This window comes from Gorilla gorilla, chromosome 4 (assembly GCF_029281585.2).
Source record: "Gorilla gorilla gorilla isolate KB3781 chromosome 4, NHGRI_mGorGor1-v2.1_pri, whole genome shotgun sequence".
Classification (NCBI taxonomy): Eukaryota; Metazoa; Chordata; class Mammalia; order Primates; family Hominidae; genus Gorilla; species Gorilla gorilla.
Window position 1 is genome coordinate 42,830,159 of NC_073228.2, and position 141,714 is coordinate 42,971,872.

General features: G+C 47.3%; 4 protein-coding genes, 1 long non-coding RNA gene, 1 other non-coding gene and 1 pseudogene across 12 annotated transcripts; 3 read left to right on the plus strand and 4 right to left on the minus strand.

The window, feature by feature from the left end:
- Positions 1–6,405: 6,405 nt before the first annotated feature.
- On the minus strand, positions 6,406–9,418 carry LOC129533712 (uncharacterized). The gene is made up of 3 exons (XR_008680050.2): positions 9,239–9,418; positions 7,275–7,367; positions 6,406–6,530 (listed from the first exon to the last, which is right to left on the minus strand). It is a non-coding gene; the product is annotated as an uncharacterized lncRNA (long non-coding RNA).
- Positions 9,419–14,983: 5,565 nt separating this feature from the next.
- On the plus strand, positions 14,984–21,383 carry PHOSPHO1 (phosphoethanolamine/phosphocholine phosphatase 1). Of its 3 annotated transcripts, XM_055387700.2 has the most exons (4): positions 14,984–15,123; positions 18,792–18,903; positions 19,772–19,893; positions 20,414–21,383. In XM_055387700.2, exons 2-4 carry the CDS (start codon positions 18,859–18,861, stop codon positions 21,294–21,296), a joined length of 1,050 nt encoding a protein of 349 aa, XP_055243675.2. In that variant the 5' UTR covers positions 14,984–15,123; positions 18,792–18,858; the 3' UTR covers positions 21,297–21,383. The 3 variants fall into 3 exon arrangements, with proteins under 3 accessions (XP_055243675.2, XP_004041468.1, XP_063562352.1); XM_004041420.4 differs by lacking the exon at positions 19,772–19,893 and having other exon boundaries at positions 20,538–21,383; XM_063706282.1 differs by lacking the exon at positions 19,772–19,893 and having other exon boundaries at positions 15,094–15,123.
- On the plus strand, positions 15,040–39,306 carry GNGT2 (G protein subunit gamma transducin 2). Of its 3 annotated transcripts, none has more exons than XM_063706283.1 (4): positions 15,040–15,123; positions 36,635–36,744; positions 38,096–38,201; positions 38,658–39,306. In XM_063706283.1, the coding sequence occupies exons 3-4, from the start codon at positions 38,118–38,120 to the stop codon at positions 38,781–38,783; spliced, it is 210 nt and encodes a 69-aa protein (XP_063562353.1). In that variant the 5' UTR covers positions 15,040–15,123; positions 36,635–36,744; positions 38,096–38,117; the 3' UTR covers positions 38,784–39,306. The 3 variants fall into 3 exon arrangements, with proteins under 3 accessions (XP_063562353.1, XP_018883996.1, XP_018883997.1); XM_019028451.4 differs by lacking the exon at positions 15,040–15,123 and adding an exon at positions 35,090–35,189; XM_019028452.4 differs by lacking the exon at positions 15,040–15,123 and adding an exon at positions 35,283–35,709.
- ABI3 (ABI family member 3) lies at positions 22,523–34,868 on the minus strand. 2 transcript variants are annotated; one of them, XM_004041415.5, is made up of 8 exons: positions 34,748–34,868; positions 28,838–29,005; positions 27,622–27,798; positions 25,899–25,984; positions 25,570–25,665; positions 25,197–25,354; positions 23,316–23,450; positions 22,523–22,990 (listed from the first exon to the last, which is right to left on the minus strand). In XM_004041415.5, exons 1-8 carry the CDS (start codon positions 34,862–34,864, stop codon positions 22,827–22,829), a joined length of 1,101 nt encoding a protein of 366 aa, XP_004041463.4. In that variant the 5' UTR covers positions 34,865–34,868; the 3' UTR covers positions 22,523–22,826. The 2 variants fall into 2 exon arrangements, with proteins under 2 accessions (XP_004041463.4, XP_018883993.3); XM_019028448.4 differs by having other exon boundaries at positions 23,316–23,471.
- Positions 39,307–52,879: 13,573 nt separating the features above from the next.
- TRNAQ-UUG (transfer RNA glutamine (anticodon UUG)) lies at positions 52,880–52,951 on the minus strand. Its single transcript has one exon. It is a non-coding gene; the product is annotated as a tRNA-Gln (tRNA).
- Positions 52,952–68,685: 15,734 nt separating this feature from the next.
- On the minus strand, positions 68,686–111,948 carry B4GALNT2 (beta-1,4-N-acetyl-galactosaminyltransferase 2 (SID blood group)). 2 transcript variants are annotated; one of them, XM_004041413.5, is made up of 11 exons: positions 111,898–111,948; positions 102,978–103,178; positions 102,253–102,390; positions 92,726–92,832; positions 89,009–89,046; positions 86,384–86,564; positions 84,960–85,046; positions 81,331–81,518; positions 79,286–79,426; positions 76,640–76,859; positions 68,686–76,025 (listed from the first exon to the last, which is right to left on the minus strand). In XM_004041413.5, exons 2-11 carry the CDS (start codon positions 103,112–103,114, stop codon positions 75,820–75,822), a joined length of 1,443 nt encoding a protein of 480 aa, XP_004041461.2. In that variant the 5' UTR covers positions 103,115–103,178; positions 111,898–111,948; the 3' UTR covers positions 68,686–75,819. The 2 variants fall into 2 exon arrangements, with proteins under 2 accessions (XP_004041461.2, XP_004041462.2); XM_004041414.5 differs by lacking the exon at positions 111,898–111,948 and adding an exon at positions 111,599–111,636.
- Positions 95,313–96,093, plus strand: LOC109026805 (small ribosomal subunit protein eS10-like; annotated as a pseudogene).
- Positions 111,949–141,714: the final 29,766 nt, after the last annotated feature.

Here is a 141,714-nt window from a genome sequence, read left to right on the forward strand (position 1 = left end):
AGTTTTGCTCTTGTCGCCCAGGCTGGAGTACAGTGGCGTGAGCTCCACCTCCTGGGTTCAAGTGATTCTCCTGCCTCAGCCTCCTGGGTAGCCTGCCACCACACCCAGCTAAATTTTGTATTTTCAGTAAAGATGAGGTTTCACCATGTTGGCCAGGCTGGTCTCAACCTCCTGACCTCAGGTGATCCACTCGCCTCGGCCTCCCAAAGTGCTGGGGTAACAGGCGTGAGCCACTGTGCCCGGCCTGCCCTCCTAATTTAAAAAAAATTTTTTTACAGAGGTGGAGGGTCTCACTATGTTGCCCAACCTGGTCTCAAGCTCCTGGGCTTAAGTGATCCTCTAGCCTCAGTCTCTCAAAGTGCTGGGATTTGGGAACTCACAGGCATGAGCTACCACACCTGGCTAGTTTTCTATTTCTGTGTAACGAATTACCCTCATAACTTAGCAGCCTACAACACTAAGCATTTTTTGTCTCCCAGTTTCTGCAAGCAGGGTCCTCATGAGGTTGCAGTCATCTCAAGGCCTGACCAGGGCTGGAGGGTTGACCTGCTGTGTGCCAGGCTCACACGTTGACCTGACCAGGCTGTGTCCAGGGTCACCCATATGGTGCTTGGCAGACCCAAGTTCCTCACTGGCTATTGGCAGGGGCTTTGGCTCCTTCCCATGTGGGTCTCTCTATAGGGCTGCTTACACTGTGGCAGCTTGTTTCCCCCAGAGCGGGCAAGCAAAGAAGAGGGAGGGAAAGAGAGTGAGAGAGCATCCAAGGCAGGAGCCGCAGTCTCTCATAACCTAATGTTGGAAGTGATGGTCCTTTGCTTCCTGGTCCTGCTGGCAGGGGACTACCCAAGGGTGCAGACATCAGGAGGTGGGCAACATCAGGCCATCTTGGAAGCTGGTCACCACAGTCCCCAACACATACCTGGCACATAGAAGATTCTCAAGAAATATTGCCAGGTACGGTGGCTCACACCTGTAATCCCAGCACTTTGGGAGGCCAAGGCAGGCGGATCACTTGGGGTCAGAAGTTTGAGACCAGCCTGGCCAACATGGTGAAACCCCATCTCTACTAAAAATACAAAAAATTAGCCAGGCATGGTGGCATGCGCCTGTAATCCTAGCTACTCGGGAGGCTGAAGCAGGAGAATCATTTGAACCCGGGAGGCAGAGGTTGCAGTGAGCCGAGATCGTGCCATTGCACTCCAGCCTGGGCAACAGAGCAAGACTCTGTCTCAAAAACAAAACAAAACAAAAACAAGAAATAGCGGTAGAATGAAAGAATGAAGACAAGAATGATTTTGGTGCACTGAATAGTCGGGTCCATCCCTGAAGGATCTTAAACACATTCAGGTTTCTTCACACCCCCCACTGACCCCCACAATGCTCTCTTATTCACCTCCATCTCTTCCCAGCCATGTGAATGGGGCAAGTTCCAAACCTCACAGGCCTGTTGTGGGGATTAAAAGACATGAGGGGGCTGGGCGTCGTGGCTCAGGGCTGTAATCCCAGCACTTTAGGAGGCCGAGGCGGGCACATCACCTGAGGTCAGGAGTTCAAGACCAGTCTAACCAACATGGTGAAACCCCGTCTCCACCAAAAATACAAAAATAGCCAGGCATGGTGGCGTGTGCCTGTAATCGCCAGCTACTTGAGAGGCTGAGGCGGGAGAATAGCTTGAACCCGGGAGGTGGAGATTGCAGTGAGCTGAGATTGTGCCATTGCACTCCAGCCTGGGCAACAAGAGCAAAACTCCATCTCAAAATATATATATATATAAAAGACACGAGAGCCCAGGCTTGGTGGTTCACGCAGGTAATCCCAGCACTTTGGGAGGCCAAGACAGGTGAATTACTTGAGGCCAGGAGTTAGAGACCAGCCTGGCTAACATGGGGAAACCTGTCTCTACTAAAAAATCAAAAAAATTAGCTGGGCATGGTGGCGCTCACCTGTAGTCCTAGCTACTCAGAGGCTGAAACGGGAGAATTGCTTCAACCCAGGAGGCAGAGGTTGCAGTGAGCCACCAACGCACCACTGCACTCCAACCTGGGCGACAGAGCGAGACTCTGTCTCAAAAGAAAAACAAACAAAAAAACATTTAGAAACTTGAGAGCAAGTTAGTACTAGTATGGACACTTTTAATTAAAAAAAAAAGAAATAGAAAAAATAAGACATGAAGGTGTAAGGATCATGGGATCTGACACACACAAGACTTCAATATGTAGCCATCACGGGCTGGGCACAGTGGCTCATGCCTGTATTCCGAGCACTTTGGGAGGCCAAGGCAGGCAGATCACTTGAGGTCAGGAGTTCAAAACCAGCCTGGCCAAAATGGTGAAACCTCATCTCTAATCTCTACTAAAAATACAAAAACTAGCCAGGCGTGGTGGGATGAACCTGTAGTCCCAGCTACTCAGAAGGCTGAGACAAGAGAATCCCTTGACCCAGAAGGGAGGTTGCAGTGAGCCGAGATCATGCCACTGCACTCCAGCCTGGGTAACATAGCAAGACTCTGACTCAAAAAAAAAAAAAAAAAAAAAAAAATATATATATATATATACATACACACACATACATGTAGCCATCATGGGCAGTGCTATGTGTCACTAACACTGCAGAGAAAGAGAAAGATCAAGGGATTGAAAGAGCATTTGCAAAATTATGACTGAAACAGTAAAAGAGATCTAAATTACTCAACTCTACCTTGCTCCTTTTTTTTTTTTTTTTTTTTTTTTTTTTTTGAGATGGAGTTTCGCTCGTTTTGTCCAGATTGGAGTGCAATGGTGCGATCTCAGCTAATTTTGTATTTTTAATAGAGATGGGGTTTCTCCATGTTGGTCAGGCTGGTCTCGAACTCCCCGCCTCAGGTGATCCACCCGCCTTGGCCTCCCAAAGTGCTGGGATTATAGGCGTGAGCCACCGCGCCCAGCCAACTCCATCTTGCTTCTAACCTCCAAGCTGTCCTTGTTCATTCCTGGGCATAGGCTGAAATAACTTTGGGAGAAACTCAGTTCATAGTTTATAGTTGAAAACAAAGATGATAACAGCCCTTTCCCAAAGCAGATCTCCTTCTTGCTTGGGGACTAGATTGCCTTTATAGGACTAACATTAGCCACGAGATTAGAAATTATGGTTTAGGAGTCATGCCGCTGGAGGCTACAAAGTTCTGACCCTCCCTAAACTGCTCCTAAGATCAGCGCTTGAGATACTTTGCAGACCCTGCACTTGACGGATCAGCTGGCACCACCCAGGTAGATAAATGAGCTCATCTGATCTTGTGGCCCCCATCGGGGAACTGACTAAGAGCAAGAAGACAGCTTCGACTGCCTATGATTTCATCCCTGACCAATCAGCACTCCTGGCTCACTGGCTTCCCCACTCCCAACCCCCCGCCAAAAGTTGTCCTTAAAAACTCTGCTCCCCAAATGCTCAAGGAGACTGATTTGAGTAATAATGAAACTCCGGTCTCCCGCATAACTGTCTCTGTGTGGATTACTCCTTCCTAATTGCAATTTCCCTGTTTTGAGGAATCGGCTCTGTCTAGGCAATGGGCAAGGTAAGCCCATTAGATGGTTACAGGATCTCCCTGGATTCAGGAGCAGTTGTGAATCTGGGGGTGTTGGAGTCAGTGCATGTGCGTGTGTGTGTGTGTGTGTGTGTGTATTTCTATGTGTTTGATCTTCTGAGAGGAGCTGTCACAGGTCAGCAGTGCCGTGGATGGGTCATGAGGTGCAGACACCCAGGTTATCACTTGGGCCAGAGATGGTCACATGCTGGGGCCTCAGTCACCCAAACAGGCAGGAGATACTGATGAGTACATGGGCTGCCATCTGTTTACACTGCATAGCATTCGTTATACCAGCAGTTCTTAACCTTTTTGCAATGAAGGGAGGTCAGGGGACAGAGTGTCATGGAACCCTCTGAAAGTCTGCAAGTTCAATGCTCTGCCAAGCAATTAAAAAAGAAAAAAAGAAAGTTTGCAAGAAAAATGCACATATGTACATAAACACTAAAATATATATATATAATCAGCTGGGCGTGGTGGCTCATGCCTGTAATGCCAGCACTTGGGGAGGCCTAGGCGGGTGGATCAAGAGGTCAGGAGTTCAAGACCAGCCTGGCCAAGGTGGTAAAACCCGTCTCTACTAAAAATACAAAAATTAGCCGGGCTACTTTTTACAGGTAGGCGCCTGTAATCCCAGCTACTCGGGAGGCTGAGGCAGAAGAATTGCTTGAAACCGAGAGGCAGAGGTTGCAGTGAGCCGAGATTGTGCCACTGCACTGCAGCCGGGGAGATAGAGTGGGACTCCGTCTCAAAAATAATCATAATAATAAAATACAGATATAATGATATAAATAATATAAATATATAAAAATAATATAAATATAATACTATAATAAAAATAATAAAATAAAAAATAATAAAACATAAACAAACATATATTTTATAGTTTATATTTATATATAGTTTATAAAATATAGTATATATATTTTATAACTTGAGGTCAGGAGTTCAAGACAAGCCTGGCCAACATGGCGAAACCCCGTCTCCACTAAAATATATATATATATATATACACAATCATTTCAGACCATTACCAGACCTTAGATTCAAAATGCCAAACTGAGACTTTGGCCTCCTTGAAGGCAATGATTGGAGCTTATATCTCCTAAACAAATTAGTGAATGAATGAATGAATGAATGGAAAAAAAGAATCAAACAACTGCCAAAAAGCCCAGAATCTGAGAATCTTTGCTGGTTGGCATATCCCCTTCAGAAAACCAGCTGGTTTCACAAGACTTCAAGTGTTGCCTTAGCCACCTTCCTAACTGTATGACCTTGGACTTGTCACTTCATCTCCCTCAGTCTCATTTTCCTTATCAGAAAAATAGTGTGAATGACAAAGGGTGTTTTGTGGGCTACACAACCCATTAAAAACATAAAGGTCTCCACTGGGAGCCGTGGCTCATGCCTATAATCCCAGCATTTTGGAAGGCTGAGGTGGGCACATCAGTTGAGGTCAGGAGTTCAAGACCAGCCATGGCCAACATGGTGAAACCCTGTCTCTACTACAAATACAAAAAAATATATATATGTATATATATAGCCAGGTGTGGTGTCACGCACCTGTAGTCCCAGCTACTTAGGAGGCTGAGGCAGGAGAATAGCTTGAGCCCAGGAGGCAGAAGTTGCAGTGAGCGGAGATCGTGCCACTATACTCCAGCCTGGGCGACAGAACAAGACTCCATCTTAAAAAAAAAAAAATCCAAAAAAAAAGGTCTCTTGTTTTGGAAGAAGCTTCTGAAGTTAGGCAGAAGGAATTGAGTGATCAGATCAACCAGTCCTCTGGCCTCTAGCCCCATCAACACAGACCTGCCTTAGGGCTGGGAAGATTGCTGGTGGGGGAGCTTGCTCCAGGGAAGGAATGGAAATGCTGGAGGCTAAGCCTGTCATTTGTTAGCATATTCATAGTCAGATGGCCAAATTAGGACACAACCAAGGTTGGGCCAGCTTGCTTTGGTCTGGTTCCAGGTCTAAGACAACAGCCTATACAAGTTGACTAGATTGAGAATCCTACAGACATTCAAGCAACAAATATTTATCTGTGCAGCTACTATGGGCCAAGGCCTGTGCTAGGCACTGGGGATTCTATGAGAACAAAGCTACTGCGATCGCTGTCCTCTCAAAGCTGACAGGAGGAAGACATTAATTAATCACCCAGGAGAAGTGTAAAGGTGCTGTGGAGCTGTGTAATGTGGGAGCTCCTGATCTTGGGGTGGGGAGGGACAAGGAGAGCAGGACAAGCTTCCTTGTAGCTCAGCCCTGAGCTCAGTGAGGAGCCATGGATGGGTTGGGAAATACCCTGGGCAGAGGCTATAGCAAGTGCAAAGGGCCTGTGGTTTTCTTTTGAAACTAGGAAAGAGGCTGGGCATGGTGGCTCACACCTTTAATCCCAGCACTTTGGGAGGCCAAGGCGGGTGGATCACTTGGGGTCAGGAGTTTGAGACCCGCCTGGCCAACATGATAAAACCCTGTCTCTACTAAAAATACAGAAATTAGCCGGGCATAGTCATGGGCACTTGTAATCCCAGCTACGCGAGAGGCTGAGGCAGGAGAATCGCTTGAACTTGGGAGGTGGAGGTTGCAGTGAGCCGAGACCGCGCCGCTGCACTCCAGCCTGGGCAATAGAGTGAGACTCAGTCTCAAAAAAAAATAAAATAAAATTGGAAAGAAGGCGTGTGTGGTTAAAGGGCAGAGTGAGGGGGACTGGGACACAGACATGGTTAGAGAATTAACACGAGGCAGGCAGAGACCGAGTTACCTTGTTCTCTTTAATGTGACATTTGCAAAGACAGAAGAAACCAGAGAAGCAGATTTCAAGTCTCTGAATAGTTGTTACACAGAAGAAGGCTGTCTCAGAAACAAAATGAGGGGAACTCCTCCAGCAAGTGGGACTGGAGTCAGATAGGAAGGACTTTCCAGCAGAGAGGGGTGTCTGTGGAACTGCTTTCACTCATTCACCTGTTGTGGGTATCTGCTGGGTGACAGAAAGTGGGTTCGTTTGTTTGTTCACTCATTTCTCTGTCCTGTTCCCCCTGCCATGATCCCCCCATTAGTGCTGCTAAGTGAGGAGGACAGTAGACAGCTCTGTCAGGGTGAGTCTGTTGTAGGGAGAGGGGCCTGGTACTGGGGAAGGCAGGGAAGGAGGGATGTAGATGGGGTATCATCTCTAAGCTGCCAAGGGCAGGTGGAGGGGTGAGAGGAGGGGACCGCCCACAGCAACCAATAACAAGAAGTGGATGGGACAATCCAGGTGCGGTGGCTCACGCCTGTAATCCCAGCCCTTTGGGAGGCCAAGGCAGGCAGATCACCTAAGGTCAGGAGTTAGAGACCAGCCTGGCCAACATGGTGAAACCCCGTCTCTACTAAAAATACAAAAATTAGCTGGGCATGATGGTGGGCACCTGTAATCCCAGCTACTCGGGAAGGTGAGGCATGAGAATTGCTTGAACCCGGGAGGCGGAGATTGCAGTGAGCCAAGATTGCGTCACTGCTCTCCAGCCTGGGCGACAGAGTGAGATTCTGTCTCAAAAAAAAAAAAAAAAAAAAAAAAAAAGATGAGACAGGACAGAATTCCCCTGGTGGGCACAGCAGATCTGCCAGTTGTTTGGAAAGGGCTTGTTTGGAAGCCCCTCATGCTTGTTTGGAAAGGGCTGTTTGCTTGCCAGGTCTCTTCTCTAGACTATAAACTTCTGAGGCCAGGCAAGGTGGCTCACACCTGTAATCTCAGCACTTTGGGAGGCCAAGGTAGGAGGATCACTTGAGCCTGGGAGTTCAAGATCATCCTGGGCAACATGGCGAAACCCCATCTCTACAAAAAATACAAACAAATTTTTATCAGACATAGTGACGCACATCTGTAGTCCCAGCTAGTCGGGAGGCCGAGGTATGAGAATAGCTTGAGTCTTTCGAGGCTGCAGTGAGCCATGACTGCACGCGCCTCTGAACTCCAGCCTGGGCAACAGAGTGAGATCCTGTCAGAAAAAAAAAAAAAAGAAAAAAGAAAAGGCTCCTAGAGGGCAGGATCTATGTCTTGTTCAATATCATATCTCCCAGGGCCGGATGCAGTTAATTTCATTATATTCATTGAATGAATGAGAGCACAAACAAATGAATGCCATGTTGCAGGGATGCCTGGGAGGGCAGGAGAATATAGACTGTCCACCACTACCTGCAGGATCTGGCTCCAAAGATCTGAGCCTTGGCTGGGTGGATGGCTCACACCTATAATCCCAGCACTTTGGGAGGCCAAGGTGGGCAGATCACTTGAGGTCAGGAGTTCAAGACAAGCCTGGCCAACATGGCAAAACCCCATCTCTACTAAAAATTAAAAAATTAGCCAGGCCTGGTGGCAGGCACCTGTAATCCCAGCTACTCAGGAGGCTGAGGCAGGAGAATCACTTGAACCCAGGAGGCAGAGGTTGCAGTGAGCCAAGATTGCACCACTGCACTCCAGCCTGAGGGACAAGAGCGAGACTCCACCTCAAAAAAAAAAAAAAAAGAAAAAAGATCTAAGCCTTGATCTATATCATTGCCAGAATCTTCCCAGGATGGGGTGGGGTGGGGTAGCGCATTTAGAGCAATTCAAGGTCAATTCAAAACTCAGGTTTAGCAGGCTAGCCAGAGCCACAGGGTGATACGTGAGCCAGTTACTAGACTTTGGAGGACCAAGTCACAGCCCAGGGTTGGAAAATAAAACTAAGCCTTACTCTAGGGGGAAGTGGATGGGAGGCAGATTTGGTGAATGCCCGAGTGCCACAGGGAAAGCAGACAGGTTTCTGCGCATTTGAGTGAACTCAAGGACACAGGCCAGAATATTTCAAAAGTGTTTATTACAGAGCCGTCCTTGTGCTGGGGACCCAGGTGACCAGGCAGGCTGCTGCCTGTGCAGAGAAGGGAGCAGAGATGTTTCTGCCCCTAGCTCCTCCTGTACTTCCTGAGATCCCTCTAGCCCCTGTCCCTGCTCTAGCCTTGCCCTTTGGACCTCTTCTGGGGCTCTGAGGAGAGGAAACACTCGGGCTAGCTCTGGTTTGGAAATGAGGGTTCTTGGAGGCAGTTTCGCTTCTACTATGCTGTGGAGCAGGGGGAGCCAACCAAGACTCCGTCTCTAGTCTCTTTAAATAACAAAGGATCCTCAAAACCAGTCAGATCTTGACAAGCTTCTGCCCAAGTAGGGAGATGAGGTCCAAAGGGGAGCAACTTGTCTATGACTGGGTGCAGTGGCTCACACTTGTAATCCCAGCACTTTGGGAGGCCGAGTCAAGCGGATCACCTGAGTTCAGGGGTTCAAGACCAGCCTGGCCAACACATGAAACCTCATCTCTACTAAAATATATATATATATATGTATATATATATACAAAAATTAGCTGGGTGTGGTGGTGCACCCCTGTAATCCCAGCTACTCAGGAGCCTGAAACATGAGAATGGCTTGAACCTGTGAGGCGGAGGTTGCAGTGAGCCAGGATCACGCCACTGCACTCCAGCCTGGGTGACAGAGTGAGACTCTGTCTAAATAAATAACACAAACAAGAGCATCTTGTTTCAAGTCACTCAAGTTCAAACTCAGCTACCCTGATTGCAAGTCAGACTGTTCTCTAAGCCAAAACTCAAGGAATTCTCAACCTTAGTAGGTCAAAAGGTGCGATCCCTAAAGAAAATACTTAATTTAAGAACACAAACCTTTCTCCTCCTTCCTTTCCCCTAGGGCATCACCTTGCCTAGCAGGAGGCAGGAACACTTTCTCTAGAGCAGGTCTTGTGATGTTTTGCTTAAGAATGCAGTTTCTTAGCTGAATGCCTGGGTTCAAGTCTGGCTTCAGCCACCTCTTGGCTCTGTGACCTTGGGCAAGTTACATACATCCTGTTCCTCCTGTTTCTCATCTGTAAAATGGGAGAATGAGTAGATTACAGGGCTGATGTGAGAATGAAGTAAGTGGAGCCTCTTAGTGCTGAGCATGCAGTATGTGCTTTTCGTTGTCTTGGAAGGGAACTGTGAAGCCAAGAAAGGGGTCTAGTCAGCCCTGGTCACTAACCCCCAGCACAAGGTTTTAGTCGCAGAATGCCCTGCAGCACATCTTGCAGAATTGCCAGCACGAGGACACCCTGGGTGGCCTCTTCCTCCTGAGCCCACCCTCATCAGTCCTCAGATCACTGAGGGCCCTGTCCTTCTGCTTTTGGGGGGCAGATAGAGCAGTGCAGACCTGCACCCACCATCCAGCCTGACCACCACTTGCCACACGGAGCCCTTGGGCAAGACGCTTTCTTTGTTTTTTGTTTGTTTGTTTTTGTCTTTCAGCTTTTATTTTAGATTCCAGGGATACACATGCAGATTATAAAGGTATATAGGGAGCCGAGATCACCCCACTGCACTCCAGCCTGGGAACTGAGCGAGACTCTGTCTCAAAAACAACAACAACAACAACAACAAAAAGCAACAACACAAAGCTATATTGTGTTATGCTGAGGTCTAGAGTATGACTAAACCTGTCACTCAGGAAGTGAGCACACAGTACCCAATACATGGGTTTTCAACCTTGGCCCCTCCTCCCTGCTCCCCACAAGGCGCTTTCTTAATGTCCCAGAGCTTCTGCTTTTTTCATGTGTGAAAATGGGAATGCTGGCCAGGCACGGTGGCTCACGCCTGTAATCTCAGCACTTTGGGAGGCCGAGGCGGGCGAATCACGAGGTCAGGAGACCGAGACCATCCTGGCTAACACGGTGAAACCCCGTCTCTACTAAAAAATACAAAAAATTAGCCGGGCGTGGTGGCGGCCGCCTGTAGTCCCAGCTACTTGGGAGGCTGAGGCAGGAGAATGGCGTGAACCCGGGAGGCGGAGCTTGCAGTGAGCGGAGATCGCGCCACTGCACTTCAGCCTGGACGACAGAGCGAGACTCCGTCTCAAAAAAAAAGAAAAAAGAAAATGGGAATGCTGCGCTTAAACCGTTTCCAGGGTGGTGGGGGGATCATGTGCCTGGTACCTAGTTGATTCCCAAAACTCGTTCATCCTTCCCAGGTGGAGTGTGCGGGTTGAACTCATGCCCATCTGCCCCTCCCTCCCACCTTTGCATCTCCCACCACCAGGAAGGAGGCCAGCTGGAGAGCACGAGGCCACATTCTTGGCCTCTTGGCCTCTTTGGCTCTAACACTGAAACCTTGGGCAAGTGACACACCCTCTTTGTGAAGACCAGGTGGATTGAGCTGTCCCTGGCAGCCTGAGTCAGGGTTCACCAGGAACTCAAGTGAGCCTTATTGAAACCACCTTTGCAAAAATCATAACTGAGAAAATCATGATAGTAAAATATATCAGACCTAACTGACCCCATCTTGTTTCTAACTTCTAAACTGTCCTTGTTCATTCCTAAGCGTAGGCCGAACTAGCTTTGGAAAGAAATTTAGTGTATAGTTTATATAATAGCCCTTCCCAAATGGCTAAACTGTTCTGGTGAAACTAATGAAAGGCCACCAGCCACCAAGTCAAGATGAAAGGGGCTGGAATTCTAAATGTTACCAGCCATTATTCCGGAGGTTATAAGATTTGCAACCTCCCTAAATTACTCTTGAAGGTAACATCACTATTGTGAACCTAAGATCGGCCTTTCAAGATGTCTTTTCAGGTTTTTGCATTTCTAACGACCAGAGAGCCCCACTTGGACCTGCCAACCAGTTCTGTGGCCCCCCACCCAGGAACTGACTCAGCAGAAGAGAACAGCTTCCACTCCCTATGATTTCATCCCTGAGCCAACCAATCAGCACTCCCGATTCACTGGCCGCTACCCACCAAATTATCCTTAAAAACTCGGATCCCCGAGTTTTTGGGGAGACAGATTTGAGTAGTAATAAAAGAGTTTTGAGGGAGACTGATTTGAGTAATAATAAAACTCCAGTCTCCAGCACAGCTGGCTCTTCATGAATTACTCTTTCTCTATTACAATTACCCTGTCTTGATAAATCGGCTATCCTAGGCAGCAGACAAGGCGAACCCCTTGGGCGGTTACACTGTCACCTAAGATGACTCCTGTTCACAAGATCTCTGCCAGGTTGGCTGACTTGAGTCCTAAGGTGAAACTCACATGAGGAGAAGAGGATCTACAGCCCATGTGCTGGGCAGAGGTCTTAACCGAATGGGGGATGGGTTTCCCATTCCCTTTCTATCCCCATGTTTAGGTACATGACTGATCATCCAACTCACTGGTACAAGGAAAAGGGAAAGTAAAGAAAGCTGAAAGAGAGGTAGAATTGTGTCCTGATGCTTTTGGCATTTAGGAGTTTTTTTGGTTTTTTTTCCCCCTGAGACGGAGTCTTGCTCTGTTGCCCAGACTGGAGTGCAGTGGCATGATCTCTGCTCACTGCAACCTCCGCCTCCCAGATTCAAGCAATTCTCCTGCCTCAGCCTCCCAAATAGCTGGGATTATAGGTGCATGACACCATGCCCAGCTAATTTTTGTATTTTTAGTAGAGACGAGGTTTCACCATGTTGGCCAGGCTGGTCTTGAACTCCTGACCTCAAGATCTGCCCACCTTGGCCTCCCAAAGTGCTGGGATTACAGGCGTGAGCCACCACGCCCAGCTGGCTTTTAGGAGTTTCTACAGCTTTTTCACAAAGGCGGTTTCTAGGTAGCACCCACGAGCTTTGGCACTCCCACCACCTGGCTGAAGGCAGAACTCCGCAGTAAAAACTTGAAGCCGCCAGTGGCCAAAGGATGTTATCTGCCTACCCTCCCTAACCCCATCAGTGAATTAGGAAACCAGGTTGAAACTGCTGCTAATTGCCTCAAAAGGTTAGGATTTGAATCAGTTGCCTCCAGGGCACTTGTGTGACCTTGAACAAGTCCTTTTATCTCTGAGTCTCAATTTCTTTATAAAATGGGGATGGATAAACTGGGTGCGGTGGCTCACGCCTGTAATCCCAGCACTTTGGGAGGCCAAGGTGGGTGGATCACCTGAGGCTGGGAGTTTGAAACCACCCTGACCAACATGTACTAAAAATACAAAATTAACTGGGTGTGGTGGCACATGCCTGTAATCCCAGCTATTCCAGAGGCCGAGGCAGGAGAATCATTTGAACCAGGGAGGCGGAGGTTGTGGTGAGCCGGAGATCGCTCCATTGCACTCCAGCCTGGGCAACAAGAGCAAAACTCCATCTCAAAAAAAAAAAAAAAAAAAAAAAAAAGAGGAGGGGGAAGGGATGGATAGGCTGGGCACAGTGGCTCACACCTGTAATCCCAACATCCCAACATTTTGGTAGGCCAAGGAGTGTTGATCACCTGAGGTCAGGAGTTCAAGACCAGCCTGGCCAACATGGTAAAACCCCGTCTCTACTAAAAACACAAAAATTAGCTGGGCATGGGAGCAGGTGCCCGTAATCCCAGCTACTTGGGAGACTGAGGCAGGAGAATCGCTTGAACCCAAGAGGCAGAGGTTGCAGTGAGCCGAGATCACGCCACTGCACTCCAGCCTGGGAGACACAGCGAGACTCTGTCTCAAAAATAAATAAAATAAAATAACATGGGGATAACACTGGAACAATCTGTTACTGTGAAGACAAAGTGAAGGAACACAAATGGAGCACTAACCTAGAGCTAAACACAGCAGGGGACTTGTTTCATTCAACATCTTTTTTTTTTTTTTTTTTTTTGAGATGGAGTGTTTCTCTGTCGCCCAGGCTGGAGTGCAGTAGCATGATCTTGGCTCACTGCAATCTCTGCCTCCCGGGTTCAAGTGATTCTCCTTCCTCAGCCTCCCGAGTAGCTGGGATTACCAGTGCATGCCACCACGCCTGGCTTTTTTTTTTTTTTTTTGTATTTTTAGTAGTGATGGGGTTTCACCATGTTGGCCAGGCTGGTCTCAAACTCCTGACCTCTAATGATCCACCCGCCTCAGCCTCCCAAAGTGCTGAGATTACAGGCATGAGCCACTGCACCTGGCCTCACTCAACAAACATCTATAAGGCCCACTGTGCACCAGCCAGGCTGTCTATACTAGGGGATGGGGGTACATCAATAAGACAAACATGGTCCTCACGTTGCTTACAGGAGAGGAGGGATGACAGACAATGAGAGGGACAGTATGATACCCCAGCCCTACCAGCTGGGTGACCCCAGACAAGCTCACTCTTTTTTGTTGTTGTTGTTGTTTTATTTTGTTTTGTTTTGAGACAGGGTCTCACTCTTTCACCTAGGCTAGAGTGTGGTGGTATGATCACAGTTTACTGCAGCCTTCACCTCCCAGGCTCAAGCTATCCTCCCACCTCAGCCTCCTGAGTAGAGCTGGGACTACAGGTGCATGCCACAATGCCTAGCTAATTTCTTAATTTTTTGTAGAGATGGGGTCTCCCTATGTTGTCCAGGCTGGTCTCGAACTCCGGAGCTCAAGCGATCCTCCCACCTTGGCCTGCCAAAGTGCATTCTCCCCACCTACACACCCCTTTGTGACCCAATGGAGTCAGGTGTGTCCGGGTTTGAACGGCTAGGCAAATAATTTCTCGAGTGTTGTGAACATTCAGCCATAAACGCAGCGACCTAGCTCGAATAGCCCGGTTCATAGTATGTTCTCAGCAAATACTAGTTTCACGTCTTTCCTCTCGAAACACAATCTTCTCTCCTTCTCTTCACTAGCAGGCTTTGAGGGCCAAAAGGAGGAGATTAGGGTGGGGGAGAAACACACTCTTAGGAAGCAGGGGAGAAAGTGCGTTTTTTATTTACAGGGCCATCTGCAAAAGGGGCAAACTGTCTGTCACCACCCGCTCCACCAACTTTACGGGCGGGGGTGGGGGTGGGGAGTCATTCCTCCCGCCAACCCCCGCAATCCTCAGTAACCTATAATCTGGGGAAAAAGGTCCCGAGGGCTGGGTCATCCCGTGCCTCCCACTGGGTTTAGGACGCGAGAGCGGAATGGGCAGGAGGTGGAGGTGCACTTCTGCAAATCTCAAGAACCGGAGCCCTGGAGGCGGCGGATGAGAAAGTCCACAGCCCTAGCAATTTTGGGTGTGTAGGCAGGGATTTAGCGTATGTCCACAGCCGCTCTAGTGAGGGTGCCCCCACCCACGTTCCTCGGAAGGGCAGCGCTCCATCCCCACCCTGCTACCCTTTCCCCGAGAGCCTAATCCCACTTTAGCTGGCGCTCCCGGAGCCTCCGGGGCAGGAGGGAGGCGTGGCCTCGGGCAGCCCGCCCCTTTGATGTGCGCCGGCGCCGCTGTGATTGGACAGTCGCTTGTGACGTGTGGGGACTGCGGTGGGCTCCGCTGCTGCAGCAGCCGCAGCGCCGGCCGCGGCTCCGGCTCCGGCTCCGGCTCCCGGGCATTTAAAGGGGACGCGGCGGCTGCCCGGGGGGGATGAGGGGCAAGTGGAGGGGACGGCTCAGACGCACATCATCCTCAGTCCCTCGGGACTGGAGGGACTCGTGAGCCGGAGCCCAGAAATCCGGGGGTGGATAAGACACCGCGTCCCCTCCAATTCCCGTAAGCACCCCTTGCTCCATCCTGCGCCCCAATACCTCAGCTAGCCCCCTTCCCCACTTCTTACACTCCAAACTCAGCCGGGACAGACCTCTGCTGCCGCCGCCCCCACGTGAGTCCTGGGCTCCGGGAGATAGGGGAGGGCTGGGGTCCCGGCGCGGGGTGGGGGCTGTGGAGTTTGAAGGCGCTCCTTCACGCGCGTGGCACTGGGGGAGTTCTGGAGCTCAGGAGTGAGTCCCCTTCTCTCTCCTACCCAGGAACATAGTGCTGGGGTATCCCTCCGTCCCCGACTCTGGCAAAGCCAAGGAATTGGTGTCCCCTTGCTCCCTGCCACCCACAATACCCCTCCCCGAGCCGCGCACCCCCCGCCCGCATTGGAGCCCAGCGCCCGCCAGCTGGGGGTGCGCCAGAGTGCTGGCTTCCTAGTCACCTCTAAAAATATCTCTCCCCCAACCCTACCGGCAGCTGCCACCTCCCTGCCCCTGCCCCTAGGATCCCCTCCCAGCTTGTCCTCCCACCCAGGGAGTGCCCAGAGGTGACTGCTAGACCCAGACGCCTCCCTGGCACCAGGGCGCAGGGCCACCACCGCCAGCTGGTCAGGACCGCAAGCTCCCTGCCCACTGGAGTCTCCAGAGCCAAGGGGGGAGCTCCAGCTGCAATTTTCCTAAGAGGCGCCAGAGACTCCTGAGTTCTAATCGCGGTTCCGATGCTGTGTGACCCCTAGGATGTTAGCTTGACCTCTCTGGGCCTCTGTTTTTCCTATCTGCTGCTCGGGCGTGGTGAGCAAGGAAGATGGTCATGTTTGGGAGCACTGTCTGGGAAAGGAGGGAATTCTAGCTTAGTTGTTGGATCTGATTTCTAGTGATTGATACAAGGAGACTTGTTTTTGGACAGAGAGGGCTTGTTACTGTGGTCTTTCTGGAGTCCTCGCCTGCCCATCCTCATTCTGCACGTTTCCTTTGGAAAACTATCCCAAAACTTTTCTAGGAACTCCATCTGCCCAGTAAGAGGGGAATTTGAAACTTAGGGCCTATATCAGAGAGGGGCCTGTTTCCCTCCCACCCCCTTCCCACAGATTTAATCTAAGAGCATTTGTGTGAAAGGCGGGAGAAGCAGGCAGGGATCTGTGACCCGGTGCAGAATTAAGGAGGCAGGCACTGCTTTTAGGTGGGACTAGAATATGGACTCCCTGCAACCCCCCAGAAGCCCTTCTCCCTGCTCTGGCCTGTGAGAGAAGCTCAGATCCTGCCCCCTACTCTGAGGGACTCTGTTCGGTGACCACAAAAGGATTTGATGACTCAGAACAAAGGTGTCAGAGGTGAGAGACCTTTTGGAGCATCACAGGAGCCAAATTCCAACTGGGGAATGGGTTCCTCTGACTCCTGTGGGGTGGGGACGAGGTGTCACAGCATGGCCTTCTCAGTTTTCTGGGGAAGAAACCCAAGATGCCTGACTTTCTGCCTTGGAGACTGAAAGAAACAAGGGCAACTCACCAAACAATAAGTGTTCAACTGAATCCCCTAGATATTATTATTAGCAGAAAAATGTAACTGTATTTTATGATGAGAAATGAGGAGTTGTGTGTGTGTGTGTGTGTGTTGGGGATGGGGTTACTCCCTCTGTCACCCAGGCTGGAGTGCAGTGGTACCATTACAGCTCACTGCAACCTCTGTCTCCTGGGTTCAAGTGATCCTCGTGCCTCAGCCTCCCAAGCAGCTGGTACTATGGGCACAAGCTACCATACCCAGCTAATTTTTTTTTTTTTTTGAGACGGAGTCTCACTGTCGCCCAGGCTGGAATGCAATGGCACAATCTTGGCTCACTGCAAGTTCCGCCTCCCGGGTTCATGCCATTCTCCTGCCTCAGCCTCCTGAGTAGCTGGGACTACAGGCGCCCGCCACCACACCCAGCTAATTTTTTGTATTTTTAGTAGAGACAGGGTTTCACCATGTTAGCCAGGATGGTCTCGATCTCCTGACCTCATGATTCGCCTGCCTCGGCCTCCCAAAGTGCTGAGATTACAGGCATGAGCCACCATGCCCGGCCTTAATTTTTGTTTTTAAAGAGACAGGGTTTTGCCATGTCACCCAGTCTGGTCTCAAACTCCTAGACTTAAGTGATCTGCCTGCCTCGCCTCCCAAAGTGTTGGGATTACAGGCTTAAGCCACCCTGCCTGGCTGAAAAAATGAGAAGTTTTGACCATAATTAATGATCGATAGAATAGAAAAAAGGAAGGAAGGAAGGAGGGAGGAAGGAAGGAAGGAGGGAGGAAGGAAGGAAGGAAGGAGAGAGACAGGAAGGAAGGAAGGAAGAGCAAAGTAATGAGACCCTTCTCTATAGGATGAAAGCTGGTCTCTGGGTAGCTGTTGGTGACTCCTTGGAATCTTTGTATCTACCCCTTGCTTCTCCAGATGCTGCATGTTTGCTTTTACAAGGGGAGCGGCATCCCTGACCTTTCTCTTATAAATCGCCTGGCTGAGGTTGGACATGTGATATCAGCTGGGAATCTGGAAGGTTGGAAGTCCCTCCAGATAGGGACTGGGGACAGCTCCAACCCATGCCATTTCCTTGTCCCTCATGCAACCCTCCCCTTCTCTCCCACCTCCTCCTTGACCTGTCTTCTCTCCCATCCCTCACCCTCTCTTTGCCCACTGCTTCATTCAGCTTTGACCACCTCTCCTAATTCCTAGATTAGAAGTTCTTGGAAAAAACTGAGAGCCGCATTCCATCCCTGCAGAAGGATTTAACACATGTGTGGTCTGGTTGTTGTGAGGGAGGGAGTACCGCAAGATGGATATTGCTAGAGCCTGTACTCTGCTCCTGGGATGTCCCCGTCTCTGTCCTGGGGCAATTGCTTCTCCCTCCTGAATAGTCAGGGGAGAGTGTCACCTTGACAGAGGGGTTTACAGTGTCACCATTGTCACCACCAGAGGGCAGCAGCCAGCCAGACCTCTGCTTCTCTCAAGGTCTTGTCTCCTGGCTCTCTTTATCTTTCCAAATCTTGTCCCAGCTGCTTCTGGTCTCATTCAACCCCAGGAGCACAGGTGGGAGAGTAGAGAGGCACTGGAAGCTGTAGGTGGTGTCCTTTGCCACTGTCTTGGTGAAGTCCCCAAGAGGTTAAACCCAGTTCCCAAAGCCACACCAAAGTCTTGCCGAGATTTCAACCTGACTCTTCTGTGTGACTGCCGGACCCCTGAGAGCAACAGGGAGGCCATTCCCAGATCATCTGTGAGACCTGGCTGGGGGTCCCAGACCCCAGCTATGGTATAGTAAGCTTTGGTCAGCTCCTTCCTTTTTGAGGGCATGAGGAAGGCAAAGCTGCAGTCAAGCGTTCATGAAGCAGTCTATGCCCCATGTAAACAGCATGGCTGGTTAGTTAACCTCTCTGAGCCCTTCTCATTGGCTGAATTCATGACTGATGAGTAGTGAGAGGATATGAGTGAAGGTGATTTGTAAACTATGATGTGTCAAACACATTTAAGGGACAATGATGATACTAGAGAAAAAACACTAGACTCAGGCTCAGATGTGGGTTTGAGATCTGTCTGCCATTTAACAGTGGGTGACTTTTGGGAAAGTCAGTTAATTTCTCTGGGTCTCCAGTACCATCTGAAACCTCTCTAGAGTTGTAGGTACTGGGCCTATTTGAGGGGTTGTTTTTGCTAAGACCCTGGGAATGCCTCCTGTAGCTCAGCAGAAGGACCAGGGCCAGGTGGGTATTCCTGGTGGAAGCAAAGGCAGCTGACTGGGCACCCTCAAATGAACTTTTGTGGTTGTCAGGAACGTGTGACGACGGCTGGAGGCCAACAGAGTCCCTACAGGTGGTGCTCACGGTAATGCACCGACAATGAGTGGCTGTTTTCCAGTTTCTGGCCTCCGCTGCCTATCTAGGGTAAGTGGGTCCCTCCAGGGGTCTCCTAGGATGAGGCCTCAGCCCCCAGTTTTCCATCACCTTTCCATAGGGCCTTGGGAGAGGCCCTATCCAGCCCGTTTTAGGTTTACCATCACCTCTACTGGGGCTTCATTAATTCCTAGAAGCTTCCATCCCAGGTGTGGGGTCCTGATGCTTTATATCTGCAATTTGAAGGATCCTGGGCTACTGAAATGCCCACTGGATGTTGACGAGACCAGAGGGTGACTCTAGGGATGAGGTGGAAGGGACAGCTTGGTTAGGGAGGCAGATAGCCAATCTAAATCCCAGCTCTGAAATGAGGAGCTTGGGTTTCTGTTTCACAAGGTGTGCCAGGCCATAAGCATGCCAGGAATATGAGAGAGGGGCTTAGGAAGAAACCAGAAAGAGAAACAATCCCATCTCAATTAACTGGGGTGGGAGCTGGGCAGGAGAAAAGCAGTGTGTGGGTATCTGGAAGCTGCATGTCACCTGCTCACTGCCCCTCTGCGCCTCTCACACACTGGCAGGCAAAGGTGATGGAAACTTGCTGCCGAGGGCTCTTGCTGCCTCCATTGCTTGCCTTTCCTTGTGCCCAGACATGCCCCTCTTGTCCTCTGTCCTCTCCCATGCTGCCTACCACCCTCCCCTCCAACAAGAATCTGGCCCAAGGTCTCCGCTTCCTGGAACTCCCTTATCCCTACCCCTACTCTGTCTTCCTGTCCAGCAGTCTGTCTCCAAGATCCCCTAGAATGACCTCCTCTCAGCCCTCTCCTCCACACCCCCCAAGTCCCCACTACCTGGCCCCTCCCACTCCTCTGCCTTTTCAGCCACTGCTGCTCTCTTCTCTTCTCCCTTACCTGTCTCCCAGGTGTGTTGTGGCCTGGTGCGGGAGGCTCTTACCTCCCCAAGCCCCACTGCTTCTCCTGCTGCCCGCTTGCTTCGGACTCTGGCAGAAACCCCACCTGCTGACACGTTCCTCCTGGGGAATTGGCAAGTGATTAGTGATGAGCTGTCAGCACAGGGCCCTAAAACTCCCTGAAGAAGCTGTGCCCCATCCCTAGACCCCTGTTCAGTGCCATTGGGCTAGAAGCAGCTCCCAGAGAGCCATAGATTCCCCATGGCCCAAAAGGAGAATGAGGAAACTGGTCCAGTTGGGTGGATGGGTGGTTTCCCTTGACTCTACCTCAGGCAATGAGGGAGGGGAGAGTTCCCACCACCCTTTCTTGATCCACACCAACAACAGGGGCCACTGGAAGTCTCCAAAACAGTCCAGTCCAGAAACCTCCCCAAAGTGGTGATCCTTGGAAGCTGCTCTTCCCTTCTTTTGACCCTTGTTAAGCCCCATTGGCCCTCGATGAGAGTAGGGGAAACAGGTGCTGAGAAGCCCTCTGGGCATAAACCCCACTGCAGTTAACTAAGAGGTGCCACTGGAGTAGTCAGGGAAGGCTGGGGATAGAGGTGGTGGCATTGGGTACTCCTCCCAGCTTAACCAGACTTGGGTCCTCCTCAGGTCTTGGATGTGCCAGCGCCTCTGGCCGTGGCCCGCTAACCAGCCTCTCCCGGGCGGGCTCCTGCCGCGCCCCCTCTCGCTTGCCCCCTCCTCCTCCTCCTGCTGCTCTCCCCCCTGCTCCCAGGACGGCAGGATGGCCGCGCAGGGCGCGCCGCGCTTCCTCCTGACCTTCGACTTCGACGAGACTATCGTGGACGAAAACAGCGACGATTCGATCGTGCGCGCCGCGCCGGGCCAGCGGCTCCCGGAGAGCCTGCGAGCCACCTACCGCGAGGGCTTCTACAACGAGTACATGCAGCGCGTCTTCAAGTACCTGGGCGAACAGGGCGTGCGGCCGCGGGACCTGAGCGCCATCTACGAAGCCATCCCTTTGTCGCCAGGCATGAGCGATCTGCTGCAGTTTGTGGCAAAACAGGGCGCCTGCTTCGAGGTGATTCTCATCTCCGATGCCAACACCTTTGGCGTGGAGAGCGCGCTGCGCGCCGCCGGCCACCACAGCCTGTTCCGCCGCATCCTCAGCAACCCGTCGGGGCCGGATGCGCGGGGACTGCTGGCTCTGCGGCCGTTCCACACACACAGCTGCGCGCGCTGCCCCGCCAACATGTGCAAGCACAAGGTGCTCAGCGACTACCTGCGCGAGCGGGCCCACGACGGCGTGCACTTCGAGCGCCTCTTCTACGTGGGCGACGGCGCCAACGACTTCTGCCCCATGGGGCTGCTGGCGGGCGGCGACGTGGCCTTCCCGCGCCGCGGCTACCCCATGCACCGCCTCATTCAGGAGGCCCAGAAGGCCGAGCCCAGCTCGTTCCGCGCCAGCGTGGTGCCCTGGGAAACGGCTGCAGATGTGCGCCTCCACCTGCAACAGGTGCTGAAGTCGTGCTGAGTCTGGCCGCCTGCAGGGGGGTACCCGGGCCAACGGCGGAGGGGGCGAGGAAGGGAGATTCGGCAAAGACAGCTTTACTACTCCCTTTTCCCTTTGGCTTTGTTATGTCCCTCTGGGAATTTCTGGAATCTCGTATTTGGGGGCTTGGGGAAGGGGGCTCAGAGCCGTCCCTATCTATGCAGTTAACCCACCTCGGCTGCCTCCCCCACTCCACTGTGCACGGTTGAGTTCTGGAGTCTGACCCATCGCGGGGTGGCGCGCAAACCTTGGAAGGCAGCAGTATTTCCTGGTCCTCCCAACTGGGAGGAAGGGGCTCCCCGGCAGGTGAGAGAAGGAACATCTCCCGCCGCTGTAACTGTTGCCTCGGGCTGCGTGACCGCCCCTCCTCCAGTCTACTGTGGAGGGAACCCAGGATCCTGAAATTCTCCTGGCCGCGAGAACTCCCCACAGAGGCAGAAGAGGGTCTCCACCTATGGCCCCAGGCCTTTGCGATCTTGCTTCACCCACCGCGACCCCACACTATTTCTGTGCTGTCCACACTCTCTTGCCTCCCGACCCCCGCACTCCCTTCTAGCACCCCCAAAGGAAAAGCCAGAGGGAACAATCGCCTCCTGGTGGTGGTACGAGGTAGCGCACCGTCCGGCTCGGGTCCGGACAGCCAGTAACCTCGCAGAGAGTGACGGTGTCTCCTTGCATCCCAGCCTCGTCTATGCAGCAAGAGACCAGGGACTTCACCAAAGTCACCCTCGCGGGCTGGGCCTTCCACGCATCCCCCCCCACCCCCCATGGAACAGAAAGCCATGTTTTTAAGCAGAACCAGCGAAACCCAAGCCCCTCCTTCCTCTGGTGTTTTACAACTATAAAGGAGGTGAAGGGGGAAGAAATGACTGAGATCTCTCTCGCGACAGTCTCAGAGTTGACAGTGAGGTGCTCTCGGAGAGCCCCGCTTAAGTCACGGAGATCGTTCCCACTCTTGGGCAAGTGCCCAGCCACATATGAACACACCACACACACAGCAAGCAATGGGCAAAAGAACAAGTTGCAGTCAATGGCTGCAGAGGGGTGTCTGGGGTCCAATGTGGGCTGCACTTTGTGGGTACTGAGGAAATGGGAAGATGCTGCTTCTGGGTCAGCTGGTGGGTTGGAGGTTGGGGGCTGTAATTAGCAGCAGCCTTAGAACTGGGATGCCTTTCAATCCCTCCTGGCCCCTTATCTCTGTGGGGCAGTCACAGGACATCATCTGTTTTATTCAGAATTGGGACTTGCAGCAGGAGACCCTGTCCTGCATGGAGTAGGGGTCCTCTGTTGACGAACTTCTTGGTTTCCAGCTCTTCCCCATCTGCAGCAGGCCTCTGGATAAATTCTCTCTCCCCAGGACCCCTTCTCCCTCCGATGGGAGGAGGGACAGAACACAGCTCACAGCCCAAGAGGTGGGCAGACCCAGTCCAGCTGTGACTGGAGCTGGTTTTGGCTTGGGGCTCATGAAACCCACTCAGTGCAGACATCAGCTGCCCAGAGAGCCCTGGGCTGTCAGCAGCTGGGCTCCACATAGTTCCCAGGGAAGAATCCAGTCCCCTCTGAGCTGACGCCCTCGCACCAGCCATCGGAGTAGCGGCGAGTGACACAGATGACAGTGCCCTCAGAGAAGGAGAGCTCATTGTCCTTCTGGCTGGTGTATGGGTACAGTGTCACCACTGCAGGGCAAGAGAAGAGGGTGCCGTGAGATAATGCCTCTTGCCCTCTCCCCCTCACCCCCACCACCATGGGGATGCACGGTCTCAAGTACTAGACTCTAGGGGCCATCTTGGGAGCCTTCTTGCAAGCCTTCAGGACCCCTCCCCAGCTTAGTTAATATTTAATACCAGGCCAGCTGCCCTCTCCCCAGTTCTGTCAGTTCGTCAGAAAAATTGTGTGGGGGGCCCGGGGGATAGATTCACACCTTTGCAGAGGGAGGAGAATGGGGATCAGGGCAACAGAGGAAGTGGGATCCGGTGCCCCTCAGTCCCAGAAGTCAGGTACCTTTCTCCAAGTATGAGGCAGGCACCCAGCTGGGCTCATCAGGCCCAAATCCTGGTGGGGGTGGAGGCAGCCCCAATTCATCTCCATCCAGGGGTGGAGGAGGAGGCAGGTCCAGTGGCAGGGGCAGCTCTTCGTCTTGGGGGAAAAGCAGAAAGCCTGTAAGTGTGGCACAGGAAGCTCCTTCAGTGTGTCAGGGAACTGCTCAAGAGCTGGACCCCAGAATCCACCCATCTCAGCCAGGCATGTTGGGAGGCCAAGGCGGGCAGATCACCTGAGGTCAGGAGTTCGAGACCAGCCTGGCCAACATGGTGAAACCGTGTCTCTACTAAAAATACAAAAATTAGCCAGGCATGGTGGCACATGCCTGTAATTCCAGCTACTTGGGAGACTGAGGCAGGAGAATGGCTTAACCCAGGAGGTGGAGGTTGCAGTGAGCTGAGATCTTGCCAACACACTCCATCCAGCCTGGATGACAGAGTGAGACTCCATCTCAAAAGAAAAAAAGAATGCACCCATTTCATGCAATCTTCCTCCAGCCCTCTCCTGTCCTGGTCTTCCCACAGTGCTGCTAGCACATAGTAAGTGCTCAGTAAACCCTGAAAGATCCAGCAGTAGAGGATGGTCAGACTCTGCCTCTTATTAGCTGGGTGGCTCTTGGGCAAGTCACTGAACCTCAGCGTCAGTGGCTTCATCTGTTAACGGAGAGTGGTAAAGACCCTCTCAGGATTAAGTTTATTTATTTATTTTTTTTTTTTGAGACTGAGTCTCGCTGTGTCGCCCAGGCTGGATTGCAGTGGCACGATCTCGGCTCACTGCAAGCCCCACCTCCCAGGTTCACGCCATTCTCCTGCCCCAGCCTCCCGAGTAGCTGGGACTACAGGCGCCCGCCACCACGCCCGGCTAATTTTTTTGTATTTTTGGTAGAGACGGGGTTTCACTGTGTCAGCCAGGATGGTCTCGATCTCCTGACCTCGTGATCTGCCCACCTCAGCCTCCCAAAGTGCTGGGATTACAGGCATGAGCCACCGCACCCGGCCTTTATTTTATTTTTTTGAGAGGGAATCTCCCTCTGTCACCCAGGCTGGAGTGCAGTGTGGTGATCTCGGCTCACTGCAGCCTCTGCCTCCTGGGTTCAAGTGATCCTCCTGCCTCAGCCTCCTGAGTAGCTGGAATTACAGGCACGCGCCACCACGCCAGGCTAATTTTTGTATTTTTAGTCATGTTGGCCAGGTTGGTCTCGAACTCCTGACCTCAAGTGATTCGCCCTCCACAGCCCCCCAAAGTGCTGGGATTACGGCCGTGAGCCACCCCGCCTGGCCCTTAGGATTAAGTTTATTATTATTATTATTGTTATTATTATTTTGAGATGGAGTTTCGCTCTTGTTGCCCAGGCTGGAGTGCAATGGCGCGATCTCGGCTCACTGCAAACTCCGCCTCCCAGGTTCAAGCGATTCTCCTGCCTCAGCCTCCCGAGTAGCTGGGATTACAGGCTTGCGCCGCCACGCCCGGCCAATTTTGTATTTTTAGTAGAGACCGGATTTCTCCATTTTGGTCAGGCTGGTCTCGAACTCCCGACCTCAGGTGATCCGCGCGCCTCGGCCTCCCAAACTGCTGGGATTACAGGGGTGAGCCACCGCGCCCGGCCAGGATTAAGTTCAAATGAGAAAATGGATGAGAATCTTCGAACACAGGGTCTGGTATACAGCAGGCGCTAAGTTATGTTAGTTCACTTCCTCTGTCTCCTTTCGCCCCTGTGCTGCGCTCCTTGGAGGAGGCATTCACTGAGGCTGGCCGGGGCAGATCCAAGAGAGGTGGGCTGGGGAGTGGCAGGAGGCGGAAAAGCGACCCCACGGTTGGGAAGAAGAGGGTGGACCTCCTTACCCGGTGGGGGTGGGGACAACTCCTCCAGCGTGGGAGGCCGCTGGAACACCTCGACGGCTGCTGGTGGAGGAGGTGGGTCCAAGGAGCTGGGGAGAGGTGGGGCTGGAGGTGCTGCCTGCCCCTTGGGCGTGGGGGCCCCACCGACACCTTCGGCGCTGCTGAACACCAGAGAGCCCGGTTGGCGGACACGCCTTCCCTAATGCAGCATCCCCAACTGGCCCCACCCCTCCAATCCTGACCCCAGCCCTGCACGTGTGACCCAGGAGTAACTGGGTCCTTTCAAGCCCAGGAGTCACTATGACCACTGGCAGGTGGCCCCTCTCAAAAGCCACTTCCCACCCCCCACCCACCCACGTGGGCTTGTAGGTCTCACCCGGCCGAGGCCAGGGAAGAGGCAGAGGAGGCGGCGGAGAGTCTGCCGTCGGGCACCACCGGCAGGTGCACTGGCTCGGGAATCCGGGGTGGTCTCCTGGCGGGGGGGCAGGGAGTGGGTATTAGGAGGAAGGAGGAAGGCTTCTGGCCAGCAGGGGTCGGGTGCGAGCAGGAAGGGCAGGTGGCCGAGGGGGAGGTTTGGCGCCAGGCATCCAGCATGACGGCCTGAGCACCCGGGGGCACCAGGGGTGGGTGGCGAGGCTGGGGGAGGAGAGTTTCAGGGTCGCGCGGGGCAGGGTTAGGCTAGTTGGCGTCGCGGCGAGGCCTCACCCCAAGGTGGCGGAGGCGGGTGTGGCAGGGGCCTTGATGCTCTTTCGAGACAGGGTGCCTGTTCTTGACAGCTGCGTGCTGAGGTCCTGCGAGGGAGCGGGAGGTAGGGCTTACATTTGGGGTGAGGGGCCTCCCCCCACCCTCATCCCCAAGAGGAAATGGAGGAGGGGCGGACGGGAACCGGGAGGGAGAGCCCGGCATAGCCAGTTCCCACTTCCACTTCTCAGGCCCCTCTCCTACACTTCCCCCACCCCACCCCCTTGTCATTGCCTGGGTTCTGGGACTCAGTTCTACCAAAGCCCACAGCCACTTCCTCTGCACAGCCACAGCGGGTTGAGTGGGCCCAGCACCCCTGTCCCTCCCCCAGACCATCTCAGAGCCCAGGAAGCTGGGGCCCTGGCTTGGTGGTCCCTAACTTTGATCGGGCTGAGGAGGGGGCGGAGAAAAGAGAGGACACATCACACTTAGAAGTGTCCCACCTTTCATTTCCGAAGATTTGTGGAACTGGCTTTGGGGAGTTAGGGCAGAGAGGAGTAAGACCCAGGCCACTTAGAGGGGATGCGCAAACGACAGGGTGCACGCCTACATGAAAGAGGGAACTGCTGTTACCAATGGGACTTCCCCAAGGGGTGGGTACAGTGTTACCTCATGGGCTTCACCAGCGGCAAGACAAAAGAGATTTGAGCTGAAGCACAAAGAATATAAGTTGGGCCGGGAGTGGTGGCTCACACCTGTAATCCCAGAACTTTGGGTGGCTCAGGCGAGCGGATCACCTGAGTTCAGGAGTTCGAGACCAGCCTGGCCACCATGGAGAAACCCCATCTCTACTAAAAATACAAAAAAAAAAAAAAAAATTAGCCGGGCATGGTGGCGGGCGCCTGTAATCCCAGCTACTTGGGAGGCTGAGGCAGGAGAATCACTTGAACCTGGGAGGCGGAAGTTGCAGTGAGCCAAGATCGTGCCATTGCACTCCAACCTGGACAACAAGAGCGAAACTCCATCTCAAAAAAAAAAAAAAGAAGAAGAATATAAGTTGGACAACAGAGAACTACTGGTGGGGAGGAGGCCTGGTGGTTGAAGGGGACAGTGTCGTTTCCCCTTTAAGGGGGGCTGATAAGTTAAGGATATCAAGGGGCTCATTTTGATACAGAAATGTTAGGGTGTGGAGACAGGAATTGAAGGTGGGACGGGTGTGAGTGCGTGCCCTTTCTGACCTCGCAGAAGGACATAGGCTGAGAAGACGCCAGCGCCATGCTCCCCTCCCTTCACCAAGTCCCCTTTGTGTGGCTGTATCCCCGCTTCTTCTCACCAACAGCAGCTCTGGGGTGACTGCTTAGTGCAGTGACCTCAAACCCCCAGACAGAGGAAGTTGCTGTTCTCATGTGGCTGGGAGCCATTCTCATGCACACCCTGACATCCTCCCTTCCCCCTCTTCCCCTTCCCACACGCCCGGTGCCCACAGGGGCAGGGCGGGGGGGTGAGGGGTGCTCAGGATCTCACACTCAGCAGATCCTCCGAGGACGGTACAGACCAGTTTTGGAGGGAGGGATTACAAAATCTAGGGAGAGGGAGAAGAGCTCAGAGTGGTGGTTTCAGGGAGTGGGGAAAGAAAGGAGTGGCAAGTGGGGACAAAACTTGCAGGAGAACTGGGGTTCTGGAGGGAAAGGGGCCACAAGGCACGAGAGGGTGGGTTGGAGGGAAAGAGGAGGGCCCCTCTCTCTACCTTGATCCCATGGCCAATGTCGTCCAGGCAGCCAAAGTTGAGGGGTCTCCTGCAGTAGGGCGTGAGAGGGGGTAGGTTCTCTGGGGCGATGACCTTCTGGCCGGGGGGCAGCCGCTGGACAGTGGCTAAGGTGCCGATCTCCCTTCGGGCCACCTTCTCCATATGCATGTTCACCATCTGCATGACAGGGTTCAAGGTGACAGAGAGGGGTGGTCTGTGTCCAGCACACTTCCCCCTAAGGAGGAAGAAGATAAAGACTGGGCTTGGGGGGGAGGCAGCCAGGTCTATAAAAAGAGGGCCCTGCCCCCCGCCCCCCGCCCCCCACCAGGCTACATAGCAATTGGGAAAAGTAGCAGGAAAGGATGGAGCCACTTTGGAGCAACTTCCTGGTGGAAAGAGAGTACGGGTTATTATTAGCTGAGCAGGAACAGGAGGAAAAGAGAAAACACAACATCCCTGGGGATGCTGGGAGGAGACAAGCACCCGGCTGACTTCGGAGCAGAGGGGGAGAATATGGAGGTGGCAGAGAATGGTGGCTGGATCAGCTCTCCCCTTTGGGGGACAAATAAGTAAATTGACTTCCTCTCAGAATGTTCCATGGAGAAAGCCTACAGTTCGAAAGGGTGGGAACTCTGGTCTGCGGCGGGGGAGGAAAAGACACACCCCACCCACTGAACATGTGGGTGATGTACAGGCCAGGCCAAATGTGTGGCTGGGTCTGTGCATGTTCTTTATGGGGCAATTCCTCGGTCAAGGATCCAGGAAGGAAGGAGGAGGGTGTGTGCGCTAGAACACTGTGGCGGGGTGGAGGGTGTATACTGTATGGTGGTGGCTGTGCTTCCAGGGCTGAAGATGACCTTGTCAAGCTAGCACCCTGCGTCTGGGATATTTATGAGGGCACTGCCTGTATTTAGATGCAAACAGGGTTCATTTGCTTCTTTCCTGTATAGGGCGCTGCTGTGATTGGTAGATAACACTTTCTCATGTCCAGGATATAATTCCGAGAAAGAAAAAGCTCTGCCTTCGGGGAATTTGTAGCATAGCCACAGAGATAAGGAGGTCCAAAAAGCTTGGGAAGTGCCAACCTTCTGCTGTAGAGTTGGGCATTTGGACATGGAGGAAAGCAGGAAGGAACTTTTGATGTAGAAAATGTCTGAGTCGGGCTGAAGAGTTGAGGCCCGACACAAGATGCCTTCCGACGCCCCACGCCGCTTACCTGGCCCAGCGTGCTTACACGGGCTTCCACCTGCCGCAGGGCGGCCCCCTGCAGGTCCAACATGCGCAGAGTGTGCCCGGCCAGGTTGCCCACCTGGTAGGCCACGCTGGCCAGTGCCTGGGTAGTGAAGGCCATGGTCTCCTCCAGCGCCTTCCGCTTGTCTGTGGCCTGAAATACACACAGCCCTGGCCTAAGGGCCAGCATCTTCCACTGGGTCCTTGGCTGGCTGGGGTGGGATGGGAGAGGATATAGGGAAAGTAGGGGCTGGATTGGGAGAGAGCAGCAACCCTTAGATGTTTGAGATGGCTCCCAGCAGAATGATGTTGTAGCAAGAGGAACTTGCTACAACATCACTTTAAATTCACTTTAAAAAAGTGAATCTGCAGCCTTGGGGAATGGATGCAAAGGGAGGGAAAGATACCCATTCTCAAATGGTTAAGCTGAGGACTGAGTACAGATGATAGTACAACCCTCCTGAAGACTTCAGTAACAGGCTGTCCTTTTAGGGGTTGGAGTGGGGGTGAATAGTAGAAAGGAAAGAGGAAGGCAACACTGGCTAGAGCAGACATTCTTTTTTTTTTTTTTCCTGAGATGGAGTTTCGCTCTTGTTGCCCAGGCTGGAGTGCAGTGGTGCGATCTCGGCTCACCACAACCTCCGCCTTCTGAGTTCAAGCGATTCTCCTGCCTCCCGAGTTCAAGCGATTCTCCTGCCTCAGCCTCCCAAGTAGTTGGGATTACAGGCATGTGCCACCACGCCCAGCTTATTTTGTAATTTTTTTTTTTTTAGTAGAGACAGGGTTTCTCCATGTTAGTCAGGCTGGTCTCAAACTCCCGACCTCAGGTGATTTGCCCGCCTCAGCCTTCCAAACTGCTGGGATTACAGGCGTGAGCCACTGTGCCCAGCCGACATTTTTAAACACAACAAACCATGTCAGGCACGGTGGCTTACACCTGTAATCCCACTACTTTGGGAGGCCCAGGCGGGCAAATCACTTGAGGTCGGGAGTTCGAGACCAGCCTGGCTACAATGGCAAAACCTCGTCTCTACTAAAAATACAAAAATTAGCCAGGCATGGTGGTGCCTGCCTGTAATCCCAGCTACTCAGGAGGCTGAGGCATGAGAATCACTTGAACCCAGGAGGCGGAGGTTGCAGTGAGCCAAAATCACATCACTGCACTCCAGCCTTCGTGACAGAGTGAGACCCTGTCTCAAAATCAAACCAAAAAAAAAAAAGCTTTCCATGTGACTGTTTAGCTCCAGTCTGCAGATTGGTGTCTGGGAACTCAAATAAGGAAACTGAGGCCCAGAACAGAGGGACTTTATTCATTCATTCCCTCTAATAGCTTTCCAATACCCTGAGGATAAAATTCAAGCTTCTAACCGTGGCCTACGTACAGCCCCTCCAGGTCTGGCTCCTGCCTTTCTCTTCACCTTCATCCCCTTTAATCCAACTTCACCACTCCCCCTCTCATACACTCCCCTCCAGCCACATTGGCCGTTGGGTTTCTGTTCCTGAACAAGCTGAACTGTTTCTGCCTCGGGGCCTTGGCATGTGCTGTACTTATTTTCAGAATCCTTATTAGCAGGCCTCAGCTTCTCAGAGACACCTTCCTTCACCACACTAAGATTTCCCCCAGCCCACGCCTTCACTGCCTCTTTATCATATTTACCTTGTTCTCTTTTCTTCATGGTATTTAGCAGTATCAAACATTCTCTATGTATTTTTTTCGTTATCTACCCCCCCTTGCCTTAAATGGAAGTGTCGTGAAAGCAGGGAGCTTGTCTGTTTTATCCTGTATCCCGTCATGGAATCACACCCAACACGCAAAAGATTCTTCATAAATATGCACTCGTGAGTTAATTAGCAGGTCGAATGGGAACCCAAACATTCTCTGGGCACATTCCCACTGTATTCTAGGCACTGTGCCAGGCACTGGCCAGGGTCACACTGCCAGTCAGTGCAGGAGGAGTAAGCAGGCAGTGGCTGAAGGCAAGAAGTTTTTTTTGTTTGTTTTTCGAGACAGAGTTTCGCTCTTGTTGCCCAGGCTGGAGTGCAATGGCACAATCTCAGCTCACCCCAACCTCCGCCTCCTGGGTTCAAGCGATTCTCCTGCCTCAGCCTTCCGAGTAGCTGGGATTACAGGCATGCACCACCACGCCCAGCTAATTTTTTGTATTTTTAGTAGAGATGCGGTTTCTCCATGCTGGTCAGGCTGATCTTCAGCTCCCGACCTCAGGTGATCTGCCTGCCTTGGCCTCCCAAAGTGCTGGGATTACAGGCGTGAGCCACCGCGCCTGGCCAAGAAATTTTTTTTTTGTTGGTCCCAGATCAGGCAGTGGGGGCTAGGGCAAAACTTCTCCGGTCTTTTGGTTCCCCGGGCAGCTTCCTCATCTCTGGTCGGGTCATGGAGTTGCCATACTCTAGCCTGTACCTTTCTAAGGCAGGTAGGGGGCAAGTCCAGGGTGAATCTGGAGTAGGGCCAGTGGGCCAACAGGCAAGGCTGCACACTGGGGTCCCCTTGCTTGAGCCCTCGGGTGCCCCTCAGGGCCTGTCAGTGGAGAACAGACCTACAAACTCTCAGAGCAAGGTCTGAGAGACACCTGGGAGCCTCTAATGGAGCCTGAGCCAGAACCTTCTGGGCAGCCCATGCGATGGCTCTCTCCTCCTTGTCTTTCTTTTCCAACAGCAGGAAAGAGATGCTCATTTGCATGTCATTTACATCTCATTAGCATATGCAACAAAACTTACATCTCCTCAGCATATGTCACCAAGAATCTTGAATGGGCAAAGAAATCAACCCAGGATATTAACACCAGACAGGATAGCAGATTTTGATTTAGTTCAGGACCTTCCTTTACTAAATGAGGAAACAAGCCCAGAACTGAGCAGTGACTGCTCCTTCATCTCCACCCAGATTTCTTAGCTTGCCTGCCTTCTTCTGTACAGTTTCCTCCCCAAACGAACATGTGGAATTGTTGGCCCAAACAGGAAAAGTGTCTGCTTGGGCCCAGCTCTGGGCATCTGCAGCCTGAACACCTACCGACCCCTGGCTTTGCTCTTAGCCCAAAGTTAGGTCTGCAGGGACAAGTGTCTGAGATCCATCTCTGCGGCTGAGTGCTTGTTCATCATGCAAATTACCGTGTCTGTAAACTCAGTCAACCCTGGCTGAGAACTCTGCAGGTGACCCTGGTCTGCCTTCCCTAATTCCCCATGGGTTTCCTAGCTTCTGGGTGGTGTGGGGAGAGAGGGGCTGCAGGTGGGGAGAGAGGGGCTGCAGGTGGGGATGGAGGGTAGGGGAATCAGGCCTTAGGTAGCAGCAATTCTGAGATCCAGAACCTTCCTAGGCATTTGCCTAGACAAAGATCCTCAGAAAGGCCAAGAAAGGTAACAAGTTGTGTGTTCTAGTAGTTAGTACTCTGCACGAAGGAAGCAGGAGTCCAAGGATTCCAACTTGGGTCAGGGCTTCTCATGCCCTGCATATTTTTGCAAGGACAGCTTCTCCTCCCTAGAACTGATTCTTATTATCCATCCTTCCAATGAATGGTAATGATGGTCATTGTAAGAGCTGCCATTTATCCTGCTCTTCTGAAGGGGCTGGCACTAGGCTGAATGCTTTGATACATTTTTATATTGAATCCATGGAGCCACCACTGAAGGCAGGCACGAGAATCAGAGGAGAAACTTGCCACAGTTCCTGTAGTTGGTAGGTGGCAGAACTGGAAATTGGACTTAGGTCTTTGCGACCCCAAATTGTGTGTGCACACTGTGTGTGCAAATGAGAGCCCTGTGGAAGCTCTTTGAGGTGTGCAGAAGTTATGGAAGGAATGGAAAGGACTGCTTGGATCCTTGTCCATAGAGGGAACATGCCTTTCCATGCGAGGAGAATGAGCTGGTTTGCAAGCCTCATTCTGTCTCATCTGCAGGTGGTCACTCAACATCTACACAGACCGAAATGATACCCAGAGTAGCATTTTCAGTTAGTGGCATAGGGAGTGGGCTCTGGAATCAGATTTCTGCATTTGAATTCAGGCTCTGACACTAGCTAGGAGACTTCTGGGAAAGTGACTTAACCTTTCCAAACCTCAGCTTCCTCATTGTGAAGTGGGAATGGGACTCGCCTCACTGGACTTCAGATGAGGATGAAGGGAGGCCATGCTGGTAACATGCCTGGCCCAAAAGAAGGGTCCAGAGCATTTTAACTGCTGTCATTACTGACTCTCTTTAATCTGCCATTTCCCATGAGCACTTGTTACTCATTTACTTCTTTTTTCAACATTCTTACTATGCTACGAGGTCCCTGTGCCTGTTCTCATAGTTTGGTTAGTACAGGTTAGAAAAATAAAGTTTTGCCCAAGGGGTAACAAGGTTAGTCTGCAGCTCTTCAGGGAGCAGAGGAAACCGGGGACAGAGAGTGCTAATAAACTGTCGTAAAGTCACATAGCGTGTAGGGAGGCAGAAAGATGGAGAGGAAAGAGCTTGGCATCAGGATTCAGGGAAGCCCAAATGTGGTGGCTTATGCCTGTAATCCCAGCACTTTGGGAGGCTAAGGTGGGCAGATCACTTGAGGCCAGGAGTTCAAGACCAGCCTGGGCTACATATGGAGACCCTGTCTTTACAAAAAAATTTTAAAAATTAGCCAGGCATGGTGGCATGCACCTGTAGCCCCAGCTACTCAGAAGGCTGAGGTGGGAGGATTGCTTGAACCTGGGAGTTCAAGGCTGCAGTGAAGCTACATGAGCTATGATCATGCCACAGCACTCCAGCCTGGGCGACAGAGGAGACCCTGTCAAAAAAAAAAAAAAAAGGCTGGCTGGGCACAGTGGCTCACTCCTGTAATCCCAGAACTTTGGGAGGCCAAGGCGGGTGGATCACCTGAGGTGTCAGGAGTTCGAGACCAGCCTTACCAACATGGCGAAACCCTGTCTCTACTAAAAATATAAAATTAGTCGGGCATGGTGGTGCATGCCTGTAATTCCAGCTACTCAGGAGGCTGAGGCAGGAGAATTTCTTGAACCCGGAAGGCGGAGGTTGTAGTGAGCCAAGATCGAGCCATTGCACTCCAGCCTGGACAACAAGAGTGAAAAGGAATGCCTGGCTCTGCTGTTTGGAGCTGTGTGGCCTTAGACAAGTCACCTCACCTCCCTGAGCTACTGTTTCCACATCTGTAAAATAGGAATTATAATACATGTCTCACAAGGTAGTTGTACAGATTAATGAAATAACAGAAGTGATTTCCATCATGGCTAAGTTGCCTTGCCTCTCCTCCCTGAATCCAGGAATCTATGTTCTCAGCCCCAGGACAACCACACAATTTAAAACCTGTTCTACAATGCCACCTCCCTATCTTTTGCTAGAAGCCTGCTCCCAGCAGTCATGTGGGCCATCCCCCTGCCTCTGCATGAGATCCCCTCTCTTTAGCCCAGCCTACTCTGCCTTATCCCCACTCTCCCTTTCCCAAACTCAGGGAAAGAACCCCTTTCCCTTGTCCATCTCGGGTTCACTGTGCTGTTTGGGAAGTTCTTCTGAAGCCTCACCCAGAACCGGCCTGGAAATAGAATGATCGCCAGCATCTGTGTGAGGACGGAGGCTTTGGGTCTCTGGATTGACCCGTGAGAACTCAGAAGGAAGAACCTGCGGTGACACTTGAGAACAGGATGGAATCGCACTGTCTGTCCCAGGCATCTCTGAGGCTCTGAGAGACAGAAGGGGCACAGTGGGGGCTTGGGTAGTATGGGGTCAGGGTTAAGTATTGGGGTCTGGGATGAAGCCGAAGCCTGGAGTGGGAGGATTTCTCAGCCAAGACCCAGGACAAGCACTGTCAGGATGGCTCCCAGGGCCCCACTTGGGGCAGGGCTCAGGGTCCCCCCTCCAGGGGCTGGGGTGTCAGGCTTCCGCCCGCTCTACCTACCTGCACATAGTTGTCCTCGCAGTAGTCAGCGACCCGCAGCAGGGCACTGTGGTTGCCCCTCAGAGCCTCCCGGCCCGTGGGGATCTCAAACTCCTGCAGCTGCTGTAGCTCCGCCATCACCCCCAGCCTCTGTCTGGCTCCCCAGGGAGCCCGCTCGTTTTGAGGCTCACCCTGCCCTTGATTGGTTGCTCTGCCTTCCCTCCCTCTTATTGCTTTTGGTTTCCTCTGCGTGAGACCCAAACCTGCTTGCAAAGGGCAGGCATGCTCATTCCGGGACAAGAGGAAGTCAGTCCTGCTCCCCGAGCCTGTGTCTCTCTGTCCCCTGCCCAGAGGAAGGGGGAAGCCAGGGGCCCATTTGGGGGCCCAGCCCCCAATCCCACCCAGCAGAGGAAGCCAAGGTCGGGGCAGCTGTGATTGCTCCCTGGTCCTGGAGAGGAAACTGGTCGGTTGGGGGATGGGGTCGGAGACTGGGGAGGAAGGGGGCTGGCCTGCTATAGGGGGCGGAGGTGGATTTTCCACTCATGGAAGGCGGGAGGAAAGGGCAGAGGGTGGGGGCTTCCTTGGGAAGCTCAGGGATGAGTCACCAAGGGACAGGGGAGTGGAGGGTGGATAGGATACGGAGATCCGTCATACCAGAGGACTGTGGGGCAGCAGCACAGCAAAAATAGAAAACAGCCGATGCGGCAGCAAGAGGGGTCAGGGTTGGACACTGGGAAGACATGACCAGAGAGGTTCCCAGAGGGGTGTTAGCAAGCCTGCGAAGGGTTGCGTGTGATGAAGATCTGCCCTACACGCTCTGTGCGGATGAAGGCAGGACAAGATGAAATTGACCAAGTGTAATGTGAGGGACTCAGATTAGACAACAGGAAGGACTTGGATTTGAGAAGCACCAGGTTCAAATTTCAGATCAACTTGCGGTTTTAGGAAGCAGCGGAGGACAGAGCACTGAGCCTGCCTAGGAGGTATGGGCTGTGGTTCACGCATTAACAGGACAGTTGTACCAGACGACCTCCAGGATCCTGTTCCGATTTCAAATTCTTAGAGCTCCCAGCTGAGAGTTGGACTGGGTCCTGGAGCAGGGAAGTTAGGATGGATGGCGGGCCTCCTCTCTGCCCCTCCCACCACCAAGCCTGTCATCCTAGAGACAGGAGAATAAGAGGACCTCCCATTGACCATATTGGTCCCTTAACTTTTGCTCCTCCAGCGGGTCCCTTGTCATCGGATGGGTGTCAACCAGAGCAGGAGCTCAATGTCTGTTAAATGGCATAGCCCTTGGGTGGTCCTGGGGGGACAGCAAGAAAAAAACCAGGATGTAGGTCCTGTGCTCAGGAACCCACATTCAGGGCTCAGAGGGAGGCATGGCAGCAGAGAAGCTTGAACAGAGGCATTAGAGGTGGCCACGCCCCAAGTACTAAGTGGCGCAGCTTGGTGAGCAAGGACATTTTTATTGAATGAGTGGATGAAGAGTGAGCTAGGAGAACTTCGTAAGGTGAAACTGTGGGGATCCAATGGGCAACACAAAGCATCTTGGTTAAGGAGGTTAGGGGCCGGTCTAGGACTTGCCTCAGGAGGAAGGACAGCCTCAGAGCATGCTCAGAGGTGGGAAGGGAAGGAGGAGAAAGCAGGCGAAGCGGGATAAGTGGGGCTGCAGGGTGGAGGTGGGGAAATAGAAGCGCTGCGGGCTCTAAGCTAGTGAGGTCACCAAAAGAGTGAGGCTAACGCAAGGCAAGGTGGTGAAAAGGTGGCTTCTGTTTTCGAGTTTGTTTTTGTGGGGAGAATGTCTGTCTCTCCGCTCTGCTGTAGTGAGGGCTTGAAGGCTCAGGCGGGTGATGGGCTTAGAACTTTGAGCCTATGATCAGCTTAGGCATCAGAGATTTTGGTTTCCAGGCCATCTGCTTTATCTGAAGATTTTCAGCTGATGAAGAACTAGGAGGCTCAAACACTATCTTACCTGAGTCCAGGACAAGTGACTTGGAGAGTGTGCTCTTCTGTGGCAGGTGAGAGGGGCTGAGGTTGCACTGGGCTGGGATCTACTCTTAGTATCACTGGGGCTAGGCACCAGGAAGGCCTTCCTGATAACCCTGCAGTGATAATAATAACAATAGCATTATTAGTGATAATAATAAGTGTATTAAGTGTTCATTATGTGCCAGGTAGTATATTATAATATTTTATAGACATTATTTTCTTAGTACCCACAATAATTGCATGTGGTAGGTTTTTTTAATACCCATTTGCAGCTGGGGAAACTAATACTCAAAGAGGTTGAGTGACTTCCCTAAGGCCACACTGAGGAAGCAGTAAGGAAGCAGCAGAGCTGGGATCAGAGTTGGAGTCTGGTAAGTTCCAGACCCCCTTGTCGCTTTTTTTTTTTTTTTTTTTTTTTTTTTTGAGATGGAGTCTCACTCTTGTCACCTAAGCTGGAGTGCAGTGGTGCGATCTCGGCTCACTGCAACCTCCGTCTTCTGGGTTCAAGTGATTCTCCTGCCTCAGCCCGCTGAGTAGCTGGGATTACAGGTGCCCGCCACCACGCCTGCCTAATTTTTGTATTTTTAGTAGAGATGGGGTTTCACCATGTTGGCGAGGCTAGTCTCGAACCCTCAACCTCAGGTGATCTGCCTGTCTCAGCCTCCCAAAGTGCTGGGATTACAGGCATGAGCCACAGTGCCTGGGATCTTTTTTTATTTTTTGAAACAGTTGTGCTCTGTTACCGAGGCTGGAGTGCAGTGGCATGATCTCAGCTCACTGCAACCTTCGCTTATAGGCAGTCACCATCACCCCGGCTAATTTTTCTATCTTTTGTAGAGACGAGGTTTCGCCATGTTGGCCAGGCTGATCTTGAACCCCTGGGCTCAAGCGATCCTCCCACCTTGGCCTCCCAAAGTGCTGGGATTATAGGGGTGAGCCACCGCGCCCAGCCAAGACCCCCTTCTCTTGACCATTATTGTATACTCTCCCTTGCTGGACCTGGAGAGAAAGAGGAAAACTCTGAGTCACTATATGAAACAATAACGTTGCTTCCCAGATCTTCCTCTCTGAAAGAAACTCCTTTTTCTTTCTTCTCTGTTTCCTCTGTAGAGAGACAGACAGATGCCTCTATAGACAGACAATCCAAATTTCCTCCATAGACAGACAATCCAAAGGCAAAAATGGTGCCTCCCCCATCAGACTGGGAGCTTCCTCCCCTCCTGAGCCCAGACTCTTGAAGAAGCAGGGCATGCAAGGATAGAGTGAATATCTGTTGAATGATGAGGGGCCTGAACTGAGGGATATGGCTAGAAGTCGAGGTGTGGAGGGAGCTGGAAGAGCTGATGAGATTTATGATCCTGGCTGCTGAATCCTTTCCAGGATCAGGTCTGTCTAGGGCAGGATGGCCCAGGATCTCAGCGAGAAGGACCTGTTGAAGATGGAGGTGGAGCAGCTGAAGAAAGAAGTGAAAAACACAAGAATTCCGGTGAGCCTCCTCGCCCCGTCCCTGCTCTTCCCTTCCTGTTCCTGATGAGCCCTGGGAAGGAGGAAGTGACCGGAAAGGGTGGTGGGACTGTTCCAGGGCCGCAGAAGCAGCAGGAGGTACCTCTGGGATGGGGTAGGATGCAGAGAAAGGCTGGGGTTGACCCTGTGAAGGTGCCAGCCTCCCTGAGCACAGGAGAGAGCTTCAGGGCCTTGGAGAGTTCAGCGTGTCCAGCCCTGTGTCTGGGCTGGCTCTGGCCAAGCAGCCCATGAAGGTCAGGGTCAGTGTTGTGGGTCAGATCAAGGAACTCACACCCCAGAACACCTGTCTGTCCTCTGTGTCTTTCTCCTCTTTGGCCTCTGTCTCTGCCCTGCCCAGAAGCCTGTTTTTCTGGCACTGACCAAATCATGGATCCAGAGACAGTAACAACGACCTAAAACATTTTTTGTGTTCTCACAGATTTCCAAAGCGGGAAAGGAAATCAAAGAGTACGTGGAGGCCCAAGCAGGAAACGATCCTTTTCTCAAAGGCATCCCTGAGGACAAGAATCCCTTCAAGGAGAAAGGTGGCTGTCTGATAAGCTGATGGCGTGGAGCCCCGCCCTGAGTGTCTGTCCCTCTTCAGCCAAGCCCAAGTCTCCTAGACCCCCAGGGAGCCAGTGAACTGTCACCTTCTCTTCATCACAGAATGAGTAAAGATCCCTGAACAAATGCATTGTGAACCCATTCCCCACTCCCACCTTCAACTCTTTTCTCCCATTATTTCCTCCACCTGCTGGGTCTCTGCTGACCTTGCTGGGAACACTCTGAGGACAGTGTGGCTGGCAGAGCGGTTGGCCCCATGGGTGGTGGGGTGTGAGGAGCCTGCAATACCCCGAGACCCCAGAGGGCAGTCCTTAGGAAGCACTTACACCACCTGGGAACCCCTCCATCTTTTCCCTCCACTCTCATCCTAGGAATAAAGCATTTCCACGCCAGAGTAGTTTGGGCTGGGGGCCAGGGTTGGGTGATCCTGTCCCTCCATATCATGTCCTACCCTATGGTCCTGTTCCTAGTCATTTAGATCACCCCAGATGGCCTGATGACAACAAGAGTTTGTGAAGTTATGATTTCATGATTTCTTTAATATCGTCAAGTAGTCTGTTAGTGTGGGCACTATGGATGGAAGAGTGTGCAAGACGAACATGGCTCCTATTTTCATGGAATTTAGTGGAGAAGACATGAAACAATTTACAATTAAGTCCATAAATGCTACAATGGGGAGAGTCAAGGGCAGTGTAGGAACACACAGCCGAGAGACATTCAGGGCAATGAACAATGTCAATGTAAATGCCGTCGAGGGGTGCAGAATGGGGGCTGGAAAAGCATGAGGCTAGAGAGGGAGATTGGGGTCAAGTCTTGAAGGACCTTTCGGTGAACTCAGTTAGGAACTTTCTTCTTTATCCTGAGGGCAATAGGAAGCCTAGGACGGTATTTAAGCAGATTCTGGTTAGCAGAAGGGAGGCTGGATCCTGCTAAGGACTGGGAATGTAGTGATGGATCAGACCAATTCCTGGGCCTTGCCAGCAAGGAAAGGACTGAAACAGCCGCAAACAAACCAGCACTCACAATACAATACGCTCAGTGCAACAGCGGAGAGGTCTGCGAGGGCTATGATGGAATCCCATAGGAGGGCTACCTAATCTTGCTGAAGGGGCGCGTTGAGTCCTGGGAAGGAAGACAGGAAAGGCCTTTAGAAGGAGGTGATATCCGGAGCTGAGTTCTAAAGGGTTAGGTTGTCAATGGGTGGATGGATGGCACTTCTGGTGGGCCAGTATAAACAGAGGCATGATATGAGAAAGGACCATGGTTTGAATGGGAGCACCAATCAGGTTGGAGTGGGAATGTCAAGAGGTCTAGATCCTTAGGATCTGCTGCTAGAGAGGGCTTGGAGGTGATTAGAGGGGTCTTGTTTGCTGAACTAAACAAACTTATTTGCTGGGAATGACTTGGTAATGTTAGAAGGAAATTTGCTTTTTTGGGGGAGAGGGTGACAAAGTCTTGCTCTGTCGCCCAGGTTGGAGTGCAGGGGTGCAATCATGGCTCACTGCACCCTCTGCCTCCTGGGCTCAAGCAATCCTCCCACCTCAGCCTCCCAAGTAGCTGGAACTACAGGTGTGTGCCACCATGCTTAGCTAATTTTTAAATTTTTTTGTAGAGACAGGGTCTCACTATATTGCACAGGCTGATCTCGAACTCCTGGCCTCAAGCAATCCTCCTGCCTCGGTCTCCCAAATTGCTGGGATTATAGGCGTGAGCTACCAAGCCTGGCTGGAAATTTGCTTTTTACAAGATTGAACAGGGAAAGAGTAAAGGCAGAGTTGCAGTTAAGGAGGTGATTTTTCCATCAGGGGTTAGGTGAGGAAGGCCTGAATTAGGGCAGTGGCCATAAGTCTCGGGGGCGGTAGGTAAGCTGATGAGTTCTTTGGGAAATAAAGTTTTCAGATCTTGACACTTCTTTGAGTTATGAGTGAGGGAGAATGAGTTGTCAAGGATGGCATCCAAGTTTCTGGCTTGTAGGGTTTACTAGATAGAAATGAAAGCAAGTCTCTGAAAACAAACCTAATCTAATAGTCATCCTACATACTACAGCTGCAGCCTTCCTTCCCCAGCTGGTCACAGCCCAAATGCCAAGGGTGAGGTCACAGGGCCTCTGTGGTCAAAATCCAGGATCTCCACTTCCCAATTCCATCCTGACTCCATCTCACCATTCTGCAAGCTGGTGTCAATTCAACCACTCTCCATATACTCTGCTCAAGAGAAGGAAAAGATGAGGAATGAGAAAGGAAAAACATTAAAGACAGTAATTCTTCCTTCAAAAAATGGGGAAAGGTAAATATTCCATAGGGCTCTGGCAGTAAGGAAGGAAAAAAAGATGGGAGGCCAGTCATGTAGCCATCGGCCATGTGGCTACAGCTTCCTTCTTCCACCTGCCCAGTCCTTATTCTCCTGTCTTCAGGCAGGCTCTCACTGGTTGGGGTTCTGGATCCAGAGCGGCAACTCTAACTTCTGTTCCTGAGGCTCTTCAACCCTTGGTGGGACTCTGATTAGAGTAGCAGTTTCTTCAGCCCACCGTTCCACAGGGCATTGTGCCCCAGGTGTTCTCTGGTTCCTCCTGTACCTTTCCTGGCCACACCAGGGTGTGGTAACAATCACAGGACACCCTGAGTCTCAGGGTCGGTCATCAGCCTGACACTCTGACCCCCTTTTCTGTCTCTTCCTAATGCCACAGGGAGCCTCAAATGGCACGGTAGAAATCTCAGCTTCTAAAGGGATTATGACATTGTGCCCTGTGGCTTCCTTCTCTCCCTTCTTTCCTTCCTTCCTTCCTTCCTTCCTTTCTTTCTTCTTTTTTTCTGAGACACAGTTTTGCTCTTGTTGCCCAGGCTGGTGTACAATGGCCTGATCTTGGCTCACTGCAACCTCCGCCTCCCCGGTTCAAGTGATTCTCCTGCCTCAGTCTTCCCAAGTAGCTGGGATAGCAGGCATGCACCACCACGCCCAGCTAATTTTATATTTTTAGTAGAGATGGGGTTTCTCCATGTTGGTCAGGCTAGTCTCGAACTCCCGACTTCAGGTGATCCGACTGCCTTGGCCTCCCAAAGTGCTGGGATTACAGGTGTGAGCCACCGCGCCCAGTGGGCAGCATTCCTTTCTTGCATGCCCAGACCTTCACACTGTTGATTAGGAGGACAAGAATGATAATTCTGAGAGTGGGTCATTGATGCCATCTGAGCCATCCTTTCCCTCCTCTAGCCTACAGATCCTTGAGTTTTTTAGCCATGAAGGGAAAACACTGTAAGTTGTTTCTGGTTCCATTCATAGCACAGCCAGCAACCTTCCTGACATCACTTAGTCTTTGCAAAGTGGTGTCCACCTACCTGGCACCACCCTGGGTCTTTACTAGAACAGCCTATCACTCAGCCACTTGCTTCTAGATAACAGACACATGGTGAGATCAGCAAATCCTGTTGACAGTAGCCCCAACCTTATTTCTTTTTGTTTCTTTGGTAGTTTTATTTTGAAGAATTTTAGATTTACAGAGGCGTTGCAAAGTTAGTACAGAGAGTTCCCATATACCCTTAACCCGGCTTCCCCTAATGTTAACATCTTCATAACCATGGTACTTTTAAAATTAAAAAATTAACATTTGTATAACACTGTTAATGGAACTCCAGACTTTATTTGGATTTTCCTAGCTTTTTCACTAATGCCATTTTTCTGTTCCAGGACCCACATTTAACGCCTTACTTCTTTTGCTGGGAAGAGCTTCTTGGTTGGAGCTAACCCGGTCTAGGACACCATAGCTGCCTAGAAGACATCGCATGAGTCCATAGATGGTGGTGTTGGCAGGGAATACAAACTCAATTCCTGAATAAGTGCCTATTCCAGTGAGGACAATTCTGTGTCCCTTCCATTGACCTGCCACCAGAGAACTGGATGGCTGCCTTGAGGTCTGGTACTGTATGAGGGGCTCAGAGTTTCACCATTGCAAGCTCATTGGGCAGTAGTGGACCTACACTGGCCTTGATGAAGAGAAGTCCATGCTTTCCATCCAGGCATAGCCTCTATTCCTGCTTCTCTGTTTGCTTTGTTTCATGAGCTCTAGACAGCCCCTTGGTCATCCTGTCTATGGCTTGTGAAAAGCCTCTTTTGCAGGGAGCCTTCTGGTAAACCTGTTTGTGACATGTATTTTCAGTTTCCAGGCTCACCCAAAGAGGTCCAGCCACAAAGCTCTCCCCAGATCTCCTTGTTTTCAATTCACTTATGCTTCAAGACCTTGATCACCTGACTCAAACCTTAATTGCTTCCCAAGAATCAGAGAGGAAGAAATTCCTTTCTCTGCTGACTTTCAGGGCCACCCTCAGAAGGTCAGTTTCCAGAGAAAGGAGAATCACTATGATCCAGCCACCCAACATGATTAGGAACTGAATTGGGGAGGAAGGGTAAGAATGGAGAGCAGATGAACTGGAGAGGTAGTGAAGAAGTAGAATTTTCAGGGCCTAGAGATTGATTGAATGTTGGAAGGATGGAGAAGAAATTATCAAGGATGACTTCTGATTTCCTCCATGGATGACTAGGTGAATGGCGGTGTCACCAGTTGGAAAGCCTTCCCCACCAGGTGATCCCACGTGACTCCACAGGCTTTTCCTCCTCCCTTTGCACACCTGTTGAGGATCACTGAGAGGTAGTAGCTGATACAACAAAAGTGGGCGAGATTGACCAAGAGGACTGTGTGGATTGAAAGGAGGGCCAAGAATAGAGTTTGGAGTAACTCCAGAAACTCAGGCTGGGGTGGGGGAAGAGGAGTGTGAAGAAGACCAAGCACAGAGGGTCAGACGTGTGAGACTGCCGGTAGAAACCACATAAGCGAGATTCTAATGGTCCTGAGCAGTAAAAGGATGCCAAGCCAGGAAAAGGGAGTAAGCGGAAGGGAATGCTCTTGAACGCCTTGATTTCCTGGTCAAGTAACATGGAACTGAATCATTCTAAGTTTCCAGTTCTGTATCACCCTCCTTCCACACTGCACCAGAGACTCCCAGGATGGGATTCCTCGGCCTTAGAAGGCGGGGAGGGGGAACAGCTGACTGGCTAATGTGGCCTCAGCTCCTGGAGCTGGTAGCAGCTAGAAATCCTTCCTAGCAGGTTAGACAGCCCAGCCTCGCCCACCCTTGGGCCTTCCGGATCTTACCCATGAAGCCAGCAAGGAGTGAGATGGGGACAGGGATTACCCCACCATGACCTCAGCACCTCTGGAAAAGTAAGTCACAGCCTCTTGCCTCCCAACCCCACCCAATTCCCTACTTAACCTTAAGGCCTGGGGACAGAACCAGCTTTATGGGCCTTCGACCTCTGCTGTCACACAGAGTCCCCTGCTTAGAAGGGTGCATGCTAGGTTTAACACTCTGCTGTCCTCATCTTGAAATTCTTAATAATTTTTGAACAAGACCTACACATTTTCATTTTACACTGCGCTCCACGCATTCCATGGCTGATCCTATGTAGGGAGACAGAGGCCCTGGTCTGATGGAGGAGGCAGGATATTCATGCAGGCGCAGAGTTGCAGGCAGGGTTTGAATTAAGCACCAAAAGGATCTCGCTCCCTGCCCTCGTCTCCTTTCTCCCTCATTTCCGACAGAAGCTGGGGTAGGAGAGGGGCAGAGAGGTGACTTTGGAGTAGTTACTCAACGTCCCCTTGGCCCCTCTGATTTTCTTATTCTCTACCAGACCACGGAAATGGGAGAGGTGGGGGACTCATCGCCTGTAGTATCAGAGCTGAGGAAGCAGGGACCAGGGAAGCCGGGAGAGGACAGAGAAGGAAGAAGAACCATGCACGCACAGCCTTGCTGCTCCCCTGCTCCCCCGAGGTAGCCCATCTAATCACGCTAATTCCTAAGCAAGCTAATTCCTGATGGAGCCACCCTCTAAAGCTCTCACATGTTCATCTGTTTATCGCTTTACTCCCTCTGCCTAGTCCTCAGTTAAAGCTTGGTCACCTTTTACCCTGATGATTCCACAGTCTCCTGCGGAACTCCCCACCTTCGTAGCCCGGCTGCAGCCCACTCTGCTCTCGGCTGCTAGTGGGTTCTCTGTAGCTCCCTTGCTTAATACCCTTCTTCACTCGCCACTTCCTGTGAGACCAAATCTAGACTCCTGGGCACCAAAGCCACCAAGGCCCTTCCGCATGAGGGGCCCTTATTACCTCTGGGGCCTCAGCTCTGCCTCCTATTCACCCCCAAGCCCTACCCTGGCCCCCTAGGCTCCACGCATCAATATGGAGCTTCTTTTATTCTTTGACTAGTTCATGCAGGGCTTCAAACACCCCTAGCCTGCTGCCGCTTCTTCATCTAGCTAATCTGGATAGTAAGTCACAACTAGGTTTAAACATTACTTCAAGCTTTCTCTGGCTTCTTGAGTTCCTAGAGACTTTGTGACTGAATGAAGAAGTAATGAAAAATTAGGGGGTTCAAAATTCAAGAGGTGTAAAAGGGTATACAGTGAACAGTCTCTTCCTCCTTTTCTCTCCCTGGTTTCATTCCTGGAGAAATCAATGTTCCAGTTTCTCATGCAGCCTTGCAGAGATATTTTATGCACACACAAGCCATATAAATGTTCTCCCATTTTTACACAAATGGTAGCACTCCCATGCTATTCCGAGCTTTCGTCTGGATTTATTTTTTTACCTTACCTACACCTATATTTCACTTACATTTCATCCACATATACTCCCGAGCCTTGCTTTTCATTTTACAACGTACTTTAGCCTTTGATTTGTTGGTCAAGATTTCAAGCTACTTGAGGGCAGGGAGCAAGTCTTTTTTTTTATTATTTTTATTTTTTATTTTTTGAGACAGTCTCACTCTGTCGCCCAGGCTGGAGTGCAATGGCAAGATCTTGGCTCACTGCAACCTCCGCCTCCCAGGTTCAAGCGATTCTCCTGCCTCAGCCTCCTGAGTAGCTGGGATTACTGGCATGCGCCACCACACCCGGCTAATTTTTGTATTTTTAATAGTGATGGGGTTTCAACATGTTGGCCAGGCTGGTCTTGAACCCCTGACCTCAAGTGACCTACCAACCTCGGCCTCCCAAAGAGCTGGGATAACAGGTGTAAGCCACCGCGCCCTGCTAAGTCTTTTTTAATTTTGTATTTCTAGCACCAAGAACATGGTAGATATTAAAAGACTATGTGTGGGCCAGGCGCAGTGGCTCATGCCTGTAATCCCGGCACTTTCGGAGGCCAAGGCTGGCAGATCGCTTGAGCCCAGGAGCTCAAGACCAGCCTGGGCAACATAGCGAAATCCCATCTCTACAAAAAATATAAAACTTAGCCGGATGTGGTGGCGCATGCCTGTGGTCCCAGCTACTTGGGAGGCTGAGGTGGTAGGGTCGATTGAACCCAGGAGGTCAAGGCTGCAGTGAGCTGTGATCACATCACTGTACTCCAGCTTGGGCATTGGAGTGAGATCCTGTCTCAAAAAAAAAAAAGACTGTACGTATTTTATAACTTACAGGCTTATACAGGACACAGTGGTCGGTACCTGTAGTCCTAGCTGCTCAGGACGCTGAGGCAGGAGGATCACGTGAACCAGAAATGTGGGGCTACAGTGTGCTATGCCCCGGGCCCCTTCACCCGAATAAAACCATTGGAAGAGGCTTTCAGACTGCTGTGAGGAGAAAAAGATGTTCTTCCTAAGCTACTGGGCATAGAAAGAGATGGACATGTAGAGGAGGTCTTAGAGAAACTGGAGCTAGGAGAAGAAGGCCAGCTGGGATGGTAGTGAGTGTCTAAGTGTTTTATCAATTATAGGTTCTAGAATCAAGTTAGTAGATTGTGACCAGTTTAAAAAAAATTAAAATACATAGAAAATATCAGAGGCTGGGTGTGGTGGCTCACGCCTGCAATCCCAGCACTTTGGGAGGCCGAGACCGGCGGATCACCTGAGGTCAGGAGTTCAAGACCAGACTGGCCAACATGGTGAAACCCTGCCTCTACTAAAAATACAAAAATTAGCCAGGTGTGGTGACCCACACCTGTAGTCCCAGCTCCTGGAGAGGCTGAGGTGAGAGGATCATTTGATCATGACACTGCACTCCAGCCTGGGCAACAGAGTGAGACCTTGTCTCAAAAGAAAAAAAAAAAAAGGAAAGAAAAGAAAAAATATCAGAGTATACTTTTACATGTGAATATTATTTCTTTTTATTTAATTGAGACAGGGTCTTGCTGTGTCACCCAGGTTGGAGTGCAGTGGCCTGATCACAGCTTACTGCAGCTTCAACCTATGGGGCCCAAGTGATCCTCTTCCCTCAGCCTCCTGAGTCACCGTGACTAGAGGAGCACGTGCCACCAAGCTCGGCTAATTTTTAAATTTTTTGTACAGATGAGATCTCACTACATTGCACAGACTGGTCTCAAATTCCTGGGCTCAAGTATCCTCCCACCTCAGCTCCCCCAAAGTGCTGGGATTATAGATATGAGCCATCACACCAAGCCAAATATTATTTTTGTTTAATTTATTTTTTTTTGGTTTGTTTTTAAAAGGTTAGTCAAGTGAAGCAATGGGAGTGGAGTACATGTTATTTCTTAAACGTTTATTTCAGTTTTGTGCATGTGTGTATGTGTACACTGGTTTCTGATGAAAAACAGATATCTTACTGAGGGTCTTAGTACAAATAAAAAATGGTGAAAGCCATAGGAGAAATAATGAAAAAGCTCATGGTGAGTAAAGTCCTAAACTGGGAATGAGGATTCACAGACGAACCAAACCTCAGAGAGGAAGGCAGGGTACATTTTGTGGAGCCCAATCTCCATCTGAGTGCAGAAATCTTCCTACACTCACAACTGACAAAGAGCTTTGAGCCTCCCTGGAAGACTTCAGGCACCAGCAGCTCAGTATTTCTCAAGCCTGTTGACACCACCTTTGCAAAGATTCTCACAGTGAGAGAAATCTGACATGGCCGACTCCATCTTGCTTCTAGCCTCACAGACTGGCTGTCTTTAGCTCACTCCTGCACCTACGTAGGCCAAGCTAAACATGGGAGGAATCTGGTTTATAGTTTAACTTGAAAGCAAGGATGATAATAGTCCCTCCCTAAAACCAACCTCCTCCTTGCTCAGGGACCAAAAATGTAGGCATAATTTCTATAATCCTTTACTGTTCCGAGGTCATGTGGCCAGAGGTCACAAGATTTGTGATTTGTGCCCCCTGTAGATAACATCACTATTGTAAAACCTAGGCTTGGTCTTTTGAGATGCATTCTGGCAACTGACAGACCCCACCTAGATCAGTGATTCATGATTCAACCGGGCCTGTGGCCCCACCCAGAGGCAGATTCAGCACAGAAAGACTGTTTTCCACACCCCTATGATTTAATCCCTAATCAGTCAGCAGTGCCCATTCCTAGCCCCCTGCTCATCAAATTGTTCATAAAAACCCCAACTTCGGAGCCTTCAGGGAGACTGATTTGAGTAATAACTCCATCTCCAGGCTGGGCGCGGTGGCTCACACCTGTAATCCCAGCACATTGGGAGGCTGAGGCAGGCAGATCACCTGAGGTCAGGAGTTCAAGACCAGCCTGGCCAACATGGCAAAACCCCATCTCTACTAAAAATACAAAAATTAGCCGGGTGTGGTGGTGCATGCCTGTAGTCCCAGCTACGTGGGAGGCTAAGCCAGGAGAATTGCTCGAACCCAGGAGGCAGAGATTGCAGTGAGCCAAGATCATACCACTGCACTCCAGCCTGGATGACAAAACGAGACTCTGTCTAAAAAAATAAAATAAAATAACTCCATCTCCCACGTGGCAGACCTAGTGTCAATTGAACTCTTTCTTTAATGCGATGCTGAGGTCTTGGTGAATTGATTTGGTTTGTGCAGCCGGCAGGAAGAACCCCCTGGGTGAATACACTGTTCTGCCAATGGACAGCTCAAGTTGTTAGAAAGTTCATCCTCTTTGCCCCTCTAACTTCCACCCGTGACTTCTAATTCTCTGCCTCTGTTGTAATCCAGACTAGGAACAAATAAGCAAATAAACTAAGAAAGCTATCTTGTGACCTCTAAGTTTCGTTTTCCTCCTGGTGTAAGTATTTGTGTTTCTCAAGTATCTGAGCTTCCATAGACTTCACTATTCTAGTTGTTTCTCTAGCAGTTACCATTCTTGACTATATTATGGATCAGATATAAAGACTTTACGTTTCTATTTTACTAATTCTCACAACACTGCTATGCAAAAGGTACTACTATTATCCTTTTGCATATGAGGCTCAGAACACTTAAATTGCTTACCCAAATTACCCAGCCAGTTAGTGGCAGGATGAAATTTACCAATGTCTTTGTGTGATACCCAGAATTGATCTCAATCCTCCAGATGTGGTTTGACTGGCCCAAAGTAGAAAATCTTTATCCTGACTTCCCCTTGGTGGACAAAGTTTTCTTTTATTTAAAATAGAGATGGGGTCTCACTATGTTGCCCAAACTGGTCTCAAACTCCTGGCCTCAAGTGATCCTCCTGCCTCGGCTTCCCAAAGTGCTAGAATTGCAGGCATGTGCCACCTTGCCCAGCCTAACATTCTTATGTATGTCTCTAGGTGCACATATGCACACATTTCTGTGAATATATGGGCAAGAGTGAAATTGCTATATCATAGGGTCTAGCATTTCCAACTATAGTAATGTCAAACTGTTTTCCACCAATTTACACTTCTACGAAGGTTCACATTATTCCATATTCTTAACATCAGCATTGGCATTCAGGTGAGTGTGTAGTGGTATCTGATTGAGTTTTTAATTTGCGTTTGCATGATGACTAATGATCTCTTGCATCTTTTCATATGTATATCCGTTATTTTCAGTTTCCTTTTTCAGTGAAGTGCCCATTCAAGCCTTTTGTTATTTTTCTATTAGATTGTCTTTTCTTATTGATTTTTAGGGTTTTTTTTTAAAACCCAAACTGACTATGTATTTTCCCTACTTTATTTTATTTTTGACACAGGATCTTGCTCTGTCACCAAGGCTGGAGTGCAGTGGTGCAATCATGGCTCACTAAAGCTTTGACCTCAAGGGCTCAAGCCATCCTCCTGCCTCAGCCTCCTGAGTAGCTGGGACCACAGGTCTGTGCCACCACACTCAGCCAATTTGTGTATTTTTAGTAGAGATGGGTATTTGCCGTATTGCTCAGGCTGGTCTCCAACTCCTGGGCTGAAGTAATGCCTGCCTCAGCCTCCCAAAGTGTTGGGATTACAGGTGTGAGCCACCACTCCTGGCTGGATTTTTCTATTGTAATCTATATTTAAGTTATTTGTCAGTTATGCATTACAAATGACTTTTCCTGGCTGGGCAAGGTGGCTAATACCTGTAATCCCAGCACTTTGGGAGGTGGAGGTGGACAGATCGCTTGAGCTCAGGAGTTCGAGACCAGTCTGGGCAACATGGTGAAACCCTGTCTCTACTAAAGATACAAAAATTAGGCCAGGCGCAGTGACTCATACCTGTAATCCTAACACTTTGGGAGGCTGAGGCGGGTGGATCACTTGAGGTCAGGAGTTCGAGACCAGCCTGGCCAACATGCCAAAGCCCCGTCTCTACTAAAAGTACAAAAATTAGCTGGAGGCCTCTAATCCCAGCTACTCAGGAGGCTTGAGGCAGGATAATCGCTTGAACCTGGGAGGTTGAGGCTGCAGTGAGCTGAGATTACACCACTGCACTCAAGCCTGGGGGATAAAGTGAGATTCTATCTCAAAACACAAAACAAACAAACAAAAAAACCCAAATATCTTTTCCTATTCTGTGGCTGACCTTGTCATTTTATTATTGGGGTCTTTTGACAAGGAGAACATACAGTATCACATTAATATGGTGAAGTATATCAACATTTTAGAACGTTTTTTGTCTTTTTTGGGAAGACTTTCCTTACCTTGAGGTCATGAAGATAGTCTCCTATGTTGTCTTCCAGAAGCTTTATTGTTTTTTCTTCACATTGAAGTCTACAATTCACATGGAATTTATTTCTCTGTTTAATATGTTAGGGAGGAATTCGATTTCGTATTTTTCCATATGGACACTCCATTGTCCCAGAACAATTTATCGAAAAGTAGGCCCTAGCTGGGCATGGTGGCACGTGCCTGCCATCCCAGCTACTTAGGAGGCTGAGGGGGGAGGATCATTTGAGTCCAGGAGTTCGAGGTTGCAGTAAGTTGTGATTGTGCCACTGCACTCCAGCCTGGGCGACAGAGCAACACCCTGTCAAAAAGAAGAAAAAAAGAGAAGGAGGAGGGGGAGAGGAGGAATGGGGAGTAGAAGGGGGAGGAGGAGGAAGAGGAGGAGAAAAAAGAGAGAAAGAATGAAAGGAAAAGAAAGTTCTTTTACCCACTCCTCTGTTGTGCCACCTTTGTCATAAATCAATTGTCCAGATACTCGTGGGGCTGAATCTGGGTTCCCTATTCTGTTGCGTTGGCATGTTTTCCCATCCTTGCACCAGTACTGAACTACCTCAATTTCTATAGCTTGCAGTTGATAATAAGCTTTACGCTCTGGTGGAGCAAATCCTCCCACGTCTCATGGCTAGGTATTTTTGAGGCTGGGATTGCTCATACACACAGATCCATTCAACCATTTAGGGAGAGTGTGGGGTGGGGTGGGGAGAACGGGTGCTCAGGGGAGAGGTGGGAGAGCAGCGCGAGGATCCTCTGTGTTTCCATGGCATCCTCCCAAGGGGCGGGAACATATAACCACAGTGCCAATCACCCTGTGGGGAGATCATAAATGCGTCAGCGGACTCCCTTGTTACTTATCCTAGAGGGACAGGCACCTCTCAAAACCGAGATGCTGATCCAAAGAAGCTGCTTCACGCAGGTCTCTCCCATACAATCCTAAAGGTACGCCCTTTCCTGCAAAGCACGTGCGCCTGCTCGGCACCCTAAACACGGATCCTGGACAGATTCGCCCAGAGAGACGCGCTCAATCCGTCTGAGGACTCGCTTAAGACGCCCTGGCGGGCTGAAGAACCGGTCCCTTAGCCAAGGGACTGTTTTTCTTTTTCTTCTTTCTTTCTCTTCTCTTCCCCTCCCCTCCCCTCACCCTCTCTCTCTCTCTTTCTCCCCTCTTCTCTCTCTCTCTGTCTCTCTCCCTCTCCTTTCCTCTTTCACCAGCTACAGCATCTAAGGGACTGTTTTCTTTCTTTCTCTTTCTTTCTTTCTTTCCTTCTTTCTTCCTTATCTCTTCTCTCTTTCACCAACTACAGCATCTAGGGACTGTTTTTTTGTTTTTTTGTTTGTTTGTTTTTTGAGATGAAGTCTTTCTCTGTCTCCCAGGCTGGAGTACACAGGCACGATCTCGGCTCACTGCAACCTCCACTTCCCGGGTTCAAGCCATTCTCCTGCCTCAGCCTCCCCAGTAGCTGAGATTACAGGGGCGCGTCACCACGCCCGGCTAATTCTTGTATTTTTAGTTGAGACGAGGGTTCACCATGTTGGCCAGGCTGGTCTCGAACTCTTGACCTCAGGTGATCCGCCCGCCTCGGCCTCCCAAAGTGCTGGGATTACAGGCGTGAGCCACCGCATACAGCCTAAGGGCCTGTTTTCTGACTGACAGGCACAGACAACCTCACTGAGCACCGGACAACCAAGACAAACTAGGGTGCGTTCCAGACCCCAAAAACACACCCCTCTGGGGACCGCAGCCTCGTTATTGTTCGTGACCAATTGGAGTCCCGCAGGCGCCGTTTCCCCGCCCCTTGGTTCGGTCGAGCCACTTCATTGGCGGCTCAGGCAGCAGTAGCGTATCGCGCTTGCTCAGTAGCCAATAAGAAGCATGACGGCACCCTCGGCAACCTGGGACCTCCTAGACCGGCCGACCTAGCTATGCCCCGCCCAAAGCAGCATCCTCCGGATCCTTCGGGTTCTTTCGGAAGCTGCCCTGCAGGGTGAAGTCGTGTTCGCTCTCCCATCAACACATTTATTTTTCTGCCCGACTCTCGCGCGTGCGCACTGACACCCCTAGGACGGCCCTGAAATGAAAACATCTTGAGAGAGGGGGAGGGACCCCAAGCTGCTGCAGGCCAGATCAGTGAGGCTACCCACACAGCCCGAGGTGGCTGCTGCCGGAAGCGGTCTCCAAAACAGGAATTGTAGGACCAAAAAGTCTCGTGAGGTCCCACCGAGATTTGAACTCGGATCGCTGGATTCAAAGTCCAGAGTGCTAACCATTACACCATGGGACCTGCTAGCTGCTTAAGGCGGCCGCGAGTCTCCTCAAGCTAGGACGGTTCTGGGCGGCCTTTTCAGAGCGGCGGCGGTGTCCGTGTTTGCCGGACTGGGCCCTGGGCCGGGGCCCCACGGACGGCGTGGCGAGGGCTTCTGCGTCCTTCGCGTTCCAGGCGTTTCTGGTCCCGGGGATATCATGTCTTCCTGCGCTCCTCCGGGGGCTGGGAGGTCGGAAAGGCAGCAGGCTGGCGGGGTTGGCGATGTGGGGCTGGACTGGGTCCGGGGAAAGCCTGCTCCAACCCCAACTCCAGGGCAGGAGGCGCGGCGCACGGAGCCTGGGTTGTTTACTTATTTATTTACGTGGGGAGTGCCTTAGAAAAGGTATTTTGGCCAAGCGGGAAGGGAAGCGGACTGGCATGTGGGGAACAACGGTTCAAACCCCAGGCGCCCCAGGGACGCGCGAACGGAGACCTTGAAATTGCGCCCCCAGCCTGACTGCGTCGGTGCGAGTCCTACTGTTTCACGTGGCTGGAGCTCACGAGAAAACCGTTCCAAAGTTTCGCCTCCACTTGCGTGTGTGTCTAATTAAAAACCACCAGGTGGGACTGCTGAGATAACACTCAGATACCCTTCCTTGCTGGGCGATTATCCTTAACTTTAGGATTAAATCAGATCAGTGGAAAAGACACTCCCCTCTGGGCTCTCTCCCCCATTTTAGTGAGCGTGTATGTAAACGGAAGTTTCTGCAGGTCAATCTGGCTACATTAAATTTTTACACGCCATTTGACTCAGCAGTTTCATCTTTGAGACTTTAGCCTACGGAAACACCAAGGCAAGTGCCAAGACGTATGTTCCAGGATGTTCTCAGCTGTGTTGTTTATAATAGTAAAAAACAGAAAATAAACGTCCAAGTGAAAATTGGTAATAACAATATCTACACAATAAATATTGTGCAAGAATTTAGGGAATAACTTATTGTAATAATATAAAAAGCCAAAACAAAAAAGCTACTTGCCAATTATTATGTATAATAATAATAAAATCGACTTACCAATTAGTATGTATACATACCAATTAGTATGTATAACAATATGATAATAGGTAAAATCTACTTACCAATTTGTATGTATAATAGTGTTGTACCAATTAGTGTGTATAATAATATAGTATATATTAATTATATATAACATTAATTATATATAAATAAAATACATCATTTAATAATATATACTAATAATATCTAATTCATATGTACTATATACTAACAATATATAGTAATATGTATAATATCCCATGACTTATAAACAAACAGAAAAGTTATACATGTGTGTAATGAACATTTACCATTTATTTGACGTGTGACATCTGACTTCCTTTCTTGAGGGCGCCAACACTGTGTGGATCTGGGTGACAGCAGCTGTGCTCCAAGGTGGATATACTCACTCTCCAGCAGTCAGAATGAGATGTAGCTTGGCCAATTAGACTTAAAATCCAGAGACTGATGCCCAGAAACGGTGATTTTAGAACTCGTTCTGCTACTAGTGGTGGCTGTGACACCCAGTGTCCCGGGGCAGTGGGGGCAGCCAGGCCATGCCCACTAGCAGCAGAACTGGCATCCTAACCACACGGCCCAGTATCCTGACCTTGCCTGAGGTCCTGGCTGCCCAGTTCCCCTTTGGCTCTGCCCATCTTCCGAAGTTTGCTTTTCCAGCCTCTCTCTGGTGCTCTGAGCTATCTCACATCCCTCCAATAAGTCCCTTTTCTTGCTTAGTGTACCCAGTCCTTTTCCGTTGCATGCAGTCAAGAGCATGGTAGCCTAAATCTGAAATGCTCTGTTGATGATTTATCTCTGGGGAGTAAATTTATAAGGACTTTTCTGTTTTTCCATATGGCTTGATAAAAGAATAACTCTTGTATATTGTCAGAAGAAACAGTAAAGATTTTCCATTTTGGGAAACAAGCCAATCTCCCCTTAAGCTCCTATGACTTAAGGGTGAGCTATTAAAGCTGAAGTTGAATGACTTCAGCATCTTTGGACCTCAGCTTTCCTGTTTATTTCTTCCTTACGCGGGTTCTGTGAGCACCAGTGAGAATGCATTGAAATTAATTTCTCAAAAGCTACTTTAGAAACCCTAAAGGGCCATGATGATATTCTTTGACAATGTATAGGAGATAGTTCCTTCTGTCCAGTGTGAGGGTAAAGGTGACTCCACCTTTCTACTTCCACTTCTCCCTACTCCCATTCTCTAGCTTTTTCTTTTCTTTTCTTTCTTCTTTCTTTTTTGAGATGGAGTCTGGCTTTTTTGCCCAGGCTAGAGTGTAGTGGCATGATCTCCACTCACTGCAACCTCTTCCTCCCAGGTTCAAGCAATTCTCCTGCCTCAGCCTCCCAAGTAATTGGAACTACAGTGCACCACCATCACGCCCAGCTAATTTTTGTGTTTTTAGTAGAGACGGAGTTTCGCCATGTTGGCCAGGCTGGTCTCAAACTCCTGGCCTCAGGTAATCCACCTGCCTCTGCCTCTCAAAGTGCTGGGATTACAGGCCTGAGCCACTGCGCCTGGCCACATTTACTAATTTTTTAATGATAAGAGAGAAAAGGGAGACAGGATGTAATCTTCCTTCCCCAGAATAACTAGTTTCTATTAACATAAAGCCACAGTTCATGACATTGTAAAGATGGCAACCCATGGCATCTTTGAGAACAGACCCAGCCTCTTCAAGTGGCTCCTGAAGCATGGGAGAGTCCTAGGTTCTGCTAGAGGTGGGGTCAGTGTGGCTTCAGCCCTGGCACTGAAACTGAGGGCTGAATCAGGCAGAGGGGGAGAACAGTGAGGCCAGGGGTTAGGAAGGACCTGAAGGAAGGCTGGGCATGGTGGCTTACACCTGTAATCCCAGCACTTTGGGAGGTCCAGGTGAGTGGATCACCTGAGGTCGGGAGTTCCAGACCAGCCTGACCAACATGGAGAAACCCCGTCTCTACTAAAAATACAAAATTAGCCAGGTGTATTGGCGCGTGCCTGTAATCCCTGCTACTCAGGAGGCTGAGGAAGGAGAATCACTTGAAACCAGGAGGCGGAGGTTGTGGTGAGCTGAGATTGTGCCACTGCACTCCAGCCTGGGCAACGAGAGCGAAACTCTGTCTCAAAAAAAAAAAAAAAAAAAAAAAAAAAAAAAAAAAATCCTAAAGGCAAGGATTAGGGACTTCAAGTTTTTTGTAAGCCTGTAAATATATAGTGGATGGAATAACAGGTGCTTTGAGTAGTTAAATGGAAAGTATTCCTGTTCACTGTCATAGCCATGTTCAGTCCATTTCCTTTGTCCATTCTGAAGCTTCTCACAGTTAGCTGGGATAGAATCTGTCTTGCTCTGTGTCCTCATCACCCAGCTTAGGTGATACATGCCACGAATCCCCTACTTTACCTGGGGATCCCCGGCTGAGCCAGACAAGCTGCCAGCACCTCCTTGTGCAGTGTGAGGAGGGATGCCCTGAGTCTCTGGGCTTGCCCCTTCCACCCCAAGCCCTATTGCCCAGAAGGATCTGGCATTCCTGAACAAAATACAAAATGAGGCTGGGTGCAGTGGCTCATGCCTGTAATCCCAGCACTTTGGGATGCCGAGGCTGGTGGATCACCTGAGGTCAGGAGTTCCAGACCAGCCTGACCAACATGGAGAAGCCCCTTCTCCACTAAAAATATAAAATTAGCTGGGCATGGTGGCGCATGCCTGTAATCCCAGCTTCTTGGGAGGCTGAGGGAGGAGAATCGCTTGAACCCGGGAGGCAGAGGTTGTGATGAGCCAAGATTGTGCCATTGCACTCCAGCCTGAGCAAAAAGAGCAAAACTCCGTCTAAAAAATAAATAAGTAAAACCCAACAAATATACATGTATATGAATATGAATATTCCTTTTCTCTTTTCTTATGTAGAGACAGAGTCTTGCTATGTTGCCCAGGCTAGTCTCGAACTCCTGGGCTCAAGTGATCCTCCTGCCTTGGCCTTCCAAAGTGACGAGATTACAGATGTGAGCAACTGAACCCAGCACATATTCTTTTTCTTAGAAAAAATCAAAACACTGTTCTGCACCTTGTTTTATTAGCACCATATGTTGCATATGTTGAAGATTGTTCAATAACAGAATATATAAAATCAATCTCATTTTTTAAAATAGAGACAGGAATCTTGCTGTGTTGCCCAGGCTGGTCTTGCATCCCTGGCCTTAAGTGATCCTCCTGCCTTGGCTTCCCAAATTGCTGGATTACAGGAATGAGCCACTGCCCCCAGCCTTATCCCTTTAAATGACATGTAATTGAATTATTATTTATATAATGGAAAATGCACAAATTGTAACTGGAGAAACCAATACTTTTTTTTTACACAAATGTATACGCCTGTGTCACCATCACCTAGATCAAGATATAAAGCATTTCTATCACCCCAGAAAGTTCTCTGGTACTCTTTTCAAGCCATTACCTCCTACCTCCCTGGAATCACTGTACTGGTTTCTATCACCATAAATTACTTTTGGCTGCTCTTAAATTTTACATATATGAAATTCACTTATCTGTAGTGTATTTTGTGTCTGGTTTCTTTTGCCAGACACAAAATCAATCAACAAAATTAAATCAATAATTTTGAAGGCCAGGCATGGTGGCTCACGCCTGTAATCCCAGCACTTTGGGAGGCCGAGGCAGGCAGATCACAAGATCAGGAGTTTGAGACCAGCCTAGCCAATATGGTGAAACCCAGTCTCTAGTAAAAATGCAAAAAAATTAGCTGGGCGTGGTGGTGCATGCCTATAATCCCAGCTACTCAGGAGGCTGAGGCAGGAGAATTGCTTGAACCTGGGAGGCAGAAGTTGCAGTGAGCCAAGATAGTGCCACTGCCCTCCAGCCTGGGAGACAGAGTGAGACTCCCTCTCAGATAAATAAACAAATAAATAAATAAATAACAATTTTGAGACTCATCATTGTCATTTTATATATCGGTAGTACATTCTTTCATTGCTGAGTAATATTGCATTGTATGACTATACCACGATTTGTTGATCCATTCTCCAGTTGATGAACATTTGGGTTGTTTACAGTTTGGGGCTAGTATAAATAAATCTGCTATGACCACTCTTGTACAACTCTTTTTTGGTCTTGGGTATAAACCTAAGAATAGAATTGCTGGGCTACAGGCTATGTGTATACTTAAGTTTATTAGGAACTGCCAAACAGTTTTCCAAGGTTCTTGTACTATTTTATACTCCCACCAGCAGTGTATGGGAGAGTTCCAGTTCTACATCTTTGTTAGTAGGTGACATTGTTAGTCTCTTAAATTTTAGCCATTCTGGTGGGTGTATAATGATCTCTTTTTATGGTTTTAATTTGTATTTCCCTGATGGTTATGATGTTGAACATCTATTTTACATGCTTACTAGCTGTTTAGATATGTTCTTTTCTAAGTGCTGTTTCAAGTATTTTATTCATTAAGAAAATGTTTTTCCTGGCCTGGGCAACATGGCAAGACCCCATCTCTACAAAAAATTACAAAATTAGCTGGGCTGGTTGTGCCACTGCACTCCAGCCTGGGCAACAGAGCAAGACCCTGTCTCACAAAAAAAATTTCTTATTAATTTACAGGAATTCTTTATATATCCTGATATGAATCCTTTATCAAATATATGTATGTTGAACATTTTCTCCCAGTCTGTGGCTTGCCTTTTCACTTTCTTTTTTTTTCTTTTTTAAGACAGAGTCTCACTCTGTCACCCAGGCTGGAGTGCAGTGGCACGATCTCTGCAACCTCTGACTCCTGGGTTCAAGTAAGTCTTGTGCCTCAGCCTCCTGAGTAGCTGGGATTACAGGTGCTTACCAGCATGCCTGGCTAATGTTTGTATTTTTAGTAGAGACGGGGTTTCACCATGTTGGCCAGTTTGGTCTTGAACTCCTAACCTCAAGTGATCTGCCCACCTCAGCCTCCCAAAGTGCTGGGATTATAGGTGCAAGCCACTGTGGCCAGCTGCCTTTTCACTTTCTTAATAGTGTCTATATTAGCCCGTTTGCACACTGCTGATAAAGACATACTTGAGACTGGGAAGAAAAAGGTTTAATGGACTTACAGTTCCACGTGGCTGTGGAGATCTCACAATCATGATGGAAGGTGAAAGGCATGTCTCACATGGCGGCAGACAAGAGAAGAGTGCTTGTGCAGGGAACTCCCCTTTTTAAAACCATCAGATCTCGTGAGACTTATTCACTATCATGAGAACAGCATGGGAAAGACCTGCCTTCATGATTCAGTTACCTCCCACTGGGTCCCTCCCACAACACATGGAAATTCAAGATGAGATTTGGGTGGGGACACAGCCAAACCATATCATTCTGCCCCAGTCCCTCCCAAATCTCATGTCGTCACATTTCAAAACCATTCATGCCTTCCCAACAGTCCCCCAAAGTCTTAACTCATTTCAGCATTAACTCAAAAGTCAACAGTCCAATGTCTCATCCGAGACAAGGCAAGTCCCTTCTGCCTATGAGCCTGTAAAATCAAAAGCAGATACAATAGGGGTACAGGCATTGGGTAAATACAGCTGTTTCAAATGGGAAAAAAATGGCCAAAACAAAGGGGCTACAGGCCCCATGCAAGTCTGAAATTCAGTGAGGCAGTCAAATCTTAAAGCTCCAAAATAATTTCCTTTGACCCTGTGTCTCACATCCAGGTCACACTGATGTAAAAGGTGGGTTCCTGTGGTCTTGGGCAGCACCCCCCTGTGGCTTTGCAGGGTACAGCCTCCCTCCTGGCTGCTTTCACAGGCTGGCATTGAGTGCACAGTGCAAGCTGTTGGTGGATCTACCTTTCTGGGCTCTGGAGAATGGTGGCCCTCTTCTCACAGCTCCACTAGGTGGTGCCCTAGTAGGGACTCTGTGTGGGGGCTCTGACCCCACATTTACCTTCCTCACTGCCCTAGCAGAGGTTCTCCATGAGGGCCCCACCCCTGGAGCAAACTTCTGCCTGGGCATCCAGACATTTCCATACATCCTCTGAAATCTAGGTGGAGGTTCCCAAATCTCAATTCTTGACTTCTGTGAACCTGCAGGCTCAACACCATGTAGAAGCTGCCAAGGCTTGGGGCTTACACCCTCTGAAGCTACAGCCCAAGCTCTATGTTGACTCCTTTCAGCCTCAGCTGGAGCAGCTGGGATGCAGGGCACCAAATCCCTAGGGTGGACTCAGCACAAGGACCCTGGACCAGGCCAATGAAACCATATTTTCCTCCTAGGCCTCCAGGCCTGTGATGGGAGGGGCTGCCATGAAGACCTCTGACATGCCCTGGAGACATTTTCCCCATTGTCTTGGCGATTAACACTGGCTCCTCATTACTTATGCAAATTTCTGCAGCTGGCTTGAATTTCTCCTCAGAAAATAGAATTTTCTTCTCTGTTCTTTTCTTTTTTTTTTGAGATGGTGTTTTGCTCAGTCACCCAGGCTGGAGTGCAGTGGTGCAATCTTGGCTTACTGCAACCTCCACCTTCTGGGTTCAAGTGATTCTCCTGCCTCAGCCTCCCGAGTAGCTGGGATTACAGGCACACAACACCATGCCTGGCTGATTTTTGTATTTTTAGTAGAGACAGGGTTTCATCATGTTGGACAGGCTGGTCTCAAACTCCTGACCTCAAGTGATCTGCCTGCCTCAGCCTCCCAAAGTGTTGGGATTACAGGTATGAGACCAGACAGATTTGAGAAAGTTTTGAAGACTGAAAGCCACCATGCCCCATCCAGGATTTTCTTTTCTATTGTGTTGTCAGGCTGTGAATTTTCCAAACTTTTGTGCTGTTTCCCTTTTAAAACTGAATGCCTTTAACAGCACCCAAGTCACCTCTTGAATGCTTTGAGGCTTAGAAATTTCTTCTACCAGATATCCTAAATCATCTCTCAAGTTCAAAGTTCCACAAATCTCTAGGGCAGGGGCAAAATGCTGCCAATCTCTTTGCTAAAACGTAACAAGAGTCACCCTTGCTCCAGTTCCCAACAAGTACCTCATCCCCATCTGAGACCACCTCAGCCTGGATTTCATTGTCCATATCATTATCAGCATTTTGGTTGAATCCATTCAACAAGTCTCTAGGGAGTTCCAAACTTTACCACATTTTCCCGTTTGCTTCTGAGCCCTCCAAACTGTTCAACCCTTTGCCTGTTACCCAGTTCCAAAGTCACTGCCACATTTTTGAGTATCTTTTCAGCAGCACCTCACTCTCAATACCAATGATGGCAGTGGCTGCTGCCATCCTGCCAGCTGCATCAGGGAGGCATGGCTGGGGCTGCACACTCCATGGAGCCAGTGGGAGACCTGCCCCTTCTGAGTTGGGATGGGGGTGCCCCATGCCACTGTAGCTGCCCAAACTGTAGCTGCAGACCCAGCCCTCCTGCTCTACAGAGCAGGCAGAAGCCTCACCCTCCTGGGGCTATGCAAACTGAAAGCTATGGATCTGAGCCTCCCTGTGCTCTTGGGGGAGCTAGGTGCAGGCAGGATTGTCCTCCTGGGTGCAGCGGCAGCTGCCAGACCCGCAACTGCAGACCTGGGCCTCCCACTCAATGAAGCAAGCAGGAGCCAGGGACAAGCGGGAGGCCTGCCTCTTACAAGTTAGCGGGGTAGGAGCTCCCAGGTGCAGCTGTGGCTGCCCTCCCAGGTGCAGGACCCAGGCGTCTCTGCACCCTGCACCCTCGGGTGCCCCAGAAAGGACCCCCCCCCAACCCCATCCCTGTAAGCTCAGAGGTTTCTGCTCCCACTGCCTGGCCTCTCTCCACTCCTGGCACACACTCCCATCTCAGAGCAGGGTTAAGGCCAAGCCCCAGAGCCATGAATAGTAGCAGGAGGCAGACAGTCCTGGGCAGAAGTGGGTGGGGTCCCTAGTAAGGCCCCACCATCAGGCCAAGAAGGGCCTGAGGGCTGGGGGCTGGGGACTGGGCTGCCAGTCCCACAGACTGGAGTGCAGATTTGTGGTACCTCTTCCGGCCTGCCCATGGCTGCCCATGGACCAATCAGCATGCACTTCCTCCTCTTTGAGGTCCATAAAAGCCCTGGGCTCAGCCAGAGCAGGCAGAGGATGGCCAGAGGACAAAGAGGGCAGGGAGACAGGACAGGACAGGATGAACAGCTGCAGAGAGGAGGAGTACCATCTACTCCAGCTCTGGAGAGGAGTACCATCTATGGGACAGGACAACCAGCTGCAGAGAGGAATACCCTCTCTGCTGAGAACTGCAGAGATGAGGGACCAGCAGAGAGGGTACTCCTCTCTGCTGAGAGCTTCAGAGACCTACCAAGACATCTGAATGACTTGGCTGAGGAGAGGAACTATCCTCTCCAGGGCCTCCTCTCTGCTAAGAGCTAAACACTTGACTGGATGACCTGCCTGCAGAGAGGAGGTACCCACTCCTCTGAGCTGTCCTAACACTAAATAAAACTCTTCATCACCTTTTACTTGTCTGCATACCTCATTCTTCTGGATGCAGGACAAGAACTCAGGCAAAGGCACTGTGGCTACAGAGATTTCCAGCCAGAAAAATTGACCCCCAGTAACACCAACTTTCTGTATTAGTCCATTTTCATGCTGCTGATAACGATGTACCTGAGACTGGGAAGAAAAAGAGGTTTAATGGACTTACAGTTCCATGTGGCTGGGGAGGCCTCACAATCATGGCAGAAGGCAAAAGGCATGTCTCACATGGTGGCAGACAAGAAGAGAGCTTGTGCAGGGAAACTCCCCTTTTATTTATTTATTTACATATTTATTTATTTGAGACAGAGTCTTGCTTTGTCACCCAGGCTGGAGTGAAGTGGCATGATCTCAGCTCACTGCAGCCTCCACCTCCTGGGTTCAAGCGATTCTACTGCTTCAGCCTCCCAAGTAGCTGGGATTACAGGCATGCACCACCACACCCGGCTCATTTTTGTATTTTTAGTAGAGACAGGGTTTCACCATGTTGGCCAGGCTGGTCTTGAACTCCTGACCTCAGGTTATCAGCCTGCCTCGGCCTCCAAATTGCTGGGATTACAGGCATGAGCCACCACACTCGGCTGAAACTCCCCTTTTAAAACCATCAGATCTTGTGAGACTTATTCACTGTCACAGAACAGCATGGGAAAGACCTGCCCCCATGATTCAATTACCTCCCACCAGGTCCCTCCCACAACACGTGGAAATCAAGATGAGATTTGGGTGGGGACAGAGCCAAACCATGTCAATGTCTTTTGATGAGCAGAAGGTTTAAATTTTGATGGATAAAGTCAAATGTATCTTTTTTTTTTCTTTTATGATGAATGCGTTTTGTGTCCTTTGCATGTGGAGAGCTGGGATCTTTACAAGCACAATGGGATAGGAGAGAGGCATATGCAGTTATATAGATTACTCAATTACATGAGGAACATCTTGATAATCCCTTGGTAAAATTTAAAGATGAGGGAATTAGAATTTATATTCTAATTTGAATATAACTTGAATTGAACTTGTTTGAAACTGAAGGGCATAAAGGAAGCAGGAGCATCCAAACAAAGGAATAAGAAAAAGAAGAGCTGTGTGTTAACTTGAATCCTCTGTCAAGACAGATGCAGGGTTGAGTGGAAGAGGTAGGGTGGAGAGCAGGCACCTCTTCAAAATTTAATGATCCTGAAATTGGTGCTGGTGTCTGGAACACAGACTATGTGCCTATCAGGACTGTAGAATTAGGGGAAATGGTAGGAAAAAATTGGAATGCTGGCAGGAGTTAGTGATTTCATGCAGTCTTCAGGTCCTATAAGAGACATCTTTTAGGCTGAAGGTGCCCTGTTTTAAGTTTTCAATTTTGCTTAGAGTGGCTTGCAATCCAAGTTTACCGGAAATCCTACAACTTGGAGTGTTACAGGGCTGGAAAAGCTGATTCTGTACCCCAAGTGAAAGTTAGCATCCACAGAGACAGGGGACTTAGCAGGACACTGATTTGGGCAAGAGACCAGCTTGCTGCATCACAATGCTTTAAACATTTTCTGCCCACAAAGAGGAAAAACTGGGGCAAAGAGCAGATTATAGATGGTCCCTCTGTACTAGAGACGACTATTGTGAATAGCCTCAAGGCAGAAGCCATTTAACTGAGCGCCAGAGGCCTGGGTGGTGGCCTGTGGTTACAAGAATAGGTTCCCCAGTCTCAAAGATACGTCTAGACGAGATGTCTGGAAGTGACTGGAAGTGACAGGAAACCTGTAAGTTTTAAGGAACTGCCAATCAGATTTCATTGGCAATTCAGTTTCCTTAAAACCCTGACTGTTAACAGCTAATGAGTTTTTACTCCTACGGCCATGCCCACGCCTGTGAACACCACTAACAGGAAGTGAGCAGTTAAAGCTGTGTGTAGGTTTCAGAAAGGTCAACCTGCCCACTGCCCACCAGATGTAGATCTGGAAGGTAAAGGACAGGGGTGCTTCTCCTAGAGCAGGCTGGTCCAATCTTTGTGGCCCAGGACGGCTTTTAATGCGGGCCAACACAAATTTGTAAACCTTCCTAAACCATTATGAGATTTTTGGCCAAGTGTGGTGGCACACGCCTGTAATCCCAGCATTTTGGGAGGCCGAGGCGGGCGGATCACAAGGTCAAGAGATCAAGACCATCCTGGCCAACATGGTGAAACCCTGTCTCTACTAAAAATACAAAAAAAAAAAAAAAAAAAACATTAGCCAGGCATGGTGGCACGCGCCTGTAGTCCCAGCTACTCGGGACACTGAAGCAGGAGAATTGCTGGAACCCGGGAGGCAGAGGTTGCAGTGAGCCAAGATCGCACCACCGCACTCCACCCTGAGCGACAGAACAAGACTCCATCTCAAAAAAAAAAAAAAAAAAAAAAAAAAAAAAAATCAAAAACCTTCCTAAGAGTGGAGAAGAAGCCAGCTGACCTCAGACCCAATTTCTACTTCAGCCGCAGGAAATAGACACACCTATGCAGGCAAGAAAAAGACCAGTAGCCCAGTAGCCAATAAGATCCGTCCTCTCCAAAAGCACAGCAGCAGTTTTCCCTTCCTGGGTTAAGCGGGTGGGGAAGAAGTAAAGGAAACAGAGAGGGCAGGCTTGAGCGCCCCCTGGAGGCCCATGCAATTATTTGGCTATTTGTACCCAGCTTTCCTGAAATTCGGAGTTTAGCAGAAAATATCAGGGGGATACTCAGTGTCCTGGAAGGATAGCTTTGTCATTGGTTTGGTCCAGGCTCTTTGGTTGTGTCTGAAACTCAAGGCTGGAGGAAAGCCTATGTGGCTGGTATTGTCTGTGACCTGGTTTTTGCTTCCAAACTGCCCGAAGGAGAAAACCTTTTATTTATGTATGCCTTTCTGTTTTGGAAACAGGCAGTTGTACAGCATGGTTGTATTATTTAGGACACTTTGTTTATAAGTAACAGGAACCAACTCAAATTAGGTTAAGCAAGCCAGGCGTGGTGGCTGAAGCCTGTAATCCCAGCATTTTGGGAGGATGAGGTGGGAGGATTGCTTGAGCCCAGGTATTTGAGACCAGCCTGCCAACATGGTGAAACCCCATCTCTACAAAAAATACTAAAATTAGCTGGGCATGGTGATGCATGCCTGTAGTCCCAGCTACTCGGGTGGCTGAAGTACAAGAATCACTTGAATCCGAGATTGCGCCATTGCACTCCAACCTGGGCAACAGAGTGAGACTCTGTCTCTAAAGATTAAAAAAAAGAGTACACATGAAAACCAACATCCTTATGTGTAAATATTTAAAGCTATAAAAAATGAAGCTAGCAAACTGTTTAATGTTCTATCCTCTTACCTTGACAAAGATGTCATTATAGTGGCAAAATTAAAAAGAATTGTAAAGTGGTGTTGGTTTTGTTTGTTTGGGTTTTTTTTTTTTTAATATGTTTTGCTCTGTTGACCAGGCTGGAGTGCAGTGGCATGATCTCACCTCACTGCAACCTCTGCCTCCCATGTTCAAGCGATTCTCGTGCCTCAGCTTCCCGAGTAGCTGGGATTACAGGCACATGCCACATGCTGAGCTAATTTTTTGTATTTTTAGTAGAGATAGAGTTTCACCATGTTGGCCAGGCTGGTTTCCAACTCCTGACCTCAGGTGATCAGCCCGCCTCAGCCTCCCAAACTGCTGGGATTACAGGTGTGAGCCACCGCACTGAGCCATTTGTTCTTACTCATCCAAACATCAACAATCCATCAACTGAACACCAAGGTATGTATAATAATAATAATTAAATTGGCTGGGCGTGGTGGCTCATTCCTGTAATCCCAGCACTTTGAGAGGCTGAGGTGGGCGGATCACCTGAGGTCGGGAGTTTGAGACCAGCCTGACCAACATGGAGAAACCCTGTCTCTACTAAAAATACAAAATTAGCCGGGTGTGGTGGCATGTGCCTGTAATCCCAGCTACTCAGGAGGCTGAGGCAAGAGAATCGCTTGAATGTCAGAGGCGGAGGTTGCAGTGAGTCGAGATTGCGCCATTGCACTCCAGCCTGGGTGACAAGAGCAAAACTCTGTCTCAAAATAATAATAATAATAATAATAATAATAATAATAATAATAAACAAATAAATAAATTCCATTGCTTTGATATGTTGCCTACTCTTAGTTGTTCAAAAACACCACCACTTGACTGGGTGCAGTGGCTCACGGCTATAATTCCAGCACTTTGGGAGGCCAAGGTGGGCAGATCACTTGAGATCAGGAGTTCAAGATGAGCCTGGTCAACATGGTGAAACTTCCTTTCTACAAAAAATACAAAAATTAGCTGGCCATGGTAGTGGGTGCCTGTAATCTCAGCTACTAGAGAGACTGAGGCATGAGAATTGCTTGAACTTGGGAGGTGGATGTTGCAGTGAGCCAAGATCACAACACCGCACTCCAGCCTGGGCAACAGAGTGAGACTCTGTCTCAAAAACAAACAAAAAAACAAAGACACATACACATATATATAATTTGTAAATTATCGTATATTTATCCCACATAATTTAATTTTCTTGCTTTTATTTCAACAAAATCACTAATTATGCTTTTGTAATCAAGATTGTTCACATAATTTGTACTCTAAGAACAGTTTTAAGTAAAGCAGCAAACTACAGCCAAGGGCTAAATGCAGCCTATGGCTTGTTTTTGAATGGCCCCTTAAGCCCTCAGTATGGCTTTTACAGTTTTAAAGAGTTATCTTTTTAAAAGAATATGTAACAGAGACCTTATGTGGATTACAAAACCTAAGATATTTACTATCTAGTCCTTTACAAAAATGTTTGCTGATCACTAATCTAAAGCAATTCTATTCAAAGTGTGCTCTGAGGCCTGGTCTGGGAGCTCTTTGTTATCAGCCTGCAGTGAGATAAGGGGCTTGTGTCAGAATTCCTAAGCACAAGGTTTTAGTTGAGCTGACGTTTTTTCATGGCAAGACTTTAATTTTTTTTTTTTTACTTGAAAAAAGTTTTAAATATAGAGACAGGGTCTCACTATGTTGCCAATGCTGGTCTTGAACTCCTGGGTTTAAGTGATCCTCCCACCTCTGCCTCCCAAAGTGCTGGGATTACAGGCATGACCCACTGTGCCTGACCAACACTTTCCTTTCTTTCTTTTTTTCTGAGACAGGGTCTCACTCTGTTGCCCAGGCTGCTGGAGAGCCATGGCATGATCACAGCTCACTGCAACCTCCGCCTCCGGGTTCAAGCAATTCTCCTGTCTCAGCCTCCCAAGTCGCTGGGGATTACAAGCATGTGCTACCACACCCGACTAATTTTTGTATTTTTAGTAGAGACAGGGTTTTAACCATGTTGGCCAGGCTGGTCTCAAACTCCTGAATTCAAATGATCCACCCACCTCAGCCTCCCAAAGTGCTGGGATTACAGGCTTGAGCCACTGTGCCTGGCAGAATCTGGCAAATTTTAAAATTTGTCGTTTCCTTTTACCTAAGCACATTGCAGCCAAAATCCTATCAGTACTCCAAAGTGCTGTCCACAAACTTTCGTTGCATTTGGATGCAATTGTCTTTTGATGACACAAGGCAAGAGATGTGGAGAAGTATTTTCCTGGGGCCTGAATAGCATTAGTCCCAAGAACGGATGTTTAGGGTTACCAGTCATGCTGTACTAGTGCCAAGCACTGGATCCTAAGTGACAGAGATGCCCTGGGCTTTGTCAGTAAGTGCACGTTTGTGACATGCAAGGTACTCTAGAGCACAAGGTCCAGGTAGGTGCTCTTCTTGCTTGGAACAAAGGGGAGTCATATGGGACTGCATTAGGATGGGACAATGCAATGTTGTTTTCCTATATAGCTATGCTTGTTTGTCTTATTTTTTTCTTCCAATCAAAGGCTGCCTATGTTCGTCTTTTTTTTTTTTTTTTTTTTACTAGAGATGGGGTCTTGCTATGTTGCCTGGGCTGGCCTCAAACTCCTGAGGCTCAAGCAAGTTTCCTGCCATGGCTTCCAAAAGTGCTGGGATTACAGGTGTGAACCGCCATGCCTGGCCTATAGCTATGTTAGTATACAAAAAAAGTTATAGCAATATAATCTTTATGACATACAATGAATGAGGTGTGTGCTCAGTTCTGTTTTGGGAGAATAAAAAATGACTGCTAGTCTCTAACTGTACTTCAGAAATGCTGAATTAAACAAAGTTAAAGAGATTTCCTTACCTCAGGTCTTCTCAGAGGCTTTACTACACTAATGTGAACTGCAACATTACAAAAAGGAGACATAGCATGCAATATTTTTCAAAACTATTTGAGTACCAAAATCAATTTTGCTGTAAGTCCATTTTTCAGGAATTTTTATTAATATATCACAGAACACATTTTTAGTGATCCTGAACTACCCTAGGCCACAGGAAGAAAAAGTTTACAGGTAAACAGAAACTGTAAAGGCAGGGCTGAAGTGGTCATAGAATCTGCTGTTGGGAACAGGCCCCCAAATCTGGCCATAAACTGGCCATAAATAAAATCTCTGCAGCACTGTGACATGTTCGTGATGGCCATGATGCCCACACTGAAGGTTGTGGATTTACTGGAATGAGGGCAAGGAACACCTGGCCCACCCAGGGGGGAAAACCTCTTAAGGTGTTCCTAAGCCACAAACAATAGCATGAGCGATCTGTGCCTTAAGGACGTGTTCCTGCTGCAGAACACTAGCCAGAGCCCGTCCCTTTGTTTCAGTCCATCCCTTTGTTTCCCATAAGGAATACTTTTAGTTAATCTATAATCTTTAGAAACAATGCTTATCACTGGCTTGCTGTCAATAAATATGTGAGTCAAACTCTGTTCGGGGCTCTCAGCTCTGAAGGCTGTGAGTCCCCTGATTTCCCACTCCACACTCTATATTTCTGTGTGTGTGTCTTTAATTCCTCTAGCACCGCTGGGTTAGGGTCTCCACGACTGAGCTGGTGTCGGCAAGTGGCGCCCAATGTGGGGCTTGAACCCCAGTTGAAGGGTCGCCGGAGTGATGGTTGGAGAATGTGGAACTAAGCTGAAGGACACCCGAGTATGCTTAAGCAATCCCCATGGTGAGTAAGAAGGGGAGCTCAGAAGCATCAGGGTAACAATGGGACAAGTGTGGGCTCTGGTGCATTCCACCTTAGAACCTTTTCACACTAATGATGAGAAGGAAGGAAAGTATAACAAAGTAACAGAAGAGATGACACAGCAGGTTTGTTTGCTGGCTGAAGCTAAAGTGGCAAATGAGGAAGAGGTTTGTCCCTACTCTTCTCCACCCCCTCATTATTTTGAAGAAAAAGAGTGACCTGACCCTACAGATCTTTCTTTTCCAGAGGACACTGGGTGAAAAGTAGTTGCCCCAGTGACTGTTCTAGCAGTGCCTCGAGTGACTGCTCTCAGTTCTATTCAGGCAGGAATTGAGCCACCTAGACAAGAGGGTGATATAGAGGCTTGGCAGTTCCCTGTTAGGATATACCCCCCAGATCAACAGGGAAATATTATAGCTGACTCCCTCACCCCTGTACAATGTCTGTCCCCCACTACAGCCAGTAGTGCCACAGTAGATTTATACTGCACAAAAGCTGTGAGCCTTATGCTTGGGGAATCCCCACAAAAAGTTCCAACAGGGGTCTGTGGATGCTTGCCAGGGGGGATGATAGGATTACTTCTAGGTAGATCTAGTTTAAGTTTAAAAGGAGTGCAAGTACATACAGGAGTCATTGATTCAGATTACAATGGGGAAATTCAAATTGTTATATTTACTTCTTTTCCTTGGAAAGCAGAGCCAGGAAAGCGTATAGCACAACTTCTGATTGTGCCGTATGTGGAAATGGGGAAAAGTGAAATTAAACGAATAGGAGAATTTGGAAGCACAAATAAACAAGACAAAGCAGCTTATTGGGTGAATCAAATTACTGATAAACATCCTACCTGTGAAATAACTATTCAGGGAAAGAAATTTAAAGGTTTGGTAGATACAGGAGCAGACATTTCAATCATTTCTCTACAGCACTGGCTGTCCACGTGGCAAATTCAACCCACTCAATTTAACATAGTTGGAGTTGGTAAAGCCCCTGAAGTATATCAAAGTAATTATATTTTGCATTGTGAAGGGCCCAATGGACAACCTGGGACTATTCAACCAATTATAACTTCTGTACCTATACATTTATGGGAAAGAGATTTGTTACAACAATGGAGAGCACAAGTTCTAATTCTAGAGCAGTTGTATAGCCCTCAAAGTCAACGTATGATGCATGAAATGGGGTATGTCCCTGGTATGGGACTAGGAAAAAATTTGCAAGATTTGAAGGAACCACTTCAAGTGGAAAGACAAAGTTCCTGCCAAGGTTTAGGATATCATTTTTGATGGTGGCCATTGTTAAGCTTCCAGAACTTATACCTTTAAAATGGTTAACAGATGAGCCAATTTGGATAGAACAATGGCTGCTAAGTAAAGAGAAACTGGAGGCTTAAAGGACCTAGTTACTGAACAATTAGAAAAAGGACACATAGCTCCAACATTTTCCCCTTGGAACTCTCCAGTTTTTATAATTAAGAAAAAATCAGGTAAATGGAGACTGTTAACTGACTTAAGAGCCATTAATTCAGTTATACAACCTATGGCGACATTGCAGCCAGGACTGCCTTCTCCTGCTATGATTCCAAAAAATAGGCCTTTAATAGTCATAGATTTAAAAGCCTGTTTCTTCACTATCCCCTTAGCCAAGCAGGACTGTGAATGGTTTGCATTTACAATTCCTGCAGTAAACAACCTGCAGCCTGCTAAGCATTTTCACTGGAAACTGTTGCCACAAGGCATGTTGAACAGTCCAACAATTTGCCAGACTTATGTAGGGCAAACAATTGAACCTACTCATAAAAAATTTTCACAGTGTTACATTATTCATTATATGGACGATATACTTTGTGCTGCCCCCCACTCGAGAAATATTACTCCAATATTATGATCACTTGCAAAATTTGATTTCTCATGCTGGTTTAATTATAGCTCCTAACAAAATTTAGACTGCTACTCCTTACTGCTACTTGGGGACTTCAGTAAATGACACTATCATTGTGCCACAGAAAGTAACCATATGTACGGATCAATTGAAAACATTAAATGACTTTCAAAAATTACCAGGGGACATTAATTGGATACGACCCACTCTAGGCATTCCTACCTATGCCATGAGTAACCTATTTTCTAACGTTAGAGGAGATGCTAGTCTCACTAGCCCTCGGCAATTAACAAAAGAAGCTGATGCAGAGCTGCAGCTCATCAAAAAGCAAGTCCATAAAGCTCAAATAAATATAATAGATCCAGAAAAGACTCTAGATTTGCTATTTTTTTCAACTCAGCATTCACCTACTGGTGTTATTGTTCAAGAGCAAGACCTTGTAGAGTGGCTTTTTCTTCCACATACTAATTCACGGACTCTAACTCCTTATTTGGATCAAATCGCTACTATGATAGGAAATGGGAGAACTCAGATTGTTAAATTACATGGATATGGTCCTGGAAAAATTATTGTCCCTCTCATGAAGGCACAAATAGAGCAAGCTTTTATAAATAGTCTTACCTGGCAAACCCATTTAGCTGACTTTGTGGGTATTCTTGATAATCATTTTCCCAAAACAAAATTGTTTCAATTTTTGAAATTAACTAATTGGATTCTTCCTAAAATAACTAAATTCAAACCACTTGAAGGTGCTGAAAATGTCTTCACAGATGGGTCTAGTAATGGTAAAGCTTCTTACGCTGGCTTGAAAAGTAAGGGCTTCAGATGCCATATACTTCGGTTCAAAAAGCAGAGGTTATAGCTGTAATTGAGGTATTGACTGCTTTTAATATGCCTATTAATGTGATTTCTGATTCTTCATACATGATTCATTCCACACAATTAATTGAAAATGCTCAACTACGATTCCACACAGATGAGCAACTGATGGCTTTATTTACCCAATTGCAAACAGCAGTCAGGAGTAGAATGCATCCTTTTTACATCACTCACATTAGGGCTCATACACCTCTTCCAGAACCTTTAACTGAAGGGAATCACATGGCTGATCACCTAGTTGCTAAGGCAATATCTAATGCTAGACACTTTCACAATTTAACCTATGTTAATGCCTCTGGTCTCAAACACAGATATGGCATTACCTGGAAAGAAGCTAAAGCTATTATCCAGTGATGCCCAACTTGCCAAATGGTGCATTCCTCATCTTTTACAGGAGGAGTTAATCCTCAAGGATTGGAACCTAATTCTCTTTGGCAAATGGATGTCACACATGTTCCCTCGTTTGGGAGACTAGCTTATGTACATGTATGTGTGGACACCTTTTCTCACTTTGTCTGGGCTACATGCCAATCAGGAGAGTCTTCTGCCTGTGTTAAATGTCACCTTTTGCAGTGTTTTGTGGTGATGGGCATTCCAGCTTCTATTAAAACAGACAATGCCCCAGGCTATACTAGCCAAGCTCTAGCTACATTTTTCTCTATATGGAATATTAAACACATTACTGGCATCCCATATAATTCTCAAGGACAAGCCATAGTAGAAAGAATGAAGCTCTCCCTGAAACAGCAGTTGCAAAAGCAAAAGGGGAGAAGCAGGGACTACGGGACACCCCATATGCAATTGATTCTAGCATTATTGACTTTAAATTTTTTGAGCCTGCTTAAAGGCCAGCAGCTGAACAGCATCTACAGAAACCAGCTGCAAAGACAGAAGCAGAACAACTGGTTTGGTGGAGAGATCCAATAACAAAAAGTTGGGAAATAGGTAAAATAATAAGTTGGGGTAGAGGTTATGCTTGTGGTTTCTCCAGGACCGAATCAATAGCCAATTTGGGTGCCATGAAGACACCTGAAACCTTACCACGAGCCAGATGCTGAGGAAGAGATTCCAGGAGGATCCCGAGGATCCCCCGGTTGCAGCCATGTCAAGACTGATGCTGAGGAGGACCCCAACTATCATGAGCAACAGCTGTCGAACACAGCCACCTACCTGGGGACAGATCAAGAAGCTGTCACAGATGGTGGAAGAAAACCTGAGGAAAGTGGGACAACCAGTCACAATGAGTAATTTAATGATAGATATGATAGTGGTGATCACCATTGCCATGAGTATTCCTTCAACAAGGAACAACACAGAGAACAGTTATACTTATTGGGCATATTTATCAATCTTGGCTGGCAATAATGCCTGGATGTAATCACTGTGTGACACAGTTACACATGCTTTCTGCTCTTAATATTTACCATAATAAATCTGCTCCTATAATTGAGGCAAAGCAAAGGCAGCTCAAAACCTATTTGTAAATAGAATTGGACCTGGCCAGAAATAATGAATGTACTTGTTTGGGAAGATTGCATTGCAGAACAGGCAGAGGTGCTGCGCAACGATTCCTATGGAATCATTATTGATTGGTCCCCTAAGGGGATGTTTAGCTTAAATTACACCTCTCAGTCTGTGTGCCACAGCCACACTATGTTCAGCTGGTCTAAACAAAACAGTCAGATGGTAGAAATGGTAAGAAATACAGCAAGAGTTCCCATTATCTGGAAACATGGCAGTATAGTGGCACCTCAACCTCAAATGATATGGCCCACTGTAGAAGCTAAACATAAGGATTTGTGGAAACTATTAATGTCTGTTAATAAGATCAAAATTTGGGAAAGAATAAAAAAGCATCTAGAAGGACACTCTACAAACTTGTCTTTGCATATTGCAAAATTAAAAGAACAAATATTTAAAGCATCCCAGGCACACTTGACCTTAATGCCAGGAACTGGAGTGCTTGAAGGAGCTGCAGACAGATTAGCAGATATTAACCCATTAAAGTGGATAAAGACACTTGGAAGCTCTGTGATTTCAATGATGATTGTGCTTTTAATCTGTGTTGTTTGTCTTTGTATAGTCTGCAGGTGCGGATCCTGATTCCTGTGAGAAGTAGCTCACCGTGACAAAGCTGCCTTTGCTTTTATCACTTTGGAAAACAAAAAGGGGAATGTGTTGGGAACAGGCCCCCAAATCTGGCCATAAACTGGCCCCAAAACTGGCCATAAACAAAATCTCTGCAGTACTGTGACATGTTCATGATGGCCATGATGCCCACACTGAAGGTTGTGGGTTTACCAGAATAAGGGCAAGGAACACCTGGCCCACCCAGGGTGGAAAACCGCTTAAAGCATTCCTAAGCCACAAATAATAGTATGAGCTATCTGTGCTTTAAGGACATGTTCCTGCTGCAGATAACTAGCCAGAGCCCATCCCTTTGTTTCGGCCCATCCCTTTGTTTCCTGTAAGGAATCCTTTCAGTTTATCTATAATCTATAGAAACAATGCTTATCACTGGGTTGCTGTCAATAAATATGTGGGTCAAACTCCGTTCAGGGCTCTCAGCTCTGAAGTATGTGAGTCCCCTGATTTCCCACTCCACACTCTATATTTCTATGTGTGTGTCTTTAATTCCTCTAGCACCACTGGGTTAGGGTCTCCACGACCAAGCTGGTCTCGGCAATCTGCCAACCCCCAGACAACAGAAAGAGGCTTATCCAACAACAGAGTGATGGAACCACTCTGTAAATGACATGAGTTTTGAGTGACCAGCAACTGGCCTCAGGTCCCTGGAGCTTAGTGGCTTGTCACCACACTCACACTGTCTGTTCACCATCATGCCTTGGCATGGGCTCTGAGTTCAATCCCTGGCATTCTGGAACAGGTCTGGAGTGAGTCTGATGCCAGGGCAGCCTTTGTTCTGGTGGACAGTGGGATGGCCCCAGGGCCCTCCTACCCTCTCTGATGCCTGAATGTCTGCTTTCAGGCTCCTAACAAGTTCACTCCACGGAGTCTTCCTCCTCCACCTGGGACCTGGTGACCCCTTCCCTTCTCTGATCCTCTGACCCCGGCTGCCTAATTCTGTGATTGGACTGAACTGAACCAGGCTGCAAACCTCCTCAAGGCAAGGACCCTGGAATGTTCACATTTTTTGAGTCTACAAGATAGAACCTAATAAAAATGTAGGGATGACAGTGATGCTGGATCCGATGCTTCTGACTGTGACAGAATTTCCACCAAACAACTATCAAGGACCAGGCAGCTGTTCTTTTGACTGAGGACACCAACCAATGTCGTCTTTGTGTGATATCAGATGAGATGATGTGAGATACTGCCCATGCAAATGCTTCAAAAAAGGCAGGGCATTGTACAAATCATCATTGCTATTAATACAGTCTCCATTGCCCTGGTCAGTGACTGGTTCATTTCTAATGACCCTTCACCTTTGATTGGTACTTCCAGTAACTGAGCCATTTCCCTTTTCCCTACCCACCAGCTGGTTTGGTACAACGTTCACCTATCAGGAGTCCAGTTTTTTGTGGCCTGCTATAGATACCATAACCAGCCAGCCTAGTGTTTCTCCTATGCCCTCACACCTTTATGCAGCACATTGGAGATGGTTCTTGAAGTAGTGGAGGGCCAGCTTGAACTGGACCTGGGTGAGGGTGTTGGACCGGTATGTATTGTAGGTCTTCTCTAGGGCAGCCAGCTCTGAGTCCACCACTGGAGACCGAGACTGGTGACCTATAATCACTTCTGGGCATGACCCCACGCGTAGGGTCCCTAGCCCATCAATGAAGAATTCTGCAAAGAGAGGGAGAGCAGAAGGAAGTGGGAGCTGCGGTCAGAAAAGTGGGCGCTATTCTAGGTCTGGTGGGGGGAGTCCCAGGGAGAGGACACAGTTCATACACTGGGGAGGTTCAGCCCCACATGAAGCCACACCCTTAACTCTAGGAGCCTGTCCCTGCTGATGAGTTGGAAGGAAATAAATAAGCTCATTTCTCAGGCAGAGATACGGGCACAGAGGCAGAGTGGCACAAATTGGCTTTCAAACTGGACAGAACTGTGGACTCCAGGGCTGATGGAGTAAGAGGGAAAGAGAGAGCAGTTAATAGGAAAGGATTTCTGGAAAAATAGAATATGAAGCAGCATGGGAAAGGAGGAAGAAGACAGAGCTGTAGGGAAAGGAAGGGGAAGGAAAAGAAGGGCAGCCTACAGGAGACACAGAAGTCAAAGAGACGTGAGGAGGGAGGTAAGAGAGATCAAGAGCTCCCTAGTCTGGGGAGAAAGGGGAAAGGGATGTACTGCTACTGGGCAAGCGACTATGATCAGCCAGCCGGGTACAGCCCTTGCAAAGAACAAACTTCTGCAGCTAATTCCCAGCCCAGCTCCCTCCCTCACTCTTTCAGCCTTCCCACCTGAGTGAGCCACTCGTTGCAGGCGGGGATCAAAGCCAACTCTTTGGAGTCGCTCCGTGTGGGCCAGGAAGAAGTTGACTACGCCACTCGTCACCACGCAGCTGGGGAAGCCATCCAGGGGTTGGAAAAATCCCATCCTCTTGTGAAGGCAGGCCCCATTCTCACTCTGTTCCAGCAACAACTTAAACTGGAACCCATTTCCCAGCACACTGCCGCCTACCTAGCCAGCAGGCAGAGAAATCCATGTTAGAGTGCAGATCAATATTCATCCTGCCTCTTCCAGGAAGACTTGCTGGACTGCACCTCGGCTATAACAAGAATTGTTATTTCTCTATCTATCCTTCAAATTATCCCTCAGTTACTCACTTGTTGCTGTTGTGGCCATGGCTTTCACTATACCACTGTTGGGTCCCTGGGCTCTTTTATTTCCTGCCTACCCCAGAAAATCTCCTTGGCATGAGTAACCCTTACCCAAGACCAAAGAAGGTTACCTTTCCAGAAGAAGATAACTCACTCCCTTCCACTGGGAGAGGAGTACTGCAGTACAGGTAAGAGGCAGCCTGTGTGCACTGGTCCATTTGTGGAGTTTCCACTTGCTAGATTTCTTGCAGGGAGCTGTTTGTCTCAAGCTGTCTTCCTAGTATTTTCTGCTCCTGGCTTACCTCTTGGAGCTGCCTATCCATGCACTCATGGAAGAGATGTGCATTTTCATGTTTGAGCCTGAGCACAACAGATGAGCAAGTACATCTATTTCTGAAAGAATCATAATCCTCTAAGGGTGACGTGGTAAAGTCTGCTCATTGTCCCCCATCACCCATTCTTTCCTTCTTCCTTTTAATAAATGACCCTTCTGAGTTTTACGACATAGTCGACTAGTCAGCTAAAGACTGCATTTCTGGGAGCTAAACAATGGGTACATGCAGGCATACGGTGTGGAATAATAGACACTGGAGAATACAAAAGGTAGGAGGTTAAGAGTTGTCGAGGGTTAGGCTGGGCGTGGTGGCTCACACCAGTAATCCCAGCACTTTGGGAGGCTGAGGTGGGTGGATCACCTGAGGTCAGGAGTTTGAGAGCAGCCTGGCCAATATGGTGAGACCCTGTCTCTACTAAAAATACAAAAATCAGCCGGGCATGGTGGCATGTGCCTATGGTCCCAGTTACTCAGGAGGCTGAGGCAAGAGAATCCCTTGAACCTGGGAGACGGAGGCTGCAGTGAGCCGGGATTGCGCCACTGCACTCCAGCCTAAGTGACAGAGCGAGACTCTGTCTCAAAAAAAAAAAAAAAAAAGAGTAGGTGAGGGTTGAAAAATTACCTGTGGGGTACAATGTTCGTTATGCGGGTAATGGGTACACTAAAAGCCCAGACTTCACCACTACGTAATACATGTGTATAAGCTATCTGCACTTGGGCCCCCTCAATCTATAAAAATAAAAAACAAAAGCCCATTTATTATTTAAAGAAAAAAAAGATTGCATTTCCCCACCTCCCTTGCAGCAAGGTTTCACTGTGTGACAAAGTTTTGGCTGAAGGGGTATGATTTAGAACCGATGCGAGAAACGTTTACATCACATCCTTAAAAGAAACCTGCTCTCCCTTCACTTCCTCTTCCCCTCTTCCTCCTGGCCATGCAGCCAGGGACCAAAGAATTGAGGAGCAACAAGAAAAGGAAGCTGATCCAGGATAATCCTGGAGCCAACTCAGCTGCCAGTGTGGTTGTTACATGAGCTGGAACATCTTCTCTCTTAAGTTATCGTGATCTGGTCTCTGTAAGAGTTGCCAAGAGATGTCTTTGCTGATCTAGGTGTTTTGGGGATTGTCCACTTGCAGTAGAGTTAACTGTGATCACGACACCACTTACCTTCTCATCCATGCCCCTTTTTCTTTTCTACAGTGAATTTACTTTTGATGTTTTTATTCTTTTCTTTTTTTGAGACAGGTGTCACTCTGTCGTACAGGCTGGAGTGCAGTGACATAATCTCAGCTCACTGCATCCTTGACCTCCTGGGCTCAGGTGATCCTCCCACCTCAGCCTCCTGAGTAGCTTGGACTACAGATGCACACCACCATCCCTGGCTAATTTTTTGTATTTCTTTATACAGATGAGGTTTTGCCATGTTGCCCAGGCTGGTCTTGAACTCCTGGGCTCAAGCGATCCTCCTGCTTCAGCCTCCCAAAGTGCTGGGACTACAGGTGTAAGCCATCACACCTAGGCTGTTTTTATTATTCTCTTCTTATTCTTTTTTAGAATGTCATTAGTGCCGTGTGTGCTTTTAAAGCTTTGTACCATTTATACTGTTTTTAATGTTGTGTGATAGAACCAGAATGCTCCTGTCTTTAATCTCATACTAGTCAACGGAGGGAGTTAGAAATGCTGCATAAACACACAATTTTAAAGGAAAACAATTGCAAATGAGGGAGGGGGTGTAATTTACTCAAAGAAAAGTCAGTATGGAGGCGTGAGCTGGTGCAGCACTCTCCACCTGGGTTGCACTGGCCTATTCACCTCCTGCACCAGCCCCTCTCCCTCCCCTCCCTCCCCTCCCTCCCCCTCCTCTTCTCTAATATATTTCTTCCCGCTCTCTTCTCCCCTCTTCTCCATCTCTACAGATTGTGGCTGGGTGAAACTGGCAACTGTCCCTTACCACATCCAGTTCTGTTTTCTCCAGGACATCCACCAGCACCTCAATCTTGGTCTCCTCGTTGAAGAGAAAATCATCGTCCACCCAGAGAACGTATTTGGTGGTGACCTGAGATATGGCCAGGTTCCTACCAGCAAACCAACCCTGTAGATGAAATGAGGTTAAAGGAGTGGTTGCCCATATTACATATTAGAATCACCTGGGGAGCTTTCTAAATTCCCAACAGCCAGGCTGCATGCACTCCAGACAAATTCCGTTAGAATTGGTGCGAGCGAATCCAGTGTGCAGCCAAGGCTGTGAACCACAGGGTTGAAGGAAGTCCATGTCTCAGAGAAAGTCTGGAAGAGACAGTGACTATGTGGATCAAAGACTGAGACAAAGAAAGGCTAGAAAGTCATTCCTTGGCTCTGTGGCCTATATAAATTGGCTGAAGTCCCTTTTCACCTGACAGTTTCTATGGCTCTCCTTTTGTCTCCTGTAAGATGTCAAGTTTGAAGGACATCTGGTATGTATAATATTCGTTTCCTCCTTTGTCCTTGGAGGAAGGAAGGGGGAGAGAGAGGGAGGAAGAAAATGAGAGAGGGAAAGAGTAGCAAGGAGAGAGAGAGGTGGGGGAAAGAGAGAGGAAGGATGGGAAGAAGAGAGGGAGAGAGAAAGAGAGAGTGGGGAGGGAGAGAGACAGTGGGGGGAAAGAGGGAGGGTGGGAAGAAGAGGGAGAGAAAGAGAGAGTGGGGAGGGAGAGAGACAGTGGGGGGAAAGAGGGAGGGTGGGAAGAAGAGAGGGAGAGAAAGAGAGAGTGGGGAGGGAGAGAGAGAGGTGGGAGGAGAGAGAGAGGTGGGGGAGAGAGGGAGGGTGGGAAGAAGAGAGAGAGTGGGGAGGGAGAGAGAGAGGTGGGAGGAGAGAGAGAGGTGGGGGAGAGAGGGAGGGTGGGAAGAAGAGAGAGAGAGTGGGGAGGAAGAAAGGTAGGGGAGAGAGGGAAGGTGGGAAGAAGAGAGGGAGAAGGAGAGAGAAAGAGAGAGTGGAGAGGGAGAGAGAGTCAAGGAGAAAGAGGGAGAGAGGGAAAGAGGAGAGAGAGACCAAGACCCTAGCTCTGGTAGAATCATGGAGATGACAGCTTTCTCTACATGTCAGGAATCTTTGAGATGTCAGAGACCTCAAGTCGCTTATAAGGGCCCCAATCGATTTCCACATCGGAAATGAGGAAAGATGGGAGCGGTGTACAGTGGCTCACGCCTGTAATCCCAGCACTTCGGGAAGCCTAGGTGAAAGGATCTCTTGAGCCCAAGAGTTCGAGACCAACCTGGCCAACACAGTGAGACCCCATCTCTACAAAAAAATTTAAAAAATTAGCCTGAAATTATGGTGCATGCCTGTAGTCCCAGCTACTAGGGAGGCAGAGGTGAGAGAATCACTTGAGCCTTTAAGGTTGAGGCTGTCATGATCACTGTGATTGCACCACTGCACTCCAGCCTAGGTGACAGAGCAAGACTCCATCTCAAAAAAAATGAAAAATAAAAAAAAATAAAAATGAGAGGCTGGGTGTGATGGCTCACATCTGTAAACTTTGGGAGGCCAAGACAGGCGGATCACCTAAGGACAAGAGTTTGAGACCAACCTGCCCAACACGGTGAACCCTGACTCTACTAAAAATACAAAAAATAGCTAGGTGTGGTGGTGCATGCTGGTAATCCCACCTACTCGGGAGGCTAAGGCAGGAGAATCACTTGAACCCAGGAGGTGGAGGTTGCAGTGAGCTGAGATCATGCCACTGCACTCCAGCCTGAGCGACGGAGCAAGACTCCATCTCAAAAAAAAAAAAAAAATGAGGAAAGGTGGAATAACCACCTCATGAATGCAGAGAAGTGAGGGTGACCAATTTCTCTGTGAATCGGCAATGGGACTCAGAGGACAGCCCTCACCCATTCCCACTCCTGGACTCTGCTTTCTTGGGGAGACCCTTGAGGAAGCAGCCCCACCCAGGGTAGAACCTGACCCTGGGGCCCTCTTGTCCTGGAATGCAGGTGCCACCCAATCTGAGAGGGACATACCTTCCCAAAGGGCATAGTGTAATACTCCACGTGGTTGTCTTTAATTTCCAGGGGCTTCCTGCTGTCATCAGCCACTATCACGGTCAAGTCTGGGTAATACTCTCGAATACTCCGGAGCATGATCATGAGCTTGTGGGGGCGGAGGAAAGTCTTGGTAGCAATGGTAACCAGGTTTCTGAGCTTCCTCTCTGGGCAGAAAACAGTGGGTGTCAGAGCTCTGTCCTGTAGGAAGCTTCACTGTCTTTTCCTGCTTTGATCTGATGGCTTCTTTCTGCCATAACCTGTCAGTGTCTGTGAGTCTCATGCCTCTTGTACCCAGGAGGTGCTTAATAAGAGTTTGTTAGTTGCATTAGAAAATAAAGACATTTACAACATACCCAATTTGTTGCATTTCCTGGTTCTGTTGGCTCCACTATGTCATTTCCCAACTGTCTGTCTGAATGCTTCATTTTACACCTCCTGCCTGTTAGCACTTTGCTTATGTCCTGCTTTCTTCCTTTTTTTTTTTTTTTTTTTTTTTTGAGACGGAGTTTTGCCTCTGTTGCCCAGGCTGGAGTGCAATGGTGCAATCTCGGCTCACTGCAACCTCCGCCTCCCAGGTTCAAGTGATTCTCCTGCCTCAGCCTCCCAAGTAGCTGGGATTATAGGCATGCACCATCACACCCAGCTAATTTTTGTATTTTTAGTAGAGATGGGGTTTCACTATGTTGGCCAGGCTGGTCTCAAACTCCTGACCTCAGGTGATCCACCTGCCTCGGCCTCCTAAAGTGCTGGGATTATGGGCATGAGCCACTGCTTCTGGCCTTCATCTTAATATTAGGAGTTGAAATGCACAGAGCTTTGCCCATCTAAGGGTTCAATATGGAGGGTCATGAAGCCCAGGAAGAGGAGAAAATATCTACAAATCTTGAGACTTGCTTCTACCATCATCTGCAACTCCTAGAAAAAAGCTTACCTGATCTCTATCCTCAGGAAGACATGGTTAGAAATGTCTCCAAATACTTGGAGATCGCAAGGCCTGGACAGAATTGTCCATCTTAAGGCATGTGACGTATAAGAGACTGGAGAGGGGACAGCTTTCCTACAGAAAAGACCCCGTGATGCCACAACTGGAGCTGCAGATGTGTTTGGGATTCAGCCACTAAATGGAGAACTGGCATCTGACTGTGCAGTTGCCATGTCTGCATGGCATGGGGCCAGCTGGAGTTAATGCATGCTGGAAGCCACAACCCTACCTGTTTGTGGGTGAGTGCACAGAGCCACTTTCCCAGAATGACAAAAATCAGAAGTCGTTTGGATAGAAGTTGTGCCACCCTCTTGCCCTTTTTTTTTTTTTTTTTTTTTTTTGAGACAGTTTCTGGCTCTGTCACCCAGACTGGAGTGCAATGGCATGATCTCGGCTCACTGCAACCTCCACCTCCCAGGTTCAAGCTATTCTCCTGCCTCAGCCTCCCAAGTAGCAGGGACTACAGACGTGCACCACCATGCCTGATTTTGGATTTTTTGGATTTTTAGTAGAGATGGGTTTTCACCATGTTGGCCAGGCTGATCTTGACCTCCTGACCTCAAGTGATCTGCTCACCTCGGCCTCCCAAAGTGCTGGGATTACAGGTGTGAGCCACTGCGCCCAGCCCATTCTGTTTTTTGTCATTGCAAACAGCGCTGCAATCGAACAAATGTCATTCACACAGATATAAATATCTGTAGGATAATTTCTAGAAGTGGAATTGCTGGCCTAAAGGATATACACATTTAAAATGTTGATAGGAACTGCCAAAATGCCTCCCGAGAGGTGCCAATTTACATTCCTAACCACAGTTGATATGCTGTTTTTCCAGCCCTGTCCAAAACCTTTTGATGTGAAAGCAGTTTTCATATGCACTTTTCTCAGTGTGAGAGTGGGCATATATTTTAATGGCTAAAAGTGTTACTGAATTTAATTTTTTCTGAACTATGCATTTTTCCATTATTGGGTGTTCTTTTCTTATTGAGTCATAGACGCTCTTAAGTAAAAATAGACCTTTGTCTTTAATGTGAATCGAAGATTTTTTTCCCAATTTGTCCTTTGTTATTTGACTTTACTTATTAAAATTTGCTAATTTTATTAGCCGGGCATGGTGGCGGGCGCCTGTAGTCCCAGCTACTTGGGAGGCTGACGCAGGAGAATGGTGTGAGCCCGGGAGGTGGAGCTTGCAGTGAGCGGAGATCGTGCCACTGCACTCCAGCCTGGGCAACAGAGCAAGACTCCGTCTCAAAAAGAAAAAAAAATTTGCTAATTTTAATATATAAAATTTTATATATTTTATATTTTTAATTTTTTCTTTATGGTCTCTGAGTTTTGTGTCATGCCTTATACCCTAAGAATGTTTTTTGAAACTACAAGTTTTTTTGTTTTTTTATTTTTTTGTTTTTGAGACGGAGTCTTGCCCTGTCGCTCAGGCTGGAGTGCAGTGGCAGGATCTCAGCTCACTGCAACCTCCGCCTCCAGGGTTCAAATGATACTCCTGCCTCAGCCTCCCCAGTAGCTGGGATTACAGGTGCATGCCACCATACCCAGCTAATTAAAAATTAACTACAGGGTTTTTTTTCTAGTACTTTAAAACGTATTTAGATATCTGATCAATTTGAATTTATCTTGGTATGAACTGTGGCATAGATTCAAGTTTTACTTCTAATTTAAAAGTTATTTTTCATTGTTAATTTTTTTTGAGACAGGGTCTTGCTCTGTTGCACAGGCTGGAGTGTAGTGGTGATCACGGCTCACTGCAGCTTTGACCTCCCAGGCTCAAGCGATCCTCCCATCTCCGCCTCCTGAGTAGCTGAGATTAGAGGTGTGAGCTGGATTACAGGTACAGGCCATCACACTTGGATTCAACTTTTTATCTTTCATATAGCTACACCATTATCTCACGTGATTTTTTGAAAAGCCAATTTTTAATTTGTTCATTTGTCCTCCTTTAATTTGACAAGCTGTCTCTCTCTTTTTTTTTTTTTTCAAGACAGAGTCTTGCTCTGTTGCCCAGGCTGGAGTGCAGTGGCGCAATCTCGGCTCACTGAAACCTCTACCTCCTGGGTTCAAGTGATTCTCCTGCCTCAGCCTCCAGAGTAGCAGGGATTACAGGCGCCTGCCACCACGCCCAGCTAATTTGTGTATTTTTAGTAGAGATGGGGTTTCACCATATTGGCTAGACTAGTCTTGAACTCCTGACCTCAGGTGATCTGCCCACCTAGGCCTCCCAAAGTGTTGAGATTATAGGCATGAGTCACTGCGCCCGGCCAGACAGGATGTCTTTATCACAGAGTGAAATTCCAACATGTATTGGGTTTATATCAGGATTTCCAATTTGATTCAATACCATTCTTTTTATTATTATTACTTACTAAAATGTTATAATTTTTTAGCTTTTTTCCCCAAAATTAGCACACAACCACATAATAAGTTAAATATAATTAAGCAATTTTAGGGGATTGTGTCTTAGAGTTTTTTTCCTCCAAACGAAGCTTGTCAGGGAGCATATCAGAGCTGTCATTTTGATCAATTCTCCTCCGTCTCAGAGGTGATCCCTTCTAAATTTCACCAATAGCTTCACAGGGTTGCCACCACGGAGCCCCAAGGACAAGCGCCTTACCTGGTCCAGGGTCGTATAGCTTGGGTATGACAGGATGGCGGATGGTCACTGGAAACTTGGCCACTGAGGACCTGGACTCCAGACTCACTGGAGGGAGAAATAAGATCATGGCACAGGGAGTATCATGTCTGGATTAAACTCCATGCCACCCCGGGAAGCCACCATGACAGGCGAGTACAGGTGTGGTGGGGAGAGTCCTGGCTGGGATGAGATCAAGGACCCCATAGAGTCTCTGGCATTCAGGCTTCCGCCTTGCTGCGTCCCTGGGGCAACGTGCTGAATGACTCCTAAGTTCACATTTCTTCCTCTGTGAGAATGTGTTAGGGTGGAGTGGGCTTGAAACCAGAGGGTCTGGGCTAAGTTTGACTTTACCATTTACTATCTGATTTTTTTTCTCTGTCTGCAAAACCAGGATAACAATACCCACCCTATTTTACCTCACAGGGTAATCTTATGAAGAGGAATGTTTGAAAATCTGAAGGTAGGGAGAACTATCTCTTTAGCTAGTGGCCATGAATATCATCTGTAACCGTGTTACATTTTTTTCTGTTGATGTCCTGGGAATGCATCCTGTGTATCTGGTCAAAAGAGAAAAGGGTGCTTTTAACTCATCCAGAAGGAAACTCAGGCTGCCCTGAGAGTGGCAGGGATTGTTCTCCCTAGAATTTCTTGGTGGGAGGGAAGGAGGGGAGAGACAAAGCCCTTGGAATGGGGAGTTCTCCCAGTTCTTTCCTATTAGTGCCCAAGACAAGATGCTGAGGCACAGGCTGGCTCCCTCCTCTACTGCAGTGGAAATCTTCAGCTTTGAGAGCTGCAGAGGACTGGGAAAAGAACTGAATGGTTCTCACCAGGTGCAAAGCGCACAGCATGATTTGTTCTCTCCTCGAGTGGCTCTGTGGGGTCAATGGCAATGTGGGGATAGTACTGGGTACGGTAATTATGAAATTATGTGTCTGGGATTAGAAAGAGGAAAGAGGGAAGGAATCTTAAAAGCAGGCAGGCAGGCCGGACGCTGTAGCTCACGCCTGTAATCCCAGCACTTTGGGAGGCTGAGGCAGGTGGATCACGAGGTCAGGAGTTCAAGACCAGCCTGGCCAAGATGGTGAAACCCTGTCTCTATTCAAAATACAAAAATTAGCCGGGCATGGTGGCAGGTGCCTGTAATCCCAGCTACTTGGGAGGTTGAGGCAGGAGAATAACTTGAACCTGGGAGGCGGAGGTTGCAGTGAGCAGAGATCACAGAACTGCACTCCAGCCTGGGTGACAGAGTGAGACTCCGTCTCAAAAAACAAAACAAAACAAAACAAACAAACACACACAAAACACAAAAAACAGGAAGGCTTCCTGAAGGAGGAAGACTTTGAAAGGGCCCAGAGGTATCTTCTGGATCCCTAAGCATTTTGCACTCCAAGACAGGCTCTCACCTATGTCTACCTTCTGGTGCTGGTACCCTGTGCTGGTGTATGTCACGTGCTGAAGAATGAACTTCAACAGCTTCCGGTCACTGGTAGAAATGATCAGCTGCTTCTGGCCTCTGCCCTGCACCACACTGTCTGGGACATCAGCAAGGGTGTTCAGTGTCCCCAGAGAAGCTGTCAGGGTGACCTAGGGTTGGTGAGGTAGAATGATGCTCAATGCAGGGATTGGAAAATATCTCCCTGGAAAGGTACATACATACCCAGACCAGGAGCCAGGGCAGAGCACGTAAGGGTGAGGGGAGAAGCACCAGGGTGCCCTTGACAGTGTAGGGCTGGCTCTGCAGGGAGTCACTGTGCTAGCGCCCCTGCCCCCAACCCCCCAAGTCCTAGGGCCCCAAGGATGAAAGGACCCATTTCTGGAAACATTCCCATCTCTCAGCTCGCAGGGTTCCGTTCTTCTTGGCTTCTTATTCCACCCACAGCCTTTTTTGACCTCTCTTTGACAACTCCTCCTCTTCCTCTCTCTCTATATCTCCAAATGGAGTTTTTCAGACCTTGATCTGGATTCCTTTTTTTTTTTTTTTTTTGAGATGGAGTCTTGCTCTGTCACCCAGGCTGGAGTGCAGTGCATGATCTCAGCTCACTGCACCCTCCACCTCCCAGGTTAAAGCAATTATCCTGCCTCAGCCTCCTGACTAGCTGGGATTACAGTCATGAGCCACCACACCTGGCTAATTTGTTTTTGTATGTTTAGTAGAGACGGGCTTTCGCCGTGTTTGCCAGGCTGGTCTCAAACTCCAATCCTAGACTCTTTTCCCTTCTTACTCCACACCTTCCTGCTAGATTTCATCTGTTTCCATGGTTTAAAACCCGTTCTTTTGCAGATGGGGTCACATTGTAGTAAGTCTCAGCTCACCTTTCTGAGCTCCAACTGCTGGGACCTTTGACAAGCAACTCAAACTTGTTGTCTTCAAAATGCAACTACTGATTTTCCTCTAAAAACCTGTTTCCTCCGACCCTCACCTCCATTCCCTCTGCCTTGTGGATGGCACCTCCATCCACTCAGTTGTTCCAGGCCCCAAGGGAAGTCCTCCTTGCTCTACCCTTTTCTGCACACAGACAGCCCATCTGGCGGCAAGTCCTCTCTTGGAGGCAAGCTCTGCCTCCAAAATGCAGCTAGAACTGGCTTACTCCTCTCCACCCCATTGCTACCCCCACAGCCACTCTCTTCTCTTGCCTTCTGTGAGTCATCGCAGTTATCTATTAAAGGAAATTGAATAGTGTCACTCCTGACACTGTTGATACTAGTCAGTCAACAGACACTTTCTAAAAACCGAGTTACAGGCACTGGGAAAAGAGCAGTAAATGCCTTCATGAAGCTTGTATTCCAATGTGGAAGAGAGATGATAAGCATGGAACTACGCGCAGCAGGGAATTCAGGTCCAGAGCAGGACTACGAAGAAGACAATATAGCCAGGCACGATGGCTCACGCCTGTAATCCCACTGCTTTGGGAGACCGAGGTGGGAGGATCATTTGAGCGCAGGAGTTCAAAACCAGCCTGGGCAACATGGCGAGACCACATCTCTACTAAAAATAAAAAATAAGTAACCAGGGGCCAGACACGGTGGCTCATGCCTGTAATCCCAGCACTTTGGGAGGTCAAGATGGATCACTTAAGGTCAGGAGTTCGAGACAAGCCTGGCCAACATGGTGAAACCCTGTCTCTACTAAAAATACAAAAAATTAGCTGGGTGTAGTGGTGCATGCCTGTAGTCCCAGCTACTTGGGAGGCTGAGGCAGAAGACTCGATTGAACTCGGGAGGTGGAGGTTGCAGTGAGCAGAGATCGCACAACTGCACTCCAGGCTAGGTGACAGAGTGAGACTCCATCTCAAAAAAAAAAAAAATTAACCAGGTTTGTTGGTGCATGCCTGCAGTCCCAGCTACTCACAGGCTGATGCGGGAGGATTGCTTGAGCCCAGGAGGTCAAGCCTGCAGTGAGCCATGATTGCGCCACTGCACTCCAGACTGGATGACAGAGTGAGACCCTGTCTCAAAAAAAGAAGACAACATAGAGAAACAAGAACTCCATGGTGACAGGTGGTGGAGGCCTTGCCGATCTGCTCACTCATCACCCATTCCAACCTCTGACCAACATGTAAAGGTGGGAAAACTAAAACCACTCTTCCCAGATTCCTCTTGGTTAGGGTTCTGGGCACAATTTGCATCCCACTGATCAGATATAGCACCATAAGATCTTGATGTGGAGCTGCGTAAAGTGGGGAAAGGAAGGCAGGGCACAAGCACCGTCTGTCCTGCCAGCCCTAACCCTGACAGAGGCCACGCAGTGCCAGAGCCCATGGCTGTAGTGGCCGCTTCCTCTTGCACCAGAAGCAGCAGCAGCCAGTGGGTCCCATTCTTCAGTGTGGTCTGGGAAGTCCTCTCTGGAACTCCAGCCACTCCCAAGGCTAGAAGTTAGGTTTTCTACACACCCTTCCATCCCCTCCCTCCTTGGGCTCATGTCTGACCTTGAATCTGGACAGGGGCTCCGTCAAAGGCTGAGAGCAGCCACAGTTGAGGGAATGAGGACAGGACACCAAGTGCAAAGAGGGGCTGGGAGAAGGACTCACCTCATAGACGGGGGCATCGGGTCCTTCAAACTGGAGGCCTGGAGGACACAGGGAAAAGGAAAGAAAACTGCTCATGAGAGACACCGCAGCTCCCCGCTGCTCCCGCCAACCTCGTGGACTCCTGCACATCCTTGAGAGCTCCTTCAAGTGTCACCTCCCACCCAGAGTGTTTGCTGACACGTGCGCCTCTCCCCAGGGTTCTGTTAAGTGGTGTTTCGTGGTCTTTCTCAAACCCCAACGGTTCTAAAACCTCTGATGCCCGTCCTCAGTTTTGGAGGCTGTGAATTAATTCAGTTCCTTCAGGGAATGTCTGTTACTGAAGGGGAGGAAGCAATGGATGAATAATGAATCATCTTGTATAAGGCACCTGGAGTAGCCAAACCCATAGAGACAGAAAGCAGAACGGTGGTTGCCAGGGGCCAGGGAGAGGGACAGTGGGGAATTCAGTTGGATGGGTACAGAGTTTCAGTTGGGAATGATGGAAAAGTTCTGGTGGTGACTGATGGTTGCACAACAACATGAATATACTTCATGTCACTGAAGTATACACTTTAAAATGGTTAAAATTGTTAATTTTGGCCGGGCGCAGTGGCTCAAGCCTGTAATCTCAGTGCTTTGGGAGGCCGAGGTGGGAGGATCACGAGGTCAGGAGATTGAGATCATCCTGGCTAACACGGTGAAACCTCATCTCTACTAAAAATACAAAAAAAAAATTGGCCGGGCATGGTGGCGGGCGCCTGTAGTCCCGGCTACTCGGGAGGCTGAGCAGGAGAATGGCGTGAACCCGGGAGGCGGAGCTTGCAGTGAGCCGAGATCTCGACACTGCACTCCAGCCTGGGTGACAGAGCAAGATTCTGTCTCAAAAAAAAAACAAAAACAAAAACAAAAAAAAGTTGTTGATTTTATGTTTAAATATTATATATTATAAATAATAATATATATGTTTTTATATAACATTAATATAATATATAAGTTTCTATATTTTATATATACATTTTTTTTGAGATGGAGTCTCACTCTGTCACTCAGGCTGGAGTGCAGTGGTGCAATCTCAACTCTCTGTAACCTCTACCTCCCAAGTTCAAGTGATTCTCCTGCCTCAGCCTCCCGAGTAGCTGGGACTACAGGTGTGAGCCACCACATTCGACAAATTTTCGATTTTTAGTGGAGATGGGGTTTCACCATGTTGGTCAGGCTGGTTTCAAACTCCTGACCTCAAATGATCCATCAGCCTCAGCCTCCCAAAGTGCTGGGATTACAGGTGTGAGCCACTGCACCAGTCCTTTTTTTTTTTTTTTCTTTTTTTGAGACTGAGTCTCACTCTGTCATCCAGGCTGGAGTGCAGTGGTGTGATCTCAGCTCACTGCAAACTCTGCCTCCCAGGATCAAGCAATTCTCCTGCCTCAGCCTCCCGAGTACTGGGACCACAGGCACGTACCACCATGCCTGGCTAATTTTTGTATTTTTAGTAGAGACAAGGTTTCACCATGTTGGCCAGGCTGGTTTCAAACTCCTGACCTCAAGTGATCCATCCGCCTCAGCCTCCAAAGTGGTGGGATTACAGGCATGAGCCACTGCACCCAGCCCATTATATATATTTTATCACAATAAGAAATGAATCATCCAAAATGAAAAACAGTTTTTAAGATGGCTATTCAAGAACACTAGTGCTTGACCCCAAATGCGTTTACTTTAGAATCTATCTCTGTTCTCATAGTAGGACTAATTCAAATTTGAATTCAAGTACATCCTCTCTATGTGGCCTTTAATAACTTACTAAACTCTCATCTCTGCTTCCCTGTCCCCTTTGTCCCCTGTCTGGGACCTTGCCCTTCCTTCTGTGTGAGACATGCCATCTGTTGATGTCCTGCATCCCCCTCTGTCTCAGGCAGTCATTCTCATCTCACCTGTTTGAGGTGTGGTTTGTGAAATTCAGGTATCTGTCATGCTCCTCAGTGCTGGACCTGGAGAGAGCTCGGCTGGGTCCATGAGATACGTCAGATCCCCAGGTGTCACCACACCCGGACCTTACTTGGAGGTCTTTTCTGGGGCTTGCAGGTTTCGGGGGGCTGTTTGCCTCCAGATGCCAAGAGCCCACAAGCAGAAGAAGACTTCACTGGACAGACCCACAGAATCCAACATCTCTGCACTGGGAGGGGACATCTGTGCCTGCAGGCTCATCCTTCTGGTCCCTCTGATAATATTCCACTTTATTCTGATGAGGAATGTGATGCTGAACTAGAGGGGTGTGTAAAAATCCATCATGGAGGGCAGTTTTAACCAACATAAATATTCTTTTCACAATGCACTCCCGGCCAGGCTCAGTGGCTCATGCCTGTAATCTTAGCACTTTGGGAGGCCAACGCAGGTGGATCACCTGAGGTCAGGAGTTCAAGACCAGTTTGGCCAACATGGTGAAACCCCATCTCTACTAAAAATACAAAAATTAGCCAGGTGTGGTGGTAGGCACTTGTAATCCCAACTACTTGGGAGGCTGAGGCAGGAGAATGGCTTGAACCCAGGAGGAGGAGGTTGCAGTGAGCCGAGATCACGCCATTGCACTCCAACCTGGGTGACAGAGCAAGACTCCGTCTCAAAAAAAAAAAAAGCACTCTTTACAGAGTGGCTTATGTTTTGCCTGTTCCCATGATGCTGGAGGACATTGAAAAGCCAATTATGTCCTAAGATTCTTTGAGGCACACAGATTTCTGTCCTCTCCTGTGTTATCTTGGAGCCCCAGGAGGTCACGGCTACTAAAGGAGACTCCCAGTTGTGGATACAATAAGGCTAACATGAAATGAAATCACATCAAGCCAGGCGCGGTGGCTCATGCCTGTAATCCCAGCACTTTGGGAGGCCAAGGTGAGGAGATCACTTGAGGTCAGGAATTCGAGACTAGCCTGGCCAACATGGTGAAAACCCGTCTCTACTAAAAATACAAAAAATTAGCCAGGCATGGTGGCAGACATCTGTGATCTCAGCTACTTGGGAGGCCGAGGCAGGAGGATCATTTGAACCCGGGAGGTGGAGGTTGCAGTGACCCGAGATCATGCTACTGCACTCTAGCCTGAGAGATGGAGCAAGACTCCGTCTCAATAAAATAAAATTAAAAAAAATCATATCAAGCTTCTTGCCTTGTGCTGAGTACACAGCAGGTACCAATGAATGCCTGCTCCATACTTTTATTTATTTATTTTTTATTTATTTTTGAGACAGGATCTCACTTTGTCACCCAGGCTGAAGTGCAGCGGCACAATCTCTGCTCACTGCAGCCTCGGCCTCCCAGGTTCAAGCAATCCTTCTGCTTCAACCCCACAAGTAGTTGGGACTACAGGTGCCCACCGCCACATCCAGCTAATTTTTCTATTTTTTGTAGAGACAGGGTTTTGCCATATTGCCCAGGCTGGTCTCAAACTCCTGAGCTCAAGCAGTCCACCCACCTCAGCCTCCCAGAGTGCTGGGATTATAGGCAGGCACGAGCACAGCACCCGGCCCCTTTTATGTTGTTGTTTTTTTAAGAGACAGCGGGGTCTCACTCTGTCACCCAGGCTGGAGTGTATTGGCAAGATGATAGCTCACTGCAGTCTTGAACTCCTGCTTTGGACTCCCAAAGTGCTGGAATTACAGGCATGAGCCACTGCACCCGACCTCTCCCTCCTTTTGCCTTAGAAGAGTGAGAATGTTGTCTGGGGTCTCTCAGGATGTGGATGTACTTACCTGGGATGGGAACCGTGTGCAGGGGCATCACCTCCACTCCGTGGACTGGGTACCCAAAGGGGAGGTTGGGCTGGACCAGGAGGGGCAGTGGGCGGGGCAGCCCTTCTCTGCAGGAAGGAGAACAGAAACGTCAGCAGCTGCCGTGATGCTGGTCCCTGGTTCGTTCTCAAAGTGGTGCCTGTGCACAGAGCCTTGCCCTGACAATGTGGAGAAATCAAAATTGGGTTGTCCCTGTCTCCCTCCATTCTCGTCACCTAGGCTGGAGTGCAATAGTGCGATCTCGGCTCACTGCAAGCTCCGCCTCCCGGGCTCAAGCGATTCTCCTGCCTCAGCCTACCTAGTAGCTGGGATTATAGGAGTGCGCCACCACGCCCGGCTAATTTTGTTGTATTTTTAGTAGAGACAGGGTTTCACCATGTTAGCTAGGCTGGTCTTGAACTCCTGACCTCAAGTGATCCACCTGCCTTGGCCTCCCAAAGTGCTGGGATTACAGGCGTGAGCCACCGCACCTGGCCGCATTTTTGTTTTTGAGACAGGGTTTCACTTTGTCACCCAGGCTGGAGTACAGTGGCACAATCACGGCTCGCAGCAGTCTTGACCTCCCTGGCTCAGGCAGTCCTCCCATCTCAGCCTTTTCATAGCTGGGACTACAGGTACATGCCACCAAGCCCGGCTAATTTTTAAAATTTTTTTGTAGAGATAGGGTCTCACTATGTTGCCCAGGCTGGTCTCCAACCGCTGGGCTCAAGCAATCCTCCTGCCTCAGCTGTCAGAGAAGCCAGGACTATAGGAGAGAGCCACCATGCCTGGCTAAAAAAGCATATATTTTTAAAAAAAAACCATGACCAGCATAGAAGAAGAAAATTATCAGACGGTAGGGGCCCACCCAGCTGCAGCAGCTAAACACCAAAGTCACATCTGAACTTCGTGGGAACTAGGATAAAAGCGATTGACAATCATCACATGGTCCTTAATATCCAAAGGAAGAAGTAGACCAATTCCTGAAGGGAGGTGGAACTTCTCCTACCGCTGAAATAATAAATAAACTAAATCACAAGAAAGTGTATATGGGAGTAATTGTTGTCACAATATTTTTAGAGGAAACAGAGTAACTATTTTTATGGTTTTTTTGGTTGTTGATAACGATTTTTTTTTTTTTTTTTTTTTTTTTTGTGACAGAGTCTCGCTAGGTTGCCAGGCTGGAGTTCAGTGGTGCGATCTCAGCTCACTGCAACCTCTGCCTCCTGGGTTCAAGTGATTCTCCTGCCTCAGCCTCCTTAGTAGCTGGGACTACAAGCACACACCACCATGCCCGGCTAATTTTTGTATTTTTAGTAGAGACGGGGTTTCACCATGTTGGCCAGGATGGTCTTGATCTCTTGATCTTATGATCCTCATGCCTTGGCCTCCCAAAGTGCTGGGATTACAAACGTTAGCCACCACACCCGGCCGATAACAATCTTTAGTCAAAAGCAAGCACATAGCACCATCCAGCAAGATTAGCTTTTTGAGGAACTATGGTACAATGGTTGAAATGTTAGCCTTCGGGACCAAGTTTAACCAGGAGATCATTTAATTACCTTGAAAAAAAAGATTAGACCATCATAGTGAATACTTACGGTAATATGAAAAAGGCAAAATTTTTAAATGGTAAAGAACATAAACAGGTAATTAACGGAAGAGGAAATACAAATGGCAATGAACATATGGAACATACTCAGCTTCAATCAGGGAAATGTGAATTAAAAAAACATGGAATACCTTTTTCATTAAAGTTTGAAAATTTGATGATAGCAAACGTTAGTTAGGTGTATGTAAGGTGCGACACTTACCCACTCTTCATGAAAGTGTGAGTTCACACAAGCCCTCTTGAGGGAAATTTGGCAATATCTATCAAAAATAAAAAAGGCATACCCTGGGATCTAGCAAGTAAGATGCTAGGTGAAAGGAGAAATACTTGCATGTGTAAGCAATAAGACAAGCATAAGAACGTTCATTTCAGCATTGTTTGAAATGAACATCCTTATACGTGTATTTTTCTTTTTTCTGAGATGAAGTCTCACTCACTCTGTCACCCAGGCAAGATGCAGTGGTGCGATCTCGGCTCACTGCAAACTCCACCTCCCGGGTTCAAGCGATTTTCCTGCCTCAGCCTCCTGACTAGCTGGGATTACAGGCATACACCACCATGTCCAGCTAATTTTTGTATTTTTTTTGTAGAGATGGGGTTTCACCATGTTGGCCAGGCTGGTATCGAACTCCTGGCCTCAAGTGATCCGCCCACCTCAGCCTCCCAAAGTGTTGGGATTACAGGTGTGAGCCACCGTGCCTGGCCCTTATACATGTCTTAATGAAAAAGGAAATAATGTAAATATAATGTAATATTATTGTAAATAATGTAAATGTAAAAATGAAGGTTTTTCAACAATCTAAATACCTTTCAATAGGGAAGTGGCTTAGTAAAATGCAGCATATTCATATTCATAGCTATATTGCAATTAAGAGGGATGAACTAGATATACACATAGCTCTTAAAAACATTTCATACTCCTTTCCAGTTCTGGCCCCGGACCCTGCAGCCACCGAGATGTTGATGCCTAAGAAGAACGGGAATGCATTTATCAACTCCTTTTTTTTTTTTTTTTTTTTTTTGAGACAAGGTCTCGCTCTGTCGCCAGACTGGAATTCAGTGGCACGATCTCGGCTTATTGCAACCTCCACCGCCCAGGTTCAGGCGATTCTCCTGCCTCAGCCTCCCAAGTAGCTGGGACTACAGGCACGTGCCACCACGCCCAGCTAATTTTTGTATTTTTAATAGAGACGGGGTTTCTCCATGTTGGCCAGGATGGTCTTGATCTCTTGACCTCATGATCCGCCTGCCTCGGCCTCCCAAAGTGCCGGGATTACAGGTGTGAGCCACCGCACCCGGCCCTATGAACTCCTTTTAAAGGAGGGAGTCATGGTGGCCAAGAAGGATGTCCACATGCCTAAGCACCTGGAGCTGGCAGACAAGAAGGTGCCCGACCTTCATGTCATGAAGGTTGTGCAGTCTCTCAAGTCCGGAGGCTTTGTGCAGGAACGGTTTGCCTGGAGACATTTCTACGCGTACCTTACCAACAAGGGTATCCAGTATCTCCATGATGACCTCCATCTGCCCCCAGAGATTGTGCTTGCCACCTTATGCCACAGCTGTCCAGAGACTGGCAGGTCTCTGCCTGAAGGTCTGGAGGGTGAGCCACCTGCAAGACCCACAAGTGGGGAAACCCACAGCCTGCTGCCAACAAGAAAGCCGAGGCTGAGGCTGCGTCAACAACCAAATTCCAGTAAGAGGCAGATTTGGTCGTGGATGTGGTCAGCCACCTCAGTAAAATTGGAGAGGACTTTTGTTTTGTTTTTATTTTTTTTTTTTTGAGACAGGATCTCACTCTGTCGCCCAGGCTGGAGTGCAGCGGCACGATCTTAGCTCACTGCCACTGCCACCTCCCAGGTTCAAGTGATTGCCCTGCCTCAGCCTCCTGGGTAGCTGGGATTACAGGCGCCCACCATCACGCTCGACTAATTTTTGTATTTTTAGTAGAGACAGGGTTTCACCATGTTGGCCAGGCTGGGCTTCTGACCTCAGGTGATCCACCTGCCTCAGCCTCCCAAAGTGCTAGGATTACTGGCATGAGCCACCACACCCAGACAGAGGAGTATTTTGCATTGAATAAACTTATAATCTGAAATATATATATATATAATTGAATAAAAAAACAAATTTCAGAGTGATTTGTTTTTATGGTACCAAGTACACTAAAATACACAAAAAACCAACAGTATATGTTTATATAGATATATATACACACACACACATATATATATAACATACATGTATGTAACAGTATTTAAAAATAGTGTGGAATAATACATACCGAATTCATAATGGCAGACTCCTTAGCTAGGTTTACAAGGGAACCTATCATTTAAGAAAGGGACGAGAATAGCAGTGGTAGTGGTCAGGGGAGTGGGTTAAAATGGACTTTTTCTGGCCAGGCATGGTGGCTCACGCCTGTATTCCTAGCACTCTGGGAGGCTGAGACAGCTGGATTGCTTGAGCTCAGGAGTTTGAGACAAGCCTGAGCAACATGGCAAAACCCCATATCTACAAAAGAACACAAAAATTAGCCAGGCATGGTAGCATGCACCTGTAGTCCCAGCTATTTGGGAGGCTGAGGTGGGAGGATCCCTTGAGCCCAGAAGGTGGAGGTTGCAGTGGGTAGAGATTGCACCACTGCACTCCAGCCTGGGCAGCAGAGCCAGACCTTGTCTCAAAAAAAAAAAAAAAAGAAAGAAAGAAAGAAAAGAAAAGAGTAAAGAAAAAGAAAACAAGAAAAGAAGAGGAAAAAAATGAACTTTTTCTTAGAGGAGCATTACACGTGCTGCTTTTTAATGGAAGTATAATGTAGCACTAACACACAGGATCAGATTGACCAATCAGCCTCAGCTGAGTCAGAGATCTCATCCAGTATCAAGCTCTACTTGTAATTTCAAGGATACAGACAAGAGGCACAAACATCCTCTTAATTAGTCATCCTTCCACATCAGTCATGCATTCTCCGGAGGATAACAGATGTGGTCTCCAAATGCAATTTTGCCAGATTACCTCATCCAACATGTAACGAAGAATGTAAATTATGAAACATCTCCTGTATATACTCCAGAGATTTATATAGCTTATGTGACATTGGCCAGGGAGCAAATGATTCTGGGTTATTTATCATATGTAATTTCATTAGCTGAAGACATCCTGCAAGAGCAGTGCCAACCTTCAGGGAATCCCTAATCTAAGGAAGGAGAGAGAGTCCAGCCTCAGAAGTACCAGTCTAAGGGAGGAGACATAGCCCTTGTAATCATGAACCTTCCAGTCTGATGGAGGACTGTTTAGCTCTCATAGAGGCCTTGGACTGATGGGAAAACTACAGTCTCACCTTAAGGAGCCCGCAATCAGGCAGGAATGTTTAGACACATGGCTTAGCTAGAATTTGAGGATCCCTATGGAGCAGTCAGCAATGGAAATTAAGAAAAGACAGTGTTGGGCCAGGCATGGTGGCTCACGCCTGTAATCCCAGCACTTTGGGAGGCCAAGATGGGTGGATCACTTGAGGCTAGGAGTTCAAAACCAGCCTCGGCAACTGGGGAAACCCCTTCTCCATAAAAAATACAAAAATTAACAGGGAGTGGTGGCATGCACCTTTAATCCCAACTACTCGGGTGGCTAAGCCAGAAGAATTGCTTGAGCCTGGGAGGTGGAGGTTGCAGTTAGCTGAGATCGTGCCATTGCGCTCCAGTCTGGGCAACAAGAACAAAACTCCATCTTGAAAAAAAAGAAGAAGAAGTGCGGCAGTAGATTCATGCTCATGGAATTCACTGGTCTTACCATGTTCCCCATCATCCTGAAGCAGCTGGATTGATAGAACGGTGGAATGCCTTTTGAAGTCACAATTATAATGCCAACTAGGTGACAATACTTTGCAGGGCTGAGGCAAAGTTCTCCAGAAGGCCATGTATGCTCTGAATCAGTGTCCAATATATGGTACTGATTCTCCCATGGCCAGGATTCACGGGTCCAGGAATCAAAGAGGGGAAGTAGCACTACTCACCATCACCCCTAGTGATCCACTAGCAAAATTTTTGCTTCCTGTTCCCGCAACAGTATGTTCTGCTGGCCTAGAGGTCTTAGTTCCAGAGGGAGGAACGCTGCCACCAGTATACACAACAACGATTCCATTAAAGTGGAAGTTAATATTGCCACCTGGACACTTTGGACTCCTCCTACCTTTATGTCAACAGGCTAAGAAGGAAGTTACTGTGTTAGCTGGGGTGATTGACCCGGGCTATCAAGATAAAATCAGTCTACTATTCCACAATGGAGGTAAGGAAGAGTGCACATGGAATACAGGAGATCCATTAGGGTGTCTCTTAGTATTACCATGCCCTGTGATTAAGGTCAATGGGAAACTACAATAGCCCAATCCAGGCAGGACTACAAATGACCCAGACCCTTCAGGAATGAAGGTTTGGGTCACTCCACCAGGAAAAAAAACATTACCTGCTGAGGTGCTTGCTGAAGGCAAGGGGAATACAGAATGGGTAGTAAAAGAAGATAATCAATACCAGCTACGACTGTATGACCAGCTGCAGAAATGAGGACTGTAATTGTCATGAGTATTTCCTCTTTCTTTTGTTAAAAACATGTTTGTGCATATACACACTTGTACTAAGAAAATATCTTCATTTTATTTCCTTTTCCTTTACCATGTGACGTAAGATTTATTGACTTCATATCAGCATCTAAGTATTGTTAACTTTATGTAATAGTATTTGGGTTGGGGATTGGTGCGTTTCTGGTCGTACAAAAGATAGTTGTATTATGTTAGGCATAATTATAACCTTATTATTGTCTTTATTTGAAGATTATGTATGATCTCAGGAGATGTGTATGGGTTCAAGTTGACAAGGGGTGGACTTGTGCTGGTTAATACTAAATGTCAATTCGATTGGATTGAAGGATGCAATATTGATCCAGGGTGTGTCTGTGAGGGTGTTGCCAAAGGAGACTGATATTTGACTCAGTGGGCTGGGGAAGGCAGACTCACCCTTAATTGGGTGGGGACCATCTAATCAGACGCCATCGAATATAAAGCAGACAGAAAAACTTGAAGCGATGAGACGAGCCTAGCCTCCCAGCCTACATCTTTCTCCCGTGCTGGGTGCTTCCTGCCCTCGAACACTGGACTCCAACTTCTTCAGTTTTGGAACTTGGACTGGCTCTCTTTGCTCCTCAGCTTGCAGACAGCCTGTTGTGGGACCTTGTGATCATGTAAGTTAATACTTAATAAATTCTCTCACTCGCTTTCTCTCTCTCTCCCCGCTGTTAGTTCTGTCCCTCTAAGAAAACCCTGACTAATACATGGGGTTTCACCATGTTGGCTAGGCTGGTCTCAAACTCCTGACCTCAGGTGATCTTCCTGTCTTGGCCTCCCAAAGTGCTGGTATTACAGGCGTGAGCCACCATGCCCAACTGGAGCTAGGTGTTATTAGCATCCCCATTTTACAGAGATTAAGCAGCTTGCCCAAGATCACCTAGCTGGCAGATAGAGGATGCAGGACCTGAATGCAGCCAGTCAGCTTCCCACGGCAGCACTGTTAACTACCAAGACCAGTTGCTCCTCACATAGCTAGGTGCACCAGGGTTGAAATCCATGCCAGCATCACCTGTGTATTCCACTGGCTGTCCAGCTTTCAACACCTCCTGATGGAGACGGTGCCTCCATCTGTCTTCTGGGGAGCCTTCCACTTGCATGTAATTTGGAGGGTAGTGGCTACTATGGTTTGAATGTGTTCCCCAAATTTCATGTGTTAGAAACTTAATTCCCAAATTCATATGTTGTTTGGAGGTAGGGGCCTTTAGGAAGTAATTAGGATAAGGTCATCAGGTAGGGACCCCATGATGGGACTGGTGGTTTTTGTTGTTGTTGTTGTTGTTTTTGTTTTGAGATGGAGTCTCACTCTGTCACCCAGACTGGAGTGAGTGCAGCGGTCCGATCTCAGCTCACTGCAACCTCCACCTCCCAGGTTCAAGTGAGTCTCCTGCCTCAGCCTCCTGAGTAGCTGGGACTACAGGCACTCACCACCACAGCCTGGCTAATTTTTATATTTTTAGTAGAGATGGAGTTTCGCCATGTTACCCAGGCTGGTCTCAAACTCCTGACCTCAGGTGATTCACCTGTCTTGGCCTCCCAAAGTGCTGAAATTACAGGCGTGAGCCACCATGCCCAACCAAGGGACTGGTAGTTTTATAAGAAGAAGAGGAAGAGAGACCTCAGCTGATGCATGTGCTCTTGCCCTGTCAATATGTGGTACCCTCCACCATGTTATGATGTAGCAAGAAGCCTTCACCAGATGCCACCACCATGCCGTTAGACTTCTCAGCCTCCAGAATCGTAAGCTAAATAAACTTACCTTTTCTTTATAAATTACCCAGTCTGCAGTATTCTGCTATAGTAACAGAAAACGGACTAAGACAGTGGCTAGCTTCAAAAGTCAAACCTGGAGGGGTCTGATGCACCCTTTCCCTTCCTTTTGATTCATGAGTTAGGCTCAGTTAATTGAGCACTAAGGCAGTAACCTGGGGACAGTTCATTGCAGAAGCAACAACAATATGGGGACCAGATGGCCCTGGAGCCTGACCAGTTCTTCAGTGCTCCGTTAGTTCTTACCTGATTTCCTAGCCTGGACATCCTACCACCTATGGATTTGGTAAGGCCCCAGCATCCTTCTAACAAATTCCCTTTTGATACAAGCCAGGCAGAATCAAGTTCAGCCCTTTTCTTGTTTTTTTTTTGTTGTTGTTGTTGTTTTGTTTTGTTTTTGTTGTTGCTGTTGTTTGTTTGTTTGTTTTTTCTCTTTTCTTTTTTTTGAGATGGAGTCTTGCTCTGTTGCTCAGGCTGGAGGGCAGTGGCACAATCTCAGCTCACTACAACCTCCACCTCCTGGGTTCAAGTGATTCTCCTGCCTCAGCCTCCCAAGTAGCTGGGATTACAAGCGTGCGCCACCATGCCTAGCTAATTTTTGTATTTTTAGTAGAGATGGGGTTTCACCATGTTGGCCAGGCTGGTCTCGAACTCCTGACCTCAAGTGATCTGCCCACCTCAGTCTCCCAAAGTGTTGGGATTACAGGCATGAGCCACCGCGCCCAGCCAAATTCTGCCTTTTTCAACCAACAATCCTGGTTGATACACCTGAGTGTTGACACCCCTTATAATTTAAAACAAAGGGATACACTCCTTGCATATAGCACAGGGTAGTATGCTCTCAACATATAAATGAATAAAATAGGGCACCTTGGTGATGACTACAAAATCACCTGCTATGATGGCCTGGGTGCATGGAGGATGTACCACCAGATGTTTCAAACTATCTCCATTCCTTTTGTTTTTTTTGTTTTTGTTTTTGTTTTTGCTTTTGTTGGAGACACAGTTTCAATCTGTTGCCCAAGCTGGAGTGCAGTGGTGTGATCCTGGCTCATTGCAGCTTCAACTTCCTGGGCTCAAGTGATCCTCTCACTTCAGCCTCTTGAGTAGCTGGGACTACAGGCATGTACCATCATGCCTGGCTAATTTTAAAAATTTTTTGTAGAGATGGGGGTCTCACTATATTGCCCAAGCTGGTCTCAAACTCCTGGGCTCAAGCTATCCTCCCATCTTGACCTCCCAAAGTGCTAGAATGACAGACATGTGTCACCAATCCCAGCTTTTTGTTGTTGTTGTTGTTATGAAATGTTTTGTACATACAAAGTTTTGTAAATCTTCATTTAAGGATGATTTCCTCGATTCCTTCTTTTTGTTTCCTTCCTAATAGTTCCTCCCAGGGACCCTTGCAAGAGAGAGAATTCCTTCCTGCTTTTTCTCTTAAGATTCACACCCTCAGGACATAGGGAGAGCTTTTGTTCCATCTCAGAACCCAAGGGCCTTCATGACCTGCATTACCTCCTCTGAAAGTGTTCAAATTCAGCCTGTCTCCTCGCTTTCACCGCTGGGAGGTCGCTCTGGCCATAGGCATCCTGAAAGTTGTAACCTCCCTGCTCTTTGTTGGCTTCACATTTGCACTGATTTTTCGGGAACAGCCTGAAACAAGCAAGAGGACTGTAAACATGGATTGGGTGGGTAGGCTGGTGGGTGAGAGGAAACCGGAGTCCTAATCCAGTGTGTAGTTTATCCTGAAAATCTTCTTTCCTACACCCAACTGTTCTGAGATGATGAGACCCTGGAGTCCCCTGCACTGGCCCGTCACAGAGACAAGGGGACAAAGGGAGGGAAGCAGGGACAGAAGAAGGCTGAAGACTTTTCCTCTCTTGAATTGTCCCCTGCACCTAACTTCTTTAAATCTGAGAGCCACGTGACTGTCAGTTGTATCTCACCCCACCATAAAAGGAGGGCAGAGAGACAGAGAAGCAGCATCTTTTCTGCAGTTTTGATTAAAAAAAACTACATGCTCTCCAAAGTTTTAAGGGATTTTGCTGGATGCTATAGAGAACATAGACTGGATCGTACAGACCAAGCCCTATCCTGGCTTGCAGTCACTTGTGCATTCAGCACAGGTTTAGGAAAGCAAGGGAACCATCTGTACAATGGGCACAGTAGGGCATGGTACTTGAGGAGGAGCAAGGAAGATGTGTGCATTAAGGTGAAAGAAAGAACACTCAGTCTCTCACCAGATTCCATCGTAGGAAAAGAGGTTCCTGAGACGTTCCTCAGGCAGAAGCTTCAGCTTCTGGACACCTGGAGCAGGACTTGGGAGTTCTGGCTTGGGGCTGCTGAACACTGCTTGAAGGAACATGCTTCCGAACATAAATCCAACAATGCCAAGTACCAGGATTATGACCAATATCTTGAGGAGCCACAGGAATCTCGAGCTGTTGGGACACAAAAGAACAGATTATGTTAAAATATTTTTTATTGATTATGTAATGTATATGAGACTGATAATTTCAGGAAAAATGTAAGCTAAGCACATAGCTTATATTGGTCACTAAAATCGGTTTCTGATAAACAGAGGAGGAAAGAATCAAGTTGCAACAAAGGGACTTAGAAAAATTACAAATAAAAGGATGGCAAAAAAATCCAGAAAAAAAAAAGGTTAGAGGCTGGGCACGGTGGCTCACACCTGTAATCCCAGCATTTTGGGAGGCCGAGGCAGGCGGATCACGAGGTCAAGAAATCAAGACCATCCTGGCCAACATGGTGAAACCCAGCCTCTACTAAAAATACAAAAATTAGCTGGGCATGGTGGCGTGTGCCTGTAGTGCCAGCTACTTGGGAGGCTGAGACAGGAGAATCGCTTGAACCCGGGAGGCAGAGGTTGCAGTGAGCCAAGATCACGCCACTGCACTCCAGCCTGGTGACAGAGTGAGACTCCTCAAAAAAAAAAAAAAAAAAAGGTTAGTAATGTTAATGTCAGCATAGCTAAATTCAAGGCAATAAAAAAGAGTATTAAATAGGACAGAAAGACCACTTATAGTGACCAAATTCATGATACCAAAACAGATAGCCGTGAACTTTATCCACTAATAATAGCATTAAAGTATACAAAGTAAAAAATGGCAGGATATGAAAGAAGGATTAGAAATACAAAGATAGTTAGAGATGCTGACATGTCTCACTTGATCAAGTCTCAAAAATATTTTAAAGTAGCAGAACAACAAAATGATATAATTTGTATTCTGTTAAAGAGCTCTTAAAACATTTATAAAAATTGGCCACATATGCCGGGTGTGGTGGCTCATGCCTGTAATCCCAGCACTTCAGGAGGCCAAGGCGGGTGGATCACGAGGTCAGGAGATCGAGACCATCCTGGCTAACACGGTGAAACCCCATCTCTACTAAAAATACAAAAAATTAGTAGGGTGTTGTGGCGGACGCCTGTAGTCCCAGCTACTCAGGAGGCTGAGGCAGGAGAATGGTGTGAACCTGGGAGGCGGAGGTCGCAGTGAGCTGAGATCACGCCACTGCACTCCAGCCTGGGCAACAGAGAGAGATTCTGTCTCAAAAAAAAAAAAGAAAGAAAATCCTGTTTTGCTTTTATTCACGTGGTTATTATATTGAATTTATAAATTAATATAGGGCAAAGTTACATCTCTGCAAAATTGAGCTATTCTAGTCAAGAATAAAAAGAAGGTATCTCAATCTATTCATATATATTTCCCTAATACAGTGGTAATTTGAGACTCTGTCTCAAAAAAAAAAAGTTGGCCACATATTAGGACACAAAGAAAACTGTAATAAAGTAGAAATCGTTCAGATCATACATTCTGACAATGCAATTCGAATGTAACCTGGCCGGGCATAGTGGCTCATGCCCATAATCTGAGCACTTTGGGAGACCTAGGCAGGAGGATCACTTGAAGCCAGGAGTTCAGGACCGTCCTGGGCAACAAAACAAGACCCTGTATCTACAAAAAATTGAAAAATAGCCAAGCACCGTGGCATGTGCCTATAGTCCTAACTACTCAGGAGGCTAAGGCAGGAGAATCCCTTGAGCCCAGGAGTTCAAGGCTGTAGTGAGCTATGATCGCACTACTGCATTACAGCCTGGGCAACTGAGACCCCATCTCTAAAAACATAATAGGCTGGGCATGGTGTCTCATGCCTGTAATCCCAGCACTTTGGGGGGCCGAGGCAGGCGGATCGCTTGAGCTCAGGAGTTTGAGACCAGCAACATGGTGAATGTCTCTACTGAAAAAAAAAAAATAGCTGGGCGTGGTGGCCCAGGCCTGTGGTCCCAGCTACTTGGGAGGCTGAGGTGGGACGATCACTTGAGCCTGGAGGGCGAAGGATATAGTGAGTCAAAACTGCACCACTGCACTCCAGCCTCGGTGTCAGAGGGAGACTCTGTCTCCAAAAAAAAAACAAAAACGCCCACTGCTATTATCTAACATTGTCATGGAAGTGCTAATCAATGCAGTAAGATTAGCTTATGGAATAAAAACATAAATAACGAAAAGGGAAATAAAAAGTATTATTTACAGATGAAATGATTACATATTCAGAAAACTAAAATGTATGAGGTGAGAAGCTATTAGTAAGATTTTAATAGGGTACCTGGTGACAAAAGATAGTAAAAAAATTAATAATAATAATTGTCTAATGACCACTTAGTATGTTCTAGACCCCCTGCCAAGAGCTTTGTGTGCATTATCTCATTTAATCCTCACAACAGCATAACAAGAGAAGTTTTATTTTTTGTTTTTCTTTTGTTGTTGTTTGTTTTGTTTTGTTTGAGACAGAGTCTCGCTTTGTCACCCAGGCTGGAGTGCAGTGGCACAATCTCAGCTCACTGCAACCTCCACCTCCTGGGTTCAAATGATTCTCCTGCCTCAGCCTCCTGAATAGCTGGGATTACAGGCGCCCACCACCACACCCGGCTATTTTTTGTATTTTTAGTGGAGACGGGGTTTCACCATGTTGGCCAGGCTGGTCTCAAACTCCTGACCTCAGGTGATCTGCCTGCCTCGGCCTCCCAAACTGATGGGATTACACGCATGAGCCACCAAGGCTGGCCGAGAGAAGTTTGATTACTCCACGCAATGATCAGATGAGATAGCTGAAGCTAAATAGGAAAAGTAACTTGCTTTCTCGGTTATGACAGATGCAGAATTCAAAAGCAGACCACACTTTTAACCACTACCCTACAAAGGTTTCTATAAGCCAACAAGTCAGAAAACATAATGAAAGCAGAAATCTGCTTCAAATTAACAACATAACACAAAATGACCCAGGCAGGCAGATACTTAAGAAGAAACATGTGGGACTTATGTGGCAGACTCTTAGGTGGCCCATATGATCTTGATCTCTTGGGCGCTTAGCAAAAGATTCTTGGTTTTTAGCATTTAAGATGTGCCTATGGTTGGTACCAACCGACATTTCCTGAAATCATGCAGTCTTGAGTTATAAATCTTTAAGTCTATTGCCATGCTAGAATCTTATTAATATATAGGAAATTTAGAGAGATTAAGTGCCTAAATGGCCTGCCCAATACTTGTATATTTTTAGTATCACACAGAACTAAAATCCCCGGAACTAGGAACACTCTAGACCTTACATGGTTTATTCCTCCTGTCATTTCAAACATTGAAAGTGGGGCCTATCTGATTATTTGCCTGCTCACTTTATGTTTATATCTACTGCATTTGTACCAATATACATCAGGTTTGTGCAACCACTGATTTTTGTTGGATTTTAATCAGGTCTCACAGTGATCATTTAACATCTTCCTCTAAGTCTCATCTTGTGCTGTTATGGATTTTCATTTTGAAAATCTACACTGTATGGAAGCACATGTCTTTAATATCTCCAGACATTACATTTCATCGAATGCTTAAATTTTAGTGGGTAACTTAACAGGGGCCTCCCTGTTAAGTTCTGAAAAAGAATGGGAGGGAACAATTAAATATTTTTGGTAAAATGTGTTTTTTGTCTTGTGCAGAATATGTAGAACATACATTTTAATTTAGTAAATCCATTTTAAAAGGAAACGATGCTCTGTTATCACACTGCCTTGGTCTGTTTTGTACAGTTTTGTGCTGCTATAACAGAATACCTGAGACTGGGTAATTTACAGGGAACAGAAGTTTATGTTCTGAAGGCTGGCAAATCCAAGATCCAGGGGCCACATCTGGGGACCTTCTTGCTGCATCATCCCATGGTGGAAGGTGGAAAAACAAGCGAGTGCATGTGAGAGACACAGCAAGAGGGGGCTGAATTTGTCCTTTTATGAGGAATCCACTCCTACTATAACGAACCCACTCCCATGATAATGGCATTAATCCATTCATGAGCGCAGAGCCCTTCCGGCCTCATCACCTTTTATAAGGCCCCATTTCTTAACATTGTCTAATTGGGGATGAAGTTTCCAACACATGAACTCTGAGGGGCACATTCAAACCATATTATATAACTAAAGCAATTTTTAATCATAAAATTTCTGAACAGCTTGTAATTTTTAAAATACCTATTGGAAGTTGTTTACAGTTATTTTGTTTAAGTGTGAATTTTTTCCTTTTCTTGCCAATCTCTCTTTGGGGAAAAAAAAGTGGGTTTCTGGTAATGAACTGAGCAGACATCTGATATATTACATGCCTTTTAAGCTGTGTAACTTAATATTTGTATACTTGATAATTTGTTTTACTATGTAATTGATAAAATTGTGATGTGTATTGATATTAGTTTAATGTGTAAGAATGTATGCTTGTAGTTCTCTGGGAGAAACAATTTGCCAAGTGTTCACCAGCTTGTAAAACTCTAATGTGAGGCTGGGCCCGGTGGCTCACGCCTGTAATCCCAGCACTTTGGGAGGCCGAGGCAGGCAGATCACCTGAGGTCAGGAGTTCGAGACCAGCATGGCCAACATGGTGAAACCCCGTCTCCACTAAAAACACAAAAATTAGCTGAGTGTAGTGGCAGGCACCTGTAATCCCAGCTACTTGGAAGGCTGAGGTATAAGAATCACTTGAACCCAGGAGGTGGAGGTTGCAGTGGGCTGAGATCGTGCCACTGTGCTCCAGCCTGGGTGACAAGAGGGAAACTCCATCTCAAAAATAAATAAATAAATAAATAAATAAACTCTAATGTGAGAGCTTAAACATCTAAGTAAATAAAGTCACCTTTTAAAAAATCAAATTACTGAATATACATAAAATATAAAATATGCACCCTTAAAAAATTAAAACTTTATTGGATTGTATGCCTGAAATGACACACATCAAGTTCTTAATTGTGATCTGCACTATTAAATGAACATGTTTCTATAGTCTCTCTTTTTTCTTTCTTTTTTAGTAATGATCAAGAATTAATTTTGTCACTGAACAAATAAAGAATTAAGCAAATTACCACTGTATTAGGGAAATATATATATGAATAGATTGAGATACCTTCTTTTTATTCTTGACTAGAATAGCTCAATTTTGTAGAGATGTAACTTTGCTCTATAGTAATTTATAAATTTAATATAATAACCACATGAATAAAAGCAAAACAGGATTTTCTTTTTCTTTTTTTTTTTTTTTTGATCCAGAGTCTCGCTCTGTCGCCCAGGCTGGAGTGCAGTGGCGTGATCTCAGCTCACTGCGAGCTCCACCTCCCAGGTTCACGCCATTCTCCTGCCTCAGCCTCCCAAGTAGCTGGGACTACAGGCACGCACCTCCACACCTGGCTAATTTTTATTTTATTTTATTTTATTTTTGTATTTTTAGTAGAGACGGAGTTTCGCCGTGTTAGCCAGGATGGTCTAGATCTCCTGACCTCGTGATCCGCCTGCCTCGGCCTCCCAAAATGCTGGGATTACAGGCGTGAGCCACCATGCCCGGCCAGGATTTTCCTTTTTTAGAGCCAGGCTCTCACTATGTTGCCCTGGCTGGTCCCAAACTCCTGGGCTCAAGTAATCCTCCTGTCTCAGCTTTCTGAGTAGCTGGGACTATAGGCACACACCACAGAGGCTAGCAGAACAGATTTTTTATTGGTCAAAATGACTCTAAAATTTATTAGAAGTAACACATGAGAATAGCAAGGAAGATATTAAAAATAAGAAGGATGGGCCGGGCGCGGTGGCTCACGCCTGTAATCCCAGCACTTTGGGAGGCCGAGGGGGGCAGATCATGAGATCAGGAGATCAAGACCATCCTAGCTAACATGGTGAAACTCCATCTTAGGCAGGCATGGTGGCACGCACCTGTAGAGGCAGGAGAATCGCTTGAACCTGGGAGGCGGAGGATGCAAAGTGAAACTGTCAAAAAAAAAAAAAAAAAAAGAAGGATAGCTATATTACTACTAAAGAGCAAAGTTATGATAAGGCCACAGTTATTAAAAGCATGTTACCAATTCAGGAATAAGCAAATAAGTGAATGGAACAAACCGAAGCTCAGAAATACTCTGTGTGTGTGTGTGTAATTTGAGTTTGCACTATCTTTGTCACATATTTCTGTAACATCTTAACTTCTAAATTTTCTAAAATGGTACCCAGAAAAATAAATACATTTAAACTATTCGAGTTATAGAAACTGTCTTAATCCATTTTGTGCTGCCATTACAAAATACCACAGGTATACCACAGAGTAATTTATACAGAAAAATTTATTGGGCTCACGGTCCTGAACACTAGGAAGTCCAAGGGCATGGTTACACAGTTTCAGCTAGATAGCAGAAATGCCTTTCAGTGTTTTGTAACATTGTAGGATGAACATAGTTACAATAATATATAGTATCAGGCTGGGCACTGTGGCTCATGTCTGTACTCCCAGCACTTTGGGAGGCCGAGGCGGGTGGATCATTTGAGGTCAGGAGTTCAGGACTAGCTTGGCCAACATGATGAGACCCTGTCTCTACTAAAAATACAAAAGAAATTAGCAGGGCGTGGTGGCGTGCGCCTGTAATTTCGGCTACTCTGGAGGCTGAGGCAGGGGAATTGCTTGAACCATGGAGGTGGAGGTTGCAGTGAGCCGAGATTGCGCCACTGCACTCCAGCCTGGGCTACAGAGCTAGACTCTGTCTAAAAAAAATAAAATAAAATAACAAAAATTAGTTGGGCATGGTGGCGCGCGTGCGCACGCCTGTAATCCCAGCTACTCGGGAGGCTGAGGTGGAAGAATCACTTGAGCTCGGGAGGGAAAGATTGCAGTGAGCCGAGATCGCATCACTGCACTCCAGCCTGGGTGATGGAGCAAGACTGCATCTCAAAATAATGATAATAATATAGTTTCAAATAGCTAGGAGGAAGATATTGAATGTTTGCTCCCAACACAAAGAAATGATAAACGTTTGAGAAGACGTATATGCTAATTATCCTGATCTTATCACTATGCTATGTGTTTATCACTACATGTATCAAAATATCACTATGTACCTCATGAATATGTACGATTATTATTTGTCAATTAAAAAGAAACTGCAGACCTTTTATGCATGATTCCACAGGTGGAGGAAAAGTCAAACTTGCCGAGGATTTGCCAGCTTTAAATTTATCCGCATCAGTATCAGGCCTCCCAGCTTCCTCCTTTTCAGTCACCCATGAAGGAATGTGGAGTGGGGGAAGTTGGGGAAGGGGAACGCTGGAATGAAAGCCTTAGCCAAGGACGTGGATGGATGCAAAGCTGCCTTCCTTTCCCCCATTCCGCCAATCCTCTATTCAACGTGTGTTGCTGCTTTTTGTTTGTTTGTTTGTTTTGTTTATTTGTTTTTGAGACAGAGTCTCCCTCTGTCGCCCAGGCTGGAGTGCAATGGAGCAATCTCGGCTCACTGCAACCTCTGCTTCCAGGTTCAAGTCATTCTCCTGCTTCGGCCTCCCAAGTAGCTGGGATTACAGGCACTTGCCACCACACCCGGCTAATTTTTGTATTTTTAGTAAAGACGGGGTTTCACCATGTTGGCCAGGCTGGTCTTGAACCCCTGACCTCAAGTGATCCGCCCACCTCGGCCTCACAAAGTGCTGGGATTACAGGTGAGAGCCACTGCGCCCGGCCAGACGTGTTCTTTTTCATGCTTACAAGATGTCATGTCACAAACATGTTATTGCATTTTTGTGAGATGACTTCTTTGTCAATGTTTAGCGATTGTTTTAGAGTTTTGGAAAATACAAACAAAATAAACTTTGCGGATAAAAGAATACCAGATGTATGTCTGATCCTTCTTCGTAGCTTATAAAAATTAATTTAGACTTTCAAATGTACTTTACCCCGTTAATTATTATATCACTCCGTAGAGGCTCTTTAGCACGCGGGGCCACACAACCGCAGCTCACTCTGCCCTGCGGTGGGCGCCTGGATTTGAAAACCGACTTTTCCCTGACTCCGCGCGGACTGTGGAGGAGACCAAGCCGCCGGGCTCCCCGACTGTCCACAGCCCGCAGTCCCCGCGCCCGGGCACCCACATACCCCTGACGGCGGCTCCTCCCGTGGGCAGCAAACGGGCCCTAGGCTGGGTCAGCGCCTCTGAGTTCCAAGCAGAGAGCCCCGAAGCCCGCACTCCCGAGCCGATTCCCACACTCGGGCGTCCCCGAGACACATTCCCGGCCGCGAGAGGCCACCTCCACGTGGAATTTTCCCACGGAAAAGCCAGCGCTCCCCATTCCTGGGGGTGCAGAGTTCGTTCCGCACGCGCCGTCACCTCGCCTCTGCAGCCACCTATGCGGGGAACCAGTTGGACTTAAGACTCCAACCGCCCGCTCCCTGGCTCCGGCGTCTGCGTCCCCAGCACCTGCCGGCTCTGCAGACGCCAGAAAGGACCCGCGGCGCTCCCGGCTCCCGAAGTTTCACCTCTCGCTCTGCTCTGCCCCGGGGACACTCACCCGCCCGAAGTCATCCCGAATCCCGCCGCCCTCAGACTGCCGGATGTCGCGGAGCCTAGCAGCCAGGCCGCCGACTGCCCCGCCCTGGCACCGACCCGGGCAAATTCTCGGCGAGTAGGGCAGGTGCAGGACGCTTGGGAAGGCCCCCGCCCTTCTCTCCTGACCGCCCCCACACCAGCAGCGCCCCCACCTCTACCCTGGACCTTTCTCCTCCGCTGCAGGTGATCGGGCTTCTCTCTCCCGCTTAAAGAAAAACACAATCCCCGCGTCCACCCCTAGTCTATCACCGCGGTCCCTACCGTTCCTTCCTCGCTATGCTGTGTCCCCGTGCCCTCCAACCTCGCGGCCTTGACCCACCCGCAGCTCATGCTGGGGGTCCCTAAATTCGGCCTTGGTCCCACCTCCACCCTCCACTTCACCACGCACTCCACACCTACTGTCCTGGCAAAAGACCCCAGGAACTGGAAAGCTGGGGTGTGGCTGAATCCTTCTAATGGGCAGGGACCCGTGCGGCCACATAACGCCTGTGTGCCTGGAAGAAAGAGTCTGTTGAACTTCAGATGAAATTAGATTTGCAGGACCTTTTTCATAAGCCAGGCTCAGTGTTTCCCATGGCTCCTCTCACACATGATTATATTGTATTCTAATGACCCAGCTGCCACAAATACAAGAATTTATTTTTTGAAACTGTCACCCAGCCTGGAGTGCAATAGTGTAATCATAGCTCATAGCCTCGACCTCCAGCGCTCAAATGATTCTCCCACCTCAGCCATCCGAGTAGCTAGGACTACAGGCACCCACGACCGCACCTGGCTAATTAAAAAATAATAATAATAATTTGTAGAGAGGAGGTCTCACTCTGTTGCCCAGGCTGGCCTTGAAGTCCTAAGCTCAAGCAATCGTCCTGTCTCGGCCTCCCAAAGTGCTAGGATTACGGGTGTGAGCCACCACGATCGGCAAGAATCTTTAAATATGGCGTGCAAAATGCATGCAAAATGGGGCCGGGTGCAGTGTCTCATGTGTGTAATCCCAGCACTTTGGGAAACTGAGGCAAGTGGATCACTTGAGGCCAGGAGTTTGAGACCAGCCTGGGCAACATAGTGAAACCCCATCTCTACTAAAAATACAAAAATTAGCCCGGGGTGATTGCACACACCTGTAATCCCAGCTACTTAGGAGGCTAAGGCACGAGAACACGAGAATCTCTTGAACCCAGGTGGCAGAGGTTGCAGTGAGCCGGGATCATGGCACTGCACTCCAGTCTGGGTGACAGAGAGTGACTCCATCTCAAAAAAAGAAAAAAAAAGAAAAATGGCCAGTGCTTTTTTTTTTTTTTTTTTCGGAGTCTGGGAAAGTGAGTCTTGGAAAAGAGTAGAAGGAAATGCCAGTGTGATCTACAACTTTGATGCAGGTGAGTCCCAAGTTCAGGTCTGAGCTCCTTGGCAGCCAGCAGAGAAAGGGAGTCTCTCAGAAGGGAGTTTTCATGTAACAAATGCAGATAACTATTTTCTAGCTCCAGACTGGAAAAGAGATCCTCTTTGACAAGACCAATCAGAAAAGTGTTGTACTGACTACGTGCATGTAGAGGGGTAAAAAAAGACATTTGTATAACACCTCCTTGCTTACAAAGAGCTTCCATATTCATTCCTGTCCTTCATTCAGCTCTTGTAATAACACTGTCAGGCACTTCTCAGATGTGAAGACTGAGCCTATAAGATCTTTCATGACTCATTCAAGCTTATGTGGCCAGTAATGGGGCTAGGATTTTCACCTAGGAGTTGTGTCTCTAAAGCCAGTGCTGGCTCCCTCAAACCCCCTGTATCACCAGCTGTTCTGTGAAAGGGTTGTATACACAAAGAGACCCCCAAATTCTGAAGAAGATGAGAAACCAAAGGAGGAGGCAGACAAATCCAGTTTGTTGGTATTGGGTGATTTATTAAGGGAACTTAGAAGTGTGGTCCTGGACACCACAAGGCAGGTAGATGTCTATACTACAACCCCTCAACCCAGAGCATATATCTTGGGCAAAAAGCATATGTACCCTAGAAGGAATACATAGGGGCTACAGGCAGAAACTATGGTTTCTGCAACAATAAGAAGGAAACTTACAATGACTAAGTGTTCATACACAAAGAGTAATACATCAACTAGACATTTTTTTCTTTGAAGATGGAGTCTCACTCTATTGCCCAAGCTGGAGTGCAGTGGTGTGATCTTGGCTCACTGCAACCTCTGCCTCCTGGGTTCAAGCAATTCTCCTGCCCCTGCCTCCTGAGTAGCTGGGATTATAGGCATGCACCACCACACCTGGCTAATTTTGTATTTTTAGTAGAGACGAGGGTTTCACCATGTTGGTCAGGCTGGTCTTGAACTCCTGACCTCAGGTGATCCACCCACCTCAGCCTCCCAAAGTGCTGGGATTACAGGCATTAGCCACTGGGCCTGGCCCAACTAGACATTTTAGAGGCACTCCTGGGACTTGGGGTTAACCAGGCAGATTCGCATTCGAAATAAAGTGGCTCTTTTCCCCACACCAGCTCTATTTAAGTAGGAAAGCTCTTTTCCATCAGATCTGTGGTTTGGAAGCAGGGAAGAGGATAGTTCAGGCATAACTCTTGCTTCACATTAGTGTTGTGATTGGTGATTGTGGTTCCAAGGTGAACCCTCTATGGTTGTAGATCCTCTCTCCCTGCTCTAGGGATGACTGCAGGAAGGTAGAGTGGATTAAAGGAGAATATTTACTCTTTTTCAGCTTGATCAGGGTTTCTCCCTGGCAGAGCTAGCTGTGGTCCCTGACTGTCTAGACCACAGCCAAGCAGCTGCCCTGCTGCTGCCCTGAGTGACAGACAGGAGCATCACCATCTTGGACAAGCACCACCATTTTAAAGTTCACCTTGATCAAAAACCACCTAAATCCGAAGGGCATCAGCCTAATGGCTAAGGTTAGCATGACCATAAACCACAAATGACATCTCCGACCAGAAACATTCCAACCATAAGATAAATCCCTCCCCAACCAGAGACATGCCAGCCCTGAGATAACCTCTCCTCCAACCAGAGACATTCCAACCCTGCAATAAACTTTCCCACACACACAGAAATATTCCAAGCTTGTGATAAGCTGTCTCACCCTAAAACCAATAAATACTCCTAGTCTGTAAGACAGAATGCTTCTGACCAAAAATCGGCCAGAAGCCCCTCTCAGGTTTATTCTCCAAAATAAACCTTTGACTGTTGAGCCACTTTTTGTGTTTCTTTGCTCTTTCTTTAACTCTTACATTTGGTGCTGAAAGCCAGGATGGGTGTTGGGGATAGAGGCTCTCTTGCAACCAAGGAAGCAGTGGACAGCAGCTGCTCATCCCGCTGGATCCTGAGAGTCTCTGGCCACCCATCCCATCTTGTCTCTCACTTTACTTTTTGAGCAATTTGCGTGAGGAGGACAACTAACCTGAAAGGGCCTGCAAGGCTCGGGCTGGGGCTACTCTCCAGTGAGCCCTCAAAACCCTCAGGTCTCAGGAATCCACCTCTGACTGCCTGCAATGGGTATCAGGTATTTTGCTTTCTCCCCTCCTCCTCCCTCATCCTCCTCTCTCTCTCTCTCTCTCTCTCTCTCTGTCTCTCTCTTTCTCTCCCCACCACCCCACTTCTTGTGGCTCCAGTCCAAGAGGCCCTTTGCCAATTCCAGCTGGAACATCCAACATCAGACACTAATCCAGCTAACTGGTAAGATCTGCCTTCCCCTTTCTTTCTCATGGTACTCGGGACAGTCAGGTCTGCCATCCCGGTCTTCAGAGAACCAGTGGGACTAAGCTAGAAGAAATCTTGGGGATGCCCAGTTTCTTCTCAACTTGACCATCCTCTTTATAAAGAGGATTCTGGGTCTCTGTCTTTTGACTGGGGATGCCTAGAACTAAAACAGACACCCTCGGCTTCCTCTTACCAGTCCACATGGGTGCCAAACAATCCTGCATTCCCACATCCTCTCCACTGGGCTGTCTCCTTCACAACCTCACCAACTTGGCTTACAGGAAATATAAAGCCAAAGTGTTCGGACTTTTATTGCAACACGGCCTGGCCCCGGTACAAATTAAATAATGGCAAATTAAAATTTCGAGCCGAAGGCCCAAATATGGCACCTTTTACTTTCAAATTCTGAGGGACCTTGACAACTTTATAACCAGGAATGGCAAACGCCAAGAGGTTCTCTCTATTCAGGCCAGGCTTTCTTCTACTTTAGATCCCGACCCTCTCTGTCTCAAGCTTGCACCCTTCATGAAATCCTTCCTAATGAAAACCTTCCCCAGGTCTCTCCTTCCCCTGAAACTCCTTCCTTCAAAACTCCTTCCTCCAAAACTCCTTTTGACCCTGCAGATGAACCCCCTCTGCATTCTCATCCCTCTGCATCTGCTCCTCACCCATCTGAACCCTCTGCCCTGGCGGCCCCTCCTGCCCCCAAGCCTTCAGCCCCAAACCCCACTTCCCCTCCTTCTCCACCTGTGACCCGTTCAAAAACTGCTCCATCCAGTCAAATCATCTCTGCCATTCTCCCTCTCTGGAAAGTGGCTGGGGTTGAAGGCATTGCTTGTGTTTATGCCCTTTCTCCATGTCTGATTTGTTGCAAATCAAACATACCTAGGATCTTTCTATGAAAATCCCTCTCATTACCGCAGGGAATTCCTGCACATAACCCAATCCTTTAACCTGGCCTGACATTTATATAATTCTAACCTTCACCCTCACCCCTGATAAAAAAAGAGTGCTCAGCTTAATTAAAATGGATATCCAAGCTATGAGTATATTCAAAAGGCCTTTATGTTTTGTCTCTTCATAAATCTTATTTTCCTAGGAAAGGTTTTCTCCCAATCAACTGAATTACTTTTCTCCACTCTGTCTTGCCATTCTTCGTGCATGTATGAAAGACCCTAAAATGACTTCTGGTGGCCTGGGACTCCTTGGGAAAACAAAAAGGCACCACGAATCCCATTTTGGGAAAAATCTGTTTTCCTTATGGAATCCCTAGAATTAGAGATGAATAAGTGCTTCTCAAAATCTGTCTTTGTCTTCCAGCTATGCTTGTTTATTAGGCCCTGGAAACTGTTTTCCTAGTCCTGTTTTTAAAGGGCCTCACCAGAAAGCCATTAATCCAATAGGGAAATTTTTTTTAAAAATCTTATAATTACTGGATCTTCTTCTGGTTGTCTGTGTGGCTATATATGTGTTATGTGTGCAATATCTATTTTAAAAACTCTAATTAATTGGCCTAAGAAAAATAAGCACTTAAACATTTTTAAGGACAAAGTAAAAGTTGTGGGACCTTCAGTTCACATGACTTTAATCTTTAAAACTTACTGGTACGGTAAGATTAGAAATGTCTTAAGAGTTGCCAGGATACATTTTTGTTTGCATTTATTAATCAAGCAATTTCATACTTATCTCTGCCAAATACTATAAGGTGTCAAAATTTGGCATAGAGGCTATAAAACTGTAACTCAGCCCAAACAGAATAATCTTTGCTTGTGTAATTTTTTGATAAATAAACATTAATATTGGTTTAATAAAGATAGCTACACCTTGAACTGTTTAGTGAAATACCTAACTTCTAATCTTGAAATTAAAGAAAAGATAATTTATATAAAAAAGAATCTTATATGGTAAATTCTTGTCCTGAAGTAAATTAACTGGTTGTTTAAAGAAAGGAATGTTTACAACAAGTCAGCAAGTTGAGGCACATCAGAAATTGTCTGTGTAAGTCATAAAAAATTTTATAAAAGGGAATTTACGTAAGAAAGGTACAATTTAGGCCGGACACAGTGGCTCATGCCTGTAATCCCAGCACTTTGGGAGGCCAAGGCGGGTGGTTCACCTGAGGTCAGGAGCTCAAGACCAGCCTGACTAATACGGTGAAACCCCGTCTCTACTGAAAACACAAAAGTTAATTTAGCTGGGCGTAGTGGCATGTACCTATAGTCCCAGCTATTCAGGAGGTTGAGTAGCTTGAGAATTGCTTGAACCCAGGAGGTGGAGACTGCAATGAGCCGAGATTGCACCAATATAACCAACGTACTCCAGCCTGGGGTGACAGAGCAAGACTGTATCTCAAAAAAAAAAAAAAAGAAAGAAAGAAAAAAAAAAAGAAATGTACGATTTAAAAGTGATTAGGCCTCCTGAATGCTTTATACAATGCCACTATAACTCTTAGTTGTACAACTGGCCTTCACTGAAGCTAGGTAAGTCCTAGGACACACGGAGTTTTTTTTTGTTTTTGTTTTTTTATTGATCATTCTTGGGTGTTTCTCACAGAGGGGGATTTGGCAGGGTCATAGGACAATAGTGGAGGGAAGGTCAGCAGATAAACAAGTGAACAAAGGTCTCTAGTTTTCCTAGGCAGAGGACCCTGCGGCCTTCCGCAGTGTTTGTGTCCCTGGGTACTTGAGATTAGGGAGTGGTGATGACTCTTAACGAGCATGCTGCCTTCAAGCATCTGTTTAACAAAGCACATCTTGCACCGCCCTTAATCCATTTAACCCTGAGTGGACACAGCATATGTTTCAGAGAGCACAGGGTTGGGGGTAAGGTCATAGATCAACAGGATCCCAAGGCCGAATAATTTTTCTTAGTACAGAACAAAATGAAAAGTTTCCCATGTCTACTTCTTTCTACACAGACACGGCAACCATCCGATTTCTCAATCTTTTCCCCACCTTTCCCCCCTTTCTATTCCACAAAACCGCCATTGTCATCATGGCCCGCTCTCAATGAGCTGCTGGGCACACCTCCCAGACGGGCTGGCGGCCGGGCAGAGGGGCTCCTCACCTCCCAGTAGGGGCGGCCGGGCAGAGGCGCCCCTCACCTCCTGGACGGGGCGGCTGGTCGGGCGGGGGGCTGACCCCCCCCACCTCCCTCCCGGACGGGGGTGGCCGCCGGGCGGAGACGCTCTTCACCCCCCAGACGGGGCGGCTGCCGGGCGGAGGGGCTCCCCACCTCCCAGACAGGGTGGCTGCCGGGCGGAGGGGCCCCCCACCTCCCAGACGGGGCGGTTGCCAGGCAGAGGGTCCCCCCACCCCCCAGACGGGGTGGCCGGGCAGAGACGCCCCTCACCTCTCAGACGGGGCCGCGGCCGGGCAGAGGCGCTCCCCACATCCCAGACGGGGCGGCGGGGCAGAGGCGCTCTCCACATCCCAGACGGGATGGCGGCGACACACGGAGTTAAATGCTGGGATAAGTCAGACCTTATCTGCACTTCTGTCTAGGTCCTAGGCTCTACACCTAGTGCATAATTAAAATCCCAAGCTTGGCCAGGAACAGTGGCTCATGTCTGTAACCCCAGCACTTTGGGAGGCCAAGTCGGGAGGATCACCTGAGGTCAGGAGTTTGAGATCAGCCTGGCCAACACGGTGAAACCCCGTCTCTATTAAAAATACAAAAATTAGCCAGGAATGGTGGCTCTCGCCTGTAATCCCAGCTACTCGGCAGGCTGAGGCAGGAGAATTGCTTGAACCCAGGAAGTGGAGGTTGCAGTGAGTCAAGATTGCACCATTGCACTCCAGCCTAGGTGACAAGAGTGAAACTCCATCTCAAAAATAAATAAATAAAAATAAAATAAAATCCCAAACTCACCAACAAAAGTAAAGGTTGCTAAAAGTTAACAGTGTAACATGTATTTAAGACTATTAAAAAAAGTTTACATATAGTTTTGGTAAAAAGATTATAAGGAGGCATGAAAATGTAATGTGGATTTTTACCTAGATTAAAAGGTTAAAGAATTGTTTTTAGTTGAATAAAATAAAAATGAAGGTTTAAGCAATTTTTGGAAGGTTAATTGTAAAGGAAATTCTGTGTGTAAACATATTGGCTAAAGTTGAAGGGGTATCATCCAGTTTTTCTGTAAATTGAGCATTAAAATAAAAGCACAACAGGTTTCTCTTAAAGCACTAACCTGCTCTTAGCAAAAATTATAATGGGTCTATAGACTATTTTTAAAGATTTTAAAGATTTTTATAAAAATCTTTACTTTATGGTCAAACATTAAAATTCGGTAAATTTGTCTACAAGGTTTTATTAAAAATTGAGCTTAACATTAATAGCACACTAATATAATGGTAAAATTTGGTATAAAACCATACAGGAAGCATTGTCAAATAGAAAATGGTGTTTGGCTTTCTTTGGGCTATATTTGTATAAATATGTTATTGGTATGTGTTCCAAAGTTATAGGAGACTCCTATAATTCTGATATATCTTAGTGTATGTTATCAGTAGTAATTATAATTGTTATGTTAAAACTATTGTGTGCCACAAAGGTAACAGATATCCTTGTCAATTGTGACTTTAACTATGGCTACCCTAAAACTTTTTGTCATCCATAAACAATTGTTGTCTTGTTTTGGTCCTCTTTAGAAGGTAGTCTTATAATCAGCTATAAAGCTCTAACAGGTGCTCTTGAATGCAGCTTTTTGATAACTTTGGAGATTGTGACATCAGAATAGAGGAAAAATGTTCAGGACTCTCGAAGAGCTAAAATGTTCATTAATATCAAGCAGGACAGAAATTAACTGCATTAACTGAACTAATAGGAGACTGAAGTGATATTTTTGACGTTTTGCTGAAAATATTGCTAATCCTTCGTTTTGTTTTTCAAAGTCAAAGAAACTTTTCTTTTGAGCTATTGACAGCTTTTAACAATTTAGTATACTCCCATGAACAAAATTTGGAGCATACTTGTTTCTCTCTACCTGATTTTCTCCAGAATTTGGAAACTGTGAGTATTCTTAAGTTGTGGCAATATAGTTATTTGCATAAGTGCAATAAGAATCTGTTTTCTTTTGTAACAGGACACAATTGGAAAAACTGGTTATTTTACCAAGGCTTTGACTGGAATGGTGTGCTTTCCTTTAAGGAATCAAACCTGACTTATGAAGCCAAGAAAGCTCTTGGGAAATTGGCCTCATGTTTTGTGTACACAGTCCCTGTACAGGGTTTCTGATCTGTGGTAAGTAAAGAATGTCACTTTCTGATAGGCCAGGAACCCCAAGTTATTTTGGAATCTCAAGGGGAAACTCATAGGTATTTAATGGTACAATTCCATGGCTGGGCTCAGCTTTAAAAAGTCTTATCTGAGATTCCTTCTATGGAACAAAGTTCCATCAATGCCAATTTAAAAGGCCTATGTAACAAATAATTATTCTTGCTGCACTTTATGCAAATAATTAAGCCAAGTATAATAAAACAAGCCATTCCTACCATGATTTGTCTTTTAATAAAAATGGGAAATTGGAGAAAGGAAATTATGTTTCAAAAACTATAGCACACCTGTTATTAAATTCTAGTGTTGCCAAATGTTTTTCAATTTTTATTATTTTCTACAGTTTAAATTAAATTCTAACTTTTCTGGCTACAAGTTTCCAAATAAGCTGTGCTTTCTTAAAGCCCTATGAACTGAAAACTAGCTGTTTGAGCAGGTGCTGCCTGTAAGCCTCCGACCATGACAGAAGGAAATCTCTTCACTGCTGGCGCTGACAACTAATAACTGAGGGTGCCCAGAATCCTTCGCCCCCACGTCTAGTGAGTCCAGGGAATCCAGGGCAATTGAGACAGTATCTGTTACAGGAATCAACTCCTGGATACATCACGCTCAAGTCAAAGCCTGGAAAGCTGAGGAAGCAGCCCCCGACAGCCCAAAGGAACATCCTAAATATCAATGTAAAGAAATAGGAAACCTTAAGCTGAAAATCATAAAAAATAAGTAACTAAGTGAGAACTAGTCATCTTACTCAGTCTCACCCCTACTTCACCAAATACTTTTTGTCGTTCCTACCTCTCCTTCTCAGCCAAATATTAAAATAAAACCTTTTAATGGAAATTTTCGACTATGTCACCCTGTGGGAACTGCTTTACTCACTCTACTATTTGCAGTAGGACTATATGCTGTAGCAGCCTCGGGGTGGAATATCAGACAGAGAATCTCAGTTACTGCAGCATTTTGCTTAATTATTATCCTTATAGCAGGAAAAATGATTACTAACAAAAAGTAACACACGGGCCTTTCCAAACATGTGCCTCTGCCTCTCATTAGGCAAGGAATGTTGTTTCTATCTCAACCAGTTGGGCCTAGTAAGAGACACTGCTGAAAAATTTAAAGAAAGGGCTGAAAAGGTAAGGGAATACCAAAACAACCAAATAGATTATTGGTTTGGGAACAAAATCATAGCATGGGTCATCCCATTTCTGGGCCTTCTCTTCTAATAATATGCCTAGGACTAATGTTCTTACCCTGCCTAATTAACCTTTTTCAAATATTTTTAACTGACAGGATCATGGCCATTTCACAGACAACTACCCAAAAACATCTACAGACGACATTACTCCTACAGTCAATCTGAGACCAGAAAACTCTCTGTCCTCCCATCAGCAGGAAGTAGCTAGAAAGAACATGCCACCTCTCTTCCTTTTTATAACTATAGGGTCTGGATTGACAGAGCAGGAGCATCACCATCTTGGACAAGCACCACCATTTTAAAGTTCACCTTGATCAAAAGCCGCCTAAATCCAAAGGGCATCAGCCTAATGGCTAAGGTCAGCATGACCATAAACCACAAATGACATCTCCGACCAGAAACATTCCAACCATAAGATAAATCCCTCCCCAACCAGAGACATGCCAGCCCTGAGATAACTTCTCCTCCGACCAGAGACACTCCAACCCGCAATAAATTTCTCCCCCACACACAGAAACATTCCAAGCCTGTGTTAAGCTTTCTCACCCTAAAACCAATACTCTTAGTCTGTAAGAGAGAGCACTCCTGACAGAAATTGGCCAGAAGCCCCTCTCAGGTTTATTCTCCAAAATAAACCTGACTTTAACTGTTGAGCCGCTTTTCGTGTTTCTTTCCTCTTTCTTTAATTCTTACACTGAGGACTAAAGAAGAGATGGCTGTCCAAGTCCACCTGGAGCCCTGATAGCTGTCCAGCCTGTGTACATCGCACTGCAGGCCTTGTCTGGGGTCAGTCTGAGGATAGCTTCCCCCAATGGTGACCCCAGGCTTTTTCACTGTGGTGGGTCCATTTTACTACTGTTACAGGACTTCCTCTTCTCCCTGGCTGTGGACCCATTTCCAGCTATCACCTTTGACAAATTGGCAAATTCTTAAGTAACCTGAATCTCCCCTGTATTTGGTCATTCCAGCTACTCCCAGTGCCCAGTATACCCACCTCTGGCACTGGTCTTGCGGGGCCAAAGGACAAACTCTTTTTACCTTTCACCATCAAGCCCCTGTCTACTCGTCCCTTATGGGAGAAGCTTCAAGTGGTCCACATGGGATCAGATTCAGCCAACAGATTCTAGTGCCATAACTGAGTTTTCTGAAAGTTGTTCCTGGAAGACTGATTAAGCTACCTTTGCATCTTGGCCCAGTTAAAACAGCAATTCCTACCAAGAGAAGTGCTCAGGTAAGAAGAAAGTAGAACAATTTGAGCCACCCCAACAAGGTGGTGATGCCAGTTAGCAACTGCTTGACTCTAGAGAAATAACACCATGTCTTATTCCTTGCTCTGCTCCCAGAGCCTTGCGCAGGCCTGGCTCAGAGTAGGCACCATTCATTGACTGAATGAACTATTCCCATGAGTGCTGGGAGTGTTTTCCCACCCAAATGATCAGTAACCCTTCCTCTTCTTCAAATTCAGCCTTTGCTGTTGCTCAATAAATGTATGTTGAAAGGAAAAAGATGAGGGGTCAGCTCTTCAGAGGACTGAAGAAGTGAGAACAAAACATCCAGGCTTGTCATGGTCTCAAGGAAAAAGCAAGTGGTGTCACTTGCTCAAGGATGAGGATTAAGCAATAGGTGTGTGGGGTTGGGTCCTCAATCGTTGGGAAGGTTCTAAACAGATTGCCCTAGGATCTCAGTGAGGCGTGAAGCTTATTCAAGTTCTCACCTGCTATTTTCCCTGTCTTCAAAACACTCCTCTAGGCTGGGCACAGTGGCTCAAACCTGTATTCCCAGCACTTTGGGAAGCCAAGGTGGATGGATCACTTGAGGCCAGGAATTTGAGACCAGCCTGGCTGACATGGAGAAACCCTGTCTCTACTAAAAATACAAAAAAAAATTAGCCAGGCATGGTGGTGCATGCCTGTAGTCCCAGCTACTCAGGAGGCTGAGGCAGGAGAATCTCTTGAACTCAGGAGGCAGAGATTGCAGTGAGCCAAGATCACACCTCTGCACTCCAGCCTGGGCAATAGGGCAAGACTGTTTCACACATACACACACACACACACACACACACAGACACACACACATACACACAAAAGACTCCTCCACTCACCTGTGCTTCTTTTCTCTTTTACCCTTCTGCCTCTGGTTAAACGTTGGTTCCTCAAGGAGACCTTTCCTAGCCACCAGACTAGGTCAGAGTCCTCTTTTCGTGCCCTGACAGCCAGCATCCAGTACCTTCCAGTCACAACGCTGATCAGAGTTTGTAATTGCATATTGCTCTGTGTATGTTTGTTTGCTGTCTGTTTCCCCTGTTCCCTGAAAGGCAGTGCCACTCCTGTTTTGCTCTCCATTGTATCCCCAGCATAGGGGCTGGCTCATAGTTGATATTCAAAAACCATCTGATGGAGAAAGGAATGAATGAATTGTATTCTATCATTTAATGCTCAGAACAATCTTGGGTCTTCAGTGTTGTATTTGTCTCCCTTTCACATGAGGAAAGTGAAAATTAGAACTCTAGGGGGACACAGAGGGGACTGGAATCAGTTCTACTGGATCTACAGCCCACATCTGCCCTGCTGCCTGGGTGAAGCGGAGGGTCCAGGTTAGTGAGAATGGGAGAGATGCAGGGGAGACAGGAAGACAGTCAGGAAGGGCCAGGGCCAAGTCCGGAACAGTGAGGAAGGGACAGAAGTCCAGGATGCTGCCCAGCTGACTTCAGCCTGACCCTGGGAGTCAAGAAGGATGGGTGAATGGGTGTATGTCATTGACGTGGAGCAGGGCAAAGGGGGTGCAGACTCGAGGGGCTGTGGATTTCTTCTCAATTATCTTCTGAATTATCTTGATGTCTTCAAGAGGCAGTGAAATCCGAGTTAAAAGATGAATTCCGGAGGCTGGCTCTGCTTCTGCTCCCAACCTGCTGTGTGACCTTAAACAAGTGATTAAACATCTCTGTGCCTCAGCATCTTCAGTTGTAAAATATGCATGATAACAGCACCTACCTCATGAGGTTGTTTTAAGAATTAAATGAGTTAATAAATGTAAAGTCCTTAAAACAGTGCTTGGGAAGTAACATTTGCCATAGTATTAGCAATTATTATTTGAAGGGCATCTTTTGTGCATTGAAAAGTCTCCTGTGGTTATTATGGTTTAAATTAATATTAAATGTAGGCAGGCCATGGTGGCTCATGCCTGTAATCTCAGCACTTTTGGAGGCCAAAGTAGGTGGATCATTTGAGGTCAGGAGGTTGAGACCAGCTTGGCCAACATGATGAGACCCTGTCTCTACTAAATATACAAAAATTAGCTGGGCATGGTGGCACACACATGTAATCCCAGCTACTTGGGAGGCTGAGGTAGGAGAATCGCTTGAACCCAGGAGGCGGAGGTTGCAGTGAGCTGAGATCACGCCACTACACTCCAGCCTGGGTGACAGAGCGAGATTCTGTTTCAAAATAAATAAATAAATAAATGTAGTGAAGTCACAAGTACAAGCTCCATATTCAATAAACAGACCTTTTAATTTGTGATGGGATGAATTATTAGTTCTAATTCCTTGCTTCCTTATAAAAGAGTAGAATATCACACCTTGCCATAGCCTCAGAATGGACAATGCCCCTCAACCTGGGGCTTGACCAAAATATTTACTATAGCCAAAGGGATGTTAGCAGATGAGGACTCAAGCAGAGGCTGAAATACATTTGTATGGATCAGCTTTCTCTCCTGAGTTCCAGTGATCCACTATTAGAAGAACATGCCCCAGGGACCTATTGCCTGTTCAGCCTTGGCCCCAGGAGAAAACCCAGGAATCGGATCCAAACTGAACCCATGGCCAGGGGGAGCCAAGCGCAGCTGGCCAGCAGTCTGTAGCAGAGTCACCCAGCTAAGCCCAGCCTAGATCAACTGAACTATAGTTGATATTCATACCCATAAGCATGAGAATAAAATTTATTGTAAGCATGGTTGGGGTGGTTTGTTATATAGCATCATTATTGCAAAAGTCACCTAAGACATATTTCTATCAATAAATCTAATAAATTTTTAAAATAATTCAGCCTTGGCAACATGGCAAAATCCTATCTCTACAAAAAATACAAAAATTAGCTGGGCATGGTGGCACACACCTCTGGTCCCAGCTACTTGAGAGGCTGAAGTGGGAGGATCACTTGAACCCGGGAGGTCAAGCCTGCAGTGAGCCATGATCATACCACTGCACTTCAGCCTGGAGAACAGTGCAAGACCCTGTCTCAAAATAATAATAAGAAGAAGTTTCAAGGGACCTTTGATGAATATTTAAACTTCCTTAAATAATCATATGCATCAGTCAATGTCAGTTTCATGAGAGAAAACATGGCACACTCAAAAGGGGGTAACTGCAGGGAGTTTGAACAAGGGCCTTTTTACAGAGATGTGCATAGGGTTAAGGAAACCAACAAGGGTTGGGGAAGCACTCAGGGACTAGCAAGAGCAGGAAGCTGTTATTGCCTTAGGCTTGAGTGAACAAGGGGTGGCAACAGTGATAGCTGAACCCAGAAACAGCTGCAGCCTTAGGTGAAGGAACCACAGCTGTTGCTTGCTCAACTTCAGCCTGGCCAGGTGGGAGCTGAAGGAATAAATACTCTGCCCTCTTTCTTTTCCTACTTTCTCATCTCTTGCTGGTTCTTCCCATTGACTGAACCCAGCTGGAAACAAGAGGAGAAGGGAGCATGGGTCACACAGACAATGGATGTCCTCCTGGATCACAGAACAGGGTGGAGTAGGGAGGAGGACAGAGCTGGAGGAACAGAGACTAAATAGCACACAGTCCCCTCTCACAGCTGAAACAGTCGCCACAGGATAATAGCTACTAAGAAATCTTAGTGGCCTAACATACAATAAAAGTTTATTTCTTGCTCATGTAAAGACCATTGTTCGTGGTTCCTGGATGCTCCTGTTTGGGTCACTCTGTTGGGTGGCTTGCCATCAAAGAGTGATTCAGGGGCCGGGCACGGTGTCTCACGTCTGTAATCCCAGCACTTTGGGAGGCCGAGGCAGGCAGATCACCCGAGGTCAGGAGTTCAAAACCAGCCTGGCCAACATGGTGAAACCCCTGTCTCTACTAAAAATACAAAAATTAGCCAGGAGTGGTGGCGGGCACCTGTAATCCCAGCTACTCTGGAGGCTGAGGCAAGAGAATGGCTTGAACCCAGGAGGTGGAGGTTGCAGTGAGCTGAGATTGCACCACTGCACTGCAGCCTGGGCAACAGAGAGAGACTCTGTCTCAGATAAAAGAAAAAGTGATTCAGGGACTCAGGCTCTTTCCATCTGGTAAAGTCTTCATCCTTGATGTGTGGCCTCTGAAGTCAACACACAATGGAAAGAAGGTCATGGGAAAAGCAAGCCACATACCCAAACCTGATGGCCCAGAGGGGATACACTTAACTTCTACTCCCTCCCACTGACTATAGCTGGTCACCTGGTCCACTTAACCACAAGAGGTTGAGAATGGAGTCCCACGTCAGGCAGCCAGTTCCTATCAACAACAAACTACAGTGGACTTCTGTGGAAAGGGAGCCCAGCTTATTTGGTGGTCAGATAGCCTTCTTTTCCATGACAATCTTAGTTAATTAAATTCCCTAAACATTTTAACTTGCATTGTTAAAGATAACATAGTCATTTTTCTTTTTTAAGCATTTCACTTGTTTCATCAGCTAAGTACAACTTCTCTAAGCATCTAATCAGAAAACCCTAATAAACTGATAACATATAGTAAATCTCAAGTTATCTTTGAACATTCCATCACTGTTTATAAACTTCATATATTCTCACATATTTCTCTTAAAAATCATGTGTTTAGAATCAATTACTTAACTGCTTATTAATACATGTTATTCCTGAAGATAACAGAAAAGTACTAATACAATGGATTTATTTTATCATCTCTATATATAAACTCTGAACTGTCCATAAACTTAGTTACTAAGAGGACAATTTCACTCTACCCAGCAATAACTAGGATTACCATCTCAGTAGGCTGAGTTGTTTATTACATGGAAAGTTTTGACTGGGATGCAAAACTTGATTCTCCCTGACAGACGTGCTGAGCCCTTTTTAAACAAAAGCTCAGCCAGCTGGAATTGCAAATCTATATCCAGTAACAGAGGAGTTCTCATGGGACCTATCCATTTGAGTCCATGCTACACCATCATCAATTCTTTCATTAAATTTGAGTATACTGAAGCTGATAACTTCACATTATGTTAAGCAGGCTTCCAAACTAATTAATGACTAATTAATCTGTATGATGTAATCTGTAGCAAATGATTGTAACTTCTGTATTGTCCCCTCCAATGAAAAGAGGACAACTCAGGTATAAGGAGTTACCCCCTCCCTTCTTTTAAATTTTTCTATAAAAATCTACCTGTGACAAATTCCAGAGCACCTCCAACTTTGTTGATATGTTTTCCATGCCACTAGACCCTACCCTTTCTGAACTTCCTTGCTCTGAACTCTCAATTCTCCTCTTTCTCCTCCCTTGCTTTTGGATCCTCCTGAGAAGCTCCCTGTCCATTCCAGACAAAATCTACTAACTGAGGGACACCTGCTCTTGTTTATACTCCCTGGGATAAACAGAACATAAAAATTAGGTCATAGTCAGGTGGAGTGGTTCACGCCTGTAATTCCAATATTTTGGGAGGCCAAGGCAGGTGGATTGCTTGAGCCCATCTCTTCAAAAAATACAAAAATTTGACAGGCATATTGGCACGTGCCTGTGGTCCCAGCTACTAGGGGGACTGTTGATTTCAGAAGAGAGGGACACCAAATGGATTAAAAATGCTAATTGGCAAAATCCTCTGGAAAACTTTAATAGAGCAAATGAAGGTATACAACAGAATAGAAGCTAGCGCTTTAGCCAGAGAGCTTTTAGATGCCATCCCAAAAGTCTTTCCAAAACATATAGATTGGGTAAAATTTGGCAATGCTGCCAAGGTCCTAACATAACAGATTTAGATAATTTTGAATGATTCAAAAAGACATTTAAACAATACTTTGGTGTGTCTGATAACAGCGTTAATAATAGAAAAAAATGAATCTATGTTAAGCTCAGCTTTTCTTAACGGCCTTGACTAAGAGTTTGTTACCCTCGTTAAGTGACATCAGATAAATTGAGCAACCACTCAGATATGTGATCTAGTTAATATTGTGGCCTTCTCCACAAAAAAGAAAAGTCTAAATCTGCTAGGATTATAAGCTTTCAAGTAGCAACAGTTGGCCAATCCACAACAGGGATTTCGAAAACAGCAGTTTCAGCCCTCACCAGATCAGAGAAATGTACGTTTTTATTGTAAGAATCCTGGTCACATCAAAAAGGATTCCAGAAAGCTCAAGTGGCAACTGGAAGAAAAGGCCATGACAGAACCATCAGAGTAAGACTGCTTCAAGGAAATTCCAGGGTCCTTTCCTTTCCTTCTAATGCCCTTGGTGAAATGAATTTAACTACTAATGGTGAAAAGACCAAGGCTTTAATTGATACTGGAGCAACTTTATCTGTTTTAAATTCCACCTCCTTAAAGGGCCCCTTCCTTGGAGTGCAGAAACCTTAAACATGGTGGAAATCTCTAATCGACCCATGACTGTGCACAAAACCTTACTGTTGCCTTTCCAATTAGATACCTTAGTCCATTATCATGAATTTTTACTTGTACCTTCAGCCCTGACTCACCTTCTTGGGAGAGATTTCCTAGAATTACACAATACACATATTTCTTTTTTTCCAAAGGGGATAATGTATTTGAACCTGTCAGTAGAACCAACTGAAGCAGAACCAACTGACATGTCACTTAAATTTTTCTTCCCCTGCTTGTTCTATTTAAATTTGTTCAGCAACCTCTGGCCCCTCAGAAAAGTCTTCTGAGTCTATCAAACAATTTGCTTGATACCTTGCTAGCCCACTGTGGTCCCAGTCTTTCACTGAAATTGGGGAAATTCTTTGAGCTACTACCATTAAAATGGAAGTAAACCCTTAAAAATCAAACATCAAGTAGTATCTTTTGTGACCAGAGGCACTCCAAAGAATTAAACCCATAATTAAAGAGTATATCAAGAAGGGATTTATCCTTCTCTGCACCAGTCCGTGCAGCACCCCTATTCTGCCTGTTCAAAAGCCTAATGGTGAAGGATGGGGATTGGTACAGGACTTAACGGCTATCAACAACACTGTAGTGCCACAGCACCCTGTGGTTCCCAATCCACACACTTTGTTAGCTAACATTCCCAAGAATAGCACCATTTTTACAGTAGTACACTTATGTAGTGTCTATTAGAATTATTGTGGATCCTAATAGCCAGTATCTGTTTGCCTTACTCAGAATAATTGACAGTATACTTGCACTGTTATACCTCAAGGCTATATTGAAAGCCCCATTTATTTTTCACTGATCCTGAAAGTTTATCTAAATGATGTCTCGCTTGAAATGTTTCTACTTTACTTTAGTACATAGATGATTTACTTCTTTGTTCACCTAACTTGTTTACTTTTCAGCAGGATAGCCTGCATCTTTCTAAAGATGTTTTATTTTTAATTATTATGGATATATAATAGTTGTACATATTTATGGGGTACATGTGAGGTTTTGATACAAGCATACAATGTGTAATGATCAAATCAGGGTAATTAGAGTTATCTACTACCTCAAACATTTAAAATATACAATAAATTATTGTTAACAACAGTCTCCCAGCCGGGCACGGTGGCTCATGCCTGTAATCCCAGCACTTTGGGAGGCCAAGGCGGGTGGATCACAAGGTCAGGAGTTCAAGACCAGCTGGGCCAACATAGTGAAACCCCGTCTCTACCAAAAAATACAAAAATTAGCTGGGCATGGTGGCACGTGCTTGTAGTCCCAGCTACTCAGGAAGCTGAGGTGGGAGAACTGCTTGAACCCGGGAGGTGGAGGTTGCAGTGAGCCAAGATCATGCCAGTGCACTCCAGCTTGGGCAACAGAGTGAGACTTTGTCTCAAAAAAAAAAAAAATAGTAACCCTATTGTGCTACCAAATACTAGATCTTATTTCTTCTATCTAACTGTATTTTTTTACTCATTAACCACCCCCTTTTTATCCCTCTCCCCACTACCCTTCCCAGCTTCTGGTAACAAGTTTATCAAAAGAACATCCACACTCCCATGTTTACTGCAGCACTATTTACAATAGCCAAGATATGGAATCAACCTAGGTGTCCATCCATAGATGAATGGATAAAGAAAATGTGGCACATACATGCAATGGAATATTATTCAGCCATAAAAAAGGTTGAAATCTTATCATTTGCAACAACGCAGATGGAACTGGAGGACATTATATTAAGTAGCTTATTTAAGCCAGGCACAGAAAGACAAATATCACATATGCTCACTCATGTGGGGGTGCCTGCATCTTCTAAGGCAACTCACAGGCAAATGTCACAAACTCTCTAAAGAAAAACTCCAGGTGCTCTCGCCATTATTCCATCTACGATGAGCACCTTTCTGCAGAAAGTACAAAAGGCGGCTCTCCCTCTCCCTCTCCCTCTCCCTCTCCCTCTCCGTCTCCCTCTCCCCACGGTCTCCCTCTCCCGCTCTTTCCACGGTCTCCCCCTGATGCCGAGCCGAAGCTGGACGGTACTGCTGCCATCTCAGCTCACTGCAACCTCCCTGCCTGATTCTCCTGCCTCAGCCTGCCGAGTGCCTGCGATTGCAGGCGCGCGCCACCACGCCTGACTGGTTTTCGTATTTTTTTGGTGGAGACGGGGTTTCGCTGTGTCGGCCGGGCTGGTCTCCAGCTCCTAACCGTGAGTGATCGGCCAGCCTGGGCCTCCCGAGGTGCCGGGATTGCAGACGGAGTCTCGTTCACTCAGTGCTCAATGGTGCCCAGGCTGGAGTGCAGTGGCGTGATCTCGGCTTGCTACAACCTCCACCTCCCAGCTGCCTGCCTTGGCCTCCCAAAGTGCTGAGACTGCAGCCTCTGCCCGGCCGCCACCCCGTCTGGGAAGTGAGGAGCGTCTCCACCTGGCCGCCCATCGTCTGGGATGTGAGGAGCCCCTCTGCCTGGCTGCCCAGTCTGGAAAGTGAGGAGCGTCTCTGCCCGGCGGCCATCCCATCTAGGAAGCGAGGAGCGCCTCTTCCCGGCCGCCATCACATCTGGGAAGTGAGGAGCGTCTCTGCCCGGCCGCCTGTCGTCTGAGATGTGGGGAGCACCTCTGCCCTGCCGCCCCGTCCGGGATGTGTGGAGCATCTCTGCCCGGCCGCCCCGTCTGAGAAGTGAGGAGCCCCTCCGCCCGGCAGCCGCCCCGTCCGAGAAGTGAGGAGCCCCTCCGCCCAGCAGCCACCCCGTCTGGGAAGTGAGGAGCGTCTCCGCCCGGCAGCCGCCCCATCCGGAAGGGAGGTGGGGGGGGTCAGCCCCCCGCCCGGCCAGCCGCCCCGTCCGGGAGGGAGGTGGGGGGGTTAGCCCCCCGCCTGGCCGGCCGCCGGGTCCGGGAGGTGAGGGGCGCCTCTGCCCGGCCGCCCCTACTGGGAAGTGAGGAGCCCCTCTGCCCGGCCACCACCCCGTCTGGGAGGTGTACCCAACAGCTCATTGAGAACGGGCCATGATGACAATGGCGGTTTTGTGGAATAGAAAGGGGGGAAAGGTGGGGAAAAGACTGAGAAATCGGATGGTTGCCGTGTCTGTGTGGAAAGAGGTAGACATGGGAGACTTTTCATTTTGTTCTGTACTAAGAAAAAATTCTTCTGCCTTGGGATCCTGTTGATCTGTGACCCTACCCCCAACCCTGTGCTCTCTGAAACATGTGCTGTATCCACTCAGGGTTGAATAGATTAAGGGCGGTGCAAGATGTGCTTTGTTAAACAGATGCTTGAAGGCAGCATGCTCGTTAAGAGCCATCACCACTCCCTAATCTCAAGTACCCAGGGACACAAACACTGCGGAAGGCCGCAGGGTCCTCTGCCTAGGAAAACCAGAGAACTTTGTTCACTTGTTTATCTGCTGACCTTCCCTCCACTATTGTCCTGTAACCCTGCCAAATCCCCCTCTGCGAGAAACACCCAAGAATGATCAATAAAAAATAAAAAATAAAATAAAATAAAAAAAAAGAAAAACTCCAGTTATGATGCCAAGAACAAGTTAAATGTTTGGGTCATTCAATATCTAAGGAGGGGTTTTCCATCAACTCTGATAGAGTTAAAGGCATAATTGCCTTTCTAAAACCAAACACTAAGAAATAGCTATGAGGCTTCCTCTGATTGGCAGGATATCGTCAAAACTGTAATCCTGATTTTCCTCCAATGACCCAACCTCTTTGTGAATTACTAAAAATTGACCAGCCAGAGCTATTAATATGGACAGAAAAAAGCCAGAAAGCCATAAATCAAACTAAACAAGCCCTAATGGAACTCCAGCTTTAGGACACCCAAATTACAAAATGCCTTTCTCTTTATTTGTGCATTAAACACATGGGAATGCCTTGAGAGTTCTTATACAAAAACATGGGAATCATAACAGACCCACAGGGTATTACAACCAGAGGGTGGACTCAGTGGCTCAAGGCCTGCCCCCATGTCTAAGTGCTATTTCAGCTATTGCCCTGCTATTTAGGTCTATAGAAGAAATAACAATGGGTCCCCCATAACTATATATGCTCCATTCATTCCACTGAAGCACTCTTAAATTCATATCACACCCAATGTTAATCAATGAGTCCATTGGCTTCTTATGAGATCCTTTTACTTTCATCTCCTAATGTAACTATTACTCAATGCAATAGTTGAACTCTGCTACTCTTTTGCCCCTTCCATTCAACGCATCTCACCATAACTGTTTGACACTTAACTGCTCAACTCCTTCTCCCAAGAGCTGAGTTACAGGAAAGAACCTTGGACAATCCAGATTTTATTTGGTTCACAGATGGATCCTACTTGAGAAGTAAAGATAGGAAATTTTCTGCAGGTTATACAGTAGTTTCAAGTACGTGATCAAGGATGTTATCGAGGATGGATGATTCCCTAATGTTTCATCAGCCCAGAAGGCAGAATTAGCAACTTCAACTCGTGTTTGTTTCTTAGTTGAAGGAAAAACTGCAAATGTTTATACTAACAGCAGGTATGCCATTGGTGTGGCTCATGATTTTGGTATGCTATGAAAACAAAGAGTATTCCTTACCTCTGCTGGGCAGAGCACTAAAAATGAAAAACAAGTTTCAGAGCTCTTAGGTGCAGTTCAAAAAACCTAAAGCTTTGGCCGTTATCAAAGTCCTAGAGCCAGGTGTGGTGGCTCACACCTGTAATCACGCGTGTAATCCCAACACTTTGGGAGACAAAGGCAGGCAGATTGCTTGAGCCCAAGAGTTTGAGACCTGCCTGGGCAACATGGTGAAACCCCTCTCTACAAAAAATACAAAAATTTAGCCAGGTGTGGTGGCACACACCTATAGTCCCAGCTATTCAGGAGGCTGGGATAGGAGGATCACTTGAGCCTAGGAGGTCGAGGCTGCAGTGAGCCATGATTGCACCACTGTACTCGCTCTACTCTGGGCAACAGAGTGAGACCCTGTCTCAAAAAAAAAAAAAAGGCCTGAGACACTCTAAAGCAAGCTTGTCCAACCCACAACCTGCGGGCCACATGAGGCCCAGGACGGCTTTGAATGCAGCCCAACACAAATTCATAAATTCATAAACTTTCTTAAAATATTATGAGGTTTTTTTGTGATTTCTTTTTTTAGCTCATCAGCTATTGTTAGCGTTAGCATATTTTATGTGTGGCCCAAGACAATTCTTATTCTTCCAATGTGGGCCAGGGAAGCCAAAAGACTGGATACCCCGCTCTAAAGGAAATGAGCCTGAAGCTAGAGGCAACTATTTTGCAAATCAGGTAGCTAAAGAAGTTGCCTTAACTAAGAAATTTGGTTCCCCTAACTCTTATTTCATACAAATATTCAAATTAAACCCCTTAATATTGAGGGAGGCTCAACAGGCTGCCCCAGATACAGAAAATAAGGTTTGGGAAGGAAAATGGAGACAATATTCTTCTCAGACTCGTATATGGTATGGCCCAGATCCAGATAACAAACCCATAATGCCCACTGGATTGCAGTTTCCATTTTTGGAGTGTGTATACAAGTTGGGGACCCACTGGGGTCCCAAAAAGATGACTGAGTGGGGATTGAAAACCATCATTTACTGTAGCAGAGAAGGTGGCATCTAGATATATCAACCAGTGCCCCTGGTTGCAAAGGATGTATCACATGGGCAAGTCTTTTCATAGCACTCCTGGGCACTTTCCCTTATCCCTTGGACCTTCTGAGGTGTAGCAATTGGATTTTATCCAGATGCCACCCTCCCAAGGCTACAGATATGTCCTGGTTGTGATTTGCATGTTTTCTTATTGGGTGGAAGCCTTTCTATGCAGAAGAGCCACCACCTTAACAGTAGGAGGAATGCTATGAGAATGCATTATCCCATATTGGGGAATCCCCTTGGGACTCCACAGTGATGAGGAATCCATTTTACAGGACTGGTCATGAAATCAATTTGTGAAATCTTGCCTATTATACAACACTTCCATTGTGCCTCTCACCCTCAGTCTTCTGGGTTGGTTAAGCGCACTAATGGGACTATAAAAACCCAACTGGCTAAGTTAACAGAAGCTTTTAACCTTATATGGCCTAAGGCTCTTCCACTGGTCTTGCTTAACATGAGATCCACTCCTTCTGGAAAACATAAATTGTCTCCATATGCAATCATTACTGATTAGCCTTCATCATCACAGGACCCTAGTTTTAATTCAACAGGACTAAAAGGTGAAATTCTACGCTATTGTAAAAACTTTGTTAAGTTTCTTAATAACAGCTGGCTGGTAAGGGACTTTCCATAGTGCACTCCCAAGAGGTGAAGACAAAAAATTTCATAACTTAAAACCAGGTGATTTAGTATCCTGGAAAAGACCTTTTTAAGGATTCTCTCCAGCTTCGTTGGAGAGGTCCTTATCAGGTACTCCTCACACCCCTGCACTGCAAAATTAAAAGAAGTCCATTTTTCTCATTTGAAAAAATACTAAATCTTCTGAGTGGATTGTTTAATCAGAGAGTGACCTCCAGGTCAGGCGCAGTGGCTCAAGCCTGTAATCCCAGCACTTTGGGAGGCCAAGGCAGGAGGATCACTTGAGCCCAGGAGTTCAAGACCAGCCTGGGCAACACAGTGAGACTCTGTCTCAATTGTTTAGAAAAACTTAATTAGCCAGGCACTCCTCCTGCCTTAGCCTGGGCACCACAGGTATGTGCCACCATGCCTGGATAATTTTTTATTTTTATTATTTTTTAGTAGAGATGAGGTCTTGCTATGTTGCCCAGGCTGGTCCCAAACTCCTGAGCTCAAGTGATCCACCCGCCTAGGCCTCCCAAAGTGCTGGGATTGCAGGCATGAGCCACCATGCCTGGCTAGCACTTCAATTAATCTATCCCAAAGTATTGCCACTGGAGGAAACATAGCTGATTTTTGGATCTGCCATATGATTCCTAGATCTATTCATTACCAATATATGCCATTAGTAACACCTGTCGCTGACTTTTCAGATGTCCCTGGTGTCACCACTTATTTACAACAATCCTTTGGGGATTAACTTTCCAGGTCTAACTTCATAACCCCAATACTATCACCCCCTGTTTTAATTTGTCTCTGGTTGTTAAGGTTGGCCTGAGTTTTAACCCAGACTATACTCCAGGACCTCCTTGATCCATGTGTTATTGGATAAACAAACGTGTTAAAGAAGATAAAAATGAGCCTCTACTATGCCAACAATATAAATCAATAGGCTACCATGTAAATGGATTCCGGAAGGCATGCAAAGGAGGAAATCCCTGATTTAATTTGGTATTGTTACTCCCCATGAATGAGTCTATTAACAAAAATACCTTGAGGGGAATCACCTGCCTCCCATGGGTTCTGTGTTTGTATGTGGCATTGGGACTGATTTGCCTACATAAGGATGGGCCCGTTGCTTTAATAGCTGGCAGACAGAAGGTGTATACTTGTTAGGAAATTTTCTAAATCCTTTGTCATTGCATAAAAATCAACAAAAAGATCCCTTTTTTCTCTATCTTACAGAGCTAAGAGGACTACATCAAGCTAAGAGGATCTGCATATAATTAGAAACCTATCATCAGCTACCATTGATCAGATAGCTGGAGACACTGCAAAAAGCATTGCAGCTCAACAAAAAATCTTTAAATTCTTTAGCCCAGGTAGTACCAAATAACAGAATTGCCCTGGACTATTTATTGGCTAAACAAGGAGGTGTCTACACAGTAGCTCGTACTACTTGTTGTACCTATATTAACACCTGTATAGAAGTGGAAACTTGAGAAATAGTAATTTAAAAGGCTAATTGGTTACAGGCATAATAAAAACTGATCCTCTAAATGACTTTTTTCGTTGGTTACCCTCGGGACTAAGTTTTTATTCCATTCTGGTCTTCAAGTTGTTATTACTATAATCATAAGCATAATTGTTGTTTTCCTGAATATTAAGTTACTTATGAATTACATTTTTGTTTGCTTTAGGTCAAAGACTAAGGCCAGAATAATGCTCTCCTAGTGCTGGGGATGATTCATTATTCAAGAGAATAGCATGAGAATAGCTTCAAATCACGACTGCCCCACTTTGCTAGCAACCTGGCCCACATGCAATAACAAGGCTCTTTCTCCCCTGCTGAGAAACATGACTTCCTGCCAATGAGACTTCCCAGTGCCAAGGAATGAAGAACTTTCACTCCAACCTAGCCGGTACCACAGGTTTGTGCCACTCCAACCTAAGCAGAGACTGATCACCAATGTTTCCACGGGAAGAGTTTTGGTGTTTGTTTTGTTTTGTTTTGTTTTTGTTTTTTTGAGATAGAATCTCACTCTGTGGCCCACGCTGGAGTGCAGTGGCGCACTCTCGGCTCATTGCAATCTCCACTTCCCGTGGAAAGAGTCTGATCAAAAGGGGGGAACTGATAACCTACAAGTCACATTATGTTAAGCAGGCTTCCAAATCAATCCACTTTGGAGAGGTCTTGTGACTTGGAGACATTCTGCCACTGAGTAAGGAATCTTACTGTAAGTTCCTCAGACTGTTGATGTACTAATCATTGTATGGCCTGTTGACATTGACTAGGAGGCTGATTTAGGATTAGCTGAAGTATGAAGTTCTACTGAGTGTCTTTCATGTAGACATTTTTTTTAGCCTATATGATATAATTTTTATCTAATGATCATAACTGCTATATTGTACCCTCCAATGAAGAGGGGACAACTCTGGTGTGAGGAGCCTCCCTCCCTTCTTTTAAACTTTTCTATAAAAATCTTTCACTATGTGACAGACTCCAGAACACCTCCGACTTTGTTGGTGTGTCTTCCAGGTCAATTCTCACATTTTGCTTTCAATAAACGTTTGTAAAATTATTTCTTGGCACAGCGGCACATACCCATAGTCCCAGCTACTCAGGAGACTGAAGGCAGAGAGTTGCTTGAGCCTAGGAGTTAAATTCAGCCTGGGCAACATAGTGAGACCTTGTCTCTAAAAACAAAAATGTGTGTGTGTGTGTGTGTGTGTGTGTGTGTGTGTGTGTGTGTGTGTATAAAAATACATTTCTGCCTCAACATCCTCAATTCAGTTGACAAGATCAACCCTCACAAAGATTGCATCTAATTTCTTCATTGCTTGGATGGATTTTGCATTTCTTTCATTTTCTTAAGGAGCAGTAAGTTAGGGTAATAAGGTGGGTAAGAGTATAGACTCTGGAGGCAGACTGTCTGGGTAAATTTCTGTTCTACTTTGTAGCTGTGTGACCATGGGCAAGTCCCTTAACCTCTCTGTGCTTTAGTTGCTTTATCTGTAAAATGATAATGATAATAGTACTTAACTTAAAGGGCTATCAAGTATATTGAGAGTTAATACAAGTAAAGCATTTAGAACAGTGTTTGGCAAAGGAGTAAATACTAAATAGTTATATATACTCATTTGCTAACATTTTTAAGACTCCAAAGGTTTTTTTAATGCTATTTCATTCACTCCTTCACATCCTTATGTAATTCCACCATAATGTCTTCAAAATCTGTATCCTGAGCACATTATTCCTTTCTCTCTAGGCCTAAATGCACTTGAATGAACCTGCCCCTCTCCAAGGCTTTGCTTGGCATTACACAACACATGGAAAGAGCAAGATGAAATAAATGGCTTGAGTCACAGAGTACAAGAGCTGAGTGGCCTTGATCTCACTAACATTGTTGCAGACTTTCCCACTAACACTCATTTCTAGAGTAAACAAGGAGTGAGATCTTCCTCAGAGACAAGGAATGACCCAGGGATAGGAAGGTGGCTTCTGGGATTCCAGCAACATTTCTCCTTTTGAAGCAAACACCACCAGTTCTGAAATTGTTGGAATTCCTAGCCCGGAACTTCCACACTTAGGAAAGGAGTTTGAAACATCAGGATTCCAGCAGTGCTCCTCTTGTTGTGCCAGACTTTTCTACGTGGCTCAGCCAGGGGCTAGGGCTGGGGCTGGGAAGAAGCTTCGGGGAAGCATGCCAGGAACCTCAGGGAAAGATTCCCCCAAGAAAGAGAGCCCCTGACCCACTCACTCCATTTGGGGAGATGCCAACTTCATCTCCACCATGAAGAGAAACACTAGCGAGAATGGCAGAGCAGGAAAAGAGGATGAGCTTAGGTCCTCAGTGAGTCACTGAAACCTCCCTGGAGCAGGCTCTCCTGGCTCCAGGCAAAGTGGTGATCAATGGCCTGGCTGCTTTAGCTGTTTTAGCCAGGTGTTAATTATAGCTGAAAAAAAATTCATTAGCATGACAATGGAGTTTGCCCAGCTCTTAAATTTGTATCTACAGATAACATACTAAATGTGGAATAAAGGACAAAGCAGGATTTATGAGGCTCCGCATTTCTCACTGGGCTATCTAATTGTGGCGGAGCCCTAAGCCAAGATGCAAGAGACCCAACCATGATCCCAGCTCCAACTGTGCCCAGCTCTGTGTGTCCTTGAGCTTCACCTCCCTGGGCCTCAACTTCTACTCTCTCCTTTTGGCCCATCCTTTCCCTATAATAATCTCCACCTTCTCACACCAACACTCTTAGAATAAAGATAAGAAGAATAAATATTAATTTGTATATCGATGGCACTTGGTAGATGATTCAAAGATGAGAGGTGTGACTAATATACTAGATGACAGAAACAAAACCAATGTTGGTTCTGTCTAGTAGTGAAACGGTCAGAGGGACATTCAGATTTGTGCTGTTGGTCTGTTACTGGAAAATGGACTCAGGGAATAACCACACCGCTTGTGAAAAGGATGAAGGAATTGATGTCACCTCTAAGTTCATTATAAGTCGAGTAGGACCTGGTGAGGTCCCTCTCCTAGTCACAGTGCAAGTCCTACTTGTTCCCTGGGTCCCTCCCTGCCCCCTTCTCAGAGCCTCACCCTTTCAATAGCCTCTCAATCTCCTGTATCTTCAACTTCTCCCTCTCTACTGGACCCTTACAGGCAATATTTAAACATACTCACATTTCTCTTACTGAAAACAAAAAAGTCTGCTCTGTTTTTCCCTTCAGCTGCTGTTCTCCTTCCTTTATCCCTCTCTTCCTCCAGATTTTCCTAAAGAGTTGTGTATCTTTGATGCCACCATTCCCCCACCTGCCACGGTTCTTAATCTCCCCACCAGGACTTCACGCCACTGTGTCACCAGCATTGCTTTTGCTAAGGTCACCAATGATCATCATGTTGCTAAGTTTAATGTATGCCTGTACACGTTAGACATGTTTTCATCTTTCTCAACCTCTCGACGGTGTCTTCACAATCCCGGGTCATATACACCTCCTCGCGCTAAACTGCTGGTGAATGTACCACCTAGAGTAGATTTTTTTTTTTTTTTTGAGTCAGAGTCTCATTCTGTCCCCCAAGCTGGAGTGCAGTGATGCCATCTCAGCTCACTGCAACCTCCACCTCCCGGGTTCTAGCAATTCTCCTGCCTCAGCCTCCTGAGTAATCAGCTGGGATTACAGGCACGTGCCACCGTGCCCTGCTAATTCTTGGATTTTTAGTAGAGATGGGGTTTTGCCATGTTGGCCAGGCTAGTCTCGAACTCCTGATCTCAGGTGATCCCCTGCCTCGGCCTCCCAAAGTTCTGGGATTACAGGCGTGAGCCACAGCACCCGGCCAAGTAGATGATATTATAGTTCCCAGTTGTATCTGTGCCCTCTGTGATGTGACTTTGTATTAGATTAGTAGTTCCTCCCATCAGAGGTTAAGTATACTTTCCCACTCCTGTAGTGTTGGGATTGGCCGTGTGACTTGCGTTAGCCAATGGGGTATGGGAGGAAGTGACAGTGTGCCAGAATGAGCCCAGGACTTCAGGGGCGTTGCATGTTTCTATTAACTTTGCTTATGCCACTGCCATTGTCATGGGAAAAAAATGTTGTGGCTCCTGAAGAATGAGAGATGTGTGAAGCAGAGCTGCTCTGGCTGACCCACTGACTGACCTGTGAGCATGAGTGTGATAGTTACTGCTTACTGTTGGATCCCACTAAGTTTGGGGTGGTTTGTTACACAACACTGTTATGGTAAACAGTAGCTTTATACACCTCCTTAAAATAGCCATAGGCCTCAAAAACTGGTCTAGAAATCAAAGCTGTTCACCAATGGTTTGCTTTTTAAATTTTATTTACTTATTTTGAGACAGGGTCTCACTCTGTCACCCAGGCTGGAGTGCAGTGGCACCATCACAGCTCACTGCAACCTCCACCTCCCAGGCTTAGGCAATCCTCCCACCTCCGCCTCCCAAGAAGCTGGGACTATAGGCACCTGCCACAAGCTCAGCTAATTTTTGTATTTTTTGTAGAGACAGGGTTTCATCAGGTTG

Coding starts and splice junctions, on each gene's coding strand:
- PHOSPHO1 (XM_055387700.2), top strand. CDS start 18,859: ATGAGTGGCTGTTTTCCAGTTTCTGGCCTCCGCTGCCTATCTAGG. Junction 18,904..19,771: donor GCCTCCGCTGCCTATCTAGG/GTAAGTGGGTCC, acceptor CCTGTCTCCCAG/GTGTGTTGTGGCCTGGTGCG. Junction 19,894..20,413: donor ACGTTCCTCCTGGGGAATTG/GCAAGTGATTAG, acceptor GGTCCTCCTCAG/GTCTTGGATGTGCCAGCGCC.
- ABI3 (XM_019028448.4), bottom strand. CDS start 34,864: ATGGCGGAGCTACAGCAGCTGCAGGAGTTTGAGATCCCCACGGGCCGG. Junction 29,006..34,747: donor GCGAGGACAACTATGTGCAG/GTAGGTAGAGCG, acceptor TGTGTATTTCAG/GCCACAGACAAGCGGAAGGC. Junction 25,985..27,621: donor ACATTGGCCATGGGATCAAG/GTAGAGAGAGGG, acceptor GCTCCCTCGCAG/GACCTCAGCACGCAGCTGTC.
- GNGT2 (XM_063706283.1), top strand. CDS start 38,118: ATGGCCCAGGATCTCAGCGAGAAGGACCTGTTGAAGATGGAGGTGGAG. Junction 38,202..38,657: donor TGAAAAACACAAGAATTCCG/GTGAGCCTCCTC, acceptor GTGTTCTCACAG/ATTTCCAAAGCGGGAAAGGA.
- B4GALNT2 (XM_004041414.5), bottom strand. Junction 102,391..102,977: donor TTTTCCTACGATGGAATCTG/GTGAGAGACTGA, acceptor TGCTTGTTTCAG/GCTGTTCCCGAAAAATCAGT. Junction 89,047..92,725: donor GCACACGGTTCCCATCCCAG/GTAAGTACATCC, acceptor TGTGTCCTCCAG/GCCTCCAGTTTGAAGGACCC.